Source organism: Chiloscyllium punctatum, chromosome 18 (genome assembly GCF_047496795.1).
Source record: "Chiloscyllium punctatum isolate Juve2018m chromosome 18, sChiPun1.3, whole genome shotgun sequence".
In the NCBI taxonomy this organism is placed as follows: Eukaryota; Metazoa; Chordata; class Chondrichthyes; order Orectolobiformes; family Hemiscylliidae; genus Chiloscyllium; species Chiloscyllium punctatum.
The window spans coordinates 89,805,746-89,930,756 of NC_092756.1; the positions used below are offsets into that span (position 1 = coordinate 89,805,746).

The 125,011-nt window shown below is 46.3% G+C and overlaps 1 protein-coding gene across 2 annotated transcripts; it reads left to right on the forward strand.

Annotated features, from left to right (window-relative positions):
- Positions 1 to 20,659: 20,659 nt before the first annotated feature.
- On the forward strand, positions 20,660 to 116,882 carry trpm4a (transient receptor potential cation channel, subfamily M, member 4a). 2 transcript variants are annotated; one of them, XM_072588700.1, is made up of 26 exons: positions 20,660 to 20,862; positions 40,176 to 40,243; positions 43,069 to 43,246; positions 47,118 to 47,298; positions 51,564 to 51,730; positions 54,407 to 54,584; positions 56,363 to 56,427; positions 57,692 to 57,874; positions 59,864 to 59,966; positions 64,569 to 64,687; positions 69,763 to 70,131; positions 72,139 to 72,258; positions 74,417 to 74,546; positions 77,516 to 77,661; positions 82,332 to 82,444; positions 84,977 to 85,069; positions 86,034 to 86,274; positions 91,190 to 91,308; positions 92,363 to 92,495; positions 95,428 to 95,602; positions 98,301 to 98,466; positions 105,800 to 105,981; positions 107,298 to 107,430; positions 109,874 to 109,946; positions 111,846 to 111,939; positions 114,371 to 116,882. In XM_072588700.1, exons 1-26 carry the CDS (start codon positions 20,836 to 20,838, stop codon positions 114,400 to 114,402), a joined length of 3,588 nt encoding a protein of 1,195 aa, XP_072444801.1. In that variant the 5' UTR covers positions 20,660 to 20,835; the 3' UTR covers positions 114,403 to 116,882. The 2 variants fall into 2 exon arrangements, with proteins under 2 accessions (XP_072444801.1, XP_072444802.1); XM_072588701.1 differs by lacking the exons at positions 105,800 to 105,981; positions 109,874 to 109,946; positions 111,846 to 111,939; positions 114,371 to 116,882 and having other exon boundaries at positions 107,298 to 107,425.
- Positions 116,883 to 125,011: the final 8,129 nt, after the last annotated feature.

Here is a 125,011-nt window from a genome sequence, read left to right on the forward strand (position 1 = left end):
ACATCTTATGGGCGGCACGGTGGCACAGTGGTTAGCACTGCTGCCTCACAGTGCCTGAGACCCGGGTTCAATTCCTGCCTCAGGCAACTGACTGTGTGGAATTTGCACGTTCTCCCCATGTCTGCGTGGGTTTCCTCCGGGTGCTCTGGTTTCCTCCCACAGTCCAAAGATGTGCAGGTTAGGTGAATTGGCCATGCTAAATTGCCCGTAGTGTTAGATAAGGAGTAAATGTAGGGGTATGGGTGGGTTGTGGGTCGGTGTGGACTGGTTGGGCTGAAGGCCCTGTTTCCACACTGTAATCTAATCTGATTTATGGAATTCCAAGGCTGGATTGAGGAAATCCAAGGCTATGGATTATGGGAATTCCAGGATTATCAATTATGGAACTCCCGGACTATGAACTATGAGAATGAACAATATGAATTCCAGGATATTCAGTTACAGCATTCCAGGAATAGGAACTTTGGGAACTCCAGGACTATAGATTTTGGAAATTCCAGGATTATCGATTATGGAATTCTAGGACAATGAACTATTGGAATTCTAGGAATACTATAGAATCATAGTCATAGAGGTGTACAGCATGGAAACAGACCCCTCAGTTCAACCCATCCATGCCGACCAGATATCCCAACCCAATCTAGACCCACCTGCCAGCACCCGGCCCATATCCCTCCAAACCCTTCCTATTCATATGCCCATCCAAATGCCTCTTAAATATTGCAATTGTACCAGCCTCCACCACATCCTCTGGCAGCTCATTCCATACACGTACCACCCTCTGTGTGAAAAAGTTGCCCTGTAGGTCTCTGTTATATCTTTCCCCTCTCACCCTAAACCTATGTCCTCTAGTTACGAACTCCCTGACCGCAGGGAAAAGACTTTGCCTATTTATCCTATCCATGCCCCTCATAATTTTGTAGACCTCTGTAAGGTCACCCCTCAGCCTCCGAAGCTCCCGGGAAAACAGCCCCAGCCTGTTCAGCCTCTCCCTGTAGCTCAAATCCTCCAACCCTGGCAACATCCTTGTAAATCTTTTCTGAACCCTTTCATGTTTTACAACATCTTTCCGATAGGAAGGAGACCAGAATATGCACGCAATATTCCAACAGTGGCCTAACCAATGTCCTACAAATTAACATGACCTCCCAACTCCTGTACTCAATACTTTGACCAATAAAAGAAAGCATACCACTATCCTATCTACCTGCGACTCCAATTTCAAGGACCTATGAACCTGCATTCCAAGGTCTCTTTATTCAGCAACACACCCTGGGACCTTACCATTAAATGTATATGTCCTGCTAAGATTTGCTTTCCCAAAATACAACACTTTGTATTTATCTGAATTAAACTCCATCTGCCACTTCTCAGCCCATTGGCCCCCAGGAATTCCAGGATTGTCAATTAGGGAGAATTTCAGGACTGTGAACTGTGGCTATTCCAGGGTTACGGATTATAGAATTCCAGGACTATGGACCATGGGATATTAGGTGAGGCAGACAGTGGTCGGGGTGGGGCCAGTGGGTTTTTAAGCCCCTGCCATCAGGGTTTGTAAACTCCGAAAGACCCTGCCAAGGCTCCTGCTTTATTTGATCCCAGCTCCAGCTACATTCCATAACCAAGGCTTTCCCTTTTGATCAACACCATCATTGGCACTATCACATGGCACCTCTGATGGAACATGGAGTCCCAAGCCTCTATGGGGGTCGTGAGCTGTAAGCAGACAAAAACAAGATGGACTCTGAGCCAGAGGAGGGGATTTGAGGACAGGGCAGTGATAAAAGCATGGTTCGAGGCTAGCAATGGGGGGAGAGACGGCAGGAGGGCAAGATGGGGGATAGAGAGAAGGAGGAAGGCAAGGAAATCGAGAGGTTCAAAACCAGGATGAGAGTGAGCTACATCTGCTCAATCGACTTTCCCAGTTTAGGGTCAAAAGACATTCTGCAGAGGCTGCCATTCACTCAATTTTATTGACAAAGCAACAGATGAGCAGTTATTAAACTGAACAGTAGTAAGGGTATGGAATGCTTTGCCTGCAATGGTAGTAGATTCGCCAACTTTAAGTACATTTAAGTCGTCATTGGACAAGCATATGGACGTACATGAAATAGTGTAGGTTAGATGGGCTTCAGATTGGTGTGACAGGTCGGCGTAACATCGAGGGCCGAAGGGCCTGTACTGCGCTGTAATGTTCTATGTTCTATGTTCTCTGAACAGAATTGCAGTTTAAACAAGTTTCCAAAAGTGAGCCTTAAAATATGCTAATGCTGTTTGAACACTTGATAATGTATGTGTCTGAGTGACTGTGTGTGTTTTTGTTAGAGCCTGTGTCAGCCCATGTCTGTGTGTATGTTTGTCTATGTCTGTGTGTATGTATCCGTGTATATGTGTGTGTCACTGTCAGTGTATATGTGTGTGTCTGTGGCCAATGGGGCACCTGTAGTCCTAGTGGCCTAATGGATAAGGCACTGGCCTCCTAAGCCAGTGGGTTTGAGTCCCATTCAGAGTGTCTAATCTTTCATGGTTTGTCCTCCCTCAACTTTATTTCTGTGCACAAGATGATGAGAGGCGCGGATAGCCAGGGGCTTTTTCCCAGGACGGCAATGGCTATCACCAGTGGGCCTGATTTTAAGGTGATTGGAGGAAGGTTTTGGTGAGATGTCAGAGGTAGGTTCTTTACACAGAAGGTGGTGGGTGTGTGGAATGCACTGTCAGTGTTGGTAGTAGAGTCAGATACATTAGGGACTTTTAGCGACTCTTGGATAGGCACATGGATGATAGTATAAAGTACGGTATGTAGGTTAGTTTGATCTTAGAGTAGCTCGGGTCAGCACAACATTGAGGGCCAAAGGGCCTGCACTGTGCTGTACTTTTCTATGTTCAATGTGTAAGTGTCTGTGTATGTGTCTGTCTATGTCTTGTGTGTCTCTGTGTCTAAAAGTGTGTGTCTGTGTGTATCCGAGTGTCTGAGAGTTTGTGCATGTGTCTGTCTGTATATGTGTGTCTATATCTGTTTGTCTCTCTGTGTCTAAATGTGTGCATCTGTGTGTATCTGAGTATCTGAGAGTGAGTGTGTGTGTGTTTGTGTGTGAGAGATTGTCTTTGTTTGCATCTGTATCAGTGTGTGTGTGTCAGTGTGCGTGTGGGTATGTATGTATGTGTGTGTCTGAGTGTTTTGTATATGTCTGTGGGTGTAAGGGACTGTCTCCTTGTATCTGAGTGTGTATGTGTGTCTGAGTCTTTGTGTGTCTAAGCTTTTGTGTCTGTGTGTGTGTCCGTGCTTGTGTGTGTCTGTGTGTGTGTGGGTGTGTTTCTGTGTGTCTGTGTGTGTGTGTGTGTCTACGTCTGTGTGTGTGTGAGAGAGAAAGAGACAGAGTGTGTGTCTGTGTGTTTGTATGTGTGTGTGTAAGAGAGAGTGCGCGTGTGTGTGTGATAGAGAGTGTGTGTGTGTGTGTGGGCATGTGTGTGTGTCTGTATGTGCGTGTGTGTGTGTGTGAGAGAGGGAGAGTGTGTGCATGTGTGTGTAGCTGTGTGTGTATGCCTTTGTGTGTGTGTGTGAGACAGAGTGTGTGTGTGTATGTCTTTGTCTGTGTGTGCGTGTGTGTGTATCTGTGTCTGTGTGTGGGTATGTATGTATGTGTGTGTATCTATGTGTGGGTATGTATGTATGTGTGTGTGTCTGTGTGTGGGTATGTATGTGTGTGTGTGTGTGTGTGTGGGTATGTGTGTGTGTATGTGTGGGTATGTATGTATGTGTGTGTGTATCTGTGTCTGTGTGTGGGTATGTATGTGTGTGTGTGTCTGTGTGTGCATGTGTCTGTGTGTGGGCATGTATGTGTGTGTGTGTCTGTGTCTGTGTATGGGTATGTATGTGTGTGTGTGTCTGTGTCTGTGTATGGGTATGTATGTGTGTGTATGTGGGTATGTGTGTGTGTCTGTGTGTGGGTATGTATGTGTGTGTATGTCTGTGTGTGCATGTGTCTGTGTGTGGGCATGTATGTGTGTGTGTGTCTGTGTCTGTGTATGGGTATGTATGTGTGTATGTGGGTATGTGTGTGTGTCTGTGTGTGGGTATGTATGTGTGTGTGTGTGGGCATGTGTGTGTGTCTGTATGTGTGTGTGTGTGAGAGAGAGAGTGTGTGTGCATGTGTGTGTATCTGTGTGTGTATGCCTTTGTGTGTGTGTGTGTATGTCTTTGTCTGTGTGTGTGTGTGTATATGTGTGTGTGTGTGGGTATGTGTGTGTGTGGGGGTATGTGTGTGTGTGTGGGTATGTGTGTGTGTGTCTGTGTGTGGGTATGTATGTATGTGTGTGGGTATGTATGTGTGTGTGTGTGTATGTGTGGGAATGTATGTATGTGTGTGTGTATCTGTGTCTGTGTGTGGGTATGTATGTGTGTGTGTGTCTGTGTGTGTATGTGTCTGTGTGTGGGCATGTATGTGTGTGTGTGTGTCTGTGTCTGTGTATGGGTATGTATGTGTGTGTGTGTGTGTGGGTGTGTGTGTGTCTGTGTGTGGGTATGTATGTGTGTGTGTGTGTGTGTGTCTGTGTGTGGGTATGTATGTGTGTGTGTGGGTATGTGTGTGTGTCTGTGTGTGGGTATGTATGTGTGTGTGTGGGTACGTGTCTGTGTCTGTGTGTGGGTATGTATGTGTGTGTGTGTATGTGTGTGTGTCTGTGTGTGGGTATGTATGTGTGTGTGTGGGGGGGTATATGTGTGTGTGTATGTATGTATGTGTGTGTGTATCTGTGTCTGTGTGTGGGTGTGTATGTGTGTGTGTGTCTGTGTGTGTGTGTCTGTGTGTGGGTATGTATGTGTGTGTGTGTGGGTATGTGTGTGTGTGTCTGTGTGTGGGTATATATGTATGTGTGTGTGTCTGTGTGTGGGTATGTATGTGTGTGTGTGTGTGTGGGTATGTGTGTGTGTATGTGTGGGTATGTATGTATGTGTGTGTGTGTATCTATGTCTGTGTGTGGGTATGTATGTGTATGTGTGTGTGTGGGTATGTGTGTGTGTGTCTGTGTCTGTGTGTGGGTATGTATGTGTGTGTGTGTCTGTGTCTGTGTGTGTGTGTCTGTGTCTGTGTAAGTGTGTGTGTGTGTGGGTATGTATGTATGTGTGTGTGTGCGTGTCTGTGTCTGTGTGTGGGTATGTATGTGTGTATGTGTGTGTGTCTGTGTCTGTGTGTGTCTGTATGTGTGTGTGTGTGTCTGTGTGTGTGTGTGTCTGTGTCTGTGTAAGTGTGTGTGTGTGTGTGGGTATGTATGTATGTGTGTGTGTGTGCGTGTCTGTGTCTGTGTGTGGGTATGTACGTGTGTGTGTGTCTGTGTGTGTGTGTCTGTGTCTGTGTAAGTGTGTGTGTGTGTGTGTGTGTCTGTGTCTGTGTCTGTGTGTGTGTCTGTGTCTGTGTCTGTGTGTGTGTGTGTGTGTGTGTGTGTGTGTATTTTCACATTGCTGGCTGCTTTCTGATGAGAAACTGCTGGGGGATAGAAACTTGAACCAGGAGAAGCCTGCTTTTGAAAGTTTCTGGATTCCAATAACATCACGACAACATCATGCGACTTGGCAGCATTTGCTGCTGATGGATATTCCCTGCTGGTTATTTCCAGCACGCTGCTACTTGTTGAGCTCATAGGACTACCTCTCGATGCAATGTTTGCTAAATATCCTAGTCCGTGCTGACGTTGGGTGTTGCTGCATGTCTGGATCTGAGAATCCAGCCTCAATCAGTCAGAGATCATAACTTAGCTTGCGGGAGACTAGAGCAAGATAGAGTTCTGCTGGACTAGATAAGTGCATCGAGCGTGGAGATTAGTGATCGGAAATTGGTCCTTGGCTCACAGGATTTATTCAAGGCTGAGTTAGATAAGTTTATGATTGACAAGGAGTCATGAATTTAGTGCTGGGACCATAATCAGTTCCATAAATGTAGCTTAATAAGACATTAGTTAGGCTGCACTTAGAGTGTTGCCTTCAACTCTGGTCGCCACATCGTAGGAGAGATGCGGAGAGGGTGCAGAAGATGTTTCCCAGGATGCTGCCTGCATTACAGGGTATGAGCTATAAGGAGAGGTTAGAAAATCTCTGGTTGTTTTCTCTGGATTAGCAGAGGCTGAGTGGAGACTTGATACAAGTCTATAATATTATGACATGCATAGATAGCATTGATGGTCAGAATCTTTTTCTCAGAGTTGAAATGTCCAATACTAGGAGGCATACATTTAAGATGAGATGTGGAAAGTTTAAAGGAGATTTGAGGGTTGAGTTTTTTACCGAGGGAGTGGTAGGTGTCTGGAACTCCCTGTGCTGTGGGTGTCCCTACAAGAAATGGACTGCAGTGCTTCAAGAAGACAGCTCCCCATTACCTGCTCGGGGGCTTATCCCATGAACAATTACTGCACATGGAAAATTAGAAAGTGAGGCATTTAACTGATATGTTTTAAGCTCCCACTTGCAGCAATGTGATAGTGACCATATCATCAGTTTTACAATTTCTGGTTAAGTGATACAAATATTGGCCAAGATACCAGGGAGAACTAGTCTGTTCACCTTTGAAATAGTCATCTGGGATCTTCCAGTTTTTTGCAAGGACATTAGGCACTGGGTTCTTAACACTCAATGTTCTGAAATAATTCAACAGAACTCTGTTCTATATTCATTTATGGGACATGAGCATCTACTGACCAGACCTGGAGAAGCTGCTGCTGCTGCTGCAGTTTCCATGGTTACAGTACAGCCACAGTACCATTAGGGAGGGGATTGCAGGATCCTGAGTCTCTGACCCTGCAGTATTTCCTCAGTACTGCGCTGGAGTGTCAGGCTGGTTAATGTGCTCGGGTTAATGGAGTGAAACTTGAAACTTGACTCTGTAGTGAGAGACCTATCAAATGAACTTCCTGAGGAAGGGCTTTTGCCCGAAACGTCGATTTCCCTGCTCCTCGGATGCTGCCTGACCTACTTTTCCAGCACCACACTAATCTTGACCCTAACCTCCAGCATCTGCAGTCCTCACTTCTATCCAAATGAACCTCAGTCATACATTCCCATCCCAGCGTATGACACAGATTGCAGGTATACAGTTACCAACACTACATGAAGTCATGGCACAGAGTAGGGAGAGGCTGAACAGGCTGGGACTAATTTCCCTGGAACGTCGGAGGCTGAGGGGTGACCTTACAGAGGTCTATTAAATCATGAGGGGCATGGATAGGATAAATAGTCAAGGTCTTTTTCCCCTTGGAAGGGGAGCCCAAAACTAGAGGGCACAGGTTCCGGATGAGAGGGGAAAAATTTAAAAAATGCAGAGGGTGGTGCGTGTATGGAATGAGCTGCCAGAGGAATTAGTGGAGGCTGGTACAATTACAGCAGTTTAAAAGGCATCTGAATAGGAAGGGTTTAGAGGGACATGGGCCAAGTCTGGCAAATGAGACTACAGTCATCCCCCCATACCCACGGGGGAAATGAACCAAGACCGACTGCGGAAGCCTGAAACCACGGATAGGAGCCAACCCATTCATTTAAATGGGAAATTTACCTTCCCGGCATCCCCCGGTTCCCTGGTTCCGGAAAGTTCCCTATGATATGTTGGGGCCACGGTAAATCACAGGTAGCTGAAACCATGGAAACCGATTCTGCAGATACAGGGATTGCCCTGTAGATTAATTTCAGATATCTAGTTAGCATGGAAGAATTGAATCTTTCGATACATCTCGATGACTATGTGATATAAATGCAGGCAAAACCTAAAAGATTGAGAATGTCTGAAAAAATAATGGCCAGATACAAACAACCAGACTAATGGATTGTATTGAATTAAAGGTATTGTATTTATTTAAAAGATTAGATACATTTCTCATTTGGAGAGACATGCTCTGTGACCTTTTAGTCGTTCAAAACAAAGCTTTGTTTTGAAATTGAACCAATTAGAAACTTTGGACAGCAGGGGACACCCTATCCCAATTTTAGACAACACCTCTGAGGGGGAAACAAATGAGTTTTTTTTTGTGACTTAAAGGCAATGTTTTATTATGGAAGAAGGCTGGTCATTCACTAATCATGAGGACTTGTTTTTAACTTTATAGCCCTCTCTGTTTTGAAGGAGCAGTCTTATCAGAGACCCAGGGATACTGCACAAGTTGTAATGAGTAAATTGACCAGGGGCCAAGAACATCAAAGACTCACCAACAAGTCATTTGACAGAATTCAGGATTTAGAGAATGAGGAGGGTATAGAATTCCCGGCACACGGTGTGGATAAGGTGAATGGCAAAAATACATTTAAGGGAAAAGATATGAGGGAAAAAGGAATAAGTTAAGCTGTTGGGGTTAAAGCAAAAAGAGTTGCAATATATATCATGATCTCAAGAGGTAGATGATGGCCAACAGTGGCTCGTGTTGCCAGACTCTTAATCCTCAGACCCAAGCAATGGCCCGGGGTGGGGGAGGGGGAGCTAGGTCCAAATCCTGCCAGAACAGATGGTGGGAATTCGAATTAGAGTCAGAGAGTCACAGAGATGTACAGCATGGAAACAGACCCTTCGGTCCAACCCGTCCATGCCGACCAGATATCCCAACCCAATCTAGTCCTACCTGCCAGCACCTGGTCCATATCCCTCCAAACCCTTCCTATTCATATACCCATCCAAATGCCTCTTAAATGTTGCAATTGTACCAGCCTCCACCACTCCCTCTGGCAGCTCATTCCATACACGTACCACCCTCTGTGAGAAAAAGTTGTCCCTTGGGTCTCTTTTATATCTTTCCCCTCTCACCCTAAACCTATGCCCTCTAGTTCTGGACTCTCCCACCCCAGGGAAAAGACTTTGCCTATTTATCCTATCCATGTCCCTCACAATTTTATAAACTTCTATAAGGTCACCCCTTAACTCTGATGCTCCAGGGAAAACAGCCCAGCTTATTCAACCTCTCCCTATAGCTCAAGACTCACAACATCTTTCCGATAGGAAGGAGATCAGAATTGCACGCAATATTCCAACAGTGGCCTAACCAACGTCCTGTACAGCTGCAACATGACCTCCCAACTCCTGTACTCAATACTAGGTGCTAGCTATGAAGAGAGGTTGATTAGGTTAGGTTTATTTTCATTAGAAAAAAGGAGATTGAGAGGGGACCTGATTGAGGTTTACAAAATCATGAAGGGTATAGACAGGGTGGATAGAGACAAGCTTTTTCCCAGAGTGAAGGATTCAATAACAAGAGGTCATTCTTTCAAGGTGAGAGGTGGAAAGTTTAAGGGGGGTACACGCGACAAGTACTTCACACAGAGGGTGGTGGTGTCTGGAATGCGTTGCCAGTAGAGGTGGTAGAGGTAGGCACGGTAGATTCATTTAAGATGCATCTGGACAGATGCATGAGGAGGTGGGGAGCAGAGGGATACAGATGCTTAGGAATTGGGTGACAGGTTTAGACAGTGGATTTAGATTGGCTCAGGCTTGAAGGGCCGAAGGGCCTGTTCCTGGGCTGTAAAGTTTCTTTGTTCTTTGTACTCTGACCAATAAAGGAAAGCATACCAAACACTGCCTTCACTATCCTATTGACCTGAAACTCTATGTTCAAGGAGCAATGAACCTGCACTCCAAGGTCTGTTTGTTCAGCAATACTCCCTGGGACCTTACCATTAAGTGTATAAGTCCTGCTAAGATTTGCTTTCCCAATATGCCCTGCCTCACAGTTATCTAAATTAAATTCCATCTGCCACTCCTCAACCCATTGGCCCATCTGGTCCAGATCCTGCTGTAATCTGAGGTAACCCTCTTCGCTGTCCACTACACCTCCAATTTTGAGTCATCTGCAAACTTACTAACTGTACCTATTATGCTCGCATCCAAATCATTTATATAAATGATGAAAAGTAGTGGACCCAGCACCGATCCTTGTGGCACTCCACTGGTCACAGGCCTCCAGTCTGAAAAACAACTCTCCACCACCACCCGCTGTCTTCTACCTTTGAGCCAGTTCTGTATCCAAATGGCTAGTTCTCCCGTTATTCCATGAGATCTAACCTTGCTAACCAGTCTCCCATGGGGAACCTTGTTGAACACCTTACTGAAGTCCATATAGATCACATCCACCGCTCTGCCCTCATCAATTCTCTTTGTTACTTCTTCAAAAAACTCAATCAAGTTTGTGAGACATGATTTCCCACGCACAAAGCCATGTTGACTATCTCTAATCAGTCCTTGCCTTTCCAAATACATGTACATCCTGTCCCTCAGAATTCCCTCCAACAACTTGCCCACCACCGATGTCAGGCTCACTGATCTATAGTTCCCTGGCTTGTCCTTCCCACCCTTCTTAAACAGTGGCACCACGTTTGCCATCCTCCAGTCTTCCGGCATCTCACCTGTGACTTCTGATGATACAAAATATCTCAGCAAGAGGCCCAGCAATCACTTTCCTAACTTCCCGCAGAGTTCTAGGCTACACCTGAACAGGTCCTAGGGCTTTATCCACTTTTATGCTTTCAAGACATCCAGCACTCCCTCCTCTGTAATATGGACATTTTTCAAGATGTCACCATCTATTTCCTTATATTTTATATTTTCCATGTCCTTCTCCACAGTAAACACTGATGCAAAATACTCATTTAGTATCTCCCCTTTCTCCTGCGGCTCCACACAAAGGCCGCCTTGCTTCTATAATAACCTGGGAATAAGAGTGTAATGATGACTGTGAAATTATTGTTCTAAAAGCCATCTGCTTCACTGATGTTCTTTAAAAGAAGGAAATCTGCCATCCTTACTGGGTCTGGCCTACATGTGACTCCAGAGCCACAATCCCACTGGGCAATTAGGGATTGTCAATGAGTAAAAATGGTATTTACAGTCAGTGAAGTACGTTTTGAGGTGTCATTGCTGTTGGGATGGAGGGAATGTAACTGTCAATTTGTGCACAGCAAGCTCCCGCAACAGATTTTTTTTATACTGTTGGAGGTGTTACTATCAGACATGAACTGGGGAGAATTCCTTTGAAATGGGGGCCATGGGATCTTTTATTCCCATCTGAGAGGCAGACGGAGTCTCAGTTGCACATTGTATCTATAAATTGTCACCTTTCAAAGTACATCATTCCCTCGGTACCGCAAAGATATGATATAGGAGCAGAATTAGGCCATTCGGCCCATTGAGACTGCTCCACCATTCGATCATGGCTGATATGTTTCTCAATCCCATTTTCCTGCCTTCTCCCCATGACCCTTGATCCCCTTGCAATCAAGAACCTCTCTATCTCTGTCTTAAATATAGTTAATGACTTGACCTCCACAGCCCTCTATGACAATCAGTCCCGCAGATTCCCCACCCTCTGGCTGAAGAAATTCCTCTTCATCTCAGTTCTAAAGGGTCGTCCCTTCACTCTGAGGCCGTGCCCTCAGGTCCTAGTCTCTCTTACTCGTGGAAATATCTTCTCCACGTCCACTCTATCCAGGCCTCTCAGTATTCTGCCAGTTTCAACCAAATCCCTACATCCTTCTAAGCTCCATCAAGTACAGACCTAGAGTCCTCATATGACGAGTCCTTCATCCCCAGGATCATTCTTGCCCAGATCCCTCCAACATCCTGCCTTCAATCTGGGGCCCAAAACTGCTCACAATATTCCAAACGTGGATTGACCAGAGTCTTATATATTTCTGTATATCTCTGCTCTTGTATTCTAGCCCTCCTGAAATGAATATTAACATTGCATTTGCCTTCCTAACTGCCAACTGAACCTGCCTGTTAGCCTTAAGACAATCCTGAACCGGGACTCCTAAGTCCCTTTGTGCTTCAGATTTCTGAACCCTCTTCACATTTAGAAAATAGTCTACCTCTCTAGGTGTTTGTGACAGTGGCGATCATGTTTGACTCGCATGTGACTGGACAGAATGCTCCCTCATTATCCAAGCAAGGTCTGTTGTTCCCACTTTTCTCAGGGTTGACGCAGCAGCTTCATGGTTAGCACTGCTGCCTTACCGTGCCAGGTACCTGGGTTTGATTCCAGCCTCAGGTGACTACCTGTGCAGAGTTTGCACATTCTCCCTGTGTCTTTACAGGTTTCCTTCCACAGCCCAAAAATGAGCATGTTAGGTTGATAGGCCATGAGAAATTGCCTATAATGCCTAAGGATATATTGGCTTAGTCTTGGGAAATGTCAGGTTACAAAGATTGGTTGGAATGCTCTCTGGAGGGTTGGTGTGGACTTGATGGGCCAAATGATCTGCTCCCACACTATAGGGATTCTATCATTCTCTATTCTTCCCACTAAAGTGCATAACTTCACACATTCCAACTGCCATTTATTTGCCCCCTGTCCAATTCTTTCTGCAACCTCCCCATTTCCTTAACACTACCTGTTCCTCCATTAGTTTTGTGTCACTCGCAAATTTACCAACAACGCCCTCAGTTTCTTCATCCGATCGATAATGTATAACAGAAATAGTTATGGTCCCAACACTGACCCACGTGGATCTCCACTAGTCACCGGCTGCCATTCCTAAAAAAGACCCCTCAATCCCCACTCTCTGCCTTCTGCCAGTCAGTAAATCCTCTGACCATGTCAGCACCTTACCCCTAACACCTTCTCATTTAGCAGCCTCCTGTGCGGCACCTTGTCAAAGGCCTTTTGAAAATACAAATAGATCACATTCATTGGCTCTCCTTTGCCTAAGTTGTTCATTACCTCAGCAAAAAATTCGAACAGATTTGTCAGGTATGACTTCCCTTTAATGAAGCCGTGCAGACTCAGCACTATTTTATCATGTTCTTCCAAATAGTCCACAATCTCATCCTTAATAATGGACTGGAAAATTGTACCAATGACTGAGGTCAGGCTAAATGACCTATAATTTCCTGTCTTCTGCCTCTGGCCTTTCTTAAACAGAAGTGTTACCTTAGCCACTTCTTGTTACATTTAGCTCTTATTGTCACGTGTACTGAAGTCATAGAGTCATACAGAAACAGACCCTTTGGTCCAACTCGTCCATGCTGACCAGATATCCCAACCCAATCTAGCCCCACCTGCCAGCACCCTTCCACATGCCTCCAAATCCTTGCTATTTACATATCCATCCAGACGCTTTTTAAATGTTACAATTGTACCAGCCTCCACCACTTCATCTGACAGCTCATTCCATACATGCACCGCCCTCTGTGAAACAACGTTGTCCCTTAGGTCTCTTTTACATCTTACCCCTCTCACCCTAAACCTATGCCATCTAGTTCTGGACTCCCCCACCCCAGGAAAGTGACCTTGTCTATTTATCCTATCCATGTCCCTCATGATTTTATAAACCTCTATAAGGTCACCCCTCAGTCTCTGACGTTCCTGGGTAAACAGCCCCAGCCTATTCAGCCTCTCCCTGTAGCTCAAATCCTCCAACCCTGGCAATATCCTTTTAAATCTTTTCTGAACCCGTCCAAATTTCACAACATCTTCCCGATAGGAAAAAGACCAGAATTGCATGCAATATTCCAACAGTGGCCTAACCAATGTCCTGTACAGCCGCAACATGACCTCTCAACTCCTGTACTCAATACTCTGACCAATAAAGGAAAGCATACCAAATGCCTTCTTCACTATCCTATCTACCTGTGACTCCACTTTCAAGGAGCTATGAACCTGCACTCCAAGGTCTCTTTGTTCAGCAACACTCCATGGGACCTTACCATTAGGTGTATAAGTCCTGCTAAGATTTGCTTTCCCAAAATGCAGCACCTCGCATTTATTAAACTCCATCTGCCACTTCTCAGCCCATTGGCCCATCTGGTCCAGATCCTGTTGTAATCTGAAGTAACCCTCTTCACTGTTCATTATACCTCCAATTTTGGTGTAATCTGCAAACTTACTAACTGTACCTCTTACGTTCACATCCAAATCCTTTATATAAATAACTAAAAGTAGTGGACCAGCACCGATCCTTGTGGCACACCACTGGTCACAGGCGTCCGGTCTGAAAAACAACCCTCTACCAACATCCTCTGCCTTCTACCTATGCGCCAGTTTTGTATGGGGTACAAAATACAGTGAAAAGTAGGTACAAGATACCCAGGTGCAAAATCTTAATTACAGAAGTGTAAAAGTAAAGATATAGATTGAAAGGTTCCACACAATGGTCTTAGTATAAAAGAGGGGAAATAATAAAATGAAGATAAAAAAAATCAAACATTCCTGTGTTATCTTAAGACAGGGGCCTGCAGATACTTCAAGGCTTTTCCCAAGAGGGTTTGCTCTCTCCCGCGCTGGGCATTTTTTCCCATGCTAGCTGTTCTTTCCCGCGCTGGGCATCCTTTCCCGCGCTGGACATGCCTTCCCACGCTGGACATGATTTCCCACGATGGGCATGATTTCCCACACTGGACATGATTTCCCGCTCTGGACATGATTTCCCACGCTGTGCATGATTTCCCACGCTGGACATGATTTCCCACGCTGTGCATGATTTCCCACACTGGGCATGATTTCCCACGCTGGACATGATTTCCCACACTGGGCATGATTTCCCACGCTGGACATGATTTCCCGCTCTGGACATGATTTCCCACACTGTGCATGATTTCCCGCACTGGACATGATTTCCCGCTCTGGACATGATTTCCCACGCTGTGCATGATTTCCCACGCTGGACATGATTTCCCACACTGGGCATGATTTCCCAGGCTGGACATGATTTCCCACACTGGGCATCCTTTCCCGCGCTGGACATGCCTTCCCACGCTGTGCATGATTTCCCACGCTGTGCATGATTTCCCACGCTGGACATGATTCCCCACACTGGGCATGATTTCCCACGCTGGACATGATTTCCCACGCTGTGCATGATTTCCCACACTGGGCATGATTTCCCACGCTGGACATGATTTCCCGCGCTGGACATGATTTCCCACGCTGTGCATGATTTCCCACGCTGGACATGATTTCCCATGCTGTGCATGATTTCCCGCGCTGGACATGATTTCCCGCGCTGGACATGATTTCCCACGCTGTGCATGATTTCCCGCGCTGGACATGATTTCCCATGCTGGACATGATTTCCCACGCTGGACATGATTTCCCACGCTGTGCATGATTTCCCACGCTGGACATGATTTCCCACACTGGGTATGATTTCCCACGCTGGACATGATTTCCCACGCTGTGCATGATTTTCCACACTGGGCATGATTTCCCACGCTGGACATGATTTCCCACGCTGTGCATGATTTCCCACACTGGACATGATTTCCCGCGCTGGACATGATTTCCCACGCTGGACATGATTTCCCACGCTGTGCATGATTTCCCACGCTGGACATGATTTCCCACGCTGTGCATGATTTCCCACGCTGTGCATGATTTCCCACACTGGGCATGATTTCCCACGCTGGACATGATTTCCCACGCTGGACATGATTTCCCACGCTGTGCATGATTTCCCACGCTGGACATGATTTCCCACACTGGGCATGATTTCCCACGCTGGACATGATTTCCCACGCTGTGCATGATTTCCCACACTGGGCATGATTTCCCACGCTGGACATGATTTCCCACACTGGGCATGATTTCCCACGCTGGATATGATTTCCCACGCTGTGCATGATTTCCCACGCTGGACATGATTTCCCACGCTGGGCATGATTTCCCACGCTGGACATGATTTCCCGCTCTGGACATGATTTCCCACACTGGGCATGATTTCCTGCGCTGGACATGATTTCCCGCGCTGGACATGATTTCCCATGCTGTGCATGATTTCCCACGCTGTGCATGATTTCCCGTGCTGGACATGATTTCCCACACTGGGCATGATTTCCCACGCTGTGCATGATTTCCCGTGCTGGACTTGATTTCCCACACTGGGCATGATTTCCCACGCTGTGCATGATTTCCCGTGCTGGACATGATTTCCCACACTGGGCATGATTTCCCACACTGGGCATGATTTCCCACGCTGGACATGATTTCCCATGCTGTGCATGATTTCCCACGCTGTGCATGATTTCCCACACTGGGCATGATTTCCCACGCTGGACATGATTTCCCACGCTGTGCATGATTTCCCACGCTGTGCATGATTTCCCGTGCTGGACATGATTTCCCACACTGGGCATGATTTCCCACGCTGGACATGATTTCCCACGCTGTGCATGATTTCCCACGCTGTGCATGATTTCCCACACTGGGCATGATTTCCCACGCTGGACATGATTTCCCGCGCTGGACATGATTTCCCACGCTGGACATGATTTCCCACGCTGTGCATGATTTCCCACGCTGGGCATGATTTCCCATGCTGTGCATGATTTCCCGCGCTGGACATGATTTCCCGTGCTGGACATGATTTCCTGCGCTGTGCATGATTTCCCACACTGGGCATGATTTCCCACGCTGGACATGATTTCCCACGATGGGCATGATTTCCCACACTGGACATGATTTCCCGCTCTGGACATGATTTCCCACGCTGTGCATGATTTCCCACGCTGGACATGATTTCCCACGCTGTGCATGATTTCCCACACTGGGCATGATTTCCCACGCTGGACATGATTTCCCACACTGGGCATGATTTCCCACGCTGGACATGATTTCCCGCTCTGGACATGATTTCCCACACTGTGCATGATTTCCCGCACTGGACATGATTTCCCGCTCTGGACATGATTTCCCACGCTGTGCATGATTTCCCACGCTGGACATGATTTCCCACACTGGGCATGATTTCCCAGGCTGGACATGATTTCCCACACTGGGCATCCTTTCCCGCGCTGGACATGCCTTCCCACGCTGTGCATGATTTCCCACGCTGTGCATGATTTCCCACGCTGGACATGATTCCCCACACTGGGCATGATTTCCCACGCTGGACATGATTTCCCACGCTGTGCATGATTTCCCACATTGGGCATGATTTCCCACGCTGGACATGATTTCCCGCGCTGGACATGATTTCCCACGCTGTGCATGATTTCCCACGCTGGACATGATTTCCCATGCTGTGCATGATTTCCCGCGCTGGACATGATTTCCCGCGCTGGACATGATTTCCCACGCTGTGCATGATTTCCCGCGCTGGACATGATTTCCCATGCTGGACATGATTTCCCACGCTGGACATGATTTCCCACGCTGTGCATGATTTCCCACGCTGGACATGATTTCCCACACTGGGTATGATTTCCCACGCTGGACATGATTTCCCACGCTGTGCATGATTTTCCACACTGGGCATGATTTCCCACGCTGGACATGATTTCCCACGCTGTGCATGATTTCCCACACTGGACATGATTTCCCGCGCTGGACATGATTTCCCACGCTGGACATGATTTCCCACGCTGTGCATGATTTCCCACGCTGGACATGATTTCCCACGCTGTGCATGATTTCCCACGCTGTGCATGATTTCCCACACTGGGCATGATTTCCCACGCTGGACATGATTTCCCACGCTGGACATGATTTCCCACGCTGTGCATGATTTCCCACGCTGGACATGATTTCCCACACTGGGCATGATTTCCCACGCTGGACATGATTTCCCACGCTGTGCATGATTTCCCACACTGGGCATGATTTCCCACGCTGGACATGATTTCCCACACTGGGCATGATTTCCCACGCTGGATATGATTTCCCACGCTGGACATGATTTCCCACGCTGTGCATGATTTCCCACGCTGGACATGATTTCCCACGCTGGGCATGATTTCCCACGCTGGACATGATTTCCCGCTCTGGACATGATTTCCCACACTGGGCATGATTTCCTGCGCTGGACATGATTTCCCGCGCTGGACATGATTTCCCATGCTGTGCATGATTTCCCACGCTGTGCATGATTTCCCGTGCTGGACATGATTTCCCACACTGGGCATGATTTCCCACGCTGTGCATGATTTCCCGTGCTGGACTTGATTTCCCACACTGGGCATGATTTCCCACGCTGTGCATGATTTCCCGTGCTGGACATGATTTCCCACACTGGGCATGATTTCCCACACTGGGCATGATTTCCCACGCTGGACATGATTTCCCATGCTGTGCATGATTTCCCACGCTGTGCATGATTTCCCACACTGGGCATGATTTCCCACGCTGGACATGATTTCCCACGCTGTGCATGATTTCCCACGCTGTGCATGATTTCCCGTGCTGGACATGATTTCCCACACTGGGCATGATTTCCCACGCTGGACATGATTTCCCACGCTGTGCATGATTTCCCACGCTGTGCATGATTTCCCACACTGGGCATGATTTCCCACGCTGGACATGATTTCCCGCGCTGGACATGATTTCCCACGCTGGACATGATTTCCCACGCTGGGCATGATTTCCCATGCTGTGCATGATTTCCCGCGCTGGACATGATTTCCCGTGCTGGACATGATTTCCTGCGCTGTGCATGATTTCCCGCGCTGGACATGATTTCCCACGCTGGACATGATTTCCCACACTGGGCATGATTTCCCGTGCTGGGCATGATTTCTCACACTGGGCATGATTTCCCACACTGGGCTATGACCTGCCTGTGTTCGCCAGTTGCCTTTACCACTGACCGCCACTGCAGAACTTCAGCGGGGACGCCAAGCCTCACCGCCGCTCGCAAGGCTTCAGCTGTGACCACTGCTTCATGAGCGATGGCTGCTCTCGCCCATCGGAGCCCACACAGGGTACTGGCTATTGCCACGCTCCGTTGCCACCTTAAGCTGCAGAGAGCCACTCTGGTATTGCCCTGGATATCAATGAAGGCACCACCTGCAGCTTCGTGGCTGACCATCCACGTCTCGCAGCTGCTGCCATCACCACCTCCACCCGTCAGCTTGAAAGGCTAAAGGGTTCAAAGGGGAGGAAGAGAAAAAATTGAGAAACAAAGAAAGGAGAAGAAAGAAAAGAAAGAGAAGCTGGAAGAGAGGACGAAAGCTCTGCTGAAAAGCTCTACTCAGCTGCGATTTTGATTGGGAATTTTCCGGGACCCTCCCTGACTCCAGTGATACCTGAAAGATCACCACTATTGCCTGTACAATCTCCTCACCTACCTCCAACAGAACCCGGAGTGTAGTCCATCTGGTCTGGGTGATTTATCCACCTTCACACCTTTCAGCTTCCCTAGTACCTTCTCCTTAGCGATGGCCACTCCACTGACCTTTGCACCCTGACTCTCTTGCCGATCTGACATGTTGCTGGGTGTTAGCCTCTGTTGGAACTGATGCAAAGTGCCCTGTTCGGTTCCTCCACCAGTTCTTTATTCCCCATTACTACTCCTCCAGCCTCATCTTCTAGCAGTCCAATGTCCACTCTTGCCTTTCTCTTCCCTTTTAGATATCCAGAAAAAGCTCTTGTAATCTAGTTTTATATTACTAGTTGGCTTTCCCTCATATTTCATTTTCTGCCTAATTATTGCTTTGTCAGTTATTCTCTGCTGGGTTTTAAAGGCTTCCCAATCCTCTGGCTTCACCACATTGTATGCTTTTCCTTTCGCTTTTATGCTGTCCCTGACTTCCCTTGTCAGCCATGTTTGCCTCATCCTCCCCTTAGTCTGTTCCTTCTTCTTTGGGATGAGTTTCTGCTGTGCCTCTCAATTTACCTCCAGAAACTATTGCTATTCTGCTCCGCTGTCTTCCCTGTATGGCTCCCCTTCCAATCAACTCTGCCCAGCTCCTCCCTCATGTCTTTGTAGTCACCTTTACTCAGCGGTAATACCGTTACATCTGATTCCAGCTTCTTGCTCTCAAACTGCAGGGTGAATTCTGTCATGTTATGATCATTGATCCCTAGGGGTTCCTTCACCTTCAGCTCCCTAATCAAGTCCACCGCATTACACATCACCAAATCCACAAAATGCAAGTGTTGGTCCAATTATCATGCAAAGGCTACCAATTCAATCTGTCCCCAGTGCCCTACCAAGCAGATTGGAACTCCTAGCTTCCTAGACACAGACTCACCCGGTCAAAGATTTGGAATGGGAATCGCTACAGAAAAGGAGGGAAATAAATAAATGTTCTGTAGATGGTTGGAAGTGACAGAACTGAAAACCTGGTGCCCTCAGAGAATCCCTACAGGGCAGAAGGAGGCCATTCAGTCCATCATGCCCACACTGACAAACATCCCACCTGAATACACCCCAGCCCCATAACACTGCAAGGGGCTTTTACCACGGCCAATCCACCTAACCTACGCATCTTTGGACTGTAGGAGGAAACCAGAGCACACCCACGCATACATGGGGAGAATGTACAAACTCCATACAGACAGTCACCCAAGGTAGGAATTGAACCTAGGTCCCTGGCACTGTGAGACAGCAGTGCTAACCACTGAGCCACCACGCCACCTAGCATCCTCAGTAATGACAAAACATGAGATAGCCATCCACACAAAGACCACGGGTTGAATTTCCCACCACTTGTAGTGTCTTTGGGCACTGCCGTAAAAGCTGGGAGAAAAAAAAATCAGATTCAGAAAGGCCGAGTCATACTTCCGGAGGTGCTCTCCTGCAATGAGATTAAGGTTCCATTTTGACATTGGGCATGATAAATATTGAGTTTGATTAAATTCACCGCGTAATATTTATTGCTCTTGACGCTTCGCATTCTTCTGCCAGTTACCTCCCGCCTGTGGCCTCTTATCACATTTCAGTCTTGTTTGCCGAACAGCTCTTGCAGAAATGTACATTTGTTACTCACGGTCAGACAGGTTGGAACACAGCTCAGGTGTGGCTAGTGCTGGCTTCTCTCAGCCGTGATTACACTCAGACACAAACTAATCACTGCCACCTCTGTCAGTGAGCGACAACCGACCAGTCCCTCTTCAAGAAAGCCTCAGACTAAGAGATCATTGAGCAGTCTCCTTGAACCCATGGACAGCACACTGGAGAATGATCAGGTACGGCTAACATACAAATAAGAGTCTCTCTGTAAACCGTGGAGTTTGTTTCAACTTGCTCAGGAATGACTGAGCTTGAAACCAGCAGGCAGAGAAATGTCAGCACTCAAATCCGACAATTACTCCATTTCCATCGCAACTCTTTAGAAAAGATCTCTATCCCTATTTAATCCTGCTTTTCCCTCAAGGAATTTTCCCTGTGGAAAGTTTCTGGTGTTATATTCTTCCATTGTTGTCGGTGTAAAATGCAGAGTAGGTTTTAAACTGATCCCAGAGTGGAACATCATTTAAATGCTGACTTACAAACTCTATCCTTGAGGTCTCGCAGGCCCTATTCTGTATTTAACAGATCAACCATGCAGAATATCTCATCCCTGCACAGGTAGGACCTGTTGTGTTCTTTGGTTGAACACAACCATACCAAACGCAACACAAGGCAAACAAAACACAGTGTTGTGGGCTTATTTGAAGATGAGAGTTATGCAGAAAGTGGTAACTAGGCGGAAGTTTAGACATGTCTAACCTGGAAGACTGCTCGTGGATGGGGGGTTCTCACCTGGTTGTACATCACATCCTGTCTTGCGGTGGGTAGAGATGGACAGCAGTTTGAGGCACAGTCCCTTGAGGGTATATTAACACCGCGGCAGTAGCGCACTGGGAGGCTGGCACAGTGCAGGAATCCCATGCCTGAACCCGTTCTGTGATATGTCCTTTGAGTTGATGCAGTGTTGTTGTTGTGGACCCCACAACTGCGTCTTGTCCAGGCGACTAAGTACATGGACTATTCAGTCACCATCCCCTGCCTTCTCAGAGTATTCTTCCAAAGGTACAGCTATGAGCCCCGACCTGACGGACTGGGACATAAAGCCTGTCCTTTTTTTAACGCATTGGGGGGTGTGGGTGTGTTTCACTGGTCATCCTAATTGCCCAGAGGGCATTAAGAGTCAACCGCATTGCTGTTGGTCTGGAGCCACATGTAGGTCAGACCAGGTAAGGACAGCCGATTTCCTCCCCTAACGGGCATTAGTGAACTAGATGGATTTTTATGACAATCATTTCATTAGACTCTTAATTACAGATTTTTCTTCATATTGAATTCAAATTCTATTATCTGCCATGGTGGGATTGAACCCAGGTCCCCAGCTCCTCTGGATTAAATAGCACAGTGATAAAGCCACCAGGCCATCAGCTCCCCGCAATCGCTGAGTGCTTCAAAATGGCATACAGCCCTGGGCATGCTCAGTTCACACACCAACTTTAGTCAGGGCACATTCCTGAACCAGATGCATTAAACCAGGGCCTACTTGAATTCCCTTTCTGGTATTAGATGCAAACAGCTGTCTCTAAGTAGACGGCAGGAAGTTAAGGTCAGCAGGAATGTATAGGTCAGAAGACGTTTCCCCTTATTGTAGAGTGAAGCTGTGGAGGGTGCTCCTGCCTACCTCTGAGCACAGACTTCCCTATTGCCATTCTCATTCCCCAGCCCCACTCTGATGGCTGTGACTCCGAGGGAAATATGCGTTTTTCAAAGCCCGAAGGTTGTGAGTTCAACTCCCACTTTGGAGATATGAGCCTGATCTCCCCACTGAGGTTCCCAGTGCAGCACTGAGGGCGTGCTGGCTTGCCAGAGGTGTTGTTTGAGATAGACATGAAACTAAGATGCTCTTTACCCCGGTCAAGTACTCCTGAAAGATTCTGTGACACCTTATTAATAAAAGAAGAGGTCAGTGCTCAAGACAATGATTGTGGCTGACCCACCCTCCCACCCCACCGCCTTTAAAGGGAAAAGTGTCACTGTGGAGCACTCCTTTAAAACAGAGCTTCTCATGTTCCTTTCAGAGAGGAAAGGAGTTTTAGGTTAAACATAAACCTTTCTGTTTTGTTCATTGACTCAACATTTTGGAAGGCCAAATACTAGCCTGAATGGCAAACAAGTGATGAATGGATTCACACACTCATTGAGCCAGTGAGTCCAAGGGGTGTGACCTGATAAGGAACCAAAGACTCATGACTAATCCCAGGTGAGAGAAAGCTTCTGTGTAGGACAGTCCACAGTGAAGGACCCTAGAGGCGGCCAGAAAATTGCCATTCTCTGGAGACAAGGTTAAAAAGCTACTTATTGGTGACGATATAAGACCATAAGATATAGAAGCAGAATTAGGCCATTCTAGTCTATTCTGCCTTTCGATCAAGGCTGACATGTTTCTCAACCTCATTTCCTGTGTTTTCCACCTAATGTTTGATCTCCTTATGAATCAAGAACCCATCTATCTCTGTCTTTAATGCAGTCAATGACTTGGCCATAATAATGGTTTCTTGACAAAGTGAGGAATCTGACTGATGTGTAGAAAATATTTTAGCAACATTTTAAAAAAAAATCACAATAAGTGTGTGGAGCCCAGACGGTAGATATTTTCTAGCCAGCTTGTTTGAAGATGTTACCACACACCTCAGGAGCAGGTAGTTCTTGAACTTAGGCCTCCTAGGTACAGAGGCACTGACATTACCATGCACCACAAAGAGTCCCTACCTTCAATAGTATATGCTGTGAATCTGTTACTGGATGGATAGATAGAAAGAATGGAAGAATAATTGGGTTATTAAAAAAACGAATTGCGATGGCAATTCAAGTAAGACAAATAGTCACACTCCACGAAATGGTTTCAATTTATATCGTAAAATCAAAATGCAAAATAAGAAAATGGCTGTGGACATTGAAATAGATAAGTAGTTACAAGTATGTGTCAAAATGCAAAATAGGGACTAAAGAGAAACAAGATATGGCAGCCCATCTTGCAGTGTTGTAACTCAAAGATGCAGATCTGTCTGCAGTGGGTTAGCATTGGGATTTTTGTCTGGGGGTGCTGGGGAACTTCCCCTCTGACATAACTCTGCAGACAACAGTACCTGTCACCAAGTCACCCTGTATTTACACATGAACAGTTCTTGTCTTTAACACTGCCTTTGTGTTAAAGAGAGACCAAGCGAGAGAGAGAGACCGAGACTGATAGAGAGAGAAACTGAGACCGAGAGAGAGACCGAGACTGAGATTAACTCATTCAGAGTCAGATGTCACACAAGTTATAGTCCAACAGGTTTGTTTGAAATCACAAGCTTTTGGAGCGCTGCTCCTTCGGTCACCTGACAAAGGAGAAGCGCTCTGAAAGCTTGTGATTTCAAATAAACTTGTTGGACTATAACTGCTGTCATGTGACCTCTGACCCTGTCCATCCCAACCCAACACCAGCACTTCCACAACATAGCTATCAGGGCGTTAGCATCTCTGACACTCCTGTTGTTTTGTTTTCAAATCTCCTGGTTTTTTTTTATTTTTTTCTCCCCACACTACCACCGAACAGCAGTAGTGCTTATATTTTCCCCAGCACCCATGTCATGTGTGTGTAGGTGTGTGTGTGTGTGTGTGTGTAGGTGTGTGTGTGTGTAGGTGTGTGTATGTAGATGTGTGTGTGTGTGTAGGTGTGTGTGTATAGGTGTGTGTAGGTGTGTGTGTGTGTATAGGTGTGTGTGTGTGTATAGGTGTGTGTGTGTGTGTGTGTAGGTGTGTGTGTGTATAGGTGTGTGAGTGTGTGTATAGGTGTGTGTGTGTATAGGTGTGTGTGTGTAGGTGTGTGTGTGTGTGTGTGTAGGTGTGTGTGTGTGTATAGGTGTGTGTGTGTATGTGTGTGTAGGTGTGTGTGTGTGTAGGTGTGTGTGTGTGTGTGTGTGTGTGTGTGTAGGTGTCGGACGCAGTGAACAACAACAAATGTGGAAATTTTTATTTATATTCCACCACCAGGAAGAAAGGAAAGATCCGAGTGGCCAGAGACAAACCGTGCCCTTCTCAGAGGCCAATGCTGCGTGATCAAACAGTGAAGGGAAGGGCAGGGATTAAATCAAAACAGACTTGGAGGGGGGAAATAATACGCCCCGTTCCCTGAACGGCTCGAGCGAGTTAGTAGACACCGTGTGCTCCTTCTCCAGAGACACCCGAGCACACACATAACCACAGAAGAAGGGCAGGCAATTGGCCATAACGAACCCCTCCACGTCCCGCTGCCTGAACCTCATACTCCTGTTTATTTTTTAAAATATTTTTTTCTTCTTTTACCCCCATACCGCCGAAGTGCGTATTTTTTCCCCAGCACCCATGGTGTGTGTGTGTGCAATTGTGTGAGACACAGTGAAAGGCACAAGGTGCACGAATCTTTATTCAATTTCCACCACCAGAAAGATAGGAAACCACCCCGAGTGGCCAGTGACAAGCACTGCCCTTCACATCAAAGGGCAATGCTGTGTGATCAAACAGTGAAGGGGAGGGTAGGGATTAAATCAAAATAGAGTTGGAGGGAGAAATATTGCACTCCACTCCCTGCGGCGCCCACCTCTCCCTGAACAACTCCAGGGTGTTGGTGGCCAACGCATGCTCCTTTTCCAGAGACACCCGGGCTCTAATGTAGATACTCCTGTTTTTTTTTTCTTTTTTTCCCGGGCTCTAACGTATTGAAGCTTTTTTTTTAGTGCCCTTCTCTCCATTTTTTTTTGTTTTTTTTTAACCCCCACACTACTTGAAGCTTTTTATTTTTTTATTTTTTTTCTTCTTTTTCCCCCACACTACCGCCATTTTTTTCCCCAGCACCCATGGTGTGTGTGTGTGCAGGTGTGAGACACAGTGAAAGACACAAAGTGCACGAATCTTTATTCAATTTCCACCACCAGGAAGATATGAAAAACACCCGAGTGGCCAGTGACAAGCACTGCCCTTCAAACCAAAGGGCAATGCTGTGTGATCAAAACAGTGAAGGGGAGGGTAGGGACTAAATCAAAATAGAGTTGGAGGGAGACATAATGCACTCCACTCCCTGCGGCGCCCACCTCTCCCTGAACAACTCCAGGGTGTTGGTGGCCAACGCATGCTCCTTTTCCAGAGGTACCCGGGCTCTAATGTAGATACTCCTGTTTATATCTGTCAGCCGGGGCTCCCTGATTGGACCAGATTAACAGCCCCAATCAGCAAACTCATATTTTATGAGGTTCAGCTAGCTGACCTCGTTACAATCACTACATCCTCTTCATCTACAAGTGGAACAGACCATTTAACATCAAGATCTCACAAAATAAAGATAACAATCGCTGTGAATCTCTAACTCCTGGTTAGCAAGGCCGTGCGAAAGATAAAGGAAACAAGACATTCGGTTTTATTCCGAGAAGAATAGATTTTGGAAGTTGGGAGGCTATTCTAAATGTCTATCCAATGTTGGAAAGACCACAATTACAATATTGTATACTGTTCTGGTTGCAATATTATCGAAGCATAGAAAATAGGTGCAGGAGTAGGCCATTCGGTCCTTCGAGCCTGCACCACCATTCAGTATGATCATTCCTGATCATGCAATGTCAGTATCCCACTCCCCCTTTCTTCCCAGACCCCTTGATCCCTTTAGCCACAGGGACCATATCCAGCTCCCTCTTGAATATATCTAACAAACTGGCCCCAACAGCTTCCTGTGGGAGAGAATTCCACAGGTTCACAATTCTCTGAGTGAAAAAATTCCTCCTCACCTCAATCCTCAGTAGCTTATACCTTATTGATAAGAGCATAATAAGAATATGTCATGGTGGCTCAGTGGTTAGCTCTACTATCTCACTGGGCCAGGGACCTGGGTTCAGTTCTAGCCTCGGGCGACTGTCTGTGTGGAGCTTATTCATTCTCCCTGTGTCTGTGCGGGTTTTTTCCAGGTGCACTGGTTTCATCCCGCAGTCCAACGATGTGCAGGCTAGGGTGGATTGGCCATGCTAAATTGCCCTATAGTGTACAGGGATGTGTAACATAGGTGGGTTAGTCCAGGGTAAATGTAGAGTAGGGTAGGGGAATAGATCTGGGTGGGATACTCTTTGGTGGGTTGGTGTGGACGTGTTGGGCCAAATCTCCTGTTTCCACATTGTAGGGATTCTATATAAAAAGAAGTAAGAACTGGGAGCAGGAGTAGGCCATCCGGCCCATCGAGCCTGCTCCACCATTCAGTAAGATCATGGCTGATCATTTTGTGGCCTCAGCTCCACTTTCCCACCTGCTCAATGTAACCCTTAATTCCTTTACTGTTCAAAAAAATACTATCATAGCTTTAAAAACATTGACTGAAGTAGTGTCAACTGCTTCATTGGGCAGGGAATTCCACAGCTTCACAACCCTCTGGGTGAAGAAGTTCCTTCTCAATTCAGTCCTAAATCTGATCCCCCCGATTGTGAGGCTAGGCCCTCTTGTCCTGGTTTCACCTGCCAGTGGAAACTTCCTCTCTACGTCGATCTTATTTATTCCCTTCATAATTTGATATGTTTCTATAAGATCCTCCCCCTTCATTCTTCTAAATTCCAATGAGCATAATCCCAGCCTACTCAAGAGCCAACCTCCTCAACTCCGGAATCAACCTAGAGAACCTCCTCTGCACCCTTAGACTGTTACCAAAAAAGGTATAGAAGCATTGGAAGGGAAGCAGATGCGATTTCCCGGGAATGTGTGGGTTTACCTGTTGGGACAGGATTGACAGGAAGTGTCCATTAAACCATAACACAAAGGAATGGAAGTAGACCATTCAGTGCCTTTGACTGCTCTGCCATTGGAATTAAGACTAATCTGAAAAATCCTCGGCCTGCCTCTATCTCAGCCTTGAATAGACTTAATGAGCCTGCCTTGACACCTCTCTGTGGTAAAGAATCCCACAGCTTCACTATGTCTGGAAGAAGAAATTCCTCCCCATCTTCTTATTCTGAGAGAATACCCCTTGGTCCTAGACATCCCACAAATGGGAAACAATCTGTCAGCATCTATCCTGTCAAACCCACTAAAATCTTTATGTTTCAATAAGGCTGCCTCTCATGCTTCTAAACTCCAATGAGGCAACCTTTCCAACCCCAGAATCAAACTTCTCTGGATTACCTCCATTTCCTTAGATCAGGTGACCACAACTCGTGCATTGCACAGTTTTAGCAAGACTTCCTTATTTTTGAATGACCCTCCCTTTGAGAGAGAGGCCAACATTCCATGTGCCTTCCCTATTACCTGCTGAACCGTGGAGATTGACATTCCGTAATTAAATATTCCTGAAGAAGGGCTTATGCCCGAAACGTCGATTCTCCTGCTCCTTGGATGCTGCCTGACCTGCTGAGCTTTTCCAGCAACACATTTTCAGCTCTGATCTCCAGCATCTGCAGTCCTCACTTTCTCCTATTCCGTAATTATGTACAATGATTCCTAAATCCCTGTCTGCAGCAGTTTTTCATTCCCCATTTAAATAATATTTGGCTCCTTTATTCTTTCGTTAAACTCACATTTTGCCACATTATACTCCATCTGCCAGCTTGTTGCCCACTCAGTTGGGTCTGTAGCCCTCTGCAGACTCTTTGGCGCCATCCTGATCACTTGGCTTCTCACCTATTTTTGTGCCACCCATGAACTTGGCAATAATACATTCACTTTCCTCATCTGAATCATTAACAACATATTTTGTAAATAACTGTGGCCACAGCACTGATGCAAAGTATTTATTCAACATTTTAAAAATTCACTAGTGGGTGGTTGGCATCGCTGGCTGGGTCAGCATTTTTCCCCGTCTCTCGGAACAGTGGCTCAGTGGTTAGCGCTGCTGCCTCACAGCGCTAGGGATCTGGGTTCTATTCTAGCCTTGGGCGACTGTCTGTGTGCAGTTCACATATTCTCCCTGTGTCCATGTGGGTTCCCTCCTGGTGCTCCAGTTTCCTCCACAATGAAGATATGTAGGTTCGGGGGATTGGCCGTGTTAAATTACCCAAGTGTGAAGGGATGAGCAGGCTAGGTGGATTAGCAATGGGAAATGCAGCATTATAGGGATTATGTGGGATGGTCTTGGGAGGATCGGTGTGCACTCGATGGGCCAACCCCCTCAACTCCAAGAATCCACACTGTCGGGATTCTCTGATTCCATCGATACCCTTGAGAAATTGGTGTTGAGGTGCAGTCCATGTGCTGTAGGTTGGCCCACAATGCCCTTAGGGAAGGAGTTCCAGGATTTTAACCCAGCGACAGTGAACGAGTGGGGATATATAACCAAGTCGTGGTGGTGAGTGGCTTGGAGGAGAACTTGCATGGGTGGTGTTCCCATGTAACTGCTGCCCTAGATCTTCTAGACAGACATGGAGGTGGATTTGGAAGGTGCTACCTTAAGATTCTTGGTGAGTTACTGTACGGCATCGTGTAGAAGGTACACACTGCTGCTGCTGTGGATCAGTGGTGGATGTTTGTGGATGTGGTGCCAATCAAGCTGCTCCTTGTGTGTTGTTGGAGCTGCACCCATCCAGGCAAGTGGGGAGTATTCCATCGCACTCCTGACTTGTGCCTTTTAGATGGTGGACACAATATGGGGAGTCAGGAGGTGAGTTACTCACTGTAATAATTCGAGTCTCTGACCTACTCTTGTAGTCACTTATTTATGTGGTGAGTCCAGTTGAGTTTCTGGTCAATGATAATCCCCAGGATGTTGGTAGTTTGGGATTCAGTGATGGGAATGCCATTGAACGTCAAAGGGACATGGTTGGGTTCTCTCATGTTCATTGAGTGGCACCTGTGCAGCACAAATATTACTTGTTATTTATCAGCCCAAGCCTGACGGACTTTGTGGAGTCAGGGGGTGAGTCACTTGCTGCAGTATTCCTTCCCTCTGACCTGCTCTTGCAGCTGGAGTATTTATAAGGCAACTGGGTTCCTTTACCATTTCCTGGTCCCCTATCATTATTTCCCCAGCCTCAAGCTCCCAGGACCTATGTTCGCTTTGGTCTCTCTCTCTCTCCCTTTTCATGTATACAATAGAGTTATTACAATCCTTTCAAAATTACGTGTTAATTTATCCTCAAGGTTTATGATCTTTTTTTTGTTTTGGTCACCTTTGTTAGTTTTTAAAACTTTCCCAGTCCTTTGGCTTCCCACTAATCTTTTCCACATTGAATGTTTTAACTTTTGTACAATTGTTAACTTCTTTGGTTAGTTTATACCCTTCCTAGGATCCCTCTTCCTCACTAGGATATATCTTAGACATGAATCATGAACTATTTTCTTAAACATTGTTTAACTTCCATTATCAAACACATGAAACAAAGGAAAAAAACTGTATGAGGGTGGTGTCTAGAGACCGGAAAAACTTCTCCCAGCCATAGACAGTGCCAGTGATCAAGTCTCTGGGTACAGCTTACGCCCAGGTATAGGTATAGCTGGCAAGACTAGCATTTGTTGTCTATGATAATTGTCATAGAGTCATAGAGTTGTACAGCACGGAAACAGACCCTTCGGTCCAACCCGTCCATGCTGATCAGATATCCCAACCCAATCTAGTCCCACCTGCCAGCACCCGGCCCATACCCCTCCAAACCCCTCCTATTCATATACCCATCCAAATGTCTCTTAAATGTTGCAATTGTACCAGCCTCCCTTGACCTAAGTACCTTAGCATTTCAGCAGTTAGTTAAGAATCAATCTCATTGATGGCAGATTTCCTTCCCTAAAAGATGTTAGTGAAGCTGATGGGTTTCCACATCAATGGATGATAGTTTAAAGTTCACCATCAATGGGACTAGCTTTATTTGGCCTATTTATTAATTGAATCAACTCTCATCAGTGTCTTGCTGGAAGCTATAGTCATTCAGCTGCAGGGCCTGTCCCCATAAGAAAAAAGAACATGTCCAAGAAACACGACAGTTTGAATTAAGCAGGAGCTTGGACAACAACAGCTCCCTGGTGTGTTATCCACAGGGAACCCTTGACCAATCAGAATTGAGGTACACCCACACCAATCAACCACACCGCCCCGTGGCCCATCATTTCAACTCCCCCTCCCACTCTGCCGAGGACATGGAGGTCCTGGGCCTCCTCCACCGCTGCTTCTGCACCACCCAACGCCTGGAGGAAGAACGCCTCATCTTCCGCCTCAGAACACTTCAACCCCAGGGCATCAATGTGGACTTCACCAGTTTCCTCACTTCCCCTCCCCCCACCTTACCCAGTTCCAACCTTCCAGCTCAGCACCGTCCCCATGACCTGTCCTACCTGCCAATCTCCCTTCCCACCTATCCACTCCAACCTCCTCTCTGACCTATCCCCTCCACCCCCACTCCCATTCACCTATTGTACTCTTTGCTACCTTCTCCCCAGCCCCCAGCCTCCACCCCCACCCCCCATTTATCTCTCCACCCTGGAGGCTTCCTGCCTCTATTCCTGATGAAGGGCTTTTTCCCGTAACGTTGATCATCCTGCTCTCGGATGCTGCCTGACCTGCTGTGCTTTTCCAGCACCACTCTGATCTAAACTCTGGTTTCCAGCATCTGCAGTCCTCACTTTTGCCCAATCAGAATTGAGTTGACCATCCAACCAATCAGCAGACTTTTCTCACGCTGCATGAATTGCTGCTCCCTTTGAGTATTCTTGCATCTATCCTGAAGAGTGCAAGGTGAAAAGCTGTGACAATACGCTTTCCTGTGTTCAACAACAATCTGGAATTACAATTTATTCAGCAAGGTGAGGATTCTCTCTGTAACTGAACAAGATTTCAAATTATTCAGCAGGATAGGATTTCTCTGTGTAAATGGACAGAGGTGCTGGCTGTTCAGCAGAGTTAGGATTCTCTGAGTAACTGGATGAGACTTCCATTTTAAACTGACAGGGTTTATTCTGGTCCATGAGGATAAGAGTTTCTCACTGTATGCTTATTTTCAGAGTTCCTGTTGATTCAGCGAGGTACATAAGGGCAGCACACCCTATGAGTTGCCCATGTACATGATCGGTGGGTGGACCATACTGAACTGCATGAATTCAGATAGCTATCTCCTGCAGTGTCACAGTACAGAGTCCCTGTTTGATCAACTATATTGGAGTTAAAGCATTGGTGATGGCAATTTGTGTTTTTACACATTATGCCCCACCCTGCTCTAAATCAATCATAAACTTTGACCAAGTTGGACAATGTTTTGTACAGTTCAAAGTTTTGGACCATATCTGTCCCATCCTCAGTAACATTGGTCCGGAGATAGATTTTCTCCACAACTCTGTTATGTGTTTGGGCAAGTTTGCCATAAGTGTGTACATTGCCACGCGTGGGCTGCATTGTACCTTATTGCAATCATTAGTCACCTCAAAAGGATAAAGGCATTTGGAGAGGGCTGCAGTGAAAGGATTTAGTGCCTAAGTGTTAATCATCAGCAAACTTTGGAGGTTGGCTGGAGACAATTTACTCTTATTTTGTTTTAAATTGTGGATCGAAAGACTAATCCCCTTATTCTGAAGGGATTTCTCTTCAAGAGGATGCATTTTAGATGTGCAAATTGTACAAGCTTTTTATCCAAGAACATTTGATAGCAGTTTGAGGCCATTTGGCCCATTGCAGCTGTGTTTGCTCTCTGAGAGGGTTTTGTAATTGAGTCCCATTTCCTGGTCCTTACTTCATATCCTTTCGGATTTATTTCACTTTCCCAGGTACTTGTCCGTTTTTATTTTCTTCAAGAAGATACCATGGAATCTGTGCTTGGTTCTGATCTCCAGAAATGAAAAGAAGCTAATTGAAGCACTGCCCAAAGCTCATGAACAATTTTCAAGAATAATAACCGATCTGAACAGTTATAATTGTCAGAAAAGTGATTGCTGAGAGTGGGGCTTGATTGAGTTCTTTAAAATGACAGAAGATCCCAACTGGGTAGACTTTGAGAAAATGTTTCCACTGTGACTTAAAGACTAGGACTCATGAATATAAGACTTCTGCTCAGGTGAAGAATTCAGACTAAATGGTTTTACCAAGAAATGTGAAAGTTGCTACCGGGGGCAGGTTGATGTAAGAAATGTTTAAGGGGAAGCCAAGTTTGTGCAATTCCATGATGTAACTTTTCAAAATCTGAGCACGTTGTCACAGGTACTGCTAATTAACTGAGCTTATAGAAGGTCACACACAAGAAAGGGCAGATACCACAGGGAGGAGAAGTTGGGAGATTCATGACTTGTGCCAAGCAGGGGATAAACATACAGGGTTTAAGACATAATGAAATGAACACTGGTGATCGATTAATTTGCAGAACACATCTCCCAGAGAAGATGCACTCATGAATGCAATGAGCATCATTCCCTTCTTCAAAGCATGAGTAGGATGGGGAAGGCAAATGACCTTGGGGGTATTATCACTCGCCTATTAACCCAGAAACTCAGCTTAAAGTTCTGGGGACCCGGGTCCAAATCTCACCATGGCAGATGGTGGGAATTTGACTTCAATAAAGAACCTGGAGTCAAGAGTCTAATAATGGCTGTGAAACCATTATCGATAGGAAAAGTCCATCTGCTTCACTAATACCCTTGAGGGAAGGAAATCTGCCATCCTTACCTGGTCTGGCCGACATATGACTCCAGACCCAGCAATGTGGTTGACTCTTAGCTGCCGGCTGGGCAATTAGGGATGGGCAATAAATGCTGGCCCCACCAGAAGTGCCCATGTCCCATGAGTAAATTTTTAACAGTTGCCTTGGGCACGGGCCATTCAACTGGTTGACGGACACACTGGTGTCAATAGGTATAGTGAAGAGTGAATGAAAGAGCTTTTCTGAATGAGAATTGAATATGATTGTCCATCATTCCTTTATACAAGGAAGGAGTGACCATGATTGTCCATTGTTCCCTGTTACAAGGAGTTCAGAGAAGATTCACTTGACTCATTCCAGGGATGAAGAGCTTGTCTTCTGAAGAAAGGGTGAACAGGTTGAATATCGCAGCTTCACTGAGGGAGGACACGTTGGAGGGCTCATCCAGCGAGGCCCTATAGGTACAGTTCAGGACTAGGAAAGGTGCAATCACTTTTAATGGTATTGTTCAACAGACCTCCCAACAGCCAATGGAAGATTGAAGAACATATGTGTGGGCAGATTATGAAAAAACAAAAAAACAACAGGGTAGTTGTGGTGGGTGATTTTAACTTCCCCGACATTACCTGGGACTCACTTAATGCTAGGGACCTTGGGTTGGGGGTGGGGGGTTGGGGGGGTTGGTGGATTTATTAGGTATGTCCAAGATGGTTTTTTGAGACAATATGATAATAGTCCAACTAAGGAAGGGGCCAAATTAGACCTTGTATCGCAGACTGAGCACAGACAGGCAATCAAAGTTTCAGTGAGGGAGCATTTTGGGAATAGTGACCCTAATTCTTTATGTTTTAAGTTACTTATAGATAAGGATAAGAGTAGTTCTTGGGTGAAAGTACTAAAATGGGGAAAAGGCTAGCTACCATAAAAATAGGCAGGAAGTGGGAAATTAAGACTGGCAAAAGCTCCCAACCTCCCATCTATAGAATCCATCTACCAGGCCCGCTGTCAAGGAAAGGCCGCCAGCATTCTCAAAGGTCCATCCCACCCTAACAATGTTTTTCTACAACCTCTACCATGGAGGAGAAGTACAGAAGCCTGAACACACGCACCAGTCAGTTTTGCAACAGTTTCTACCCTACTGTTGTTAGAATACTGAATGGACTGACAAACTCTTAACATTTAGGTAAAAACAATAACTGCAGATGCTGAAAACCAAATACTGGATTAGTGGTGCTGGAAGAGCACAGCAGTTCAGGCAGCATCCAACGAGCAGCGAAAATCGACGTTTCGGGCAAAAGCCCTTCCTGATGCTGCCTGAACTGCTGTGCTCTTCCAGCACCACTAATCCAGTATAAACTCTTAACATTTGCCTGTACCTGTGTTTTTGTTTTTGCTGCTATTTACCTATTATTTACTATCTATTCTACTTAACTCTGTGATCTGCCTGTATTGCTCACAAGACAAAGCTTTTTACTGTGCCTCAGTACATGTGACAATAAATTCAAATTAAATTCAATTCAGGTTGAGGGTATGTGAGGATCTTTGAAAGGCGAGTTAATTACAGTTCAGAACAAGCGTGTTCCTGTGAAAATGAAGGATAAGGATTCAAGAAACTTGGATGACAAGAGAAATTGAGAGCTCAGTCAAAAAGGAAAAGGAGGCATATGCATAACACAGCCCTTAAAGAATATACAGATAGTAGGAAAAAACTCAAGCAAGGTATCAGCGATGTGGGCGTCTCTAGCTAGGCCAACATTTATTACCCATCCCTAATTGCCCAGAGGGCAGTTAAGAGTCAAACACAATGCTGTGAAATGCCTTTGGCAAACAGGCTTAATGAAAATCCTAAAACATTTCATATACGCATAACAGCAAGAGCTGGGAGAACAGCTCTCCTCTTGGGTAAAGGAGGGAATTTAAGCATGGGAATTCCTAGAGGCATGGCACTCATCCACAGATTCAATCAATAAGCACATTGACCTGGACCCAATATACCGACCACTGCAGCGGACAGCTGGAACTGACAACCGGAAGTGGCAGATTTAAACCACTATAAATGCCGGAGGAAAAATCACAGAAGCGCTTCACAGGAGTCTCCCAAGCACTGAGGATGTCACTTAGACAGGGGACGAAACGTCTGTGACACAAATTCCCAGCTCGGCGAACAGAACCACTGTGTATGAAATCTTTGTGTCTTCTTTAGTTACAGGAGAGGACTGGAGTATCTCCAATGTTGTTCCTTTATTCAAGAAGGGCAACAGAGATAATCCAGGAAATCGCATACTGGCGAGCCTTACATCATTCACAGGAAAACTACTGGAGAATATTCTTGGGGGTAGGACTAACTCAGATTTGGGAAAATGTGGACTTACTAGTGATTATTGCTTTTGTGTGGGGAAGGTTGTGTCTCTCAAACCTGATGGAGCTTTTTGAGGAAGTGACAAAGATGATTGATGTGGGCAGTGTGGTGGATGTTGTCTATATGGACTTTAGCAGGCCTTTGGCAAGGTCCCTCATGGTAGGCTGCTACAAAAGGTGAAGTCACATGGGATCCATAGTTAGCTGGTGAGACGGATACAGAACAGCCTTAATCATAGAATACAGAGCGGTCAAGGGCATTTTTCTGACCTGTGACCAATTATGTTCTGTAGTGATCACTGCTAGACACCCCCTGTTGTTTGTAATATGTGTAAATGATTTGCAGGACAATGTAGGTGGATTGATTAGTAAGTTTGCTGACGACACAAAAGTTGAGGGAGCTTCAGGTAGTGAGGATGATTGCCGGGGATTGAGTAGGATATAGATGGGCTGGAGACTTGGGTGAAGAAATGGCAGATGGAGTTTAATCCAGACAAATGCGCGGTGACCCATTTTAAAAGATGGGATGTAGGAGGGAAGTATACAGAAAATGGAAGAACCCTTAGTGGCATTAACATACAGAGGGACCTAGACACTCAGGTCTAGAGTCCATGAACGCCCGAACACAAGTGGATAAGGTGGTCACAAAGGCAGATGGGCATGATTGGGTCATGGCATTGAATAGAAAAATTGGCAAGTTATGTTGCAGCCATATAGAACTTTAGTTAGGCCACGTTTGGAATATTGTGTGCAGTTCTGGTCACCATACTACCAGTAGGCTGTTAAGGCCTTACAGAGGAGACAGAAATGTTGGCACAGTGGTTAGCACTGCTGCCTCACAGCGCCAGAGCCCTGGGTTCAAATCCCTCCTCAGGCAACTGTCTGTGTGGAGTTTGTATGTTCTCCCCATGTCTGCATGGGTTTCCTCCGGGTGCTCTGGTTTCCTCCCATTGTCCAAGAAATGTGCAGGTTAGGGGAATTGGCCGTGTTAAATTGCCCATAGCGTTAGGGGAATGGGCCTGGGTGGGTTGATCTTTGGAGTGCCAGTGTGGACTTGTTGGGCCGAAGGGCCTGTTTCCACTCTGTAAGTAATCTAAATCAAATGGTTTACCAGGATGTTGCTTGGAGGGTTATTAGCTATGAGAAGAGATAGACTTGGATTATTTTCACTTGGACATCAAAGAATGAGGGGTGACTTGACAGAAGTTTACAAAATTAAGACAGACACAGATAGAATGGATAGTTGGAGTCTTTTACTTAGGTAGAAATGTCTATTATTAGGGGACATAGATTTAAGGTCAGAGGGAATAGGTTTAAAGGAGATGTGAGAGTCAAGTATTTTACACAGAGGATGGTAAGTGTTTGGAATGCACTGCCAGAGGGAGGTGGTTGAGGCAGACACAATAGCAACATTTCAGAGGCATCTTGATAGATATACGAATGGGGAGGGAATAGAGGGACATGGGCAACATAGAGGCAAAAGGTTTTTATTTTAGAAAGGCATCATGTGTTGGCGCAGTCTTGGTGGGCCGAAGGGCCTGTTCCTGTGCTGCACTGTTCGTTGTAGGTTGTGACTTTATCCAATGTAGATTACAAGAATGAGAAATGATCTTATTGAAAGATAGAAGATTCTGAGTATTTTAGATTCGATGGTTACCATAGAGCTGTTTCCTCTTGTGGGGGTGACTAGGAGACACAGTGTAAAAATAAGAGGTCTCCCTTTTAAGACAGAGATGAATAGAAATTTCTCTCTCCTATGGTCTTCTCTTCCCCAGACAGCAGGTTGCGTTTTTAGGGCCAGTTAAGTATGGCATGGTGGCTCAGTGGTTAGCACTGCAGCCTCACAGTGCCCAGGGACCCGGGTTCGATCCCAGCCTCAGGTGACTGCGTGAAGTTTGTATATTCTCCCCATGTCTGCGTGGGTTTCCTCTCACAATCCAAAGATGTGCAGGTCAGGTGAATTGGCCATGCTAAATTGCCTGTAATGTTAGGTGCATTAGTCAGAGGGGAATAGGTCTGGGTCAGTTGCTCTTCAGAGGGTCAGTGTGGACTTGTTGGGCCGAAGGGCCTGTTTCCACACTGTAGGGAATCTAATCATTTCAGAGGCAAGTTAAGAGTCAATCTCATTGCCGTGGGTCTGGAGTCACATGTAGACCAGACCAGGTAAGACTTCATTCCTTAAAGGACATTAGTGAACCAGATGTTCTTTCAGAACAATTAACGATAGTTTCCCAACAATCATTATAGGGTGAGATATTAATTCCAGATTTATAAAATTGAGTATAAATTCTGCCCGCTGCTGAGGTGAGGGGTTTGAACTTTGAACTTAATACGAAAGAGGTAACAATATCACTGTGTCATCATTTCATCATAATTTGTGTTGTGCCTTATGGATTGTTAATATTAGGAAATAATAAGAATTATTTGATAAGGAATGGTGGCACAGTAGGTCATTTTGGACATGGAGCCTGCTCTGCCATTCATTATGATCATGGATGATTTTAGGTGTTCAGGCCAACTATTCCCCCTATCCATGGGTTGCTGAGATCGATCTCAAAAAAAATTCCATCTCACCCAACCTTCAATATTTCCGATGGTGGAGTATCCTCAACCCTTTGAGATAGAGAATTCAAAAGATTCACAACCCTCAGTGTGAAGAAACATCACCCCCCCCTCCCATCTCAGTCCTAGAACTGTGTCCCGTGTTCTAGATCCCTAAGACATGGGGGAAATGTTTCTCAGCGTTGACTCTGTCCATCCCCTTCAGAGTCTTGTATGTCTTGATGAGATCGACTCTCCTGAGAATGAAAGAATAGTACAGCATTACAGCATGTCCTTTGGCCCAACAGGTCTGCGACAGATCTTTCAAAGGGCAATACATTATTACCATTACCCCCACTCATTCCCCATGCTCCTGTATATTTTGCTCTCTATGTATCACTGTTGAAAGTGCTTTCTGAAATTACTGGTTGGGCGTGGCATGGTGTCTTAGTGGTGGCCTCACAGCGCCAGGGACTGGGATTCGATTCCCACCTCGGGTGACTGTGTGGAGTTTACACGTTCTCCCCGTGTCTGTCAGAGAGTCAAAGAGATGTACAACATGGAAACAGACCCTTCAGTCCAGCCTGTCTCTGCCAACCAGATATCCCAAATTAATCTAATCCCATTTGCCAGCACTTGGCCCATATCCCTCTGCATCCTTCCTATTCATATACCCATCCAGATGCCTTTTAAATGCTGTAATTGTACCAGCCTCCACCACTTCCTCTGGCAGCTCATTCCATACACGTACCACCCTCCAAGTGAAAAAGTTGCCCTTAGGTTCCTTTTAAATCTTTCCTCTCTCACCTTAAACCAATGTCCTCTTGTTTTGGACTCCCCTATCCCAGGGAAAAGACCTTGTCTATTTACCGTATCCATGCCCCTCATGATTTTATAAACCTTTATAAGGTCACCCCTGAGCCTCCGACACTCCAGGGGAAATAGTCCCAGCCTATTCAGCCTCTCCCTGTAGTTGAAACCCTCCAATCTCTGGCAAAATCTTTGTAAATCTTTTCTGAACTCTTCCTAGTTTAACAACAACTTTCCTGTAGCAGGGAGATCAGAATTGAATGCAGTGTTCCAAAAATGATCTAACCAATGTCCTGTAGAGTCACAACATGACCTCCTAGCTCTTCACTCCATGCACTGACCAATAAAGACAGACAATGCAATCTTAAATCTTAACAACCTGTTGCCTAAGTGACATTTTTACTTTTCATCTTTACTAATTATCTTAATTTTGTGGTTATCAGTCCTTTGGTCATTGATGTTGGATCCCCTGAATGTATTCCTCAAATGAGACAAAGAAATCAGCAAGATTTCCCTTTGGACAATACTGTGATGATCAAGAATCAATATTCATTTGAAAATCGATTCTCATCAACTATTCAGACTTTACCAAATTCGAACCAGCATTCAAGGGGCACAGACAATCCAGTAATTTCAGCATCTGGAACATCTCCAGGCTGAAAGAGAAGGAATAGAAATTACTGGTTGGGCGTGGCATGGTGACTTAGTGGTGGCCTCACAGTGCCAGGGACTGGGATTCGATTCCCACCTCGGGTGACTGTGTGGAGTTTACACGTTCTCCCCGTGTCTATGTGGGTTTGCTCCGGTTTCCTCCCACAACCCAAAGATGTGCAGGTTAGGTGAATTAGCCATGGGTAATGCAGGGTTACAAGGATAGGGGAGTGGATCTGATGGGATGCTCTTTGGGGGATCAGCATGGGCTAAACAGCTTCCTTCCACACTGTTGGGATTCTATGACTTATGTCAATGCAGTGATAGAGATTTGATCATTTCGCCACTGTGGGCGTAGTAACAGCATCATTCACTACCAGTGAATCAAGGAGGCCCTTCAGCTCTAGTAGCAGGACATCTAATAAACTTTATCACTATTCTAAACTCCAAAGGATATGGATTCAACTTAATCAGCCCCTTATCAAAAGATCGCTCTCTCATCCCAGTTGTAACTACATTGACTGCCAGTCTCATCACAGTACCTGTTCATTGTATGGGACTAACCCAGTGAATATTGGTGTATTTCTGTTCAACAGAGTTGGATCCCCAAGGTGATCAAGAAGAAAATCTGTTCCACCTTCCTCGAGGATACAACTGCCCAAAGGTAAAGGATGAATAGGGTACATAGAAGAAAGGATAATCTAAAAGGATTGATGGGCTACGACCGGGCCCCACCTGACAAATGACAATTTGTTGTGTTCTGCTCTGATCCAGCACTCATGAAGAGTTAGAAACTGTTGCATTGAGCAGATTTTGAAAATATGTCTGTGGCCGCAGTCGATGATGCTGTATTTTTGATGGTGAATTTGAAACATTAATGGATTTGATCTTTCTTTAGCTGGTTGTCTGCACTTTGTTTGCAAAGATAAGAACATTGCAGCACGCCGCTGTGCAGAGGGGGTCCTGGGTGTCCTTGTGCATGAATCACAGGAAGTTGGTTTGCAGGTACAACAGGTAATTAGGAAAGTAAATGGAATAGTGTCCTTCAGGGTGTAGGTTTGCTCGCTGAGCTGTAGGTTTGATATCCAGACGTTTCATGACAGTTCAGCGAGCGAACCTACACCCTAAACCTCAACCTGGGCTACAAACCTTCACAAACCTTGCATATTGTCCTTCATTGCTAGCTGGATGGAGTTTTAAAATATGGAGCTAATGCTGTAGCTGTGTTGGATGCTGGTGTGGCCACAGCCTGGAGCACTGTGTACAGTTTTGGTCTCCTTACTTGAGAAAGGATGTACTGGCACTGGAGGGGGTGCAGAGGAGGTTCAGTTGGTTGATTCCAGAGTTGAGGGGGTTGGTTTATGAGGAGACATTGAGTGGACTGGGACTATACTCATTGCAATTTAGAAGAATGAGGGGAGTGGGGGTGGGGAGTGGGGGGAGGATCTGACAGAAACATATCAAATTATGAAGAGAATCGATAAGACAGAAGTAGGGAGGTTAATTACAGGAAACCAGGTGATACTCAGGCCATGAGTAATATAATACTTGGGAATAGAAAGAGAGTCTGGGATACATAGATAGAAATGTATTGTTGGATACAGAAAAAGAGAAAGAATAATCGCTCTGAGTTTAGTGAAAAGGTTCTCCAACAATGTGCGACCATAGCAACTTGTATTTACACAATGTTTTAAACACAGTAAGTCTTCCCAGAGAGTTGCACAGAGTTGGGTCTGGGTGGGTTACTCTTCGGAGGGTTGGTGTGGACTGGTTGGGCCGAAGGGCCAGTTTCCACACTATAGGCAATCTAATGAAAATTAATCTGTCAAAATCTGACACTCAGCCACAAAAGGAACAGGTGGTGCATGGATCACAAAAATTTGGTTTGCAAGTGCAGTAAGTGTTGAACAATGCAAATGGAATAGTAGCCTTTATTACAAGGAGAATCACGTATAAAAATAGGGAGGTTTTGGTGCAACTGTACAGGCCTGTGTCTGGAGTATTATGTTTGGTTTCGTCTCTGTAAGATACTGGAGCAGAATTAGCCCATTTGGCCCATCCTTCTGCTCCACCATTCAATCATGGCTGATATGTTTCTCAAACCCCATTCTCCTGCCTTCTCCCTGTAGCCTTTGATCTTCTTACTAATCAAGAACTTCTCTGTCTTAAATGCAGACAATGACTTGACCTCCACAGCCCTCTGTGGTAATGAGTTCCACAGATTCACCACCTTCTGCCTGAAGAAATTCCTCTTTTATGAGATGACGTAATTGAATTTGAAACAGCTCAGAGAAGGCACACTTGACTGGGTAACATGGTGGCTCAGTGGTTAGCACTGCTGCCTCACAGCTCTGGGGTCCTGGGTTCAATTCCACCCTCGGGTGACTGTCTGTGAAGTTTGCACGTTCTCCCTGTGTTGGTGTGAGTGTCCTCCAGCTTCATCCCACAGTCCAAGGACATGCAGGTCAGGTGGAATGGCCATGCTAAATTGTCCAATAGTGTCACAGAGATGTGCAGGCTAGGTGGGTCAGCCATGGGAAATGCAGGGATAGGATAAGGGGGTAGTGGGAAGCTCTTTGGAGGGTCAGTATGGAATCGATGGGCCAAATGGCCTGCTTCCCCCATTGTAGGAATTCTGGGATGCAGGGGTTAGCTTATGAGGAACAGTTGAGGCTGTACCTAATGGAGTTTAAATGGATGAGATTCTGCGGGACTTGACAAGATGAATGCTGAGATGATGTTTCCATTTGTGGAGGGAGTCTAGGACGAAGGGACACCATTTGGGGTCTTACATTTGACACTTGGGTGAGGAGAATGTCTTTACCTCAGAAGATCATTAGTCAGTGGGATCTTCTTCCCCAATGCAGTTGGGTTGGGTCACTGACTATATACAAAGCTGAGTTGGACAGATTTTAGATTGAGAAAGGAGTCAAGGGTTATGGGGAGAGAAACGGAAGTAGAGTTGAGGCCACAGTCAGATCATATGTGATCTTATTGAATGGAAGAGCAGGCTTGAAGGGTCAAGAGGTGGGTACTGCAGATGCTGGAGATTAGAGTCAAGATTAGAGTGGTGCTGGACAAGCACAGCAGGTCAGGCAGCATCCAAGGAGCAGGAACATCGACGTTTCGGGCAAAAGCCCTTCATCAGGAATCCTGATGAAGGGCCTTTGCTTGAAATGTCGACTCTCCTGCTCCTCAGATGCTGCCTGACCTGCTGTGCTTTTCCAGCACCACTCTACTCTTGAAAGGTCAAATAGTCTGCTTCTGCCCCAAGTATTAACCTTATTGTTAAAGAGATAGATTTTAAGAAATTTCTTAAGGAGGAGGGAGGGAGGTGGAGAGGTTTAGCGAGAAGAATCTTTAGCGAGAAGAAGGGATGAAGGAAATTAGAACGGGATGAGAAGCCAGAATTTGAGGAGTGTAGGAAACTCAAAGTTCCTCTTTGTCTCTCAGTTGATCAGTTTGACTAATATCCCTCACTCTCTTTAGCAAACACCAGCTCTGCCAATGTGGCTATCCCAAGACTTGCCACAACCAGGTGGCAATGGAGGACAACTTTGGGGCTGCTGTGGTCAGCAGGTGGAATGCGGTTGATCACACGACGGAGGAGCCGACCGATGCGTTTGGAGACGTGGAGTTTTTCAGGAAAGGCAGGAGGCAAGGCAAGGTAGGAGCGAGTGGGCCTTCACATCCACTGGTGAACCCAGCAGTGCACCTCTCAGTGAAGGTGGCCCCGAATCATCGGTCAAATGGTAGTACAGAAGGAGACCGTTCAGCCCGTCTTGTCCTCGTTGAAAGAGCTATCCACCCCCAGCAGGAATTCCCAGCTCTCCTTCCAAATAGCTCTGCTTGATCTTTAATGTCTAGCTGCAATAGGGCCTCAGTTTCCATCTGAAAGATGCTGGGGTTGGTGATGTCACTGGACAGGTATCCTGGGCTAATTCCCCTAGAGGTAAGAGTTCAAACCCAACCACACCAACACAATCAGGAGCTGAGAGATGCTTTTAGTAAGAGGGACCATGCCCTATCATCACTGTTACCAAACAAAAACCATCTGATTGACTCAGGCCATCGAGGGAGGCAAGTCTGCTATCCTTCCCTAATCTGGATTAGAGGTCACTCCAGGAGAAAGGGAGGACTGCAGATGCTGGAGATCAGAGTCAAAAAGTGTGGTGCTGGAAAAACACAGCTGGTCAGGCAGCATCCGAGGAGCAGAAGAGTCGATGTTTCAGGCATATCAGGAATGTTGACTCTCCTGCTCCTCGGATGCTGCCTGACCAGCTGTGTTTTTCCAGCACCACACTTTTTGACTCTCTAGATGTTACTCCAGACTAACGACTCTAAAATGGTCTGGTAAGCCATTCCTTTTAAGAGCAACAGGGGGGTGGGTAAAAATTACTAACCTTTCCTTGACACCCACATCCTGTGAAAGAATAATTTGAAAGAAAAACCTTGAATAGTGCAGTACTCCCTTAGAACCGCACTGGGATCTCAACTTAAATTTCATTCCCTAAACCCTCCAGTGTGAGATTTGAACCCATGACCTTCTGACTGCAGCAAGGGTCACTTGTTATGACAAGTGCAATGGTCAGGCACTCTTCGCCAGGCAGAAACTTCCAATCCTTCAGGCTAATTGCTTATGAGGATGATTCCTGGAATGAGAACCTTCAGATAAGAAACAAGACCGGATAAGGTGGGAATGTTCCCCTTGGATAAGAGAGGGCCAAGAAGAGATTTGTTTGCAAAATCATGAGAGATCTGGATGGAGTAGATAGGGAGAAGCTGTTCTTGCTTGGACAAGGATTGGAAACGGGGGTGCAAACCATTCGGAAAAGAATTAAACACCGCGTGAGAGAAACCTTTCTCACATGGCGAGTAATTTAATCAGGTACCCTCTGCCTGGAGGTGTGGTGGAGGCAGGTTCAATCAAAACATTCCAGTCAATGTTGAACGATTAGTTAAAAAGAAAGAATGTGCAAGCTTAGAGGGAAAAGAGAGAATCACACTGTTTCAAAATGGTCATTTGGATAATGAGGTAAAATGGGGACATAAGGATGAAATGTGTCAGAAGAATCAGAGTTAACGTTTCGGGGCGGGTCACTCTTCCTTAGAGTCATGATTAGAGTGGTGCTGGAAAAGCATAGCAGGTCAGGTAGCATCTGAAGTGCAGGAAAATCAACATTTCCTGATGAAGGGCTCCTGCCTGAAGGGTTGGCATGGTGACTCAGTGACTGCCTCACAACGCCAGCGACCTGGGTTCGATTCCAGCCTCAGGTGACTGTCTGTGTGGAGTTTGCACATTCTCCCCGTGTCTGCGTGGGTTTCGTCCGGGAGCTCCAGTTTTCTCCCACAGTCCAAGGATGTGCAGGTCAGGGTGAACTGGCCATGCTAAATTGCCCACAGTGTTAGGTGCATTAGTAGGAAGGAGGGGAATGGGTCTGGGTGGGTTACTCTTCGGAGGGTCGGTATGGACTTGTTGGGCTGAAGGGCCTGTTTCCACACTGTAGGGAATCTCATCTAATCAGACCTGCTGTGCATTTCCAGCATCTGCAGTCCTCACTTTCGCCACTTTTCCTTACAACTCAGTTCTCCCCGGACCTGAAATGCTAACTCCGATTTCTCTCCACAGATGCTGCCCGACCTGCCGAGCTTTTCCAGCAACTTCTGTTTTTGTTTCTGATTTACAGCATCTGCAGTTCTTTCGGTTTTTAAACTGTAGCAGACACTGGTGAGGCCACAACTGGAGTATTGTGTGCAGTTCTGGTCACCATGTTCCAGCACGGACGTGCTTGCTCTGGAGAGAGTGCAGGGAGGATTTACCAGAACGGTGCCAGGACGGGAGAATTGTAGCCACAAGGAGAGATCGGAGAGGCTGTGGTTACTCTCCTTAAAAAAGAGATTGGTGACATCATCGGGGTAGACAAAAGTGTGAGGGTGGAGATGGAGGAAACAGGAGGAAGCTGTTTCCTTTGGCAGGAAGTTCGAAAACCAAGGGTCATGGATTCAAGCGAAATGGCAGCAGGATTAGAGGGGATGTGAAGGAAGCCTGAGTGTGGTGGGTGCCTGGAATTTGTTGCCTGAGTTGATGGTGGAGGCAGAGACGCTAACATCTTTTCAAAAGTACCTGGATCTGCACCTTAAGAGCTGAATGCTGCAGGGCTATGGGCCAGGTACAGGGTTAGAAAGAGTGCCTGGGTGTCTTTGGGTCAGTATGGGCAAGATGGGCCAAATAACCTCCTTCTGTGTTGTCTCATTTCAGCGCAGACATGATGGGTCAAGTAGCTTAGTAACAACCCCATGATTCTGTGATTAATGGTCAGCTAGTTAGATCAAAACTGCCACTGTGCCGCAAGAGTCCTTTCTGGCTGCTTCTATCCCTTTTGCAAAACCATTGTTCCTTGAGTCAAATATTGCAGGTGGGAGTAGCATGAGCTTATTCCAAAAGTTAGGGATAAGAAATCCTCTCAGTAGCTCTCCCCAAATTAATGAAAATAACCAGCAGCATTGCAGAATCTTACCGTACAGAGGAAGACGCACTCCATGGTGGCTGCGCTGTCTCTTTTGAGGGTCACTCTGAGTAACTCAACTCTCCATATTCACTTTCCCCATTGTCCTGCCAATCCTCCCTCTGACAAGCCATTTTTTCCACTATTACAACACCATAGGCTGGGGTGACACTGTGGCTCAGTGGTTAGCACTGCGGCCTCGATTTCAGCCTTGGGCGACTGTCTGTATGGAGTTTGCACACTCTTCCCGTCTCTGTGCGAGTTTCCTCCGCGTGGTCCGGTTTCATCCCACATTCCAAAGATGTGTAGGTTAGGTGGATTTGCTGTGGGGAGCATGGGAATAGGATAGAGGGGTGGGCCGAGGTGGATGCTCTTTGGAAGGTCAGTGTGGACTTGCTGGACCAAATGGCCTGCTTCTGCACTGGAGGGATTCGATGAACAATTCTGTCCGTTGCGAGCAGTGTGGGTTTGTGTCACAGAATTATTGTGGTAGAGAAGGAGGCCATTCAGCCCTTTGTGTCTGCACCGGCTGTATTGCCTGGTACCGATTTCCCCAAACCCTGTATACCATTAGCATCCCGGTGCCCTCTTCAATGCTTCACAAACAGGGGAGAGAGAGAGAGAGTCTCAAAACATCAGGGGACTAAAGTGTTCACATTAAAGGCAACCACATCCATCAGTCAGTAAACAAAGGCAAGGGTGTTAGGAAGTCCTAGGTTCATATTTGGCTTGAGTGTAGAGGTCTCTGCTGAATGCGAACATGTTCTGCCTTTTGGGTGAGGAATTAAACCGCGGCTCTACCTCCCAGCTCGGGAAGATTTTTAAAAAATCTGACGGCATTATTTTAAAGACCAGGGGAGTTGCCCGGTCGCGGACAACTAACTAACCTCACAAACAGCTGACCTGGCCATGTTTGTGGGATCTTACTGTGCGCAAGTCAGATCTACTCCGTTACGGCGGCAGCTGCGCTTGATTGGCCACAAAGCGCTTGGTGAACGGTGCCACATAAATGCAGTTTCTTCCCTTTGACAGTTTGTCCGACTGTCTTCAGACACTGAACCCGCCATCGTCTACACCCTGATCACCCAGTTCTGGGGGATCCCGCCTCCCAACCTGGTGGTGTCTGTTGTCGGGGGGGAACGGAGCTTAAAGATGAAGACCTGGCTGAAGGACATTCTCCGCCGGGGACTGGTCAAAGCTGCACAAAGTACAGGTGAGGTTCCCCACATCACAACATCCCCCCCCCCAGCACCCCGCCCCAACCCCTGGGTAACAAGTGGGGCACAACTTTTGTCTACATTTACATTAAAGTGTCGGAAATCTGGAATAAAAGCTGGAAATGCTGGGAGTACTCGATGTGTCAGGCAGTATCCGTGGACAGACAGTGTATCAGCATTTCAAATCCAACATGACTCTTCAAATCTGAAGAAATTAACCCTTTTCCTCTCTCCCCACAGACTCTGCCAGTTCTGCTGAATACTTTCAGCATGTCCTTTTTCTGTATATTTTAGAAACATGGAAAATAGGTTCAGGAGTAGGCCATTCAGCCCCTCAATGCTACACCCCCATTCAATATGATCATGGCTGATCATGCAGTCTCAGTGTCCCATTCTCCCTTTCTCCCCATACCTCTTGATCCCTTTAGCTCCAGGGGACCACGCCCAGCTCCCTTTTGAATATATCTAACAAACTGGCCCCAACAGTTTCCTGTGGGAGAGAATTCCACAGGTTCACAGCTTCCTGAGTGAAGATGTTCTTCCTCATCTCAGTCCTGAATGGCTTACCCTTTATTCTTAGTTAAAATATCATACAACACCAGGTTATGGTCCAACAGTTGCATTTTGAAGTACAAGTTTATGGAGTGCTGCTATTTAGTCAGGTCGCTAGTCACCTGATGGAGGAACAGCACTCTGAAAGCTTGTACTTCCAAATGAACCTGCTGGGCTATAACCTGGTGTTGTGTGATTTTTCACTTTGTCAATCCAAGTCCAACATCTCCACATCATGGCCACCTTTATTCTTAGGCTGTGACCCCTAGTTCTGGACTTCCTCATTGTCGGGAACATTCTTCCTGCATCTAACCTGTCCAGTCCCATCAGGATTTTGTATGTCTCTATGAGATCTTCCCATATTCTTCTCAATTCCAGCGAATGTAAGTCCAGTCGACCCAGCCTTTCCTCGTATGTCAGTCCTGCCATTCTGGGGAATCAGTCTGGTGACCCTCCACTGAGCTCCCTCAATAGCAAGAATGTCCTTCCTCAGACTGGGAGACTAAAACTGCACACATACTCAAGGTGAGGCCTCACCAAGGCCCTGTATAACTGCAGCAAGACATCCCTACTCCGATACTCAAATCCTCTCATTATGAAGGCCAGCATGCCATTAGCTTTCCTCACTGCCTGCTGCACCTGCATGCCAACTTTCAGTGACCATGTTCCACTTTGACATCCACCCACCAGCTGCACCTGCATACCAACCTTCAGCGACTGTTCCACCATGACACTCAGGTCTCATTGCACCTCACATTTTCCTAAATTGCCACCATATTTTAATAATAATCTGCCGTCCTGTTTTTGTAACCAAAATGGATAACCGCACATTTATCCACATTATATTGCACTTGCCCACTCAGCCAGTCTGTCCAAGTCACCCTGCAGCCTCTTATCATTCTCCTCACAGCACACAATGCCACCCAGCTTAGTGTCACCTGCAAATTCGGCGATAATGGCATTCAATTCCTTCGTCCAAACCATAATGTATACTGTGAAAACTTGGGTCCCAGCACTGAACCTAGAGGCACCCCACACATCACTACCTGCCACTCTGAAAAGGACCTGATTATTCCAATTCTCTGCTTCCTGTCCGTCAATGAGTTCTCAATCACATCAATTCATTATCTCCGATACCATGAGCTTTAATTTTCCTTACTAATCTCTCGTGTGGTGCCTTGTCAAAAACCTTTCGAAAGTCCAGATACACAATATCTATTGATTGATCATTGTTTACTTTACTGGTCGTATCCTCAAAGAGTTTCAGAAGATTTGTCGAGCATGATTTCCCTTTAGTGAATCCATGCTAACTAGGACTCTTTATGTCATTGTTTTCCAAATGTTCAGTTACTTACATCCTTAATGATTGATTCCAGCATTTTCCCCACCACCGATGTCAGGCTAACTGGCCTATAATTCTCCATTTTTCTCTCTCCCTTTTTTAAAGAGTGGAGTTACATTAGCTACCCTCCAGTCCAGGATCTACAGAGTACTGGAAAATGAGCAACAATGTGTCCACTATTTCTAAGGCCTCCTCCTTAAGTACTCTGGGATGCAGAGCCCCAGGCCCTGGGGACTTATCGGGTTTTAATCGCATCAATTTCTCCAATACCATTTCCTGACGAATAAGGATTTCCTCCAGTTCCCCCTTCATGTTTGACCCTCTGTCCCGAGCTTTTCCTGAAGGTTATTGGGGTCCTCCTGAGTGAAGACAGATCCAAAAGTATTTATTCAACTGGTTCTGCCATCTTTTTGCTGTTCATTATGAATCCACCTGCAAGGGACTTGCGTTTGTCTTCACCAGTCTTTTTCTCTTCACATATCTATAGAAACTTTTGCAGTCAGTTTTTATGTTTTCTGCAAGCTTACTTTCATATTTTGTTTTCCATTTCTGAATTAAACCCTTTGTCCTCTTCTGTTGATTTAAAAATTTCTCCCACTCCTTAAGTTTGCTGCTTTTTCAGGATAATTTATATGCCTCTTGTTTGGATTTAACACGCTTCCTGATTTCCCTTGTTAACCATGGTTGAGCCACCTTCCTTTTTTGACTCTTACACCAGACAGGGATGTACAATTGTTAAAGTTCAACCAGGTATTCTTTAAATGAAGGCCCTTCAAGCCTGCTCAGTCATTCATTATGATCATGGTTGATCATCTAATCAACTGACTTTTCAATCCATACCCTTGATCCCTTAAGTCCCAGGTGCTACATTAGATCCTTGAAATCATACAACGTTTTGACCTTGACTACTTTATTCTTCAAATACATAAGGGAGTTAATTTTTACTTTATATGATGGTGGAAAATGGGCAGCATTGAACTAGGTGTGGTGTTTTTTAGATTAATGAAGATTATCTTCAAAGTAAATTTTATTAGGGAAGAAATTAAAAGATTAAAAGTAAAAGACAGAGATCATTAGGAGGCCATTCAGCCCACTGTGTCTGAACTAGCTCTCTGACACCATCCAAATAGTCGAATGCCCCTTTGCTCTTTCCCCAGAGAGTGACAATTCTGATTAAGTTCTGATCTGATTCTGTTTTGGAACTTACGGCCAAATCTTTTGGACAGTGGGTTCCAGATTACGACATCTCACTGTTTCCTTATCTTCCACTTTTGTTCTTTTTTGCTAATAACTTTCAAGACCAGGTGTGGTGTTCAATGGTTTAATTGACCTGTGTTTGATTACATGAGTCTGGTTATTGATCTATGCTCACTGTGCTTGATTGGTTACGTCTGGTCATTGACTTCAAACAAAATAGAAACCAGATGCAATTCGAAGCAGGTATTTTATAGTACAGGGATATTTTAACACTCTTGTAAATAAATGTGTTGAACATCAATAATCCAGTGTTATCACTGCACTGCTCTAAGATGAGGAAAATAAATGATTAAATCTCTTGACCCCCGATTGTACACTCTATGATTTTCCCTTGCATTGACAATTATGGCAAGGACAGTCAATCATAGATATGAGGGGTGACCAATATGATCCCTTTCTAATATTACTATGGCTCATAATTCAAATGAAAACCACGGTCCCTCTATGTTTCACAAGTTATAGAAACAGCTGCAATTGCAAAGTTTCAACCTTTGATCAAAAGTCTTTGAGTTTACCCATTTCTCTGAGCAGGAACTGTTGCACCCTATGTACTCTCTCCAACCTGCTCAGGATTTTGAAAACCCCTCTCAAACCTCCTCTCCATCTCTTCATTCGTCTTTTGATTAAGGAGCAGCGCTCTGAAAGCTTGTGATTTCAAATAAACCTGTCAGACGATAACCTGGTGTCGTGTGACTCATGACGTTGTCCACCCCAGCCCAACAGTGGCACTTCCACTCCATCTCTTCTCTCCAAAGAGAAGAGTCTCAAATTCTTCAATCTTGTAACTGTCCTCATAACTGAAGTTTCTCATCCCTGGAGAGATGAGAAACTTGAGAATCGCTTCACCATTCTGTCCATTGCATTCACGCCTTTTCTATAATGCTGTGCCCACATGAGTGCAGAGGACACTGTTAATCACTCTCTCAACCTGTCTTGCATTTTTCATGCCCATGTACATCCAATTCCCTTTGCTCTTATGAACACTCTCAGAATGAACCCTTTACTTGTTGTTATTGAAATCTACTGTCCTCCGCACCACCACTGATAACCGTCACTCACTGAACCTCCCAGGCCTCAGGTTTATCATGTTCATGTTGATCCTTCTCACAGGAGCATGGATTATGACGAGTGGACTACAAGTTGGCATTGGCAAGTACGTTGGTCAGGCGGTGCGTGATCATGCTACAGCAAACACACGGTCAACTGCCAAGGTGGTTGCCATGGGGATAGCACCGTGGGGAATAGTATACGAGAAAGAGCGTCTGGTGAACCCCAAGGTAAGATTGGCAGAGTAGGGGGCTTTGTAAGAGTTGGGGTGACTGCATATGCTTATATATAAGAACATGGAGGAGGGGAAGGCCATATAGCCCATTGGACTGCTATTGGGTTAGGGACTTGGTCTGCCTTTCAATAATGCCATATTTTATCAGATTGTGGTCTCAAGCCACTTTTTTACCTGATTCCTATAACCCTTAACTTCATTTGATCAAAAATCTACCTAACTCAGACTCAAGGACCCTGACTCTACTACTCTTTGGGAAAGATAATTCCACTGAATAAAGAGAGAAAGAAAGTCTCCTCATCCCAGTCAAATGGGATATTATTGGCAGGATGGTATATGATCATCATTAGTGTCTACTGGAGACGCAGTAGCTGAATTGGAATGTTCTAGACTCATAAGCTGAACGTCTGGCTTAATTACTTGGAGACATGGGCTCAATTCCTAACAACACCTGAGTAATTAGATTCAAGTCATAAATCTGGACAACAACCATGAATCTCCAATCTATGTCGGCACGGTGCCTCAGTGGTTAGCACTGCTGCCTCACAACGCCAGGGACCCAGGTTTGATTGCAGCCTCGGCGACTGTGTGGAGTTTGCACGATCTCCCCTTGACTGTGCGGGTTTGCTCTGGTTTCCTGCCAAAGTCCAAAGATGTGCAGGTTAGGTGAGTTGGCCAGGCTAAATTGTCCAGAATGTTCAGGGATATGTAGGTTGGGCGCAAATGTGGGAGTCTGGGTGGGTTACTCTTCGGAGGGTCAGTGGGGACTTGTTGGGCTGAAGGGCCTGGTTCCATGCTGTAGGGATTCTAGAAAAAATACAAGATTGTTGTAAAAAAAAATCTGGTTCCCCCATATCTCTTTAGGAAAGGAAATCTGCCTTCCTTAACCTGAATTGACCTACATGTGACTCTCGACCCACAGCAATGTGGGTAATTCTTCTCTGCCCTTTGAAATGATGCAGTAAGACTGGCAATGCTATCAAACTGCAAGATAGAATATATTGGATGTACCCAAGCCACACAGACTGCAGCAAGTCACCACCACCTCCTTCTCAACGCAGTTAGTGGTGGCTGTGAATTGCCTTGTGAGACTCATGTACAAATGCAAATATAAGGACTACACATGACACATGTTAGAATAAGATTGTGTGTGTATGCATGAATGTGTGTTGCACAAGTGTGTGTCTGTATGTGAGTGTGCGCGTCAGTGAGAGAGTGCACATTTTTTAAGTGTGTAATGGATTCTTGTATAAATATCAGCACTGTGTACAGGCTGATTATGAAATATTGTACAAATTTAAACAATATTACAAGATGTGCACACAGAATCAAATTGTAAGTGGAACATTAAATGCAGTATTGACAGATTTTGATGTAATTTCTAAGCACCAACATAACAACAACCCTGATCATAGCTCTTTCAATTTGATGTCCCAGTCGCTGCTAAATGATTTAATAAATACTAACAATTATACTTGATCGATTCTGATTTCTGGTTCTCCTTTTATTGTATGTGCATTCAAAGACGTTACAATTTCTAACTGCTCCTGGTTTCCTTCCACAGTCCGTAGGTGTGTAGGTTGGTTGAATTATCCATGGGAAATGCAGGATTAGATTAGATTAGATTACTTACAGTGTGGAAACAGGTCCTTCGGCCCAACAAGTCCACACTGCCCCGCCGAAGCGCAACCCACCCATACCCCTACATCTACCCCTTACCTAACACTACGGGCAATTTAGCATGGCCAATTCACCTGACCTGCACATCTTTGGACTGTGGGAGGAAACCGGAGCACCCGGAGGAAACCCACGCAGACACGGGGAGAACGTGCAAACTCCACACAGTCAGTCGTCTGAGGCGGGAATTGAACCCGGGTCTCTGGCGCTGTGAGGCAGCAGTGCTAACCACTGTGCCACCGTGGATTATAGGGATAAATTGGGAGGGGAGAGGATTGATGGGCTGAATGGCCTGCTTCCGCTCTGTTGGGGTCCCATGTTCTATGTTTAAAGTTGCTTTGCTAAAGAGCCAATATTATCAAGCTTTTATCACTGTTGTGTATCTGTACTTATGCATGTGGGCTTTGCATCTATGTATGTGTGCATCTGTATGTTTGTTTAAATGTGCATATTTCAGCAAAGTTATTTGTATGCCGGCAGTCCCTGGGTTCCAAACAGGTTCTGTTCCTGACCATGTTTGCAAGTTGAGTTGTATGCAAGTTGGAACACAATGCAGGACAATATAAAATAGCTGCTCGTAAGTACAGGAAATGTGTGCCGATCTTTAACATTACACCCCTGGAAGGGGATTGCGATTGTAAGTATGAATATTCATAAATCAGACGTTCGTAAACGAGGGATTCCCTGTAATTTTATTTAGGGAGAATTTGTGTGTGTGTCCGTGTTTGTGTGTGTCTGTGTGAGTGTGAATATGAATATAGAACTTAGAAAAGAAACAGCACAAAACAGGCCCTTCGGCCCACAATGTTGTGCCGAAGACTATTCTTAATCTAAAATAAAATAACCTAAAATAATCTAAAATAAAATATATGTGTGAGTGTGGTGCCTGTGTGAAAGTGTATGTGTGTGTGAAAGTATGTGTAACAATGTGTGTGAGAGGCATGCGTCTGTAGGCCCAGATTTGATTCTTACTCGCCTGTTTGCATTTGGTCAGGGCTCCTTCCCTGTTGAATACACAATAAGTAGTGACAAAGAGGAAGAGCACACGCTGGATGATAATTACTCTGCCTTCCTGCTGGTGGACGATGGCACGAACAATCGGATGGGAGGAGAAATTCAGTTCCAAGCACAATTGGAGCAACATATATTGACACAGAGGACAGGAATCGGAGGTGTGTATTACCAGAACAGCAGGTTGCTTTGTCCTGACTGGCATCAAGCCTATAGAGTGTTGTTGACCTAATGTCCCCTTGTTTAAAACAGTCCAGGAGTGTCACTATGATTAGTTTTCAGTTATTACCCACCATGAGACATTGGTCAGGTCTTTGCTCCCCCACAAACATTTCCTTCAACCCCATAAGTCATAGAATCCCCTACAGTGTGGAAACAGGCCATTTGGCCCAAATCCACACTGACCCATCAAAGTGTAACCCACCCGGACCCATTCCCCTACCCTATTGCGCTAGATTTCCCCCTTACTAATGCACCTGTTCTACACATCCCCGAACACAATGGGCAATTTATTATGACCAGTTCACCTAACCCACACATATTTCAGATTGTGGGAGGAAACCGGAGCACCCAAAGGAATCCCACCCAAGTGAAAGGTGAAAGTGTTAGATTAGATTAAATTTCTTATGGTATGGAAACAGGCCCTTCGGCCCAATGAGTCCACACCGACCCTCTGAAGAGTAATATGCCCAGACCTATTCCCCCTGACTAATGCAGCTAACACTATGGGCAATTTAGCATGGCCAATTCACCTGACCTGCACATCTTTGGATTGTGGGAGGAAACCCACGCAGACACTGGGAGAATGTGCAAACTCCACTCAGACAGTTGCCCAAGGCTGGAATTGAACCCGGGTCCATGGCGCTGTGAGGCAGCAGTGCTAAACACTGAGCCACTGTACCATCCCAGCGGTTCCATTGGGAGTGAGCCAGGAGCATGCATTTCTGTCAAATTTGACAACAATGCATGTTCTGTTTAAGTAGGAAATGGGAAGGTGAGAGGCGAGAGGTTTAGAGGGGATTTAAGAAAAGGCTTTATTCACCCAGAGGATGGTGGGGGTGTCTGGAATGCGGTTCCCTGGGACTGGAGTTGAGGTAGGAAACCTCACAGTCTTTGGATGACAACTTGAAATATCGTAACAGTCAAGGCTATGGGTCAGATGTAAGAAGGTGGGGTGAGCGTGGATGGGGTTGGTGTCGAAAGGTCTCACTTGTGTTATATGACTCTATGAAATGCCTCTCGTAGAAGGTTACTAATCTCTGGAATTCTCTTTTACAGAACAGTGGGAGGGTGGATTGTTGGGTTTGCTCAAAGCTGAGTTAGATTTTTAATTGACAAGGCAGTCAAAGGTTACAGGAAAAGGGTGGTGCGGGGGAAGGTGTAGTTAAGCCCACAGTCAGATCAGCCATGTTCTGTTGAATGGTGGAGCAGGCTAAAAGGCTGAAAGGCCTACTGTTGCTTTTTAAAAAATTCATCCACAGGATGAGGGCATCACTGCCTCGGCCAGTATTTATTAACCCCTCCCTAATTTCCCAAATGACAGTTAAGAGTCAACCCTGTTGCTGTGGGTCTGGAGACACATGTAGGCCAGACCAGGTGAGGATGGCAGATTCCCTCCCTAAAGGGCATCATTGAACCAGATGGGTTTTTCCTGACGATCAACGATGGATTCACAGTCGCCATTAAACCTTTAATTCCAGATATTTGTTGAATTAAAATTCTACCCTGCTGTGGTGGGAATCGATCCCCAGAGTGTTACCTGGGTCTCAGGATTAACAGCCAAGTGGTAAAACCATTACGCCATAGCCTCTTATCTCTTATGTTCTGATGTAGAAGAGTGTACCGACCAGCGTACAGAGAGGCACTCAGGCACAAACAAACTGACAAACACTCACATTAACATTGAGGATTGTGCTTTAACTCTGTTTCTTGCCTGCAGGGAGAGGAAGCATTGAGATCCCTGTGCTGTGCATACTGATCCAAGGGGGGCCCAACATGCTGGAGGTGAGCAGTTGATTGAGGCCATTCTATCTGAATGTATGGTGGGCAGTGAGGCCTTCTCTCCACAGTGACTGGGCACTTCCAGGAGGGACTAACAGTATCTAGTTGGTGGCAAAGGTCCGATAATCAGACCTGTCCCAATAACTGGAAGATGTCCTGTTCCCAATGGCCCGAGCAATGACCTCCTTTTTAAGGAGATCCCCTCCTTAAAGGTGATGAGGAGAAATGTCTTCACCCAGAGAATGGGGAGCCTGTGGAATCTTCTGCTACTGAAAGCAGTTAAGGCCAAAATATTGAATGTTTCTAAGAAGGAAGTAGTTCTTGGGACTAGAAATATCAAAGGGAAGGGGTCGAGAAACAGGAGCAGGATACTGAGTTGGATGATCAGCCATGATCATACTGAATGGCTTGAAGGGCTAAAGATCTACTCCTGCTTCAATTGTCTTCATTGAAGTCATTCATCATTGAGTGACGATGACTGAGATGTACTTTCTCCGAGGGATCCTGATAAGGTCACCTAATTTATAATGGATGCATGTATTTTCTTCCCCACCATGACCCTGTGTTGCAAGATTTGAAATTTGCCATGACCCCACAATGGCTATAAACCAGTAAAATGTGTGAATGATTACACCCTGGTCCAAATCACCTTGTAACTTCACAACGGAGCTTCTATAGAGCAGAACTTCTGCTTCCTAGGATGACTGTTTTTGTTTTTATTCCCTCCGACTGGTAGGAAAATGGACTGGGTGGGGGTGTGGGGGGGTGGGGCACTGTTGTGAGGCCTGTGGGTGGGTGGGTGGGGGCAGGGTGAAGCAAAGTGTTTGATTCTCAGTGTCCTTAAAGGTCATCTAGCTACCTCTTGACATTTCTGAAGCTGGAATCCGACCTCAGAGATCCAACCCCAGCATGACATAAAAACACGAGGATCTAAATTGGATGTGCTTTTCCACACATTGGGTGAGAGCTGGACATCGGCCTCAGGGGTCATGACCCCCAAATTGAGTCATTGTTGCCTCAGAGATTGTGACCCTCAAATTCAGCTATCACTGCCTCAGGGGTCATGACCCCCAAATTGAGCCATTGCTGCCTCAGAGGTCATGACCCCCAAATTGAGCTATCACTGCCTCAGAGGTTGTGACCCTCAAATTCAGCCATTGCTGCCTTAAAGGTCATGACCCCCAAATTGAGCCATTGCTCAGAGGGACCGGGTTCTGTGTGGGGCGAGCAGTTTTAACCTGTGCTGTTCACTCCTGGGCTTTTTTAGAGAATTTACAAAGCTACGACAAACAACATCCCATGGCTCATCCTGTCGGGGACGGGAGGGCTGGCGGACATCTTGGCTGAGGTCATGGTGGAATCCTTCACGCCGGAAACCCTGAAGAAGGAAGTGGAAGTGCAGATCCAAAAGCACTTCCCTTCCGAAGACATCCAGAGGCTGGTCGAGCTGGTGAGTGTACGGAGCAGTGAGGGAGCTGATGTGGGCTGAGGAGAGAACAGAAACGTTAAATACCTCTAAGGCCTGAGCTGGGTTAACAGCTCTCCCTATCATAGAATCCTTACAGTGTTGAAATAGGCCATTTGGCCCAACAAGTCCACACCGACCCTTTGAACAGTAATGCACCCTAACCCATTCCCCTACCCTATTGCTTTACTAATGCACTTAACATACACATCCCTGAACACTATCTGCAATTTAGCATGGCCAATTCACCCTAACCTGCACATCTTTGTGATTGTGTGAGGAAACCCACACAGACATAGGGAGAATATGCAAACTCCACACAGACAGTCGCCCGAGGCTGGAATCAAACCCAGGTCCCTGGCGCTGTGAGGCAACAGCACTGAGCCACCGTGCCACTTTCTGGGTCACAGTTATTCTCAGGATCCTCAATCGGAGACATGAGCACATGAGCTAGCCTGATACTCAGTACTGAGGGAGAGCAGCATTGTCAGAGACACTGGCTTTCACACGACACATTAAGCCCTCTCTTGAGTGAGCTTGAAAGATCTGTTAGCACCTTTGCAAGAATGGGGTGGGGGACAGTCCCTCTTGCATTCACCCACCACCTGTCCCAACCTCATAAATTCCTGAATCATGTCACAGCTATCATCAGTAAAATAAATCAAGGAACTGCGGATGCTGGGGATATGAAACAAAAGCAGAAATTGCTGGAGAAACACAGCAGGACTGGCCACATCTGTGGAGAGAGAAAGCAGAGTTAACATTTCGGGTCACGATTCTGAGGAAGAGTCTCCTGACGTTAACTGTGCTTTCTTCTTGCAGATGCTGCCAGTCCTGCTGAGTTTCTCCAGCAACTTCTATTCTTGTTTCTGATATTATCTCTGTTGGAGTGAAGGAAATGTGGCCACCAATTTGCTCACAGTAAGCTCCCACAAACAACAATGTGAGAATAACCAGATACTTTCATAGACTTTTTTCGAATGTCGATATTGGCCCAGACTATTGGATACATACCATGCTCCTTTTCAAAATTTTCACATTCACCTGAGGGGACAGCAGAGCCTCTGATATTCAAAGCCAGCACCTTTTTTATTTGATTCATTCACAGGATGTGAAATTGCGGGTTTATACTCCATCCCTAATTGCAGTTAAGAGTCAGCCATAGTGGCTGGTGTCACCTGGAGGCTGGGCAATGTGCAAATAGCAGTTTCCTTCCCTAAAGGGCATTAGCAAAACAGATGGGTTTTCCCCAGCAATTGGCAACTGTCTTTTGGTCATCATTAGACTCTCAATTCCAGATTTTTAAATAAATTCAAATCCCACCATTTAAGTTCAAACCTAACTCTGCATGACTCTCTGGATTAATAAACTAGGGATAGTCCTACAATGCCATCATCTCCCCTGACAATATAGTGCTCTGTTAGGGCTGCAAAAGGGGATAAGTACCGAAGTCTCCTATGGATCTATGGACCCACAATGGGGTGTTATGGTGACTCAGTGGTTAGCACTGCTGCCTCACAGGACCAGGGATCTGGGTTCGATTGCACTCGGGTGACTGTCTGTGTGAACTTTGCATGTTCCACCCCCATCTGTGTCTTCCCACAGTCCAAAGATGTGCAGGTTAGGTGGATTGGCCATACTAAAGTATCCGAGCATGTGCAGGTTGGGTGATTAGCTGTGGGAAATGTGGGGTTGGGTCTTGGTGGGATGCACTTCAGAGGGTTGGTGTGGGCTTGATGGGCTGAATGGTCTTTTTCTGCACTGTAGGGGTTCTGTGCTCCTATTCAGAGATATGGAGCACAGTTCTTTTTGTCTCTCCATTTCTCTCACTATTTTTCTCTCTCTCCCTCTTTCTTCCCTTCTTGTTTTAGTCAGCCATGTCTGGGTGCTGATGGTTGCCAATCAGTTATATTTAATTACTCTTCACCTTATTGACCGCACAATGTTTACATGTCCTCACGCGTTTACTTGTAGGTGGAGAGGATTTTTGAAAACAAGCACTTAATAACTGTCTATAGGGCAGATCTGGATGGGACGGAAGAATTCGATACAATGATTTTGAAGGCACTCTTCAAAGGTAACAAATTGTTAACAATCCCTGGCCTGCTCCCTCCCTTCAGCTTCATGGCGTATACCCAACTAGGATGGAGCTGACATCTATGGCCTGTGAGCCAACACAATGCAGTAATCTATTTGACTCTGAAAGGCATCACTTACACATGTGAAGTTAGCCCCACGATCCTGCTCTGCCATTGGATAAGATCATGGCTGATTTGATTGTGGCTTCACTTTTACCTCCCACAATCCCCTTTGACTCCTTTGCCCATCAAGAGCCTATCTACATTTCCCTTAAAGGTATTCAATGGTCATGTGTCCCATCACCTTCCATGGCAGCGAATCCCACAGACTTATGAACCTCTCAGAGAGAAACAAAATCCCTACATCTCCATCTTCAGAGCGAGACATCTAGGTGTGTCCCCTAGCTCTAATCTCTTCCGCAAGGGGAAACATCTTCTTGCCTTTTACCCCTCAGGGTCTTGGATGTTTCAGTCAAGTCACGTTTTGGTTCTTTGAAATTCCAATGGATAGAAATGTCGGAGCTGGAGTAGGCTATTTGGCCCTTTGAACCTGTTTCATCATTCCATATGATCAAAGGCTGATCATCGAACACAGTACCCCATTCCCACTTTCTCCCAGTGCCCTTAGGATTATAGAATTCCTACACTGCAGTAAGAGGCCATTCAGCCCATCGAGTTCACACTGCTCCTCCAAATAACCTCCCACTCAGAGCTGCCCCTCTACCTGACCCCTGTGACCCTTCATTTCCCATGGCTAATCCACCTCTCCTGCAAAGTCTTGGAAATTACGGGGCATTTTGTTTTAGCATGGCCAATCTACCTGATACACTTTGGCCTAAGAACTGTATCTAACTCATCCTAAGAACATTCAGTGTTTTGGCCCCGACCACTTTCCAGAGAATTCCACAGGCTCCCCGCTCTGTGGGCGAAGACATATTTTCCTCCTAAAAGCACAACCTTTGTCCATTGGATAATGCCCTCATCCCGGGAGTCACTGTTTGAAGGATTCTGTCCTCAGCTGACACAGACATTCGAAGGTGATGGATAGGAGAGGCCTCAGATCCCTGGCCTGCTTTATACCCTGCCCTCCAGCGGGGTCATTGAGGTCAGTTAGAGTTCAGTATCTGGCACCCTGACAAGATTAAAACTGACCCAGTAGCAAAGCCTAAGGTCCAATCTACATTTGCTCTGGCCTTTCATGGTTCAGTCGGTAGCTCTGAGCCTAAAGTGCCTGGGCTCAAGGCCAACTCCAGACCTAGGGGTTCAGGTACATACTGTATATTCTCATGTATAGGTCAATCTCATGTATAAGTAAACCCCTTATATTTGGCCAAAATATCTTGTATTTTCCAGATATCTCGTGTATAAGTCAACCCTACTATATTGCATTAAATCGCATTCATTGTTATGGGTAACTCTATTCATTGCTCTTTTTTTTAACTATATCACATCACTATTCATAACTCTATTTACCACACTTGGTTTACTGCAGCACGTTTTGATTCATTCATTCATTCAGACTGGGATGAAGTCTATTAGTACTTAACACACTTACTGATGAAGGGCTTTTGCCCAAATCGTCAAGTCTCCTCCTAGGATGCTACCTGACCTTTAGATTAGATTAGATTAGATTCCCTACAGTGTGAAAACAGGCCCTCCGGCCCGACAGGTCCACACCAACCCTCCGAAGAGTAACCCACCCAAACCCCTTTTCCCTCTGAATAATACACCTAATTGACAATTTAGCATGGCTAATTCACCTGACCTGCACATCTTTGGATTGTGGGAGGAAACCAGAGCACCCGGAGGAAACCCACACAGACACGGGGAGAACATGCAAACTCCACATAGACAGTCACCCAAGGTTGGACCCAGGACCCACTCTCAACTCCAATCTCCAGCATCTGCAGTCCTCAGTTTCACCTACTTAACGCACTTCGTTCACTATACATCCAAAAGTTAATATCGTTAAAAAGTGCAGCGTGAATTACGGCCCTTCAAAACTTGTGCCCATGTATTAGTCAACCCCCTAATTTCAGTTTTAAAAAAACCATCTTTAAAATTTGACCTATGCACAGGTATATACGGTAATTCTTTGCGATCTGTGTCACAGGTGGACAGGGTGGTTAAGAACATGTTATTGCTCAGATTTTTGAGTAGAGGAGTTGGGATGTCTTGTTAAGGTTGTGCAGGACATCAGTGAGACCTCTTCTAGAGTACTGTATGCAGTTCCAGTCACCCTGTCATAGGAAGGATTTCAATAAACTGGAGAGGGTTCAGAAAGGATTTACCAGGATGTTACCAGGAATGGAGGGCTTGAGTTATAAGGAGAGGCTGGGACTTTCTTCACTTGTGTGTAGGAGTTTGAGGGGCGACCTTATAGATTTTTATAAAATCATGACAGGCATAGATAAGGTGAATGATGGGTGGGGGGAGTTCAAAACTAGGGGGCATATTTTTAAGGTGAGAGGGGAAAGTTAAAAGAGGACACGAGGGGCAACTTTCTTACACAAGAGAGTGGTTAGGGTGTGGAATGAATTGCCTGAGGAAGTGACAGAAGCGGGTATAGTTAAAACGTTTAAATGACATTTGGAAAAGAACATGAATGGGAAACATTTGGAGGGATATGGGCCAAATGTAGACAGGCGGGACTAGTTTAGTCTGGGAAGATGGTCAACATGGAGTGATCGGACCGAAGGGTCTGTATCCGTATTGTATGACTCCATGACTCTATCTAAACACTAAATAGAGGTGGAAGCTGGGGTGGTGCTGCACTGTTGGGAGGTGTCATCTTTTGGATGTATATTAAAACATAGCCCTGCCTGTCCTCGTGGGTGAGTGTGAAAGATATAGCATTGTTCTGACGAAAATTGTAGAAGTTCTATCATGAACACTTTAGTCTGGCCAATCCACCTAACCTGCACACCTTTGGACTGTGGGAATTCACAGACACAGGGAGAACATGCAAACTTCACACAGATTGGGTGATATTTATCCCTCAGCCAACATCATTGAAATTATCTGGTGATTATCACATCACTGTTTGTGGGAGCTTGTGGCGCGTCAACTGACCGCTATGTCTCCTGGATTGCAATAGAGATTAAACTGCAAAAATACACCATTGGCTGGAATGTGCTTTGGGATAACCTGGAATTCTGGAAGATGCTATAGGGATGCAAATCAGTCATTCTTTTATGGAGGAGAATATTATTTAAGTCTTTACCTGTTGTTACTATGCCAGCAGTAGATAAAAGGTTCATTCTGGTACTTTCCAGTCCCAGTTCTGTTCAATCCCAGCACTGCCCAGTCCTGGCACTGCTCAGTCCTGGCATTGCCCAAAATCCTGGCACTGCCCAAAATCCCGCTATTATCGAAACCTGGCACTGCCCAAACCTGGCACTGCCAAATCCCGGCAATGCCCAAAATCTTGGCACTGCCCAAAATCCCAGTATTATCCAAATCTGGCACTGCCCAAACCCAGCACGACCCAATCCTGACACTGCCTATTCCTGGCATTATCCAAACCTGGCACAGCCCAATCCTGGCACTGTCCAGTTCCAGCACTCCCCAATCTCGGCGCTATCCAGTATGGCATTGCCCAATCCCAGCACTGCCCAAAATCCAGACATTATCCAAACCCGGCACTGCCCAGTTCCAGCACTGTCCAATCACGGCACTGTCCAAAATCCTGGCATTATCCAAACGTGGCACTGCACAAAAATCAGTCCTGCCCAAAGTCCCAGCATTATCCAAACCCGGCACTGCCCAAATGCAGCACTGCCCAGTTTCGGCACTGACCAATCTCGGCGCTGGCCAGTACAGCGCTGCCCGATCCTGACTGTCCAGTTCTAGCGTTGCCCAATCTCGGCACTACTCGATCCTGGCACTGCCCAGTTTTGGTACTGCCCAAAATCCTGGCATTACCCAAACCCGTCACTGCCCAAACCCGGCACTGCCCAAACCTAACACTGTCCAGTTCCGGCCTGCCCAGGTCTCGGCATTACTCAAACCCGGCACTGCCCAACCCCAACACTATTCAATCCCTGCACTGCCCAATCCCAGCATTATCCAAACTTGGCATTGCCCAGTCCTGGCATGGCCCAATCCTTACACTGCTCAATCCAGCATTGCTCAGTCTTGGCATTATTTACTTCTGGCACTGCTCTGTGCTGGCACTGCTCTGTGCTGGCACTGCTCTGTGCTGGCACTGCTCAGTCTCACTGTTTTTATTCCTAGCATTGGCTAATTTCCATACTGACTGTTACCAAAAGTGATCAACCACAGTACTAGCCCTCCTCAGGACTGACTACTCTCAGGACAGATCTTCCTCAGGACTGACCCTCATTGGGATTAACTCTCTTCAGGACTGACCCTCCACAGGACTGATCCTCCTTGGGTCTGAACTGTCTATTTAGACTATTCCAAGAACTGACAGTTGTATTTATGGATCATTCCCAGGTTAATTTCTCCCACTATCGATCACTGCCAGGACTAACTCTTGGAATAGTGTGTTTGGGGTGTACAATGGCTGGGGGTGGGGGTGGGGGAGACTTGTCAAGGGGTTCCTCAGATATTGAATCCTGCTCTCTGTGTCTTCACAGCCTGTAAGAAGGAGAGAATTGATGCCCAGAGTTACCTCGATGAGCTAAAACTGGCAGTGGCGTGGAGCCGAGTGGATATTGCCAAAAGCCAGCTATTTAATGGAGAAATTGAGTGGAAGGTAAGAATGGGTGTGGGTGTGTCTGTGTGAGAGTCTAGGTGTGTATATGGCTCTGTGTGAGTGTGTGTGTGTGTGTGTGAGTCTGAGTGTGTCTGGATGTCTGTTTGTGTTTGTGACATTATATCTGTCCATCTGTGTGTCCGTGTGTGTGTGTCTGTGAGTAACAGTGTGTATGTGTGACAGTGTGTGACTGTGTGTGTGCGTGTGGATGTGTATGTACGTGCATCTATGTGAATGTATCTGTGTGTGTTTGTTACAGTGTTTGTGTGTGTGTGTGACTGTGTGTGTGTGTGACTATGTGTCTGTGTGTGTAGGTGTTTGCCTGTGTTTGTAACTGTGTGTTTGTGTGTGTGTGTACATGTCCTATGTGTTGAGTGTGCCTGTGTGTGTGTGACAGTGTGCCTGTGTGAGTGTGTGTGTGTGTGTGTGTGCCTGTGTGTCTGTGTGCCTGTGTGTGTGCGACAGTGTGCCTGTGTGAGTGTGCCTGTGTGAGTGTGTGTGTGCCTGTGTGCCTGTGTGCCTGTGTGTCTGTTGTACGTGTATGTGTGTGTGGACATCAAAAAAGACTTGGAGCTGGATGGCTACAGCTGTGAGATAGAACAACACAAACTGTTAAGTTTACAAATCAATATCATTCACCCCTATTAGTCTTTGGGAGTTTAACTACTTTGAAGGTGTTATATAAATGTAGTGGATGCGGGAAGGGTTGAAGAGTGTAAAAATAGAACCTTTTTAAAATCCCTTCTGCACTAACCCCCTCCAGTTTCTAGCCTGGCCATTGTTCAAGGACACTCTCTGAGGACCCCAACCAATATCCAGCATCACAACGGCATTTAGACATGGAGGAACATGATCAACTTTGCAGTAAATCCCAATCCCACCTTGAAGCCCACACACTTGTTTCCAATGGGAAGCACTATCTAGTGATTGGAATAGAAAATTCTCAGTGAGTTTCTTTAAACTGTGCAGCAAGGGTCACCAACTCTCCAGGAATGGTTTGGAACTTTCAGGAATTAAAGATGTATCTTCAGAGCGCTGCCCTGACTAAAATACCCAATAGGGAAGAAAGATTGACTTTCATTCTCTTGAATCACCAACCTTGCTCATTAAAAAAAATTCAAGATTGTGGCAAAATAAGTAGCACTCAAGGCACACAAATACCAGGTGGTGACCTTAGAGTCATAGAGATGTACAGCACGGAAACAGACCCTTCGGTCCAACCCATCCATGCTGACCAGATATCCCAACTCAATCTAGTCCCACCTGCCAGCACCTGGCCCATATCCCTCCAAACCCTTCCTATTCATATACCCATCTAAATGCCTTTTAAATGTTGCAATTGTACCAGCCTCCACCACTCCCTCTGGCAGCTCATTCCATACACGTACCATCCTCGGTTTGGAAACGTTGCCCCTTAGGTCTCTTTTATATATTTCCCTTCTCACCCTAAACCTATGCCCTCTAGTTCTGGACTCCCCAACCCCAGGGAAAAGACTTTGCCTATTTACCCTATCCATGTCCCTCATAATTTTGTACACCTCTACAAGGTCACCTCTCAGCCTCCGACGCTCCAGGGAAAACAGCCCCAGCCTATTCAACCTCTCCCTATAGCTCAAATCCTCCAACCCTGGCAACACCCTTGTAAATCGTTTCTGAACCCTTTCAAGTTTCACAACATCTTTCCGATAGCAAGGAGACCAGAATTGCACACAATATTTGAACAGTAGCCTAACCAATGTCCTGTACAGCCGCAGCATGACCTCCCAACTCCTGTACTCAATACTCTGACCAATAAAGGAAAGCATACCAGTTCTAACAAAAGTGGATCTAACCATCGTCTCTTGGTGTTCACCAGCATTACTATGGCCCAATCCCCCATTTTGACATTGGCCAGAAACTGAAGTGGACTAGCCATATGCTGTGGCTGATCCAGACAATTAGAATTCAGAGACAAGTAGCTCACCTCCTGCCTGACTAAAGCCTGTCCACCATCTACAGGATACAAGTCAGGAACGTGATGGAATAATCCCCATTTGCCTGGATGGGTGCAGCCTCTGCAGCACTCAAGAATCTAACTTCATCCAAGACAATATGGCCACATCATTGGTCCACTACCCTCAATATTCACCCCTTTCTCCAGGAATGCACAGTAGTAGCAGTGTGTATTATCTACAAGATGCACTACAAGAAATTCACCAAGGGTCGCACCTTCCAAACCCATGACCTCTACGTCTAGAAGGACAACAACAACAGATACACGGGAGCACCACTACTGCAAATCCCCTTCTAAGACACCCACCAGCCTGACGTGGAAATATATTGCTGTTCCTTCAGTGTCACTGGGTCAGAGTCCTGGAAATCCCTTTCTCACAACACTGTGGTCATCCCTAGGTCGCAAAAATTCTAATGATTCAAGAAGGTAGCTCAGCACCACCTTCTCCAAGGGGCAGCACAGTGGCTCAGTGGCTAGCACTGCTGCCTCACAGCACCAGGGTCCCAGGTTCGATTCCTGCCTGGGGCAACTGTCTGTGTGGAGTTTGCACATTCTCTCTGAGTCTGGGTGGGTTTCCTCCGGGTGCTCCAGTTTCCTCCCACACTCGAAAGATGTGCAGGTCAGGTGAATTGGCCATGGTAAATTGCCCATAGTGTTAGGTGCCGTTAGTCAGAGGGAAATGGTTCTGGGTGGGTTACTCTTCAGAGGATTGGTGTGGACTTGTTGGGCCGAAAGGTCTGTTTCCACACTGTAAGTAATCTAATCTAATTGGAATGGGAAATAAATCCTGATCTAACCAGCAATACCCACATCCCATGAACAAATTAAAGCTTCATATATACGCCCATATAAACTTATGGTTCAGAGCTCAGATGATGACTCTTCCAAGAATGTAGCAATGTTGGTAACGTCCCATTGTCTGCAACATATTGAACCTGCAATAGGAATGAGGTCTGTACTAACCCAATGCAGTCTCGTAAATTGAGACTTGCATGTAGAAGATCTCTACTGTAAAAACTAGCAACACTTCTAGTAGCCTCTAAAACTTAGCCTTGTTATTTACAACCTAGCAATACTGAGATTTATTATAGGAGATCTCTGGATCCTGACTTAATCTACAGCCTGGCAATTTCACTGAGACTTATAGTAATCTGGCCCTGTATGCTGCTGCCTAGCAACACTGAGGCCTATTGCCGAGGCCTCTAAACCTCAGAAAAATCCAGTGGAACTGGAAAATGATGTAAACTGGTCCAACTCGTTTTGCGCACCTGGAAATAGAATACTTATACGATCCATACATAACTTTATTGTTTTTTCCCATGGTCCTAATTCAGCCAACGAGGCCTATAGTTGGAGGACTCTGAGGAAAAACCAGTAAGATTTGTGAACAATGTGCATTTTTCTGAAGAAGGGTCTCATTGGACCCGAAATGTGATCTCTGCTTTCGCTCCTCAGGTTCTGCCAGGTCTGCTGAGTTTTTCCAGCAATTTATGTTTTTGTTTCTGATTGCAAACACCTGCATTTCTTTGCTTATCTTTACATATTGGTCCAAGTTATCTTGTCTACTTCAAAATGGAGGTCCAGTACAGCCTGATCAGGACATTCATTTCCGAGTATTACTGTCTTTATGCCCTCTGGGAATCCCAGAATTCCATTCTGCAGCTAGGCCCAGAAATTCGCATGGCCTGTTTTAGCAGGCAAAGTCCTAGCCTAACTGATCAAGCAGACTGAGGCCTGTTAGTGTCTGAACCCTGGGTGTGGTAGAACTGAGTGTGATGCCTTTACAAAAACTGAAGTAACCGTAAAGAATATTGTTAAATTGAAAAGGGGGCAGAAAAGATTGACAAGGATGTTACTGGGATTGGAGGAGTTAAGGCATAAGGAGAGGCTGGATAGGCTGGGAATTTTTTCCCTGGTGTGCAGGAGGCTGAGGGGTGACCTTATAGAGGTTTATGTATCTTGTATGCCTCTGTCTAAGTCTTTTTGATTTGTACATCCTTGCACTAGGGACATGGATAGGGTAAATGGACAAGGTTTTTTCCTAGTGGGGGTGAATCCAAAACTGGAGGGCACAGGTTTAGTGTGAGAGGGGAAAAATTTAAAAGGGACCTTCATTGCAGAGGGTGGTGTGTGTATGGAATGAGCTGCCAGAGGAAGTGGTGGAGGCTGGTACTATTACAGCATTTAAAAGGCATCTGGATGGCTATATGAATAGGAAGGGTTTGGAGGGATATGGACCAAACGCTGGCAAATGGGACTAGATTAGTGTAGGATATCTGGTCGGCATGGATGAGTTGGACTAAAGGATCTGTTTCTGTGCTGTACATCTCTATGACTGTATGACTCTATGATCTGCCTGTACTGCTCATAAACAAAGGTTATCACTGTACTTTGGTACATGGGACAATAAATCAATCAATCAAATCAATCAATAAAATCATGGGCATTTATAAGATGAATAGCGAACGTCTTTCCCTACGGCAAGGGAGTTCAAAACTAGAGGGTGTAATTTTGAGGTGAGAGGGAAATGATTTAGAAGGGACCTGAGGAGCAATGTTTTTACACAGAGAGTCGTTCTTGTGTGTGACGAACTGCCAGAGGAAGTGTTGGATGCAGGTATAGTTACTGAGCTGAAAATGTGTTGCTGGAAAAGCGCAGCAGGTCAGGCAGCATCCAAGGAACAGGAGATTCGACGTTTCGGGCATGAGCCCTTCTTCAGGAATCATGCCCGCAACGTCGATTCTCCTGCTCCTTGGATGCTGCCTGACCTGCTGCGTTTTTCCAGCAACACATTTTCAGCTCTGATCTCCAGCATCTGCAGTCCTCACTTTCTCCTGCAGGTATAGTTACAACATTTTAAAAGACATTTCAACAGGGACATGGAAAGGTTTAGAGGGATATGATCCAAACACAGGCAAATGGGACTAGTTTAGTTTGGGAAACCTAGTCAGCATGGACAAGTTGGGCCAAAGGGTCTGTTTGTATGCTGTATGACTCTATGTTGGAGAGTCCCATCAGGAGAGATGAGGAGCAGACAGTAGGAACAGGCCAAGGGACTGACCCTCTCTTGCATCCTCTGCAGTCTAGTGACCTGGAGGACCCCATGACCGCTGCCCTGGTGAACAACAAGCCGGAGTTTGTGAAGCTGTTCATTGACAATGGGTTAAACATGGTGGAATACCTCTCATACCGACGCCTGGAGGAGCTCTATAATACAGTGGCGGGCAACTCCCTCCTTAACAGCTTCCTTCAGAAGAAGAAGGAGGAGAGGAGGTCCTCGCAAGGGGGCAAGGAGTCCGTGCTGCTGCCCGACAACCCGAACCTGAGCGGGGCTCAGCAGAGTTACACGCTCCTCGAGGTGCTGAAGGTGCTGAAGGACCTGATGGGAGACTTTTGCGAGCCCATGTATGGACAACTCTTCAAGCAGGCTGACTCTCAGAGGAACAAGCCAGTAAGAGTCGGACTTCGGGTTTGCTTCTGCGGTTTTGGATTTGCGCTGACCGGGTACGGTTAGCATCGCGTGTTGCGTTCGCAAACTCTTCCGCCCTCCCCCACCCCCAACTCCGGCCCAAAGGCTGCGGGAGCACAGCTCATTCAGTAACACGAAGGCCGTTCATCCCCCTGAGCCTGTTTTGTCCACTGCTGAGAGAAAGCTGTCTCGCCTTTTACTCAGAAAGATCATGAGCTTGAACACCCCCATTCCTCATTCCCATCAGCTCGTCGAAGCAAATCTCCTGTGCCAGAGTGCTGCACTGTCAGCGGTGCTGACCTTTTGGGTGAGGGGTCAAACTGAGCCCCTTCCCCGACCTGTCTCTGCATAAATAATCTCATGGGAGTTCTTCTTGAGGCCCTGACCAGTATGCACCTCTCAATGGATGTGACAAAAACACAGTACCTGGGTCATGGTCACATTGCTGGTGTGGGAGCTTGCTGTGTGCTCCTTGGCTGCCCCATTTCCTACATTATAGTCATGATGACGTTTCAAAGCTACTTCACTGGCTGTACAGTACTGGGGAGGGGTGGGGTGGGGGGGGGGGTGTGGAGGAGTGCATGGAGTTGAAACGCATATGCCAGAGTGCTGCACTGAGGGGCGGCACGGTGGGTCAGTGGTTAGCACTGCTGCCTCACAGCACCAGGGATCAGGGTTCGATTCTACCCTTGGGCGACTGTCTGTGTGTGGAGTTTGGACGATCCCCCTGTTTCTGCATGGATTTTCTCCGGGTGGTCTGGTTTCCTCTCACAATCCAAAGATGTGCAGGTTAGGGTGAATTGGCTATGCTAAATTGCCCATAGTGTTCAGGGATGTGTATGTTAGATGCATTAGTCAGGAGTAAATGTAGGGTAGAGGAAAGGGTCTGGGTAGGTTAATCTTCAGAGGGTCGCTGTGGACCTGAAGGGTATATTTCCACAGTGTAGGGATTCTATGTGGTTATGAAAGGTGTGGCAGATGGAGTTTAATTTAAATAAATGTGAGATGTTGCATTTTGGTAAGGCAAATCTGGGCAGGACTTACACAGTTAATAGTAGGGCCCTGTGGAGTGTTGATGAACAAAGACACCCTGGGGTGCACTACCTTGAAAGTAGAATCACAGGTAGATAGGATAGTTAAGACATTTGGTACGTTTGCCTTCATTGGTCAGAACATTGAGTGTCAGAGTTGGGAGGTCATGTTGTGGATGTACAGGACATTGGTGAGGCCACTTTTGGAAAACTGCGTTCAATTCTGGCCGCCCTCCTATAGGGAATGTGCTGTTAAACTGCAGAAAAGGTTTACAAGGATGTTACTGGGGTTGGAACATTTGAGCTATAGGGAGAGGCTGAACAGGCTGGGGCTATTTTCCCTGGAGTGTCGGAGGCTGAGGGATGACCTCATAGAAGTTTGTAAAATCATGAGGGGCATGGATAGGGTGAATAATCAAGGTCTTTTCCCTTGGGTAGCGGAGTCCAAAACTAGAGGTGCAGGTTTAAGGTGAGAGGGGAAAGGTTTACTGAGTGCCAACTGGTTTACTCAGAGGGTGGTGCGTGTATGGAATGAGCTACCAGAGGAAGTGGTGGAGACTGGTACAATTACAACATTTAAAAGGCATCTGGATGGGTATATGGATAGGAAGGGTTTACTGGGATATGGGCTAAGTTCTGGCAAATCAGGGTAGGCCGGATTGAGTTGGACTAAAGGGTCTGTTTCCTTGCAGAATGACTGTATATTACCGTAGGTCTGTACGGTTTAACAAGGTGCAATGAGGTGGATAAGCAGTGAATCGAGTTGGTCTCAGGGTTTGAACTTTGCTCAGGGCTTTAAGTTGAACATGGGAGGATAGATGGCACCCACAACACAGAGCTTCCAAGGGAGGGCCTTTGGGAACTCAGAACCTGCTAGCCTTGGGGGTTCAGATCGATCCTAACGGAGTTAAGTGTGAATCTGATATCATCAAATAATAATCACATCTCCCTGTTTCAGTTACTGAAACCTCAGGAGGTCTCCTATCAGACGAGAAAATGTGCCACTCCTTGGACAGACCTCTTCATCTGGGCAGTCCTGCAAAGCCGCGATGAGATGTCCACCTACTTCTGGGAAATGGTGAGAGCTGGGTAGGAGAGGGTCTGGTTCATTCACTCCATCAGAGATCCTATCCCCTTTCTTCATCAACGCCAAATACCCGCACCTTAGAAACTCTCTCTCTGTCTCTAAAGAAACGCCCCGCATCACAGGATCAGACACAACTCGATGCCCAGCCGCGGTAAAGGGAGTTGACACAAAGTTCAGTCAAGGATTCAGGTTTTCCACCTGAGAGAGAGAGGGAGAGAGGCAGAGAGAAAGAGACAGAGAGAGGCAGAGAGAGAGAGGCAGAGAGAGAGAGGCAGAGAGAGAGAGGCAGAGAGAAAGAGAGAGAGAGAGAGAGACCTCAGTTTAATGTCAAGAGGTTTTCCTGAGGAGTGTCGTGGGGGCAAGGTTTCGGGATGGGACTCCGAAACAAGGTGTGTTGGCAGGTAAAGCAGATTAGGGATGGAGCAGAGATGAGAATTGGATTAATGCTGAGTTCTTGGAGAGTGGAGGAAATGAGAGATTTAATAGAAGCAGACGACACAAGGACGGTGCTAACATGATCCCTTAATTTTTAACTTATTTTTCCTTATCAGCTGGTTCAGAGATATTATTACACAGCTCTGGAGCAAGTGGGACTTGACCCCGGGCCTCCTGGTCTAGGGATGGAACATTACCACTGCACCACAAGAGGACCCTTACACAGTCCTTTATTTCTTTTTCAGAGTCAGTGCCCTAAACTGAGGGGATTCTGAACCCTCTGTTCATATTTTTTCTTTTTTTTGGTAGTATTCAAGCATTGAATAGGTGGCACAGTGGTTAGCACGGCTACCTCACTGCGCCAGGGACCTGGGTTCAATTCCCACCTCAGGCGACTCTCTGTGTGGAGTTTGCACATTCTCCCCGTGTCTGCGTGGGTTTCCTCCTGGTGCTCTGGTTTCCTCCCACAGTCCAAAAATGTGCAGGTTAGGGTGAATTGGCCATGTTAAATTGCCCATAGCGTTAGGTGTAGGGGAGTGGGTCTGGGTGGGTTGCGGGTCGGTGTGGACTTGTTGGGCCGAAGGGCCTGTTTCCATGCTGTAAGAAATCTAATCTAATCATTCATAATAGTCTGGGACCCCTCGTCCTTATTAGGGTGTGGCACTGTCATCACACACAAGGCACCAGCTAAAGAGTAAGGGACTTAGGTTAAAATTCCTTCTCTCCCTCTGCCAACTGGTGGAATTTAAATTTAGTGAATTAAAAAAATCAGCAATGAAAGCTAGCCTTGTTAATGGTGACAGTGGCGTCTGGCATTTTTATTTGTAAGATAATTAGCCAGTTCACTAACTTCATGGGTAACTCAGTGGTTAGCACTCCTGCCTCACAGTACCAGGGACCTGAGTTCAATTCCAGCCTCAGGCAACTGTCCGTGTGGAGTTTGCATGTTCTCCCCGTGTCGGTGTAGGTTTCCTTCGGGTGCTCAGATCTCCTCCTACAGTCCAAATATGTTCAGGTCAGGTGAACTGGCCATGCTAAATTGCCCATAGTGTGAGCTGCATAAGTCAGAGGTAAATAAGGGGAATGGGTCTGGCTGGGTCACTCTGCGGAGTGTCAGTATGGACTTGTTGGGCCAAAGGGCCTATTTCCATACTGTAGGGAATCTAATCTAATCAAAAATTGCCTGTTATGTCCAGGGAAGTTTAGGCTAGATGAATTAGCTGTGGGATTGTAGAGTGGAGGAGGTTTGGGTCTGGGTAGGATGATCTTTGGAAGGTCGGTGCAAACTTGATGGGCTGAATGGCCTCTTTTCACATTGTAGGGATTCAATCTTTTAGGAAAGGAGATCTGTTGTCCTTACCCAGTCTGGCCTACATGTGACTCCAGACCCCACGGTGATGTGGTTGACTCTTAACTGCCCTCTGAAGTGGCTGAATGGGTCACTCAGTTCAGGGGCCATTAGGGTCAGGCTGGTCATGTCAGTGATGCCCACATCCCACGGGAGGGGAAACAAAGACAATTTTGTTTTTCCAGCAGTCTACAACCATAATATGTCTCAAGATGTTCTGGAACTCTTCACACAGCACCGTGTAGAAGCATTGACAGATTTCTAACAATGCTGATGGGTTGAACGCAGATTGGAGGTAATGGAAGAGAATAAAGTAATATCTTCTCGTTATCTCTTTAACTTGTCCTCTCCAACCCCTCTCCCCAGGGTGGAGAGTCAGTATCTTCTGGTCTTGTGGCCTGCAGAATCTTGAGGGAAATGGCTCGATACCAGCCAGAAGCAGAAGGAGCCCAACTCATGAAGGAGATGGCAGCAAAGTTTGCTCAACTGTCACTAGGTACGGCAAGAGACAGTGAAGCTAAACCTAGGGCAGCTGTTTCAAAGGAACGAACTAAACTGTTCTGCTGAAGAGTCAACAAAGCTTCACCTCATTGTAATCCCCCAGATTTATCGATGCACTACATAACCCCGTGCCCCTTCTAAACAACAAAAAAAACCCCAACTTCACCCACCACCTAATCACTAAAGAAAACAGGCTCTAGAAACCCCTTTAACCACCCAAAGCCCCAATGCCAAATACCTCCTAATCGCCCAATACCTCGAACCACGTATCCCTCCAATCAACCAGAAACTCAATCGTACATACGCCCAATCATCCAGACTCTTCCCCCACATACACCCCAACCACCCAGACTCCCCACACTCACACCCCTGTAACCACCCAGACTCCCCACACCCACCCCCCCATAATCACCCAGACTCCCCACACCCACCCCCCCATAACCACCCAGACTCCCCACACCCAGCCCCCCGTAACCACCCAGACTCCCCACACCCACACCCCAACCACCCAGACTCCCCACACTCACACCCCTGTAACCACCCAGACTCCCCACACCCACACCCCAACCACCCAGACTCCCCACACTCACACCCCTGTAACCACCCAGACTCCCCACACCCACACCCCCCGTAACCACCCAGACTCCTCACACCCACACCCCCCGTAACCACCCAGACTCCTCACACTCACACCCCTGTAACCACCCAGACTCCCCACACCTACACCCCCCTGTAACCACCCAGACTCCCCACACCCACACCCCAACCACCCAGACTCCCCACACCCACACCCCCCATAACAACCCAGACTCCCCACACCCACACCCCCTGTAACCACCCAGACTCCTCACACCTACACCCCCCTGTAACCACCCAGACTCCCCACACCCACACCCCCGTAACCACCCAGACTCCCCACACCCACACCCCCCGTAACCACCCAGACTCCCCACACCCACACCCCCCGTAACCACCCAGACTCCTCACACCCACACCCCTGTAACCACCCAGACTCCCCACACCTACACCCCCCTGTAACCACCCAGACTCCTCACACCCACACCCCTGTAACCACCCAGACTCCTCACACCCACACCCCTGTAACCACCCAGACTCCTCACACCCACCCCCCTGTAACCACCCAGACTCCCCACACCTACACCCCTGTAACCACCCAGACTCCCCACACCCACACCCCAATCACCCAGACTCCTCACACCCACACCCCCCGTAACCACCCAGACTCCCCACACCCACACCCCCGTAACCACCCAGACTCCCCACACCCACACCCCCGTAACCACCCAGACTCCCCACACCCACACCCCAATCACCCAGACTCCCCACACCCACACCCCCCTGTAACCACCCAGACTCCCCACACCTACACACCCCTGTAACCACCCAGACTCCCCACACCCACACCCCAATCACCCAGACTCCCCACACCCACACCCCAATCACCCAGACTCCCCACACCCACACCCCAATCACCCAGACTCCCCACACCTACACCCCCCCGTAACCACCCAGACTCCCCACACCCACACCCTCCCATAACCACCCAGACTCCCCACACCCACACCCCCCCATAACCACCCAGACTCCCCACACCCACACTCCCCGTAACCACCCAGACTCCCCACACCCACACCCCCCCCATAACCACCCAGACTCCCCACACCCACACCCCCCCATAACCACCCAGACTCCCCACACCCACACCCCCCCATAACCACCCAGACTCCCCACACCCACACCCCCCCCATAACCACCCAGACTCCCCACACCCACACCCCCCCATAACCACCCAGACTCCCCACACCCACACCCCCCCATAACCACCCAGACTCCCCACACCCACACCCCCCTGTAACCACCCAGACTCCCCACACCTACACCCCCCGTAACCACCCAGACTCCCCACACCCACAGCTCTGTAACCATCCAAACTCCCCACCCCACATACCCCCCTAACCATCTAGACACCCCCTCTCCATATACCTCCCTAACCATCCAGACTCTCATCCCCACATACTCCCCCAACTATCCAGACTCCCCCCCCCCGACATACCCCTACCCATCCAGACTCCCCACCTCTACATACCCCCCAACCATCCTGACAACCCCGACTACATAATAAAGTCTATGCTGTGTGTGCAGTATGATCCTCCCCACTCCCAAGTCTATACCAGAGACCATGCTACCAACTCTACCCCCGCACACAACCTACAAACCCACTCAGAAATTTGCCGGTTCTGTCTTGATGGGCCCAAAGGACTTTACTTGCACCGTAATCTTTTCTGAATCATTGTGTATATGTGTGTGTGCACATGTGTGCATGTGTCTGTGTATATGTGTGTGTACACGTGTCTATGTGCATGCATATTTGTGTCTGTGTGTGTGTCTGTGTGCGCATGCCTGTGTGTGTACGTGTATATGTGCGTGTCTATGCGCGTGTCTATGTGCGTGCATGTTTGTGTCTGTGTGCGTGTACGTGTATGTGTGTGTGTCTATGTGCGTGCATGTTTGTGTCTATGTACGTGTACGTGTATGTGTGTGTGTCTATGTGCGCATGCCTGTGTGTGTACGTGTATATGTGCGTGTCTATGCGCGTGTCTATGTGCGTGCATGTTTGTGTCTGTGTGCGTGTACGTGTATGTGTGTGTGTCTATGTGCGTGCATGTTTGTGTCTATGTGCGTGTACGTGTATGTGTGTGTGTCTATGTGCGTGCATGTTTGTGTCTGTGTGCGTATGTTTGTGTGCGTGTGTCTGTGTGTGTGTACGTGTGTGTCTGTGTGTGTGTACGTGTCTGTGCGTGTGCGTGTGCGTGTCTGTGTACGTGTGTGTGTGTGTGTGTGTGTGTGTATGCATGGTTGGCTGGCAGTCTGATACCCATAGTTAGTTGTCTTGCCCATACACCTTGCCAGCATTGATGCCCTGTCTTTATCCTGTGCCAACAGACGTGTTCAACCAATGTTACCGTCACAACGAGAAGCGTGCATTCCGGCTGCTGGTGCGGCAGTGCCCACTGTGGGGCAGTGCCACCTGCCTACAGCTCGCCAACGAGGCTGATGCCCGGAATTTTCTTGCTCACGACGGAGTGCAGGTCAGTTCGGAATATTCACCCTGTGATCCAGGAGATCCCTGATGATTAATGGTTAGCTTTGAACACAATAACTGTAAGGATCAGGACTTAAACATGAAACATAGAGGGTGGACTCTGAGGGATGGAGGTTTATCCACATTGAAACCACATGGAGATGATCACATCCATAGGCCTTGCCTGGTATCCCAGATGCCGAGATGAATGGCCGTGGGAACTGAAGACTAAAGGGTTACCTCTTAAGCATGTAATAGTCAGCCCACATCATAGTGACAGATCACTTGACAGCCGACTCTAGAGAGAGATGGTTGTGTACAGCCTTATTTTAAGTTGAAGAATGAAATGTTTAACAGAATGTTAAATAAACGGGCACAACTACCAACAATCTCTTTAGTTACTTACCCAAACTCTTCCAAGCTCTAACCTGAGGGACAAAGTTTCAAGTCCCACTGCAGCATCTGGTGGGATTTAAAATTCAATTTAAAAAACCTGGTGACTATGGCATTACCCTGATTGCCACTGCTGGCATCTCAGGGCATCTGTCACTACTGCCAGTTTGTGGCGCATGGTGGGGATTATTAGAGGTGATTTGCTCCTTTGTTCATATAGGTCCTGTCTAATGATCAGTGGTAGAGGACAGACTACTTTTGAATCAAAACAGGCAATGATTTGTTGCATAGTATCAATAAATACAACTTACATTATATTTTGGGGTGAGGTAATTATTACGACTCTTGAGAGCTGTGCAGAATCCCCTGTGAAGGCTGTTGGAGAATTTACCATTTTCCCACAATGTCTACATGGGACAATATCCAACTGGGTGGAGTTCAATGTAATATGAGTGTTAATGCCTTCAGAACCATCACCTTAAACTCTCAGGACCGTAACAACGGTCATCGATTTCTGTTTAAAAAAAAACCACTCTGTTTTGGATTGCGTCAAACACTATAACATAGAGATGAGGAGAAATGTCTTCTCCAAGTGTTGTTGGGTATTTGCGATTTTCTCCCTCAGCGCTTTGGAGGCTGGATTGTTGAAGATGTTTAAGACTGAGGTAGATTTTTTGTTGAGAAAGGGTTCAAGTATTATGGGAGACAGGCGGAAAAGTGGAGTTAAAGCCACAAGCATTTAATCAGGAGCAGGAGAAGGCCATTCGGCCCCTCAAGCCTGCTTTGCCATTCAATAAGGTCATGTGATCTGATTGTAATCTTAAATCCACATTCACGCCTACCTCTGCTAACCTTTCATTCCCTTTGCTTAACAAGAATCTATTCAAGGACTCAACTCCCACTGACCTTTCAAGGAAAGTGTTCCAAAAACCCACAGCCCTCTGACAGAACAAATTCACCTAATCTATGTTTTGAATAGGCCCTGACCTCGATTTTTAAAGAGAGACTCTTTAGTTCCATACTCCCCTATCATTCTTTGTATCTATCCAGCCAAAGCCCCTGAGGATCTTCTGCATTTTTATCAAGTTACCTCTTCTTCTTCCAAACTCCAGGGAAATGGAGGCCTAGTTTGTCCAACCTTTCCTCATAAACCAACTGATCCATTCCAGGGACTAGTTGTGCCTAAATGCTGCGGCTTTAAGAGGTTATTTTGTCCTTTTGTTTTGAAGAGGTGTTTTAAGGCAGACATGCTGAATAGTCTACCAGAACCACCCGAGTAAACAGCTTGGGAGGCCTTAGGTTCTTTCTTAAAAGTTGGAACAATAGAAGCAGCCTGAATGGGTGTGATCAAGCTCTCACAGATCCAGCATTTTTAGTTTTTTCCAGCAGCAGTTACTGTTGGGATCTTGAAGAAGTGGTAGCTATTTTTTTCCCTCTCTTTGTTAAGGCCAAAAACTGGGGGGTTATCTTCCTACTTATATGGGTTACATGTGAGACAATCTATTTTCTGAATTTGCCTTTTGCCCAGGCTATGCTTATGGGATGTTACTATATTGGAACAGTTAATTAGTAACAATCACTGTATCTAATGTTCTGTTAAGTTTTCCAGTAGAGTTAAATTATTCCAATTCTTTCTTTCTTTAACTTTAGTGGATGAATACGGTGTGTTTGGCTTTAAATCTGCTAGTTTGACCAATCAAATCGCATCTGGAATGCAACACCTTACTTTTGCCTTTAAAATAAGAAAAAGTTAGGGTCTTCTGAATATTTTGAGTGGGTTTGGTCTGGTCCATAATATTAATTTAGTAAACCTCTGAACTGCCACTAATGCATTTATGTCTTTCCCTGAATAAGGAGATCAGCACTGGGCACAATAGACCTGACGAGATCTCACCAGTGTCCTGTAAAACTCCTTATTTTTGTATTCACTTCCCCTCACAATAAATGATGACTTGTGATTATCTTTCCTAATGACTTGACGTACCTGCACGCTAACCTTTTGTATTTAATACATGAAGCCACCCCAGATCCCTCTACATCACCAAATTCTACAATCTCTCCCCATTTAGATAATGATTTGGAAATGCCGGTGTTGGACTGGGGTGGACAAAGTTAAAAATCACACAACACCAGGTTATAGTCCAACAGGTTTATTTGGAAGCACAAGCTTTCAGAGTGCTGCTCCTTCATCAGGTGGTTGTGGCGTATAAAATCATAAGACGCAGAATTTTAGCAAATGTTTACAGTGTGATGCAACTGAAATGATACATTGAAAAATACCTCAATTGTTTGTTACATCTCTCATCTTTTAGAATGACCATGTTGGTTTCTGTTCTTTCATGTGTAAATCCCAGAACTTTTTTTAAAGTTACATTCTCAAGTGAACTTTAACAATAGGTGCCATGTCAGATCAGGTAATGCATTGAAGGTGTGAGGTGCCCTGTGTGAGGCTGTCTGTGCCCCAATGTTCAGACTGATTCTAATCTAAAAAAGGGATTTACAGAATCTTACATGGATTCATGTCGTTTTAGATAATATGCTTCTTTTTTTAGTCTTCCTGCCAAGCTCAACAATTTCACATTTTCTCACATTATACTCTATTTGTCACATCTTTGCTCAATCACTCACTTAATCTATCTTTTTAACCCTTTGTAACTACCTTGCATGCACATCCCTACTTGCTTTCCTGTCCATGTGTAGTGAAGAAGGTTATCTAAGAATGCAAAGAGATTTTGATCAATTAGATCAATGGGCTAAAGAGTGGGAGGTGGAGTTTAACTTGGATAAATGTGAGGTCTTCCATTTTGGTAAAACAAACAAGGACAGGACTTATATAATTAATGGTAGGGCCCTGGGTAGTATTGTCAAACAGAGAGAACTGGCAGCTCAGGTACATAGTCCTGTGAAATTTGTGTCACATGTAGACTAGATGGTTAAGAAGGCATTTAGCATGCTTGCCTTCAGTGGTCAGACCTTTGTGTGTAGGAGTTGGGACGTCATGTTGAAATTGTACAGAACATTGGTGAGGCCTCTTGTGGAATATTCTGTCCAGTTCTGCTCGCCATGCTATGGGAAGGATATTATTAAACTGGAGAGGGTTCAGGATGCAGCTGGGAATGGAGGATTTAAGATATGGAAATAGACTGGAAAGACTGGGACTTCTTTCATGTTTTTTCTGTGTTGGAGATTGAGGGGTGACATTATAGAGGTTTATAAAATCACGAGGGACATAGATAAGATGAGTGACAAGGGTCTTTTACCTTGGGTGGGAGAGTTCAAGACTAGGGGGCATATTTTTAAGGTGAGAGGACAAAGATTTAAAAAAAAGAGTGTGAGGGGCAACATTTATACACAGAGTGGTTTGTGTCTGGAATGAACTGCCAGAGAACATGGTGAATGCAGGTACAATGACAACGTTTAAAAGACATTTGGGTGAGTTCATGAATATGAAAGGTTTGGAGGGATATGGGTGAAACACAGGCAGGTGGGACTAATTTAATTTGGGGTTATAGTTGGTTGCGAACTAGTCGGACCAAAAGGTCTGTTTCCGTGCTGTGTGACTCTATGACTTCTTGTAGTTGCTGCTTTGAGCTCAAAGTTCAAAATGACCATCTGACCTTTTGGAAAAGAACAGGCCAGATCTTCACAAAACCGAAAAGCTAAAACCCATTTTCTGTTCACTTTAGAGCCCATGTTCCCAAATGATAGTGATAATAAGACATTAGTTTTATTCTTGCGTGGGACGTGGGGTGTTGTTGACGGGGCCAACATTTATCGCTCGTCCCTGGGTTCCCTTGAGAAGATGGTGGAGACCTTCCTCCTGGAATCGCTGCAGTCCACGTGCTAAAAAACTATTGCAACAGGGTGGGGGCGTTTAAAAAAATACCCACAACAATCAGAGGAGCTATTGCTGTCGCAGTGTTCAGGCCAAAAATCACCTCACACGCCTTCCTGAAAACACTGAAAACATTTTTGTTGCTGTTTGTGGCATCATACTGTGCAGCAAATGGCTGCGACGCCAATTTAAGTTGATGCAAAGGTCCTTCAGAATGGTTGCAATAGAATAGCCAGAGCTGGTTTGACAAGGTTAGATGTAAATGGAAAAGGTTTATCCCTTCCTCATCAGTCTGGACAGTTTATACGATGAGGGATATCAGAAAGTGAACCGTCAAGGGTGTCTCTAAAGTTGGGGTTGGGCGAGATTGGGGGGTTGGGGGGGAGGGAAACGCAATGGGTGAGAGTAAGTTGGGGCTGTTGTGTGCTATCCTTTGTTTTATTCAACAGGCCCTGCTGAATCAGATCTGGTGGGGGGAGATGGACAGGAACACAGAAACCTGGAAGCTGTGCATCGCCTTCTTCTGCCCACTTTTCATATACAGCAACCTCATCAAGTTCAGGTAAAGCTCCTTTGACTTCTGACGATGATGATAAAGGGACAGTTCCTGCCCACCTGCCCTCGATCCTCATTCCCCCTTTTCCACCCTCTCACTTTCCCCAGCAGCAAAGTAGAGGCCCCAGGCTGGAAAATTATTCTGTGAACTGCCTGGGAATTGTCATTGGGAAGGGTGCAATGAAATGCACTGAATCATTTGTCAGTGTTAGATAGCCCCCAGACCTTCTGGTTGGCATTCCAGATGACAGCTGGCATTGCAGTTGGCCACCCCAGAATCAATCTTGACATTCAAAGGCATTACCATTGCTGAAACCCCCACCATTTTCATTTTGTAGCGGGGAGTTACCATTGACCAGAAACTGAACTGAACCTGTCATATAAACAATGTGGTTGTAAGGACAGACTTGAGGTGAGGAATCCTATAGCGAGTAATCCACCTCCTGACTCCTCAGACACTGTCCATCATCGACAAGGCACAAGTCAGGACAGTGGTGGAATACTCCCCACTTGCCTGGATAGGTGCAGCTCCAACAACACTCAGGAAGCTCGACACCATCCAGGACAAAGTAGTTTAAATGATTGGTATAGGATCAACCACCTTCAACATTAACTCTCTCCATCACTGACGCTCAGTAGCAGCAGTGTGTACCATCTACAAAATGCGCTACAACAACTTACCAAGACAGCACCTTCCAAACCTATGACCTCAGTGACCTAAAAGGTCAATGGCAGCAGCTCCATGGTAACACCAACACCCACAAGTTCCCCTCCAAGCCTCTCACCATCCTGCCTTGGAAATATATTGCCTTTCCTTCAGTCTCGCTAGGTCAAGCTTCTGGAATTCCTTCCCTAAGGGCTTTGTGGGTGTGCCTACAGCACATGGACTGGGTGGTTCATGAAGGCAGCTCACCACCATCTTCTCAAGGGATAATAAAAAGCACTCAGTAAGTACTGACCTTGCCAGCAATGCCCATAGTCCATTGGATAATAAGAGCAAAGGGATGTTGAGCCTAATTTAAGACCATAAGACATAGGAGCAGAAATTAGGCCATTCGGCCCATCGATTCTGCTCTGCCATTCAATCATGGCTGATAAATTGCTCATCCCCCTTCTCCCACCTTCTCCCTGTAACCCTTGATCCCCTTGACAATTACGATCCTATCCACCTCAGTCTTAAATATACTCAATGACCTGGCCTTCTGTGGCAATGAATTCCACAGATTCGCCACTCTCTGGCTGAAGATGTTTCTCTTTGTCTCTGTTCTAAGGCTGTGCCCTCAGGTTCCTAGTCTCTCCTACCAATGGAAATATCTTCCCAACATCTACTCTGTCCAGGGTATTGAGGATTCTGTAAGATTCATTTAGATCACACCCCCCCTCATTCCCCCCCCCCCCCCCCCCCCCCCATCCTCCTTCTAAACTGCATCGAGTATAGACCAAGAGTCCTCAAATGTTCCTCATACGTTAAACTTTTTATTCCTGGGACCATTCTCGTGAGCCTCCTCTGAATACGCTCCAGGGTCAGTACATCCTTCCTGAGGTATGGGGCCCAAAATTGCACACAATACTCCAAATGCGGCCTGACCAGAGTCTTATAGAGCCTCAGAAGTACATCCCTGCTTTTATATTCAAGTACTCTGTCTTTTTGATGAAAATGTGTATATGCAAATGGACAGAATTCTGGTGGCCTGGCCGTGAGGTGAGTGGGATCCTTCCCCCTCCACTGCAGGACCAGGGAGCAGCTACAATCTGTGCAATTACTCCCCAGTCACAGTCCGGGTGTTGTCCGAGAGAGAGAGATGTCTGTGTGGAGTTTGCAGATTTTCCCTGTGTCTGCGTGGCTTTCCTCTGGGTGCTCCAGTTTCCTACCACAATCCAAAAGATATGCAGGTAGGGTGAATTACGCATGTTTAATTGGCCATAGTGTTCAGGATTGTGTAGATTAGATGCATTAACAAGGGGTAAATGTAGGGGAATAGGCTTGGATGGGTTACTCTTCAGAGGGTTGGTGTGGACTTGGGCCGAAGAACTTGTTTCCACACTGTAGGGAATCTATAAACTGGTGGTGACTTAACCTGAGGGTCACCACACCCCTGGCTGAAGAAAGAGGGACCTTCATGGTAACTTCAGCCAGTGTGGGAATTGTACCCATGCTATTGGTGTCACTTTGATTTAGAGACCAGTTATCCAGCTAACCAGCCCTCATGATAGAGTTGCCAGTGTCTTGCCAGACCAAAGGGCTGTTCTCTCAGTAGTGAGAGACCAATGGTTGATGGTTTAACCTGCAGATCGCCACACTTCTGGCGAGGAGAGATTGAGGAGAGTCTTTCATGAGAACCTTCACAGCCATCACTTAGGAGGATGCTCGTCGAGGGTCGAGCTGGATGTATCCTCCTCCTGCTGCTAGAGGGCGCCAGCTTTCTCTGAAGAGGTAAATTATTTGACAAAATTGGCAACCAACGATGGCAGTCAAACCCAATACTCGACGTGGTGAAATGTTTCACCAGCTGCATTGACATTCCTGTTTCATTTACAGCAACAGCAGAGAAGAACGCATGACAGAGAAGAGCATGTCTGATCTGGACAGTATTGACGGTGATTTATTGCTTCACAAATCTGACGTCTATCAGTTAGTGGAACTTTTTAATATCTTATTAATTTTCTGATTTCTGACCAAAAAGTAAGAGGCTGTCTTCTTCCTCTTGCATTTGCCTGTTGGATGAGAGCATCACTGGCAAGGCCAGTATTTGTTACCCAGCCCACCATGGGAGCTGTTGGAATACTCAATTCATTTAAAAACTCAGTTATGGCACGTTACAGTACAGAAGGAGGCCATTTGGCCCATTTTGTCTGTACTGGCTCCCGAAAGAGCTACCCAGCTAGTCCCACGCTCCAGACTGATCTCCATAACCCTCTACCTTGATCCCTTTCAACTGGATATTTAGTTCTCTTTTGAAACTTCCTATGGAATCTGCCTCCCCCAGTCTCCCAGGCAGCACATTCCAAATCCTAACAAACTCTCTGAGTAGAGAAGTTTCTCCTCATCTCACTCCTAGCTCTACTGCTGACAATCTTGAAATCGTAACCGTTAATTATAACATAGCAGCTAGTGGAAACAGAATATCCTTCTTTACCCTGTCCAAATTGTTCAGAAGTTTGAACAACTCAATCAGGTCACCTCTTAATCTTCTCTGTTCCAAGGAGAACAAGCTCAAATTCTCTAACCTTTCTCCATATCTAAAACCAATAAAAAGATAAAATTGATCACAATTCTCTGGGGGTGGTGACCATGAATCATTGATTGATAAAAAAAACTCAGGTTTGTTTGGTTCACTAATGCCCATTAGGAAAGGACATTTGCCATTCTTGCCTGGTCGGGCCTACACTTGACTCCAGACCTACAGCAATGTGATCTGTCCTTTGTTATAATTCACTCATCAGACATGGGTGTCGTTGGGTGGGCCAACATTTATTGCTCACCCCTAGTTGCCCTTCAGAAGGTCCCATCCCAGTTGTGGTACTTGTCAATGAACTGTGGCTGGCTATCACTCAGTTCCAGCTATAAATCTGTTCCTTTTTCCTGTTCCCCTCAGTGATAGTGAAGCTGATATCAGGGTGTCGTCTGGCAACAAGCGGCCATTTTGGATGATTCGATGGAAGCAGTTCTGGGGAGCTCCTGTCACCTCGTTCTTTGGAAATGTCATCATGTATTTTGCTTTCCTGTTCCTCTTTGCCTACGTCTTGATCCTGGATTTGCCTCTGAACAATTCATCGATAGCGGAGCTCATCCTGTACTTCTGGGTCCTCACACTTGCCTTCGAGGAGATCCGACAGGTACACAGGAAAATATCATTCAGAATGAAATCAGCCCACGCTCCCTTCCTCAAAACGAAAACTGAACTTTGTGACTTCTTGAATCTCGCTGAAAAGAGCCACAGCCATGCACCCATCAGGATACCAGCAAGAATGCCTGATTTCAAAGGAATGTTTGAAAAATATTTGAAAAAAAATTGAAAAGTATATGTATGTAATGGACAAGCTCTGGCTAAAGTGCCCTGCTCTGTCGCCATCTTGGACCAATCAGAGCCGACTTGCCAAACAATCAGCACCCTGTCCCCCTGTAGTACAAATTATTGCGCTCATTTGAAGTTGGGCATTCTTGCTGGTGTCCTGATTAAGGCAAGACAAAAGACTTTGGTAATGTGCCCATCTTTTCAACAAGATTCAAGTGTTGCGCGACTGAGTGATTATCGGTGAATTCTGTTTCCAATATGGGAAAATAAGGAGGAAGGTATATCGTGAAGATGAGGGCAGCACAGTGGCTCAGCAGTTAGCACTGCTGCTTCACAGCGCCAGGGACCCAGGTTCGATTCCAGCCTCGGGCAACTGTCTGTGTGGAGTTTGCACATTCTCCCCATGTCTATGTGAGTTTCCTCCAGGTGCTGCGATTTCCTCCCACAATCCAAAGATGTTCAGGTTCGATGAATCGCCCATAGTATTCAGGGATGTGTAGGATAGGTGATTAGTCAGGGATAAATGTAGAGTAATAGGATAAGGGAATGGTTCTGGGTGGGTTACACCTCGGAGGGTCAGTGTGGATGTGTTGGGTCAAATGGCCTGTTTCCACACTGTAGGGATTCTGTGATGATTCTTTGACAGGTTGTAGACAGACTACAGGAGTGGCAAAAATCTGGTACAATATGGAAAACTGTGAAGACATTCATTTTGGAAGGAAGAGTGAACAGGCAGAATATTACTTAAACAGAGAATGACAACAAAACCCCCAAAATGCAGAGGGAACAATGTGTTCAGAGCATGAGCCGATAAAGGTTGGGGGACAGGTACAGCGCATAATCAAGAAGGCTAACGGGATACCAGCCTATACTTGGAGAGGAATTGAACATAAAAATAAGGATGAACTAGGCAGAAATGGGTACTGCAGATACTGGAGATTAGAGTCAAGATTAGAGTGGTGCTGGAAAAGCACAGCAGGTCAGGCAGCATCTGAGGAGCAGGAAAATCGATGTCTCGGGCAAAAGCCCTTCATCAGGAATAAAAGTAAGAATATTATGCCTCAATTAAAGAGGGTTTTGCTTGAGACCACATCTTGATTACTACATGGACTCTTGCTGGCAAGGTGGACGTGGAAAGGATATTTCCTCTTCTAGGGGAGTTCAGAACGAGTTGGGCACGGTTTTAAAATTAGGAGCCTCCCTTTTTGGACAGAGAGGAAGGGAATTTTATTTGTTTTTCTCAGAAGAATGTGGGATTTTACAACTCTCTGCCTTTGAAAGCAGTGGAGTTGGAGGTCACTGAATTTTTTTTTATGGTGGATGTAGATTCTTGTTTGTGAAGGGAATCGAAGATTATCGGGACGAGGTGGGGAAGAGGAATTCAAAAGTCAAACATCTCAGCCATGTTCTTGTTGAATGGCAGACCAGACTTGAAGGGCTGAATGACCTACTGCTGCTCCAAATTCAAATATTAAAATTAAAAATGAGAACGCTTTCTGTTTCTGGTACTGAAGCTGAGAAAATTGTCTTCAACTTTCCCGACGTTAATGTGCGCACATGCTGATTGGAGCCTTCTCCCAGTTTCCACACCAATCCAATGGCCCAGAGTGAGACAGGGGAAAAAGAGAGATGGAAGTCAGAGAGAGAGAGGGGGAGAGAGAGAGAGAGAGGAGTGGGTGGAATAGAGAGAGAAAAGGCATGGGGTGGGCAGCAAAGTGATGAGGAGTGGAGACAGAGAGAGAGAGAGAAAGATAGACGGCGAAATGGAAAGGGGAGAAGGAGACAGTGGGGAAGGGAGGGGGAGAAGGAGGTGGGAAGGGAGGGGGGAAAGGAAGAGAGAGAGAGAGGGTGAGGATAGAAGAAATAGAGAGAGAAGCAAAGAAATATAGCAGAGAGTGATTTCCAAGTTAGGGTCTGTTTTAAAGCCTGTTGGGATTGGGGTTGGTCTCTCCCTGTTGGCATTGGGATTAGTCTCCTCTCTTGAGTTTGGGATGGGGTCTCTCCCTGTTGGGATTGTGATTGGTCTCTCATTGTCGGGATTGGAGTTGGTCTCTCCCTGGTGGGTTTGGAAATGATCTGTCCTTGTTGGGAACAGGGTTGGTCTCTCCCTGTTGAGAGTGAGATTTGTCTCTCCCTGTTTGGATTGAACTTGGTCTCTCCCTGTTGGGATTGGAGTTGGTCTCTCCTGTTGGGATTGAGCTTGGTCTCTCCCTGTTGGGATTGGGGCTGGTCTTTCCTGTTGGGATTGGAATTGGTCTCTCCTTGTTGGGATTGGGGTTGGTCTCTCCTGTTAGCATTGAGATTGGTATCTCCCTGTTGGGAATGGGATTGGTCTCTCCTGTTGGGATTGGGGCGGGTCTCTCCCTGTTGGGATTGAGCTTGGTCTCTCCCTGTTGGGAATGGGGTTGGTCTCTCCCCTTTGGAATTCAGGTTGGTCTCTCCTTTTTGGATTGAGCTTGGTCTCTCCCTGTCGGGATTAGGGTTGATCTCTCCTTTTTGGATTGAGCTTGGTCTCTCCCTGTCGGGATTTGGGTTAGTCTCTCCTGTTGAGAATGGGGATGGTCTCTTTCTGTTGGGATTGGGTTGGTCTCTCCTACTAGGAATGGTATCTCCCTAATGGGAATGGGGTTGGTCACCTCTGTTAGGATTAGAATTGGTCTCCCCTATTGAGATTGTGGTTGGTCTCTGTTGGGATTGGGGTTGGTCTGTCCCTGATGGGATTGGGATTGGTCCAACCCAAATCCATTTCGGGGAGGATCTCTAGGACCACCCATTGGAAACATCAGGAGTGGAACTGGCCTTTTTTTCCTGTTTCCCTCAGACCATTCAGTCGCTCTCTATCCTCTGCTAACGTTGGCACCAAGCTGGTACCATGACAGCCATGGGCAGAGAGTAGCGGCCATGGTCAGGTTCATAGCTCCTTGAAAGTGGAGTCGCAGGTAGATAGGATAGTGAAGAAGGTGTTTGGTATGCTTTCCTTTATTGGTCAGAGTATTGAGTACAAGAGTTGGGAGGTCATGTTGCAGCTGTACAGGACATTGGTTAGGCCACTGTTGGAATATTGCGTGCAATTCTGGTCTCTTTCCTATTGGAAGGATGTTGTGAAAGTTGAAAGCGTTCGGAAAGGATTTACAAGGATGTTGCCAGGGTTGGAGGATTTGAACTGTAGGGAGAGGCTAAATAGGCTGGGGCTGTTTTCCCTGGAGTGTCGGAGGCTGAGGGGTGACCTTATAGAGGTTTACAAAATTGAGGGGCATGGATAGGGTAAATAGGCAAAGTCTTTTCCTTGGGGTCGGGGAGTCCAGAACTAGAGGGCATAGGTTTAGGGTGAGAGGGGAAAGATATAAAAAAGACCTAAGGGGCAGCTTTTTCACACAGAGGGTGGTAGGGTATGAAATGAGCTGGCAGAGGCTGTGGTGGAGGCTGGTACAATTGCCTCGTTTAAAAGACATCTGGATGGGTATGTGAATAGGAAGGGTTTGGAGGGATAGGGGCTGGGTGCTGGCAGGTGGGACTAGATTGGAGTGGCATGAGCGAATTGGACCAATGTCTGTGCTGTACATCTCTATGATTCTATGACTCTTTATTAGCATCACGGTGCTTTGTCAACCAGCCACACAGCCAACTGAGCTAACCAACTCCAACACTCCCTGCAGTCACGAGGTCTCCCATTCTCTAGGCGAAGGGGTGTCTTCTGAATTGCCCATTGGATTTCTTGGTGACAGTCTTGCATTGACCGCCTCTCGGTCTGCTTTTCCCCACAAGAGGAATCTCACAATCTCTCTGTATCCACTCTTGTTGAAATTTTAAAGTCCTTGATTAGGTCTCTCCTCATTTGGACAAGAGAAACGAGAACCAGACTACCAATCCTTTCCCAATGTGTAAACCCACACATTCCCAGCATCCTCCTTGTAGACCTCCTCTGCAGCCCCTCCACTGGCCTTTATGGAATACCGTGACCAGAACTGCATCACTCTATACTTCCTGTGTGAGAAGGACAGCAGTAGAGAGGCCTAAGGAGGGAATTGAATTCCGTTCAGTTGTCCGTGGTAGACACAATGCCAGAACTTGTAGAGTAGAAGAATCTCAGAGGAGATTCCAGAGATACGGAGAGGGAATTTTACAGTCAGGACATGTCATGGAGCCTTTGGAGACAGAATTGCAGTATTTTTTCCAGGGGGGTGATCCATTCCTAACTGCCTTTAAACTGAGTGGTTGACAAGGCTATTTTGGAGGGTAGTTTGGTGTCACAAGCCATGGAGGTTTTATCGCATGATAAAGGGACCTTTAGCCCATAGTGACATTTATTGCAGAACTGGTAAATGTGCTAGTTTTCTTCCAGAAGGGGCATTAAGGGCCAAATTTCAACAACAAACATTAATAGATTTGCAGTCAATATTGCCAAGCCAAATGATTTCACACCAGATTTCATTAATCCTTTGAAATGAATTTAAATCGATTCACTTTGGAATCCCACACTATCTTTGGTTTGCTCGCTGGGATTTGAACTCGCGTCTCCAAGTCACAAACAATGCCTCTGTTTGCCATAGGCAGCTCACCGCCATCTTTCCAAGGGCAGTCAGGGATGGATGCTGGCCCAGCCAGTGATACCCACATCCTGTGAATGGGTCAATAATCCAATGCTGCCATTCTCCATGGTGACGTCAGCAGTGGGCCCTCATACGATGGGGAGGTCTGTTTCTCCTGTTACACCGGCCTCTCTGGTCTCTTCCTAGACCTTCTTTGTCAGCGTGAACATCCCCTTGAGGAAGAAGGTGAAGTTGTATTATCAGGACATGTGGAACAAGTGTGACGTTCTGGCCATCCTCATGTTCATCTCCGGGGTCGTGGGCAGGTCAGTGGCCATTTTTGTCTGTTGGGGAAGGGGCGGGCCAGTGAGAATGAGAGGAAACAGCCCCTCCCTTCGGGGATGGTGAACTCCAGCATCTTTGAAGTTAGAAGGACGGACTGGGGACAGATTGGATGTGAGAGACTGGAGCGCCAGGCCAGTGTGTCATTTCCTGCCACACACTTGGCCACCCTGTCTCCCACCATTGTACTGTCTGGGGGGATTTTTATTCAGAGAGGATTGGTGAGGTGTTCAGGAGGAAGGTCGACTTGGGCGGGCAGTTGAGGAGGAAGGGTTTGGTGACATCTACCTCTCCACAATTGGGCATTACCCTTGTAGGCCAATCCAAGGGTCTGTTGAGCCAATTGGGAATCTTACAGTTGGCCTACCACTTTCACCAAGATCCAGCCAGGGAGTGCTGGAATTCTTCTCACTGATAGATTGGTGGAGGTGGGGGTTTGTGGAAAAGGGGAGAGGGTAGGAGGTGGTGGAGAGTGTGAGGGAAATGCTCCATCAAGTGAGAAAGGCCCTCCTCTGCCCATTTGTGCCAACACCTAACGTTGCCAATAACTGCCCTATGAAGGGATTCCCCCTCCAACATTTTGGCCTTATTGAATTGTAAACTTTGGAAAATGACATGATGGCTCAGTGGTTAGCACTGCTGCCTCACAGCGCCAGGGACCCTGGTTCAATTCCACCCTTGGGCGACTGTCTATGTGGTGTTTGCACATTCTCCCCGTGTCTGTGTGGGTTTCCTCCCAAGTCCAAAGATGTGCAGGTCAGGTGGATCAGCCATGGATAATAGCCCGGTGATGTGCTGGTCAAGTGGGGTAACCATGGTAAATGTGAGATTACGGTGGTGGGTGAGCGGGAGTGGTGGTCCAATCGCTAACTGGGATTCCAATTCCTAGTAAGACCAGCTAACTTCCAATTGGCCGAGGAGTTGAAGAAAGGGTCCTCTGATCCCTATAACCATGTAGGCCACAGGCTGATTGCAGAGTGTGTGTACACCCGGCCAGTGAGAGCTCCACTCCTGAGTTTCACTGTGTTCCTCCTGCAGGATGACCAGCTCGTGGTACGAGGTGGGCCGGGTCATTCTCTGCCTCGATTTCATGGTCTTCTGCTTTCGACTGGTTCACATCTTCGCCGTCCACAAGGAGCTGGGGCCAAAGATCATCATCGTCGGCAAGATGGTGAGGGGGAGACTGTGGGCAGTGAGGGGCATCGCAGGGAGGGGCATATCAGAGAGTGTCACAGTGAGGGGTGTCTCAGAGAGTGTTACAGCGAGGGGTGTGGGGTATATCAGAGGGTGTTACAATGAGGGGTGGGGGGTATATCAGAGAGTGTTACAGTGAGGGGTGGGGGGTATATCAGAGAGTGTTACAGTGAGGGGTGTGTCAGAGAGTGTTACAGTGAGGGGTGTGGAGTATATCAGAGGGTGTTACAATAAGGGGTGGGGGGTATATCAGAGAGTGTTACAGTGAGGGGTGGGGGTATATCAGAGAGTGTTACAGTGAGGGGTGTGTCAGAGAGTGTTACAGTGAGGGGTGTGGAGTATATCAGAGGGTGTTACAATAAGGGGTGGGGGGTATATCAGAGAGTGTTACAGTGAGGGGTGGGGGTATATCAGAGAGTGTTACAGCGAGGGGTGTGGGGTATATCAGAGGGTGTTACAATGAGGGGTGGGGGGTATATCAGAGAGTGTTACAGTGAGGGGTGGGGGGTATATCAGAGAGTGTTACAGTGAGGGGTGTGTCAGAGTGTTACAGTGAGGGGTGTGGAGTATATCAGAGAGTGTTACAGTGAGGGGTGTGGAATATATCAGAGAGTGTTACAGTGAGGGGTGTATCTGAGAGTGTTACAGCAATGGGTGTGCGGTATGTCAGAGAGTGTTACAGTGAGGGGTGTGTCATAGAGGGTTACAGTGAGGGGTGTGGAGTATATCAGAGAGTGTTACAGTGAGGGGTGTGTCATAGAGGGTTACAATGAGGGGTGTGGAGTATATCAGAGAGTGTTACAGTGAGGGGTGTGTCATAGAGGGTTACAGTGAGGGGTGTGGAGTATATCAGAGAGTGTTACAGTGAGGGGTGTGTCATAGAGGGTTACAGTGAGGGGTGTGGAGTATATCAGAGAGTGTTACAGTGAGGGGTGTGTCATAGAGGGTTACAGTGAGGGGTGTGGAGTATATCAGAGAGTGTTACAGTGAGGGGTGTGTCATAGAGGGTTACAGTGAGGGGTGTGGAGTATATCAGAGAGTGTTACAGTGAGGGGTGTGTCATAGAGGGTTACAGTGAGGGGTGTGGAGTATATCAGAGAGTGTTACAGTGAGGGGTGTGTCATAGAGGGTTACAGTGAGGGGTGTGGAGTATATCAGAGAGTGTTACAGTGAGGGGTATAAAATATATCAAAGAGTGTCACAGTGAGGGGTGCGGGGCATGTCAGAGAGTATTACAGTGAGGGGTGTGGGGTATATCAGAGAGTGTTACAGTGAGGGGCAAGTCAGAGAGTGTTACAGTGAGGGGTGCGGGGTGTATCAGAGAGGGTTACAGTGAGGGGTGGGGGTATATCAGAGAGTGTTACAGCGAGGGGTGTGGGGTATATCAGAGGGTGTTACAATGAGGGGTGTGGGGTATATCAGAGAGTGTTACAGTGAGGGGTGCAGGGTGTATCAGAGAGTGTTACAGTGAGGGGTGTGGGGTATATCAGAGAGTGTTACAGTGAGGGGTGCAGGGTGTATCAGAGAGTGTTACAGTGAGGGGTGTGGGGTATATCAGAGAGTGTTACAGTGAGGGGTGTGGGGTATATCAGAGAGTGTTACAGCAAGGCTTCTGGGGAATATCAGAGGTTCAAAGTGAGGGTTGTGACGTACATCAGAAAGTGTTACAGTGAGGGGTGTGGAGTATATCCGAGAGTATTATAGTGAGGGTGTGGGGTATATCAGAGAGTATTATAGTGAGGGGTGTGGGGTATATCAGAGAGTGTTACAGTGAGGGGTGCAGGGTGTATCAGAGAGTGTTACAGTGAGGGGTGTGGGGTATATCAGAGAGTGTTACAGCAAGGCTTCTGGGGAATATCAGAGGTTCAAAGTGAGGGTTGTGACGTACATCAGAAAGTGTTACAGTGAGGGGTGTGGAGTATATCCGAGAGTATTATAGTGAGGGTGTGGGGTATATCAGAGAGTATTATAGTGAGGGGTGTGGGGTATATCAGAGAGTGTTACAGTGAGGGGTGCAGGGTGTATCAGAGAGTGTTACAGTGAGGGGTGTGGGGTATATCAGAGAGTGTTACAGCAAGGCTTCTGGGGAATATCAGAGGTTCAAAGTGAGGGTTGTGACGTACATCAGAAAGTGTTACAGTGAGGGGTGTGGAGTATATCCGAGAGTATTATAGTGAGGGTGTGGGGTATATCAGAGAGTATTATAGTGAGGGGTGTGGGGTATATCAGAGAGTGTTACAGTGAGGGGTGTGGGGTATATCAGAGAGTGTTACAGTGAGGGGTGTGGGTTATATTAGAGAGTTACAGTGAGGGGTGTGGAGTATATCAGAGAGTATTACACTGAGGGGTGTGGGGTATATCAGAGAGTGTTACAGTGAGGGGAAGTCAGAGAGTGTTACAGTGAGGGGTGTGTCAGAGAGTGTTACAGTGAGGGGTGTATCAGAGAGTGTTACAGTGAGGGGTGTGGGGTATATCAGAGAGTGTTACAGTGGGGGGTGTGTCAGAGAAGGTTACAGTGAGAGGTATATCAGAGAGTGTTACAGTGAGGGGTGGGGGGTATATCAGAGAGTGTTACAGTGAGGGGTGGGGGCATGTCAGAGTGTTACAGTGAAGGGTGCGGGGTGTATCAGAGAGTTACAGTGAGGGGCATGTCAGAGTGTTACAGTGAGGGGCATGTCAGAGAATGTTACAGTGAGGGGTGTGGGGTATATCAGAGAGTTTTACAGTGAGGGGTGTGGATTATATCAGAGTGTTACAGTGAGGGGTGTGACATACAATCAGAGTGTTACAATGAGGAATGTGAGGTATATCAGAGACTATTATAGCGAGGGGTTTGGGGTATATCAAAGTGTCACAGAGTGTGGTGTTGGGATGTACTTGTTGAGCTAAAGTATTTAATGATTTTGCAGATCAAAGATGTGTTCTTCTTTCTGTTCTTCCTGGGTGTCTGGTTGATGGCGTACGGAGTTGCCACCCAGGGCCTCCTGTATCATATTGAGACCCGTCCCAGTTGGATCTTTCGCAGGGTCTTCTACCGACCCTACCTGCAGATCTTCGGCCAGATTCCTCTCGATGAACTAGACGGTAAGAAATTAATCTTGTCAGGAGTGACCATTGGAATACAGTGTGGAGAACAGAGCTAGTGATTGTAAATGTAAGATAGTTACTAAAAATCCCTGAAGAAATTCAGGAGATTCCTCTCTAATCAGAGAGTTGACCGAATGTAAAACTCATCATTAATGGAGGCACATGACAGAGGTCTTTTTCCCAGTGGGGTTCAGTGGTGGTCAGCTGACAAACACAGGCAGGCATCGAGGGATAGGTTGAGATGAAGATGGTATGAGGATGGTCATGTGGGGTAGAATCATCAGTATAGACTTGATAGGCCAAATGGCCTGTTTCTGTAACAAAACCAGAAAGCACCAGATAATCTCAGCAAGTGTGGCAGCAGCTGTGAAGAGACAAACTGACCGAATGTTTCCAGTCCTTTTTTTCTGAATTGATGGTAGTTCAGAAAATGTGTGTGTGTGTGTACGTGAGGGAGATAGTATATATGTGTGTGTGTGTCTGTATTTCTGTGTGTGTACATCAGAGTGTGCATGTATGTGAGAGTGTGTGTGTGTGAGAGTGTGTGTCAGTGTGTGAGAGTATATCTGTGTGTATGTGTGAGAGAGAGAAAGTTATATGTGTGTGTGTCTGTGTGTGTGTGTCTGTATTTCTGTGCATGTGTATGAGAATGTGCATGTATATAAGAGTGTATGTGAGAGAGAATGAGTGTGTGTGTTTGTCAGTTTGTCTGTATTTCTGTGTGTATGTACATATGAGAGTGTGCATGTATGTAAGAGTATGTATGTGAGAATGTGTGTGAGAGTATGTCAGTGTGTGAGAGTATATGTGTGTGTACGTGAGAGAGAGAGTATATGTGTGTGCGTGTGTGTGTGTCTGCATGTGTGTATGTGTGTCTGTATTTCTGTGTGTGTAAGAGTGTGCATATATGTAAGTCTGTGTGAGAGAGAATGAGTGTGTGAGTGTGTCAGTGTGTGAGAGTATATGTGTGTGTACATGAGAGAGAGAGAGCGAGAGTATATGTGTGTGTGTGTGTGAGAGAGAGAGTGTGTGTGAATGTGTGTGTCTGTATTTCTGTGTGTATATGAGAGTGTGCGTGTATGTAAGAGTGTGTGTGTGTGTCAATGTGTGAGAGTACATGTGTGTGTACGTGTGAGAGAGAGAGTATATGTGTGTGTGTCTGTGTGCATGTGTCTGTATTTCTCTGTGTGTGTACATGAGAGTGTGCATGTATGTAAGAGTGTGTGTGAGGGAATGAGTGTGTGACAGTGTGTGTGTGAGAATGTATGTCAGTGTGTGAGAGTATATGTGTGTGTACATGTGAGGGAGAGTATATATGTGTGTATGTGTGAGTGTGTGTTGTGTGTGTGAGAGAGTGTGTGTGAATGTGTGTGTCAGTCTGTGTGTCTGTCTGTATTTCTGTGTGTGTGCGTGTATGTGTGTGAGAGAGAGTGTGTGTGTGAATGTGTGTGTGTGTGTTTGTGTGTGTGTGTGTGTGTGTGTGTGTGTGTGTTTGTATGTGTGTGTGAGAGAGACAGAGTGAGATGTGCTTGCACAAGAGAGGGATTTCCCAGAATGTGGGTGTGCGCCTGTGAGTCTGAGCTACAGGGATTGATTAGATACAGTCATACAGCGTAGAAACAGACCCCTTGGTCCAGCCAGTCCATGAAGACCATAATCCCAAACCAAGCCAGTAGCAAAGGGTGAGAGGGCACCTGCTAGAGATGTATAAGATTATGAGAGGCATAGACAGGGTAATAAGAAAGCACTTTTTCCATTAGTGGGGGAGCGGGGAGGTGGGGGGGGGGGGATTAATGACCAGAAACATAGATTTTAAGGATAAGATAGAATGCTTAGAGGAGAGTTAAGAGAATGATGGGAATCTGGAACTCAGTGCCTGAAAGTTGAGTCAGAAATTCTCCTAGCATTAAAACAGTATTTAGATACAGTATTCACTTGCATTGTCATAGCCTCACAACTTATTTGCCAAGGGCTGGAAAATGGTAGGAATGTAGTCAGATCCTGGTTGATCGATATGGATGCAATGGGCTAAATGGCCTCATCTTCCATTGTAAACATCTATTAGTAAAAGGGTGGGGGTGATGTAGATAATGGGTTGTGTTCTGGGTACCACACCTCAGGGGTAGGGCAGTGAAGAGGGCGTGGATGTGTTGGTCGTGGAGGGGGTCATTTCGGATTCATCTAAATGAAAGCGGCGCTGAAAGGGTTAAATTAGGGTGCTTGGTCACGGGAACTCGGCTGTTACTCCTCTGAGTATAAATCGAGGAGCTTAAGGTGATTTTAGGATCTGCCGGGACCCAGAGAAAGAAGCTTTCTTAGTCACGAGGGAGTGTAGGATCAGAGGAGCTTGGGGGTGTGGGCACAGCCGGTGGAGGAGCACAGAACACTAACATTTAGAGTCAAACTGTTCAGGGGTAACATCAGAGAGTAGTTCCCTATAGAAAGGGTGGCAGAAATCCGTCCCATTCCCGGTTTGTGGGCATTCAATTGACAATGTCAAAGGGAAGATTGACAGGGTGGTGTTCAGTGAGAGTCTGAAGCCGTTTGGAGCCAGGGTTGGGAAATGTCATTAAATGTCAGCTGCGGTCTAATTGCATGGTGGAACAGGCTTGAGGGGTGAACAACCTACTCCTGTTCCTATGTTCCCTCCTTGCTCTCAACCCTTAAACATGGTCCATTCCTCTGTTTCCGGCAGCGACCCGCTTTTCATCCAGGTGCCCGGATAATCTCACCGAGGGCTCAGAGGAGGAACTGTCTACTTGCACCAACGCCTATGCCAACTGGTTGGTCATCCTGCTCCTGACCATCTTCCTCCTGATCGCCAACATCCTGCTAGTCAATCTGCTCATCGCCATGTTCAGGTAACTGTTGACCCACAGCGTTTCAGTGCCCACCCAGCGTCAAAGTAGCTGGCATCAGCTAAAGGTATTTCATTTGAATGTGGGTGATGGAACCAAGGCTAGTAAGGTCAGCTGCGATCAAACTGAGGGGGGGACAGAAGAGACTCATGGGGATGAATGGCCTCTGCCTACTGTTATGTATCAATTAGTGCTTCAGGATATCGCTAACTCACTAACCTTGCATGAGATTAGATTCCCTGCAGTGTGGAAACAGGCCCTTCAGCCCAACAAGTCCACGCCGACCCTCCGAAGAGCAACCCACCCAGACCCATTCCCCTACCCTATATATATCCCTGGCTAATGCACCTAACACTATGGGCAACTTAGCGTGGCCAATTCACCTGGGGAGGAAACTGGAGCACCCAGAAGAAATCCACACAGACATGGGGAGAATGTGCAAACTCCACACAGACAGTTGCCTGAGGCGGGAATCGAACCCAGGCCCCTGGCGCTGTGAGGCAGCAGTGCTAACCACTGAGCCACTGTGCCGCCCATGCGCCCTGCTATCCAACCCTATTCTCCACTTAGTATTTAATTAGTGAATTCAAATGTCCAAAATGAAGTGATCACTTCAATGAGGGATGGGATCTCATAGAAACCTCCAAAAACTAGACAGGGTACATGCAGCAAGGATGTTCTCAATGACTGAGGAGTCTGCTACCAGGGGTCACATTCTAAGGATATAGGGCAGGCCATTTAAGACACTGATGAGGACAAATGTCTTCACCCAGAGAGTGGGGAAACTGGAATTCCCTGCCACAGAAAATGGTTGAGGCCAAACATTGAATGTTTCAGGAAGGAGATAGATACAGTTCTTAGGGCTAAAGGGATCAAAGAGTTTGGGGAGAAAGTGGGAAGAGTACTGAATTTGATGATCAGCTATGATCACGTTGAATATACTCCTGCTCCTGAGCTTGTGTTTCAGTTGCCGTGTTTAAGATGATTAGTTGCCACTGGGTCTTTTCTTTTATTCATTCACAGGTTGAGCGCATCGCTGGCTAGGCCAGCATTTATTCCCCGACCTTAATTGCCTAGAGGACAATTAAGAGTCGACCACATTGCTATGTGATCCAGATAGGTTTTTCCTGAAAATTGGCAGTGGATTCATTGTCATCATTAGAGTCTTAATTCCAGATATTTAGTGAATTCAAGTCCACCATCCCTCACTGTAACACTCTCTCATATACCCCCCAACCCTAACTGTAATACTCTCTGATATACACCCACTCCTCACTGTAACACTCTCTGATATACACCCACTCCTCACTGTAACACTCTCTGATACATCCGACACCCCTCACTGTAACACTCTCTGATATATTCCGCACCCCTCACTGTAATACTCTCTGATATACCCCCCACCCTCACTGTAACACTCCTCTGCTATACCCCAACCCCTCACTGTAACACTCTCTGATACATCCCATACCCCTCACTGTAACACTCTCTGATACATCCCTCACCCCTCACTGTAACACTCTCTGATATACCCCCCACCCCTCACTGTAACATTCTCTGATATATTCCACACCCCTCACTGTAACACTCTGATATACCCCCCCCACCCCTCACTGTAACACTCTCTGATATACCCCCCACACCCCTCACTGTAACATTCTCTGATATATTCCACACCCCTCACTGTAACACTCTGATATACCCCCACCCCTCACTGTAACACTCTCTGATATACCCCCCACCTCTCACTGTAACACTCTCTGATATACACCACACCCCTCACTGTAACACCCTCTGATATACCCCCACCCCCCACTGTAACACTCTCTGATCTACCCCCCACCCCTCACTGTAACATTCTCTGATATATTCCACACCCCTCACTGTAACACTCTGATATACCCCCACCCCTCACTGTAACACTCTCTGATATACCCCCCACCTCTCACTGTAACACTCTCTGATATACACCACACCCCTCACTGTAACACCCTCTGATATACCCCCACCCCCCACTGTAACACTCTCTGATATACCCCCCACCCCTCACTGTAACATTCTCTGATATACCCCCCACCCCTCATTGTAACACTCTGATATATTCCACACCCCTCACTGTAACACTCTCTGATATACCCCCCACCCCTCACTGTAACACCCTCTGATATACCCCCACCCCCCACTGTAACACTCTCTGATCTACCCCCCACCCCTCACTGTAACACTCTCTGATATATCCCCCCCACCCCTCACTGTAACACCCTCTGATATACCCCCACCCCCACTGTAACACTCTCTGATCTACCCCCCACCCCTCACTGTAACACTCTCTGATATACCCCACACCCCTCACTGTAACACTCTCTGATATATCCCCCGCACCCCTCACTGTAACACTCTCTGACATACCCCCTAACCCTCACTGTAACACTCTCTGATCTACCCCCACCCCTCACTGTAACACTCTCTGATATATACCCCACATCCCTCACTGTAACACTCTCTGATCTACCCCCCACCCCTCACTGTAACACTCTCTGATATATCCCCCCCACCCCTCACTGTAACACCCTCTGATATACCCCCACCCCCCACTGTAACACTCTCTGATCTACCCCCCACCCCTCACTGTAACACTCTGATATATTCCACACCCCTCACTGTAACACTCTCTGATCTACCCCCCACCCCTCACTGTAACACTCTCTGATCTACCCCCGACCCCTCACTGTAACACTCTCTGATATATACCCTACATCCCTCACTGTAACACTCTCTGATCTACCCCCCACCCCTCACTGTAACACTCTCTGATCTACCCCTCACCCTTCACTGTAACACTCTCTGATCTACCCCCCACCCCTCACTATAACACTCTCTGATATATACCCCACATCCCTCACTGTAACACTCTCTGATCTACCCCCGACCCCTCACTGTAACACTCTCTGATATATACCCTACATCCCTCACTGTAACACTCTCTGATCTACCCCCCACCCCTCACTGTAACACTCTCTGATCTACCCCCCACCCCTCACTGTAACACTCTCTGATCTACCCCCCACCCTTCACTGTAACACTCTCTGATATATCCCACACCCCTCACTCTATCACTCCCTTATATATCCCACACCCCTCACTGCAATGCTCTCTGATATGTCCCACACCCCTCACTGTAACTCTGATATACCCCATGGCAAGATTTGAACTCAGGACCCCAGAACATGACCTGGGTCTCTGGATTAAGGGTCAAGTGATAAGGTGGAGGTGGGTACTGCAAATGCTGGAGATTAGTGTCGAGAGTGTGGTGCTAGAAACGCACAGCAGGTCAGGCAGCATCCGAGGAGCAGGAAAAGTGACCTTTCAGGCAAAAGCCCTTCATCAGGGCATGATGAAGGGCTTTTGCCCGAGTCTAACGATAATGCCAGTAAGCCAATACCTCCCCCTTGTGGTGGGGGACACTGTTGGATGATGTGCAGCATTACCAGGATCTCTCCAGAGTGTGGAAGGTGTTTATACGGAGGTGCCAGTGGTGGAGACTGGATGTGGACTGACTGTTGTCCTGAACCTGTTTAGTAAAGACCGTGCTCATTGTGGGAGGTCAAGGCTTGGCGTTCAATAGTTGGAGAACCTGTGAGTGAATTCTCCTGTTTCCTATTCCTTGATCCAAGTTGCCTGTTGGCAGACCTTGTTCAGGAACGTTGCACTGTATGGGCCACAAAGCCAAAGGTTTCTTTAAATAAATAAACCACTAAGACTCCATGATTTACGTTACGAAATGAATCATCCAAGAACCTCAAGGTTAAATCCCACCCCAGGCATTTTGAGAATCTGAATTTCAGCTTGAAGAAGCTGAACATTAAACGATAGCAGGCATCAATTAGACAGGACTGTGAAGCTGTCAAGTTGTAGTTGAAAACACGGTGAGGACCTTCAGTAAAGGCCAGCTGCTGTTTTCACCAGCCTGTGTTTGCACGTGTGTATGGGCTCCCATTATCCAGTTCATGTTTTAAGTTACTCAGTCATCCATGGTATTGGAAGATGGGCATTGAATGTAGTTGGATTACTGCCAGTCACAACACGAGCTGAAAATACATTCCTGCTCTCGCAATAAGAGATCTCAACAGGAACCAAAACTGATCGTATCCACCTACCATTTACTCCTCCTTCTCCCCCTAACCCCAACCAAGGGAGAAAGCGAGGACTGTAGATGCTGGAGAGTCAGAGTCAAAAAGTGTGGCGCTGGGAAAGCACAGCAGGTCAGGCAGCATCTGAGGAGCGGGAGAGTCGACGTTTTGGGCATTCCTGCTGAAGGGCTTATGCCCGAAGTGACAACTCTCCTGCTCCTCAGATGCTGCCTGACTGGCTGTGCTTTCCCAGTGCCACACTTTTCCACTCCTTTTCCCCCCACCCCATTTTAATGAATATACCAACCAGCAAAACCTTGGTTTGCAGGTGTAGCAGGTAATTATCTTCGAGGAGAGAGTGAGGACTGCAGATGCTGGAGATCAGAGCTGAAAATGTGTTGCTGGAAAAGCGCAGCAGCTCAGGCAGCATCCAAGGAGCAGGAGAATCGACGTTTTTCCTGAAGAAGGGCTAATGCCCGAAACATCGATTCTCCTGTTCCTTGGATGCTGCCTGACCTGCTGCGCTTTTCCAGCAACACATTTTTAGCAGGTAATTAAGCAGGCAAATGGAATAGTGTGCTTCATTGTTAAGAGGAATAGAGTTTAAAAACAGAGAGATTATGCTGGATCATATGTGTTATGTGTACAGGTTTGGTCTCCTTACCTGAGAAAGGATGTACTGGCACTAGTGGGGGTATAGAGGAGGTTCACTGGGTTGATTCTGGAGTTGAGAGGGTTAGTTTATGAGGAGAAATTGAGTAGACTGGGATTATACTCATTAGAATTTAGAAGAATAAGGGGGGGATCTTATAGAACCACATAAAGTAATAAAGGGAATAGATAAAGTAGAAGCGGCGAGGTTATTTCTGTTGGTGAGTGAAACTAAAATGAGGGGGCACAGCCTCAAAATAAGGAGGGAGCAGGTTTAGGACTGAGTTGAGGAAAAACTTCTTCACCCAGAGGGCTGTGAATCTGTGGAATTCCCTGCCCAGTGCAGCAACTGAGGCTTCCTCGTTGAATGTTTTTAAGGCAAAGATAAATAGATCTTTGAACAGTAAAGACATTAAGGGCTGTGGTGAGAGGGTGGGTAAGTGGAGCTGAGTCTGTTAAAAGACCAGCCATGATCTTATTGAATGGTAGAGCAGGCTCTTGTGTTTTTTTATGTTCTTATCCTTTTCTCAGCTGCCATCAGCTCTGAGGAAGGGTCACTGGAATGTTAACTCTGCTTTCTCTCTCCACGGATGCTGCCAGACCTGCTGAGTTTCTCCAGCAATTTCTGTTTTTGTTACTGATTTCCAGCATCTGCCATTCTTTTTTTTTAAATTGTACCATACAATGGGCCAGTCCCTGGAATATTATCTCAGACCAACTGGCTGCTGGCTTCTCTTTTTTTTTGCTCTTATGTGGCTTCCTATCGGAAAGATGTTGTGAAACTTGAAAGGGTTCAGAAAAGATTTCCAAGGCTGTTGCCAGGGTTGGAGGGTTTGAGCTATAGGGAGAGGCTGAACAGGCTGGGGCTGTTTTCCCTGGAGCGTCGGAGGCTGAGGGGGTGAGCTTATAGAGGTTTACAAAATCATGAGGGGCATGGACATGGATAGGATAAATAGGCGAAGTCTTTTCCCTAGGGTCGGGGTGTCCAGAACTAGAGGGCATAGGTTTAGGGTGAGAGGGGAAAGATATAAAAGAGACCTACGGGGCAACTTTTTCACGCAGAGGGTGGTACGTGTATGGAATGGGCTGCCAGAGGAAGTGGTGGAGGCTGGTACAACATTTAAGAGGCATTTGGATGGGTATATGAATAGGAAGGGTTTGGAGGGACATGGGCCGGGTACTGGCAGGTGGGACTAGATTGGGTTGGGATATCTGGTCGGCGTGGACGGGTTGGACCGAAGGGTCTGTCTCCGTGCTGTACGTCTCTCTGACTCTCTGACTCTACCTCTGACAAGCTGATGTGGAGGTGTCAGTGTTGGACTGGGGTGGACAAAGTCAGAGGTCACATGCCACCAGGTTGCAGTCCAACAGGTTTATTTGAAATCACAAGCTTTTGGAGCACTGCCCCTTTGTCAGGACCTGGTACAAGTTGAACAGAAATGACTTTAGCTGGTTCAGGAGTCTCAAACTAGGGCTATAATCTAAAATGTAGAGTCAGACTTTAGAGAATCAAATGAGGAAACACTTCTTCATGCACAGAACGGTGGAAATTTGGAACTCACTTCCGGAAGTGGCACTTGATTCTGGATCAGTTGTCAATTTTGAATCCGAGATTGATTGGTCTTTGTTAACCAGCTGTATTAAAGGTCATGGGGCAACGTTGGGGGTAAGGGGTTTGACCAGACGTCAAGCCTGATCGAATTGAACAGCAGGGAAGAGATTCAAAGGGCTTCTTTGTTATTCTTTCATCGATGAGGACATCCCTGGCCAGGCCACTATTTATTGCCCATCCACACTCACCCTTCAGAAGATGGTGGGTTCTTGCTGTGATGTGTGGAAGGTTTGTCCACCCCCAATGGAGTTAGCGAGGGAGTCCCCGTGCTACAGAAGCCACAGCCTATGCCCCAAAGTCAGGACAATGTGTGGCTCGGAAGGGTAGTTGTGGGTGTTGGTGTTCCCAATTTTCGACAGGTTGTAGGGGCCGGGAGTTTGCAAAGTGCTGTCAAGGGAGACTCGATGCAGTGTATCCTGCAGCATTGTGTGTCATTAGAGGAGGGAGTGAAATGGCATCCTTCCCTCCTATTGTTGGTTGTCGTTTTCAGAGAGCTAGCACAGGCACGAGGTGGCCTTGCTCTCTGCTGTAAAGTCCCATCATTCTTTGCTAGGTTGCCGCTGGCGACGGATGGCCTATTTTGTCAGGAGATAGCTAAAAGCGCCCTCTGGCCAACGTGAGATTCTGCATCAAAGTAAAGTAAATGAAGCCATTCTGGGAGGGAAGGACTCTTTCTGTCACTTCAATCCAACATAGTAATTATGGGAAAAGCTAAAGATTGTAAGATTGATTCAACTGGATACATCTTGGTCCCAGAGAGTGATGGGAATGTAGGCATCACTGTCACAGGGAGTATTGTAGATGAATCTGACAGAAAGAAATTGAAGAAAATGATGATGAGGTTGGGAAGAGCATTAAACCACCAGCATGGACCACTTGGGCTGACTGTTCCTCTTCTCTAGTCTCATTCCTCCATTCCTCTTGTTTTTTTTCTACCCCCCAGCTACACCTTCAACAAAGTCCAGGAAAAGAGTGACACCTATTGGAAATTCCAACGCTACAATCTAGTCGTGGAATATCACAAGCGGCCCGCACTCGCTCCTCCCTTCATAATCCTGAGCCACATCCACATCTTCATCAAAAGAAACATCCGGAAGGTCCCCACGGTGAAGGGCAGACTCTTCAGTAAGACCACGCCCTCAGAGAGTATGAGTAGCTGTATCTCGAGCCGGGAATGCTGGCAATTAAGGCCGCAGATCCCCCTGGGTGAGGTGCATTGTGTGGCTTGAAACGGAGCCAAGTGGGTTCGGAATGGTTCAGGCTTGTTCCCTGAATTGTGCTCATTGTCCCTCGTGAACAGTTTTCAATTTACACAGATTGGTAGATTGGTCGGTTAGGGGTAGGTGGGGGGGGGGGGGGGGGGGAGGTTGGGCAGCGGGGGGAGGGGTGCGTGGTTGTTCCTCATCACTGACTCCTCTAACCTGCCCACCCGTGCTGTCCCCAGCTCCCAACCCACAACTAAAAATGGATTCCGACAAGAGAAAACAGGAGGAGGTTTTGACGGCCATTTCAAAGTTCAAGGCAAATCTGGGGAAACAAAGGGTTAGATCTTCCGCTGACAATCAGGAATCAGCACCACCCTCCCTCTCCCCATCGCATGTGAAAATAAGACACGATTTGATTTTGGTTTGACTTGACTTATTATTGTCATGTGTACCGGATTACAGTGAAAAGTATTGCATTGTGTGCTATCCAGGCAAATCATACCTTACATTAGTATATCAGGGCAGTAGAACAGGTTGCAGAATATAGTGTTATATCCACAGAGAAGGTGCAGAGAAAGATCGACTCTAATATATGAGAGGTTCATAAATCTGATAACAGCGAGGAAGAAGCTGTTCCTGAACCCAAAAGAGAAAATGCTGGAAAATCTCAGCAGGTCTGGCAGCATCTCTCCTTACCAATGTTGTCAGACCTGCTGAGATTTTCCAGCATTTTCTCTTTTGGTTTCAGATTCCAGAATCCGCAGTAATTTGCGTTTATTTAAGCTGTTCTTGAATCTGTTGATACATGTTTTCAAACTTTTATATCTTCTGCATGATGGAGGGTCTCTGATGATGTTGATTGCTTTCCCAAGGCAGTGGGAAGTGTAGATGGAGTCAATAGATGGAAGGCTGGTTTGCATGATGGACTGGGCTGTGTTCACAACTCTCTGCAATTCATTGCAGTCTTGGGCACAGCAGTTCCCAGATCAAGCTATGGTGCATCTGGATAGGATGCTTTCTATAGTGCATTTATAAAGAGTCATTGTGGACATTGTGATGATGGTATCTCAACAATAGGATGTCATCGTGCCAATCTGTCACGTTATGGTCATTTTGAAACTGGTCGTCAATAAGCCTTTAAGACCAGCTCTGATTGGTTGAGCAGAAGGCCATTGCCTGACTCTCATTGATCCGCAGCTCAGACAGAACGCAATAATGGTCTCATCCTCATTCCAGTAACAGACCTATCGGAAGCAGTGGCCAATAGACTGATGACGTGGGAGGCGGTGCAGAAAGAGAACTACCTACTGTCCCGCAACCGAATTAAACGAGAGAGCAACATGGAACGGCTGAAGAGGACCGCGCAAAAGTGAGGTCACGGATTCTCGACCATCTCATTAAGGTCCACGGGATGGAAAATGGTTTAAAAAAACGCATTATAAATAAATCTCATCCCAGTCCAACCCTAGTTGAGACACCAGTTAAAGAATTACACCACAGAAGAGGCTGTTTGGCCCATTAATTTCCCCAGAGCTACCTATTTCTCACCTGTAACTGGTTAGTCATTTATTGGATCACCCAAGGCTTAGGGGGCCTATAGTTCCCCACTACTTTCTCCATGGCAATGTCTTGACTAATCAGAAGTGATTTACTAACCAATCAGCTCCTACAGTATAAATTGTTGCAGTTGTTTGAAATTTGGCATTCTTGGGGCTGATCCTGATGACTTCAAGACAAAAATCTTCAGCAACATGTCTTTTGGTCCAGCAATTATCCATTTTTAATCTCCTTGATTCAATTTGTTCACCCAGTCCCTTTTGGAACAGTGTTATAATCTCTGACTCATTTGGGCTGAATCATTCCAAGGTTGAATTTCCCTTGGTGTGAAATGTCCTCTTACATTCCCAAGAGGGTCATGCCTTGGCTAAACATTACAAAGTTGTTTAACCAGTGGAAACAATGCATTTAGCTTTCCCAAACAGGGTGGAATTGGGAAGGTCTCAACAGATTCCCGGACCTAAACCTCTCTGATCTCGTGAAAAAAGATCCAAGTCCTTTAACTTTATCAGAAACAAAAACAGTAGTTGCCAGAAGATCTCAGCAGGTCTGGCAGCATCTGTGGAGAGATATCAGAGTTAATATTTCAGGTCCAGAGAAAGGGTCACTCGACTAGATTACTTACAGTGTGGAAACAGGCCCTTCAGCCCAACAAGTCCACACCAACCCACCCAGACCCCTTACCCTACATTTACTCCTTCACCTAACGCAATTTAGCATGGCCAATTCACCTGACCTGCACATTTTTGGATTGTGGGAGGAAACCCACACAGACACGGGGAGAATATGCAAACTCTACACAGGGAGTCACCTGCGGTGGGAATTGAACCCAGGTCTCTAGTACTGTGAAGTAGCAGTGCTAACCACTGTGCCACCGTGTCGCCACGGAAGGTTAACTCTGATTTCTCTCCATAGATGCTGCCAGACCCACTGAGGTCTTCCAACAACTTCTGTTTTTGTTTCTGACTTACAGCATCTGCAGTTCTTTCAGTTTCCTTTCGCTCTATCTTGTAACTAGAACCATCTCATTCTTGGTATCATCCTGTAAATCTGCACACATGTATCACTTTAGCAAATACATCTTCTTATTCTGAACTGCCACAATCTCACCAAAAATGGCCTAAATAATTTTTAGAACTTCATTATGGATGTCTTAGTGCCCTCTGTACAAGATCAATAATCCTCCTTAAAGGGAACTCTCAACCTTTAAAGATTTATGTCGAAAGGTGTGGCACTGGGAAAGCGCCGCCGGTAAGGCAGCATCCGAGGAGCAGGAGAGTCAGTATTTTGGACATTCCTAATGAAGGGCTTATGCACAAAACGTCGACTCTCCTGCTCCTCTGATGCTGCCTGACCGGCTGTGCTTTTCCAGTGCCACCCAAATGCACTCTGATCTCCAGCATCTGCAGTCCTCACTTTCTCCTTTAAAGATTTGTGTCAGGATTAAAATTTTAACAGGGCTGAATTTTGGGCCTAAACCCATTCTGGCCAGGATAAGCACACTCCAGTGAAGGTCTAATGAGGCCTCCTCTCTACATCAGTATGTTTGGGAAGAGTGATTGGCATTTTTCAGCCTTCCTCGGGTAGCTTGCCAGAGGAGAGGGTTCCATTTCAGGTCATTGAGAAACTCTTAATGGGTGTAGAACAACAAATTTGGATTTGGAGGAGTCGGTGTTGGACTGGGGTGTGCAAAGTTAAAAATCACACAACACCAGGCTATAGTCCAACACGTTTAACTGGAAGCACTAGCTTTCGGAGTGCCGCTCCTTCATCAGGTGGTTGTGTTGACCTGATGAAGAAGCAGTGCTCCAAAAGCTAGTGCTCGACTATAACCTGCTGTTGTGTGATCTTTTAACAAATTTGGAAATTGCCTCAGTTCTGAGTGCACTTTGGGATTCACTGTTTTCAGGTTTTTGTGACGCAGTGGCAAATGTCCCTGTCTCTGGTTGAGGAGGCCTGGATTCAAGTCCCGCCTGCTCTGGAGAAGAGCCATAATATCTCCAAAAAAATCAAAACAAAAGTAACGGACGGTGAACTACAGCAAGCAATAGCAGCGCTTAGCCAAGGTATAGATCAGGACGGAATGTGGGAGAGGCAGAATTCCCAGAGGAGGTGGGGGAAGAAGCAGGATTCCGAGTAGGGAGTGAGGGAGAGGCAGAATTCCAATGGAAGGAGTGACAGATGCCGGTATGAGTGGAACAGAGAGGGGATCAGTTCCAGTTTCTTGTTGCTTGACATTTCATGTTGTGTTTTAGGGTTGACAGTGTTCTGAGTTACATCACTGACATCAGGGAGCATGACCGGCGGCTGAAGGTAATCGAGAAACAGGTACGTTTGATCCGTGGAAACAGCAAATTCCTCCTTTAATCAAGCACACAGGAAAAAGCCGGGAGCCCTCTCCACTGAATTGCGAACACACACATTCCCTCATATACACACAGTCACGTTCTCTCACATACACACACACGCACTCACACACATTCCCTCATATACACACACTCACGTTCTCTCACATACACACATACGCATTCACCCTCACACACATTCCCTCATATGCACACACTCACGTTCTCTCACTCTCACCCACATGCACACAATTTACTGGAACAGCCTTTTCTCCATTCTCCCTGAGTGTTTCCTCTCATCGAGGTCTATCTCTGTGTGTGGGTGTGTATGTCAGCCTGTTCAGCCCTGGAGGACTCTGACTGAAAACCTGAATGCTCCCAGTTGGCATGATCTCTCAGATCTTTTTTTTAGATTACTTACAGTGTGGAAACAGGCCCTTCGGCCCAACAAGTCCACACCGACCCGCCGAAGCGTATACCACCCAGACCCATACTCCTATGTTCACCCCTTCACCTAACACTATGGACAATTTAGCATGGTCAATTCACCTAACCTGCACATTTTTGGATTGTGGGAGGAAACCGGAGCACCCGAAGGAAACCCACGCAGACACGGGGAGAATGTGCAAACTCCACACAGAGAGTCGCCTGAGGCGGGAATTGAACCCGGGTCTCTGGTGCTGTGAGGCAGCAGTGCTAACCACTGTGCCACCGTGCCACCCACTAATTTTCTTGATAGAGAGTCTTCAGTTCTCTGAATGAGAGCATGTTCAATTCGCAGCACTGTGATCTTTAGCATGGAATTTTGCAACAATCCACAGCAGTTACATGGTCACCATTCGGGCTAGCTTTCCCTGCAAGACCTTTATTGTTCAGATTTCACCGTCTGCCCTGGTGAGATTTGAACCCACATCACCAGAATATTAACATGGGATTCTAGATGACTAGTCCAGTGGCATTGTCACTACAACATCACCACTGTTAGGGTGGGTGATGGTGTGAAGAGTTTTGACGATTCAGAGCAGATGTAGAACTTGGGAACTACTCACAGTTTTAGACTCTCGATGTATTGAATAAAAATATAAAGGATGGAGAGAGGTAGAAGCTGACAGTAAGGATTAAACTTCAAATTCTTTAAAGGTAAGAAAGCAATACCAAATTCTCAGCTTGAGTCAGAAATCTGTGGGTCTGAGTCCCAATCCAGGACCTGGATACAACAATCTGGGCTGACAATCTAGTGCAGTACTCAGGAAGTGCTGCACTGTCTGAGGTGCCATCCTTTTGATGGGATATCCAGCATTTGAGATCCACCAGGTATCCTGGCCAAAGCAAAGGGTCTTTCATTCACAAATTCAGAGGTGCCTTACAACTGCCGAAGTATAGGTGATGGTGTAACGGAGGAAATCTGGCAGTCAATCTACTCACAGCAAGTTCCCTCAAAAATCAAATGTGTTCATGATCAGCCAATTGATTCTCAAAGCTGTCGATTGAAGGAGAAGTATTGGCCAGTGCAACCAGGATGGGGGAAGGGGACGGGAGGAGTGTAGGTCTTGCTTGCTCTTTCTCAATTCATGCCTTGTTATTGTTGAGAAGGCAGAAGGGTATATGGGAGCTTGCTGTGCACAAATTGTCCAATGCATTCCCTACATTGCAGCAGTGAGGACCCTCCAAAAGTACTTCCTTGGCTGTAACAGGTTTTGGGAAAGGCACCATGTAAATGCAACTCTTTCCCTCATTGCCTTTCTCCCTAACCTTCTTTCAGCGGCTCCTTAAAACCGATATCCTGAACCCAATCCATGTCAAGTCCACTCTGAGAACCAGTGGCTGCCATTTTGCTGCCTTGAAGGTGCTCTGTAAATGAAAATTGTTGTTGTTGTTGTAGATGGATTATTGCACCGAAGCCTTCCAGTGGTTAGCTGAATCCTTGCTGCAAAGTGACCTCATCAGGAATGCCAGAGCCCCACCCACATTTACAGGTAATGTCAACATTATAACAAACATCATCCTCTCAAATGGTTCCGGTCGGACTCAGTTGCTTATTCCAGGATTCTCTGTGGTTGTCCATAGAGGGACGACAATAACAAACCAACATACAGACATAAATACATCGATTTAGATCCTATCTACCTTCTCTTGGGGAAAAAAAAACTGGAAATGACATCACCCACCTTAAGAAACCAAGACTTATCAATAGGGAGGTGGGACATACCATCAGCGCTTCACCAGAGACTCTCATTGATGATGTTACTGAGTATGGTGACGAAACATCTGAAAACAAACCTTCCAGCTCAGCGAGCTAACTTACAGACTCAGCATACAGACAAGGAGAAGCTGTAGGCTATTGAACCTTCTCTGTCATTTAATAAAACCATGGCTGATCTGATTATAAACTCTCCATTCCTGCTTACCTCGAATAAGCTTTCGACCCCCCCCGTTGGAATATTTTAAGGCAGATGTAAATAGAATCTGTTAAACAAAGACTCTAATTCATAGAATCCCTACAGTGGGGAAGCAGGCCATTTGGTTAGAGTGTGGTGCTGGAAAAGCACAGCCGGTCAGGCAGCATCGGGTGAGCAGGAGATTGACCTGTTGTGCTTTTCCAGCACCACACTCTCGATTCTGATCTCCAGCAACTGCAGTCCTCACCTTCTCCAAGCGGGCCATTTGGCCCATCGCATCCACACCAACCCTCCAAGGAGCATCCCACCCAGACCCATTCCCCCCTGTCCTGTAACCTTGCATTTCCCCATGGCTAACACGCCTAGCCTGCACATTCCTGGACACTATGGCCAATCCACCTGACCTGCACATCTTTGAATTGTGAGGAAACCAGAGCACACCCACACAGACACGGGGAGAATATGTGAACACCATACAAACAGCCACCCAAGGCTGTAGCCAAACTTGGGTCCCTGGCACTGTCAGGCAGCGGTGCTAACCACTGTGCTGCCTACCAGGGTGACTTCTCTTCAGAAGTAGATGTTGGAAGATAGTTTTCTTACATATATTTTTGACAGAGGTTGAGGGAGAGCAATGGGAGAGATTGTACATGGGAAAAGAATCCCAAGAGCAACAATTGCTATAAAAATTCTGAAGAAGGGTCACTGGACTCAAAGCATTAACTCTGCTTCTCTCTCCACAGATACTGCCTGACCTGCTGAATTTCTCCAGCAATTTCTGTTTCTGTTGCAAAAAACACAGGAGTGGTGAATGGTGGTGAACGAGTTTAAAAAGACGTAAAACGCATGTAAATCTTGGTGTGAAGGGAAGAGAATGGGTCCTCTCCACTGAGCGCAAAGTGATGTGGAGAAGCTGGTGTTGGACTGGGGTGGACAAAGTTCAAAATCACACAACACCAGGTTATAGTCCAACAGGTTTATTTGGAAGCACTAGCTTTTGGAGCACTGCTCCTTTATCAGGTAGCTGGAGAACAAAGTGAACAAGACAAGGCAAAGAGGAAAGGGCAAGAAGAGGAGGAGAGAATGGAGCAAAAATGGAGAACTGACATAAAATAGTTATAGAATCCTGACAGTGTGGAAACAGGCAATTCATTATCGGGTCCATGCATCCCTCTGAAACACCTCACACCCAGACCCACAAACCCTACCCTATAACCCTGCATTTCCCATGGCTAATCCACTGAGCATGCACATCCCTGGATGCTATGGGTAATTTAGCACGGCCAATCAACCTGACCTGCTCATCTTTGGACTGTGGGAGGAAACAGGAGCACCCGGAGGAAACCCGCACAGAGAACGTGTAAACTCCACACAGACAGTCACCCCGAGGCTAGAATCGAGTGTTCTTCTTCCAACTTGCCTTGCATTTCATTGGAATCTGGCAACAGGTCTGGACTGAAAAGTTGGCATGAGAGCAAGATGGTTTATTGAAACGTCAAGTAATTTTCCAAACCTGCCTTGATTTATTAGTTTCCAAAAAAAACTGTGGAACAGACGAGATTAATCCAATTGGATTAACAAGGGCCCGTTCCCTTTCTGATTACTGTGGGAAGGGAGGGTTGGCTGGAGGATAGACCAATGGCATATGTCTGTGTGTGAGATGGGGACAGGGCACAGAAAAATCATGTGACAACAGCCTCCCCCTGGTGTGTACACAACCCGAGTGTGGGACTGGCAGTTTAGCAATGGCTGCCATATACAATGGAACAAGCAGAGGTGGCTTATCCAACCCACCGGGCACAGTTGGCATTGATGCCACCTCACATCTCTGATGAGATGTCCCACCCATGGAGCATCCTGAGGTGCCCCCGTAAGAAGCCATTCAGTCCCTCGAGCCTATTCTTCTAGCCCTGACCTCTTTCGTGACTCCATCTGCCCACCTTAGTACCATCAACCTCACTCAATAAAAATCTGTCAAGACATGTTCATAATGATTCCTCTTTTCCAGACCCTTCATCGAAAAAGGACAGCAGACCGTAGCGATTCAAAGTGAGAACTGCCTCAGCAATGCTAGCCCGCACCGTGAACATCACAATCCTTCACTTTGCCTTCCAATTGCGGACGACAAGCCAAGAGTAACTTCAGGTCCTGTGGGATGAGTCTGGACCTAATGATCCCAAATGGCATCTTCTTTCTGAAGTTGGAAGCCTGCAGTTGTAATTGAGATTTTATTATGTTCTGTCCCCATGGGGCAGAGAAATGGTGCCAGTTCTTAATGCTCGAACAAAGAGGCAGTATAAAGACAATGGGCAAATGGGTCCTCCCTACATCATTTAACGCTGTACAGGTGTTTAATCTTGGAATTTTCTTTTGATCAAACTGGAATGAAATACACTGAAAGTCCTGACAATTTAACCCTTTGAGTGATGGCAGGTTCCAGACATTTCCAGTTTCCCTGCTTTTGTTTGGTTCTGCTCTTTGTTACCACCGTGAAGGTTATAGGATTAGTATGTTTTAGGTTTATATCTTTTGGTTTATTAGGTTATCATAGTGTTACACCTCACTGGGCCGAAAACCAGCCATTTCAAACTGATCACAGAAGTTAAGGTATTTAAAAAGCATTCAGAAATTGCCCAAATAATCTGACTTTCAGACCCAGCTCAGAGAAAGCACAGACCAGATTCCTGTCCTTAATGAAAATCGCTAATTATTACAGATAATTAGATTGCAGCTACAATTATGAACCATCGACATTTAACTCTACCAGTTAAAACTCTAACCGTCTTATAAGCTCCTCTATACACACATTCTCTCTCTCTCTCTCTCTCTCTCACACACACACACAGACACACTCTCTCATACACACACTCAAAAACACATTCTCTCTCTCATACATTCTTGCTTTCTCACACTCTTGCACACACACACACACTCATGCACATGCACTCACAGACACACTTACTCACACATCCACTGCCACACACACACATTCATACTCACTCACACTCACACACTCTCACTCACACATTCACACACACACACACTCATACACACACACATATACACGTTCTCCAAAATTGCAAACATTCACAGTCTCACACGCACAGACACACAGACTGACACCCGTACGTACACACACTCTCTCACACACATTCACACTCACACACTCTCTCACACACTCTGTCACACACACACAAACACACTCTCATACAAACAGACACAGGCAGGGGAAAGAAAACTGGGTGTTATGGGGGGGTGGCAAACACTGGGAAGACAGCCCTAGTGGTTCCTGTTCATGGGGGATTGCTGAGACAATTCTTATGTCGCCTCTCAGCCTCCATGCTCTGAAAACGTTCACTAGTTTGCAGGGTGGCTGGTTCACACTAATTAAAGGCACCTGACCCCTATTTGTTAAAAGTCTGAGCTTCCAGCAACCTCTGGAGGAAAAATGAACTGGTTTTCTTCAGGCTCAGACTGCCGAAAACTTAGAGAGCTCCTGAGCCGAGGAGGTCTGGGGCTTCTCACTATTTTGTTCACACTCCCAATCCCGTCAGTGATCTGCAAACTGATTGCATAGCTATCGTCAGGCAGAAGGGCTTCGCTATTGTTAACTGGTCACCAGCTCACAAACTAGTCAGCTCCTCGTTGCCAACCAACAGTCCATTTGAACTCAACTTTTTGGTGCCAGCTCAGCTGTAAGTGAGACTGCTGCAGCTGTGTAAACAGTATTTACACGGAGGGTTGCTTTCATAATATGCAGCAATCCTTCAGCAATCTTTAGCTTTAAAACAATTCTTTTTTTCCATTTCAATCCACAATTAAAATGACTGAAAAACAAAATGACACGGACTTTGGAACGTTTATAACTGTACCTGTCAATGTAGGCTAAATGACAAGTTTATCAGACAGCACACATAGGAGGTTTAATTGCTAAAGATCAGAAGAAAATGTACATTTTGTTAATAAAGGACAAATGTTAAATGTTTACTCCCAGATACAGTGACAGTTGCTTCTGAATCCACAAGAAAACTCTAAGACCCAGAAAAACATTATCAATGTCAAGCATAAATAGTTATGCTGGAACATGTTCTTCTATTGCAGCGGTGATCAGAGATGGGTGATTTCTAATTAGATACAAAGCTAGTGTGCTTCCCATTGCCAAAGAGAGGAGGCTAGAGGAAGCCATTTTGAGATCAGGTTACAGGATTCCCTAAACATCTCCAGAAATCTCACAGACACGGAGCAGTTGCAGCTTAATCTTTGATCATCTGCAGCCAAGAGAAGAACAAAAGGAGAGAGATGTTACCCAGGCCTGCTCCTCAGCTAGAATGCTTGTAGGAAGAATGTACTCAGTTTGAAGATAGAGTTTGCAAAGAGTCAAAACAAGGCTGGAGGATTTGCCTAACTGAAGCTGGAGGAAGACTCCCCAGAAACATTCTGCCAGTGGAAAATAGTATTGGGAAAAGCATGTTTTAAGAAAATTTGTAGCTCAGGTAGAGGTTCTGGAAGAAAGTTTGTCTGCTGAGCTGGAAGATTCATTTTCAGACGTTTCGTCACCATATTAGGTAACATCTTCAGTGAGCCTCCAGATGAAGCACTGATGGTATAGCCTGCGTTCTATTTATGTGTTTGGGTTTCCTTGGGTTGGTAATGTCATTTCCTGTGGTGACGTCATTTCCTATGGTGATGTTATTTCCTGTTCTTTTTCTCGGGGGTAGTAAATGGGATCCAAGTCAATGTGTTTGTTGATAGAGTTCTGGTTGGAATGCCATGCTTCTAGGAATTCTCATACATGTCTCTGTTTGGCTTGTCCTAGGATGGATGTGTTGTCCCAGTCGAAGTGGTGACCTTCCTCATCCGTATGTAAGGCTACTATTGAGAGTGGGTCATGTCTTTTTGTGGATAGTTAATATTCATGTATCCTGGTGGCTAGTTTTCTGCCTGTTTGTCTAATGTAGTGTTTGTTACAGTTCTTGTACGGTATTTTGAAAATGACATTAGTTTTGCTTGTTGTCTGCATAGGATCTTTTAAGTTCATTAGCTGCTGTTTTTGTATGTTGGTGGGTTTGTGGGCAACCATGATGCCAAGTGATCTGAGTAGTCTGGCAGTCATTTCCGAGATGTCTTTGATGTAGGGGAGAGTAGCTAGGGGTTCTGGACGTGTTTTGTCTGCTTGTTTGGGTTTGTTGCTGAGTAATCGGAGGACTGTGTTCATTGGGTTACCTGTTCATTTTGAATACACTGTATAGGTGATTTTCCTCTGTTCTTCGTGGTTCGTCAGTGCTGCAGTGTATGGTGGCTCATTGAAATAATGTTCTAATGCAGCTTCGTTTGTGGGAGTTGGGACGATTGCTTCTGTAGTTCAATATTTGATCTGTATGTGTTGTTTTCCTGTAGACGCTGGTTTGACGTTCCCCAATTGGAAAACCATCTATCCAGTGTATTCAAAAAGAACGGGTACCCAATGAACACAGTCCCCTGATTACTCAGCAACAAACCCAAACACTACATCAAAGACTTCTCAGGAATGACAGCCAGACTACTCAGACCCCTTGGCATATGGTACCCCATAAACCCACCAACACACTAAAACAGCAGCTAATGAATTTGAAAGACTCTATACAGACAACAAGCAAAACTAATGTCCTTTACAAAATACCATGCGAGAACTGTAACAAACACTACATTGGACAAACAGGCAGGAAATTAGCCACCAGGATACATGAACATCAACTAGGCATAAAAAGACATGACCCACTCTCACTAGTATCCTTACATACAGATAAGGAAGTGCACCACTTCGACTGGGACAACACATCCATGCTTGGACAAGCCAAACAGAGACATACACGAGAATTCCTAGAATGGTGGCTCAGTGGTTAGCACAGCTGCCTCACAACACCAGGGGCCCGGGTTCAATTCCTGCCTCGGGTGACTGTCTGTGTGGAGTTTGCACATTCTCCCCGTGTCTGCGTGGGTTTCCTCCGGATGCTCCTGTTTCCTCCCACAGTCCAAAGACATGTGGGCCAGGTGAATTGGCCATGTGAAATTACCCATAGTGTTAGTGCATTAGTCAGAGGGAAATGGGTCTGGGTGGGTTACTCTTCGGAGGGTCGGTGTGGACTTGTTGGGCCGAAGGGCCTATTTCCACACTGTAGGGAATCTAGTCTAGAGGCATGGCATTCCAACTGGAACTCTATGAACCAATGCATTGACTTGGACCCCATTTACCACTCCCTGAGAAAAAGAGCAGGAAATAACATCGCCAGTGGAAATGACATCACTACAGGAAATGACATCACCAACCCAAACACATAAGAGAAAGCAGGCTATACACCAGTGGTTTATCTGGAGGCTCACTGAAGATGTTACCTAGTACAGTGACGAAACATCTGAAAATGAAGCTTCCAGCTCAGCGAGCAAACCTATATCCAGTTTTGGGAAAAGAAACGAACAGAAGTAGGCTCTTCAGAGCTGAAAAACACTTTTGATTGGTTCCAGGAAACTGGTTGTCAATTTCAAAGACCAAGTAGTCTGAAAGAATTGGGGCTTTTGTTGTCATTGATACAGTGAACATTCTCTTACAACATGAAGCTTTGATGTGTCAGGAAGTTCAAATTTCACTTTAATCTGGAACCAGTTGAGATCGTAATTATGCATGAAATTTCAGGTGAAATGATGACATTACCATCATTAAAAAAAATCTCACAGCAATAAACTGACATTGCAGTCATAAACTAACATTGATAAAGGCCCCAAAATATTAGAGTAATGCCTTATTATTGGAATGTTGGCCATATGGATCTGTAATGTACACTTAAAATATAACTTACATGAAAACAAATTATTCACTGGAAAATTTATTAAAGACACTTATTTAAATCAAAAGCAAGGCACTTATCTCCTGAAAGGGAAAGGTTCAGGGAGTCACTTGATAGAGGCTGACAGTAATTCTGAAGGGTTGATAAGCTATAGTCTGCCCCATGTTTTGAATTCCCCCACTTGAAGGAAAAAACCTTTGCCTATTTACCCTATCCATACCCCACATGATTTTATAAACCTCTATCAGGTCAACCCCTCAGCCTCTGGCACTCCAGGGAAAACAGCCTCTCTCTATAACTCAAATTCCTAACCCAGGCAACATCCTTGTAAATCTTTTCTGAACCCTTTCAAGTTTCACAACATCTTTCCTATAGCAGTGGAATGAGAATTGAATGCAGAATTTCCAAAAGTTGTCTGACCATTGTCCTGTATAGCTGCAACATGGCCTCCCAAATCCTATACTCAATGCACTGACCAATAATTGCAAGTCTACCAAATGCATTCTTCACTACCCTGTCTACCTGCGACTCCACTTTCAAGGAACTATAAACCTGTACCAAGGTCTCTTTGTTCGGCAACATTACCCAGGACCTTACCATTACGTGTATAAGTCCTGCCCTGATTTGCCTTTCCAAAGTGCAGCACCTCACATTTATCTAAATCAAACTCCATCTGCCATGCTTTGGCCCATTGGCCCAGTTGATCACAGTCCCATTGTATTCTGAGGTAACCCCTTCTTGCTGTCCACTACACCACCAATTCTGGTGTCATCTGCAAACTTACTAACCAAGTAGATGTGAATCTAACCGGAACTGGACACAATCCAGATATAATGAAGCCAGACTTATCAGTACAAACTGGAGGTCTGGCCATTCTAAAGACATAATTTGCTGTTTCTTTTACACTGTTGTGACATCTCATTCCATGTGTTTTCTATGTGTTTGTGACACCTCATTTCCTGTGTTCTTGCATCATTGTGACACCTCATTTCCTGTGTTCTCCCACCATTGTGACACCTCACTTCTTGTGTTCTTGCATCATTGTAACACCTCATTTCCTGTGTTTTTGCACCATTGTGACACCTCATTTCCTGTGTTCTTTATGCCATTGTGACAGCTCATTTCCTTGTTCTTTAGACCATTGTGACAACTCATTTCTTGTGTTCTTGCATCATTGTGGCACCTCATTTCCTGTGTTCTTTATGCCATTGTGACACGTCATTTCTTGTGTTCTTTAGACCATTGTGACAACTCATTTCTTGTGTTCTTGCATCATTGTGGCACCTCATTTCCTGTGTTCTTTATGCCATTGTGACACGTCATTTCCTGTGTTCTTTAGACCATTGTGACACCTCATTTCCTGTGTTCTTTTCACCATTGTGACACCTCATTCCCTGTGTTCTTATGCCATTGTGACACCTCATTTTTTGTGTTCTTATGCCATTGTGACACCTCATTTCCTGTGTTACTATGGTGATGCCTCACTTCTCAGTTGCTCATAAATGAGTTGCTGTGTTCTTTTTACAATTAATGAAACTTACTACTGATCTATTGCTCTTTGTATCATTTATCCTCCTGGGCCAGAGGGGATTCTGTTGATGGGGCCAAGTTTTGTCAGAGCAAATACAGGAAATGTGAGGCAATGTACCCCACTGACTAAATTCAGCTAATCTCTTCCTCCACCAAGTCCATCAAGCTAGCTGGCAACCACTGTCCCCCCGTGCCCACATCTAGCCCAGCAGCCACCTCGCTCACCCAGTTCTGCCATCGAGACAGGGTGAGGCTGCCATTGAAGAATGACTGAGATTGTCTTCAAAACAATCTGGCAATCGGATGAGCTGAGCCGACTCCAGAATCCCAGCCAGGAACAGATCAGATGCAAGGGAGACATGTCGGGAGTCAACCTGGAGCACACAAGAAGAGAAAAGAAATGGCTCTTCGCCAAGAAGAAAAAGTCTGTCTCCTTCCATGGGTATGAAGCTGCTGGTCACTGGATTTTAAAATCCTGACAACTCTACGCGGTTGTTCGGCTCAGAATTACACACACATAGTCAGGTTCCTTTTCTCTTTTGTGGGATATGGGCATCATCGGTGAGATCATCCTGGGCTGCCCGTCCCTAATTGCCCGTGGACTGTTTGGCTCCCTTGGGCATTTTACAATCAACCACATTGCTGTGGGTCAGGAATCACATGTAGACCAGACCAGATCAGGGCATCAGATTTCCTGTACCCTGGGTGAAACAGATTTTTTTTTTTTTGCTCATCCGACCTGTGTCTATGTGGGTTTCCTCCGGGTGCTCCGGTATCCTTCCACAGTCCAAAGGTGTGCAGGTCAGGGTGGATTGGCCACGGGAAATTGTCCATAGTGTCCAGGGATGGTGCAGGCTGGGCTGATTAGCCTCATCATTACTGAGGTTTACACTTGCACATTTATTATTTGAGTTTAAATCCCACCAAACAACTATGGCTGGGTTTGAACCTGTGCCACAAGATCTGAACTTCTGGATTACCCATAAGTATACCATTTCTCCACATTGTGCTCAGCCAACAGCCTGGGTTCATTCATTTCTGCTCCAGAGCTAATTTCAAATAATTCTACACAAGGTTTCTGGGACCAGCATTGAATTCCCCTACATTGACCATCTGCCACCAATTCCCACACATTCCCAAATTCTGCACCTTTCTGGGAGTAAATGTCACACCAAACCTTCACCGCGGAGCTGGGAAACTAGGTGGCCGATTTCTCCATGTTTTGGTCAGGTTTGGCCAATGGGTCCAGTCCTCCTTGATTGATATGCAACCCATGGTCATCAGCTTCCTTCTATTTCTCTGCCTATCGTCATGTTCTGCACATTGGACCAGCCCACCCCCCCACCTCTCTCTCTCTCTCTCACTTTCCCTCTCTCTGTTCCTATTCCCCATTTCAATGACTATTTCCAGCAACGTTATTCATCTCCCATTCCGTTTGCACCACTGTTAAGTGCATTATGTCAATCATTGAAACTGTAATCTCTATGAATCCCTTCCTAATCCTCTTCATTTAAAGGGCAGAGGACTGGTTCACCAATTCATCAAAGACCCTCCTTAAAGCCTATCACTCTTTGACCAAGCATATTCATACCCATCTTAAACCATCTTCTTTCTGCAAATCCGATATCCAACCAGAGAGAGTCCCCGCTTTAGGAGCATTTGACTTCCAAATGCTTGTACTTATGAAAGCAATCCCATATAGAAGTGTCATTTTGAGTATCTGACATATGGACATTTCCTTGTAATAGTGAGCGGCTCCTGGTTAGCACTGCTGCCTCACAGCGCCAGGGATCCGGGTTCAGTTCCCGCCTCAGGCAACTGTCTGTGTGGAGTTTGCACGTTCTCCCCGTGTCTGTGTGGGTTTCCTCCGGGTGCTCCGGTTTCCTCCCACAGTCCAAAGATGTGCAGGTCAGGATGGATTGGCCATGGGAAATTGTCCATAATGTTGAGGCATGGTGTAGGCTGGGTGTATTCGCCATGGGAAATACAGGGTCACAGGGATAAGGTAGAGGGTGTGAGTCTGAGTGGTATGCTTGGTGTAGACTTGGTGGGTCAGTGGTTAGCACTGCTGCTTCACAGCACCAGGGTCCCAGGTTCGATTCCAGCCTTGGGTAACTGTGTGGAGTTTGCACATTCTCCCAGTGTCTGTGTGGGTTTCCTCCGGGCGCTCTGGTTTCCTCCCACAATCCAAAAGATGTGCAGGTTAGGTGAATTGGCCGTGCTAAATTGTCCATAGTGTTAGGTGCATTAGTCAGGGGTAAATATAGGGCAGGGGGCATAGGTCTGGGTGGGTTACTCTTCGGAGGGTCGGTGTGGACTGGTTGTGCCAGGGGGCCTGTTTCCACACTGTAGGGAATCTAATCTAATCAAATGGCTTGCCTCTGCACTGTAGGGATTTTATGAGTCTATGAGTCTGTGATCTTTTACCTTGTCCTGCACTGTGTTCGGATGTGCATTGACTTACCAACATGCTCAGGAACCTGCTCACAATCCAGGGGGTGTCTGTAGCTGGGAATAAAACTGTCTTCTGAATGGAAACCAAATTCTGACCTCAGAACCAGAAATCACAACTAAGACCTTTCCAAATCAAGATCTATGTCCTTTGAATGAGTCTCACCACTCAATACCAATTCGTACCACTTAATGCTTCACAGCAGCTCCCAGCAGGATCAGGAGGAAGAAATACTGTACTCACAGCTCCCCCGGCTTTCAGAGCATCACATTAATCCCAAGTCTTTTCCAGCCAATGTCTAGTCACTGTTTGTATTGGCGGAAGGTTTACAGGTAATATGCATACAGCCAGCTCCCAGAGACAATAAGCCAACTACAATCAGATCAGTTGCTTTAGCAACATTAGTTGTGGGATTAATATTTACTGGGACACCAAGGAGAGCTTTCTGGCTCTCCATTGAAAGAGCAGCCATTGGATCTTTTGCATCCAATCAAGGAGAGAGGCAAGATCTCTCATGTCTTATCTAAAGAGCAGCTCTCAGGCCTGGACTGGAGGGTTTGCCTTGATCTTATGAGCTTGTCTCCTGAGGGAAGACTGGAACACAGATTGAGCCACGGTTGGCAGTTACCCTGGCAACCATTGGAGTCTGAACATCTGATCTCATGCCCAAACTCTCCAGAGGGTCAACCAGATAAGGGGTGGTGTCAAAATGGAAGGCAGCAAACGTACACAAGTGATGAGCTTCCTGCCCCTTTCCTCTTTCTTTCTCTAGGACAGAGCGTAATAAGACCATCGATGATGCACAACTCTCCTGTCCAGAGCTGAGGCGATCTGTTGCATCCACCAATGTGTCCGCCCTCAACCTATCCTGCGACAAAGAATCCACCGACAGCGCTGACAGTCTGGACTCCAGGAAATGCCAGTCTCCGGTCACGGGCACAGACGAGGTGAAGGTGCCATGGTCCAGCAGGCACCTCAGTGTCAGTCCGGTACGTGTAAAACGCAACAGAAACGAGGAAGGCCCAGGACTGGTGCCAGCAAAGTAATGGAAACTGGAAAGTATAGTGCGAGGTATGAGCTGCAGATTTGGACCTTGAGGGCCTCGTTTCTTGAAGGGGAAACCAGTAGCACTTGAGAATGATGTATACTTGGTCCGATTTGTCTCGTATACTTCAGAATGGGGCACCAGTATGCCCAGCACCTTCATTTCCAAGTATTACTGAGTCTGGTTTTTGACCTTTTTTCCTCCGAGCAGTGAGACCTGTACCAATGATGCTAGGCCTCGGAGTAAGGTCTATAATTTTGAAGGTCTCAGGTCGGGGCCTGTGAAGATATCAATTAAAGTGAGATCTGTAGAAAGTCCTCACAGGTCAGTCCCTGTAAAAGCTTCAATCACAGGGAGACTGAGACTCTGAAGGCCTCGCTCTGAGGAAGGCCAAGATTCTGAAGGCCCTCAGGAATATGAAATATTCAGAAATTTTTTTTTTGGTGCTCTGCAGAAAAGCTGAGGATCTCCATCTGGTGAGCTCTGAGGTGGAATTTCCACTGGCTGCCTGGGGATTGTCAAAAAGACACAGGAGCCACAAATAAAGATTTCAGCTGCTGGTAGTTCTGAGATTTGGCTCACTCTCTCAGGCCAAACTAAGAGGCTTGACCTGCTGCCAACTGGAATCAAAGATTAATATTCAGGACCCATCTGCAAGTAAACACTTACTTGAGGGGCATGACAATGTCTGGTTATGAATACCTTTGTACAGATTTGGAGTAAATCTGTAATATAATTATCCAAGACGAAAAGCAAAAGATTGTTTGACTGACGGACAAAATTAAAATCACCCCGTAAGCG

Excerpts from the sequence above, each read along its gene's own strand:
- trpm4a (XM_072588700.1), top strand. The coding sequence starts at position 20,836 with ATGGACAGCACACTGGAGAATGATCAG. Across the intron at positions 98,467-105,799 it reads CTGCTCATCGCCATGTTCAG|CTACACCTTCAACAAAGTCC; the intron begins GTAACTGTTGAC and ends TCTACCCCCCAG. Across the intron at positions 111,940-114,370 it reads AGCCCCACCCACATTTACAG|ACCCTTCATCGAAAAAGGAC; the intron begins GTAATGTCAACA and ends CCTCTTTTCCAG.